Source organism: Mirounga angustirostris, unplaced genomic scaffold, assembly GCF_029215605.1.
Source record: "Mirounga angustirostris isolate CCGP_5_RB_7025 unplaced genomic scaffold, mMirAng1.0.hap1 SCAF_10, whole genome shotgun sequence".
NCBI lineage: Eukaryota > Metazoa > Chordata > Mammalia > Carnivora > Phocidae > Mirounga > Mirounga angustirostris.
The window spans coordinates 3,879,187-4,004,258 of NW_026991718.1; the positions used below are offsets into that span (position 1 = coordinate 3,879,187).

Genomic DNA, 125,072 nt, shown 5'->3' on the forward strand with positions numbered 1-125,072 from the left:
CCTGTTACAGACCTTGTGCCTGGTCTCGAGCCAGGGTGGCCTGGCGGCAGTGGGACCCAGTTGGAGAGATGGGCCTCCGCGTCCTCACACCCAGCTCAGTCTGACCTCCGGCAACTTTCTTTGTCTCTAAAAATTTATTTTCTCACCTATGAACAATACTTATTTGCAAGAGTTTTAGGAAAATAAAGTAATGTATAAAAGGTGCCAGACATCTAATAGATGTAAATATAATAGTGTTGTTAGTACTATTTTTTTTTTAAGATTTTATTTATTTATTCATGAGAGACCGAGAGAGAGAGAGAGGCAGAGGAAGAAGCAGGCTCCCAAGGAGCAGGGAGCCCGATGTGGGACTCGATCCCAGGACCCTGGGATCATGACCTGAGCCGAAGGCAGACGCTTAACCATCTGAGCCACCCAGGCGCCCCAGTACTATTTTTATTACAGGATTTTTTTTTTTTTTTAAGGCCTGTCGTGCCAGCTGGACTGTGAGCCCCTTTTGGGGGGGCAGCGGGTGGCCTTCCTCTCCAAGCCCCAGCCCCGCTCCCCCACCCAGTGATCTCTGAAGCCAGCATTTGCACAGGCAATCAGGAGCGACCCCCTAGGGCACAGCAGGCTGCAGGGGGTGCCGTCAGCTCTTCTTCCCGGTCTCCCACCTTCCCCCAGGACTCGGGTGCACCTGCCGCATTAGGGCCCTGACCTCCGGCTCTGCCCCTTCCCCGCCCCCACAAGCAAGCCTGAAGCCAAGGAGCACGGGTGATTGTGAGCAGGCCTGCGGCTCCCCTGGGACTCCCCTGACCATCCGTGCCCACCTGGGCACCCCTTTCAGAGCAGGCAGCTTTTCCCACCTCCGAAAGTCCTTGTCATTTCCAGAAGCAAGCTGAAGCGACTGCAGCAGAGCTCACCCGAAGGAAGTGCCTGGGGAGCAAGTGGGCCGAGAAAGCGCACTAAGCAGCTCCAAGGTGTCTGGTCCCGGGGTGGCAGGGAGGGGTTCCTCCTCTTGTGGGCATGTTGCGACCCTTTCCATGTTCTGGGTTTACTCATACTGGATGTCCTGATAAACTGATAAAAGCCATATGCAAAAACATGTACTCACCAAACAAATATCAAGCACCTTCTATTTACCAAGTTCTGTGGAAAGAATGGGGACAAACTAAAAATTAAAACTTCCTACACTTAAGAAATATATTAGTTAAGGGGCACCTGGGTGGTTCAGTCGGTTAAGCATCAGCCTCTTGATCTCAGCTCAGGTCCTGATCTCAGGGTGGTGAATTCGAGCCCCACGTTGGGCTCTACCCTGGCCATGGAGCCCACTTTAAAAAAAAGAAATATTACTTAAGGTACACGCTAAATGTCTAGAACAAAAATTCCCCAAATACAATGGCCCAAACCATAAAGGAGTTTATTTTTCCCTTTTGCAACAGCCCAGAGGAAAATTCTACTCCACAAGGTCATTCAGGGAACCAGGTTCTTTTTCTTTTTTTTCTTCCTGTGGCATAACTTGTATATAACACATTTCAGAAATATTCAGAGTAGCTCAGTTACTTTTTATATATGTACACATCTGTGAAACTACCACCCAGATCAAAGTACAGAACATTCCTAGCACTCAAGGCCCTCCTGTCTTATTGCTTTGTCCTACCCTAAGGTGTTATCTTTGTGCCATAGTCTAAATTCACTCATATTGTCACCTTCACATTCCAGTCCACAGGAAAAGGGGATGGGGTGGGGGAGGGGAGCAGGCACACGATTTCCTAATTTAAAAAAATGTGATCTGGAAATGCACACATCACTTCTGTCCACACTCCACTGGCTAACTCTTAGTCATATGGTCATAGAGGCTGCAAGAGTAGCTGGGGAAAATTCTTTCCCAGGCAGCCACATCTGCCAAAACACTGATGCAGTTCTATTACTAAGAGGAAGAAGGGGAGCATGGATCCCAGGGTGTCACACAGGCAGGACGAATAGCCAGACAGCCCTGGCCCGCTGGAGCCTGTTTACTGAGGGGACTCATGGAGTGGCAGCAGGGGACATCAGAATCTGAGAGAGGGACTGATTCTGTGCGGCTTTTTAGTTGCATGATTAGTGGTGTACAGGCTTCTCCCCTAAGCTGATCAAAGGCTAGGATCCAACATCTGTATGGCATGGTGGGATTCTGGCTCCAACTGAGCCCTACCATCTCAGCATCCATGGCTTGGAGAGCACCTCCTATGTACGGCGTTATCAAAGGCTGGAGTTGAAGTCCTCTCATTACCACTTCAGGCCACCTCAGGAATCTTCTAGAACTGATTGCTTCAAGCTCTTGGGTTTACCTTGTCTCCATGGAGACAAGCGACAAGAGACCAATTATAGGGAACTGGTCTTGGACAAATTCACCCTTACTTGTAAAGGGCACAATCAGAAGTGAGGGTCACAATAGGCTCACACTCCAGCAGTGACATCCAAGTGCAAAGCAAATTCGGTGCTCTCCAAGCTCTAATCGAAGTCCAGGAGGAGTGCTCTATGTGGAAGGCTATGGGTATGCAGAGAAAACACTTTCACTGAGTCATCAGGAAAGAAGGAGCTCTTTGGTGCACAGGGGAAAGGACACGGATGGCAGAGGAATAGATGGGCAAACACCAAGGGGTGTGACAGTAGGTGCAGTGAATCTCTTCCTAAACAAACAAATGTGACATATACATAGGGAAAGAAACAATTTAAAAAAAAAAAGCCTACGGTATATATAAGTTTATGAGAATAAGCATTAAGTTTACCTGACTCTAACTTTCCTGGAAGTCAAAGCATAAAGGAAACCCACCAGATTATATAACTTCCACTGCCTGACATAAATAAGTACTCAGGCTTGTCAAGAGTGATATCTTCCATAAATGCTGTGTCCCGTATACTTGGTTTTAAAATTAAAAGGAATTCAAAATTATAAGCAAAATGGGTAGCCTATGTCTGCTATAAAATCTTGAAAAGCCTTAGCAATCTACATTAGATTGGGGGTAGCAATAAATAACATAAATCTACACAGAATCCAGTGTAGAACCGGATGACAGATAATTAGCTACCTAACCACACCCTCTGTGAGCTCACGTATATATTCCTTAGGGTTTAGGTTAATCTGCTATGTCAGAGGCCCCCAAACACAGGGACTTAAAATAGAAATGTGTTTGTCTTTCACATAACAGTCTGACTGTGGGCAGTGGGCCAAGGCCGACAGGCGTCTCTGCTCGGTGAGGTCATCTAGGGATCCAAGTTTCTTCCGTCCTTGCTTTGCCAATCCTATGCTGTCACCACTGTCCACATGGTAGACACTGGCTCAGGAGCCACTTCCACATCCCCGCTCCAGGAAAGATAGAGAGTCAGCGAGACGCAATTGATGTATTTTGACAAATAATTTGGAAATGGTGTATACCACTTCCTCCGACCCTCTTGGCCAAACTTGATCATACCGGCACAGTTAGCTGGAAGGGAGACGATGAAATGTGGTCTGTGGTGGCTGATTATGTGCTTGGCTAATATTCGGAGGCCCCTGTTGCCAAAAGGAAGAAGGGCAGTTAGCAACCTTGCCCTAAACATCTAAACACAGGTCTTCGCAGAGATAAACCAACTGAATGTCAAAAATAAATAAATAAAAATAAAGAGCTCACTAGTTCCAAGGCTTTATATTTCTTTTTTTTTTTTTAAGATTTTATTTATTTATTTGACAGAGAGAGAGCATAAGCAGTGGTGAGCAGCAGAGGGAGAGGGAGAAGCAGACTCCCGGCTGAGCCAGGAGGCAGACGTGGGACTCGATCCCAGCACCCTGGGATCATGAGCTGAGCCGAAGACAGATGCTTAACCGACTGAGCCACCCAGGCGCCCCATTTATATTTATTTTAAAGAAAAAATCTGGGGTGCCTGGGTGGCTCAGCCGGTTAAGCGTCTGCCTTCGGCTCAGGTCATGATCCCAGGGTCCTGGGATTGAGCCCCGCATCGGGCTCCCTGCTCCGCAGGAAGCCTGCTTCTCCCTCTCCCACTCCCCCTGCTCGTGTTCCCTCTCTCACTGTGTCTCTCTCTCTCAAATAAATAAATAAAATCTTTAAAAAGAAAAAATCTATTTGTTGCTGACTGTCAATTATTGGTAAAAAGAGTCATAAAACAATTCGGGAAGGCCATCGATAAATTCTCCAGGCGACAGGTTATCAGATGTCTACTCCCACGAAACCCCCCACCAAGATAAAGATCTACTAAAGCAGGTAGTCAAGATGACAAACCTCTGCCCCCCGTTCTAACTGCTGCCAAATCTGGGTGAGCTCTAAACCCAATCGGGCTGCCTCGCGCCACCTAACCCGCCCCACAAGTTTTGCAGACTACGCAGCCCTGCACACCTGACCCTGCACACGGGCAGCAGTCTGCCCGTGTCCCCCGCAAGTCCCCGGCACAGCTCGGACCGCAAGAGCCCCAGCCCTTGGCCCCAGCAATCATTTCACAGTCACACTGTCAACAGCCCTGGCACCTCCATTCCCCGGAATCTGTTTGTTATAAATGGAATTCTCTTCTCCACTCTAGGCAGGACCAGGAGTTTAAGGAGCGGCTCTGTGACTCATGGACACTCGGAGGGGCTGCCCAGAGGACACCAAAACAGGAGATGACCGAGAGGAGTGCATAGCTGCAGGCTGAGCTGGCATTTGATGAGGTGCCAGGGACTTAGGGCAGGGATTCCGGTGCTCTCCCACCCAGAGCACCTCTCCGGGAGCGGATGAGCCGTGGGGCCCGAGGGCGGCCCCTCCCGAGGACGTCTGCTGGGCAGTAGCAGGATGCCAGAGGCCCTGTCAGGTGGGCATGGACCCAAGACCGCAGACGGGAGCCTTTGTAATCTGGTTCGTGTTGGCCTCCTCCCCAGAGACTCCAAGTTCCGTAAGAGCAGGGACCGTACCCGTCTTTCCCAGGGCTGTATCCCTAGTGCCTGGCACATAGTAAGTGCTCAGTGAATCTTCGTTGACTGGTATCCTCCCAACTCAGGCCTCACCTGGAGCCACAGTGCAAGAGGGCTTATTATCTGCCACCTGCCAAGAACCAAATTAGGTCTTTCCCCATATGGGATCCTGGTTCATTTGAAGAACCTTGAGGGTTAGGTATTATCATCCTCACTGGAGCAAACAGAGCCCCTCCTTGTCCCTCTGCTCTAGTCCCAAGATGACACACTTCCAAAATGGAGGAGCAGAAGCAGACCCTAAAGAGAGCTCAAACTCTTCCTCATTTAAAGCGCGAGACCCCGAGGGCCAGCATCTCGTGACAGGCAGAAAAGGAAGGCCCTGATCGTCCCAGCTGGGGTTCCCGGTGCTTCCTTACACAGAACCTGGGAGCTGTGACCCCCTTGTCCCACCTTACGGAAGCAGAAGTAGGCTGGGAGGGCTGAATACTCACCCAAGTCCCCCAGCTACGCGTGGCAGGGCAGGACTTGAACCCAGGTCAGCCTGACTGCTGCACCCCAGCAACTTCTGTCCACTCCACACTTGAGCTTTGCTGGGGACCCACCTGTGTCCCCCAAAGTTCACATGTCACAGCCCTCCCCGCACATGACGGTATTGGAATTAGGGCCTCCGAGGAGGTGATTAAGGTGAATGAGGTCCTGAGGGTGGCATCCTAACGTGATGGCACCGCCCCCCCATAGGAAGAGAGGGAGAGGCCAGGTCGGGTGAGAACACAGCAGGGAGGTGGCCGGCCATCCGCAGCCAGGCGCCCTCACCAAAACCCGGCCATGGTGGCCTCCTGAGCTCAGACTTCCATCTGGGAGAAAGTTCATCTTAGTTGCTCAGGCCACTCTGTCTATGTCTATGGTATTTTGTTACGGCCACCTGAGCAGACTAAAATAAGATTTTTCAGACGCCAAATAGTTCTTAAGGACCTCTTTCCCCCATTGTTCCGTATTTTAGGGGGAAAATTGGTTTCATTTCACCCTGGGGCCATCAGAGAGTTTATAGAGGAACTGAGAATTGCCTGAGGGCAGGGCCTGCTGGCTTCATTTCCTCATAAAGAAGTTTTGGTCAACAAAGACTCCCCCAGGAGCTTCCAGAATCCCCTAAAGCAATTCTTCCCAGTTGGAAGATCCCATCTTATAAATGCCTGGCTCTCCTCACCCGTCCGGAGGGGGCAACTGCCTGTTCTCCCTAGAGGGTATCTGTTCTGCTAGGAATCCCTCATATCCACATCCACACCATAGGAGCTGAGCCAGAACACTGAGGAAGGAGTGGCCACCGCCCCAATTTCCTGCAGAGGAAACTGGGGTTCAGGGGGGTCCCTGACTTGCTGATGACAGCGGTCCTTGAACTCCAACCCCGGTCTTCCAACACGAAACCCACGGTCCCCACATCAATGCCACAGCCACCCTTTGCTAAATGTTCTCATTTGAGTACAATGCAAAGAAGTACATTTGAATACATTTTGTTAAGTGAATCAATTTATGGGCAAACAATTAAATGGAAGCTGACAACTAAATAATTAGAGCTCTTTGAATACCTTGCCAGCCAGAGAGAAATAACACAAAACTAAGGAGGAGGGAGGGGGAGGGGTGGAAGAGGAGGGAAAGGGAGGAGAAGTGCATTTTCCCTCTCTCTTGTTGACCTAGGCTCCTACAGACCACCACCCAAGTCCATGGGTCTAGCTGTCACTGATGGAGGCCATGGGCCAGGCACAGGTAGGGGCTGAGTCTCAGGGACGGCTCGTGCAAGCCCCCTGGAGGGCACCCGCACTTTGTCACATCTCCACTAAGTTGTGCCCAGCAAAGCAGCCCCTGGGAGTGGAAGGCATGGTATGTCAGGCTCTGTCACCCTAAACATGGGACATGACTTCCGGGTCCTGCAATGCTCTGATCACACCCTTCTTGGGACATGCCAGGTTTGCTGGTAAACAAGTTCGAGCGTTTTCAGGATGCTTCATCACTTACAAAGTGCTTCCCTGATGCTCATCTCATTTATGCCTTACAATACCCTTGAGAGGTAGGTATTCTAACCAGCTCCATTTTACAGAAGAGGAAAATAAGCTTCGGAGAGGTTAATTAACTTGCCCAAGGTCAAGTAACCAGTAACAGACCAAGCCATGCTTTGAACTCAGATCTTCCTGGATCCATATCCAGTGCTCTTTCCACCTTTCAAACTGCCTCCCCATGCCACAGCCGACACCCCATTTATACACACATATGTCTGACTTGGCAGAGTCCATACAAATTTGAAGCTGGGTACAAATTTGCCCGCATTCTGAGAGTGTGAGCTAAGTGTGCCCTTTGAAGGAAACTATTTGCACCTGTTTCTGAGAGGGATCTGAAACCAGGGAAGTGATGTCTGGGAATGAGCCCTGTCAATCACTGAGCTCCACAAACATGGGTCGACGCTAAGGTCAAGGTCGCTTGCTGTGTCCCCAGCAGGAAATAGGACAGGGAGCCCAAGTTCACACTGCACGAGTTCCTCGGGCTCTATCTGGACTGTGTGGCTGAGACTCCAACATCCAGGCCCTGCCACATCCTCACCATATCCGAAAGCCTCCACCTCTCCATCAACAAAAACATAACTTAAAATATGTCTGATGATTCACAGCAAAGAAGAATGGTGTCCCAGCATCTTAGCAGGTATGGGTTCTGCCAGGGCAAATCCCGATGGCTTTCAACAGCATCACACACTTCTTCAAAAGTGAAAAGTGATTCCAGCCTTCTCAATAGATGTTAAACCAGAAAGGGAGTTTCAGATCTACGTTTTGAAGTGCTTCATAAAGCATTTCACTGGAAATAGAAATGCTTTTGCTTTTTACCAAAACTCACGAAATAGCTTGTTTCTGAGCTCTCTGAGTGATCCTCTTTTTTTCATGGATGTGGTACAAAGGGGGTAATACGTGAGATTTATATGTAATTCTCTTACAAATGTTTTCCCCCCGATATCTAATTATTCCATTCCAATCCAAGTACATTGTCTTCTAAATATCTATGTGGTTTAATAATAGAATTGCTTCATTAACTCTGATACATGCTTGGGAATCAAGCAAAAAAAATTAAAGGAGAGCTAGAAAAACAAGCAACTACAGACATGTGCATTCCTGAGTTCTAAACACTCGGGCCGGCTAATGCCCGCTCCTCCCAAGCCACCCACCCCCCCTTCCTTACAGAGATGCGGCCGTCCTGTCACCCTTATCTCCTGCTTTCTTCCTACCGTGAAGGAAAGGGCCACCACCCTCCTGAATAATGAAGGACCGGAGCCAGGAGACCTTCCTCCTCCTGCCCCACATCCGGTTTGCAACCATGACCTGCTCAGATTCCTGCACAGGTGCATCACGCATAGAGTACCCAAGAACTGCAGAGACCCAAGGGTGGTGGGTCCCCCTCTGTTTGCATTGAGAAAACAGGAACCCAAAGAGGAGGCATGACTTAACCAAGGTGACATCAACCAAGAGGCCAAACCAGGTCTAGGATCCATGTTTTCTAGCTCGGTGCCCACACCCCTTCCTCCCCCGGGCCACGGATGGGTCCTCCCTTCCCTCCAGGTGGCACCTGCTTGACTCCCCGGGAGCTGTCCCAGGGATGACCGCTGCCTCCTGCCTGCCTCCCTCAACCCCCACCCCCCCCATCCTACCACAGTCTCCACAGTAACATCTCTCTTCCAACTCCACCCCTCAGTGTCTTCCAAACAAGGTCCGGAAGCTTCCGCCTGGCATTGGAGGACATACTCACTCTACCCTTCCCACTACTTCCGACAAAAACCCCGCCAGCCCATCTGCTCTCTACCTCTGCCAGTCTCATTCCCTTCCAACTCAAACCGCCCACCAGCATCTCCCCACCCTCCACGCGCTGCGGAAGCACAGTGCCAGGGCCCCTCTCTCAGCACCCATGGCCTTGAGCTACCTGGCAGAGCTCCGTGGGATGTACTCCCTCTGTGGGCCTGGGCACTCTGGGGATGGGGGGCGGGGGGTGGGGAACCACATTTTAACTATTTTGGTGTAACTTTCCTTTTGGCCCCAATGCTTAGCACACACCAGACATTGAACAATCAGGTACTCCATAAAGGTAGAATGGGTGAATGAAGTGACAGTCCTTTTTAAGGATGATCATTCTCTGCATATTAACTAAACTTCCTCCCAATTGTCACGGTGATCATTGTCTAGACTGTGAAGGATTTTCAATGGAAAGAGTTTCCAAAATAAACCTACCTTCTAAAATGTTGAGTAAGGACAATACTTGTACATTAACTGTAAGTAGGACCCAAGCCAAGGACCTTCTGCAGAGTCACCAAGGAGTCCCCAACAGACGGAGGTATGGATACCTCCCTACCAGGGATCACTGAGTCAAGAGAACCAGCCCAACTCTCAGTGACATCCCCCCCCGCCCCATAGCTTCTACCAGGTAAAGACTGGACTGGGGTGGGGGGCGGTTATGGGACAAATGTCCAGCACCGGGGAGCTCACAGCCCACTACAACTGAGAGCTGCCTCAGGGCAGAAAGCCACACGTGCAGTCCAAGGGGAGCCAGCAAGACGTGACAAGATGGAGGGAGCCTGGCTTTGAGGAAGAAGTGGCCTCTCTGAGGTGGCCCCCGAGGGCTTTCTAGCCTCCCACTTGGCCATCATCAGCAATGTCCTCCCTAGCTGCCACAAATAGGCTCTTTCACATGCAAAGGGCCTCCAGTCCTAGAGGAGGGGCACTTCCTCCTGGGAATTTCTTTTCTTTGAGAGAAATACCTTTCCCAGAATTACTTCCCAGGCTAGACGCACCCCACCTCCATTGGCCAAGACGGGGCCACATGTCACACTTAAACAATCACAGCGAGGGGAATAGAATTATCATCACAATGAATCAGCCTTCACTCCCTACAGCAAGAGAGCCCAGGACATAGAGCCCCTCACATGGGAACAAAATTGGGGTTTTGTTGACAAGGAAGAAAACGGGGCACAGTGGCGGTATCGATCCTAAGGCAGAACCCCAGGCTGGCGTACTCAACCTTCCGAGTGGACTGTTGGTCCAACACATCCTCTCCTGCGGCTGATAACCAAATATCAGCCATGAGAGGCAGTGTCAATGGCCTCAGAAAATCTGGATTTTCCATTCAGTTCTGATACTTGTGAGTCATCTGAGCCTGTTTTCTCATCTAAAAACTGGGGATTATAATCCTCCACTCAGCTACGGTAAAGATCAGATCAGGAACAGCTGTGTGCGCTCCATGTAACCTTATCCATATAACCTCACTCCGTGCAAAGGGGCTTCCTTGTCGTCTCCTCAGAACCGTGCAAAACACGACTGGGATACAGGATACAGTTCGCTGGCTGGCACCAATGGAGGCTATTTTGGGAGGAGTGGTTACTAAGAAACACGAGGCTCTGGTAACCTTGACAACCATAGGTAAGACAGAACGATGGTGCATCGACTTTCTGTACTCCATTCCTATCTCCTCCACACAAAGCTTGTATCTAGTGATTTATTTGTCAGAAGAGCGTCCTCCCAGGGCTGGGCAGAACCTGGTGCTGGTCTGCCTAAACTACTCCTAGACAAAATGGTCCAGACAGGCTCTTGAAGGACACAGATGACTCCCTCCTTCTGAGGTCACCATGGAAGGAGCAGGGTTCCCTCCTGGGAGCCCACTTTCTGCCTCCGTCTTTCTCGTGGTCCTTAGCACCATCCCATCCTCACTCCAGCTGGCCAGAGTCCACGAGACACTGTGTGCGGGAGTCAGGGTTGTATATGGTACACCTGGTTAGCGATCACAAGCACGCAGAGCAGGTCTCAGGTGCAGGCAAGGCTCCCAAGGAGGAGCAATAATCATGCTCCCTGTAAACCCAAAGGGTTTGAACCAGGGTTTCTATTGGGTAGATGTAGAAGCTATTGGTAGATATAAATAGGTATAGAAGGATCTTTATAACCAATACATAGGGTGCAAAGACCACCACTACTGCAGGTGCCCATATACCCACAACCCAGGTGAAGACCAGAGCATGGCGGCATCTTCATAGCCCAGTGCACCCTTCCCCACCCTCTCCCCACCACATCCCGGTACCGCTATCATAAATTGTGTGTCTACGTTTCCTTGCCGTGCTTCATAGTCTTACAGTGTTTGCATCCCTGAAAAGGTATTTAGTTTTGCATATTTTTGAACTTCACATAAATGAAATGATACAGACTCATTCTTCTACGCCTTTTCTTTTTCCTTTTTGCTCCACCATATATATATATTCCTGATGCTCTTCCTTCTCAGTGAACATGTTGTTGCATTTGTTTGCATTGCTGTATAGCATTCCATTGTGTCAACACACCAAAACCTTATTCATCCCTTCTCCTGCCAATGAACACTTCGGTGGTTTCTAGTTTGATGCCAGCAGGAACAGCGCAGCTCTGAGCATCCTTGGTAAGATTTTCACTAGAATAGACTCCTAGGAGTGCAGTGCTGCCGGGTCCCCGGGCGCAGGTGCCCTCAGCTTTGCCAGGTAATGCCAAATATTTTTTCGAGTACTCATGCCTATTTACATACCCACCAGCAGTGAGCAGATTCATGGATTCTCTTCATATCTCATTAATGAACAAGAATTTTTAATTTTAATACTATCAAATTTCTCCATCTTTACCTTTATGACCTATAGTCCTTCATAGCTTGTCCAAGAACTTCTTCCTTAACTTCAGGTCCTAAAGATAAATACAATATTATCTTCTTAAAGTTTTTTAACTTTGACTTTTATAACCAGGGCTTTAATCTGCCTGGGATTGATCTTTGTAAATGGCATGAGGAAGGATCCTATTTAGTTTTTTTTTTCTATGTGGTTATTTTTATCTCAGCAATATTAATGATAAGTACGTTTCCCCCACTAGCCTACACTGCTTTATTTTGTCACAAATCAAGTTTCTATATATGCCTGCTCTATTTCTGTCATTTTATTCCATTGGTCTATTTTTACGTCCCTGCCCCAGTGCCACAAAAGCACTGTAACTTTTCACTAAGTACCATTATCTTTCAGGGCTCGTCCCCACCTTGTTCTTCTGGAGTATTTTAATTATACTTGGAAAATTGCTCTTCTCTCTACATTTTTGGGATCAATTTGTCAAATTCCACATACAAAAACGTTAGTGCTTAGAGTCACATAGAATTGAACGTCTGTGTTGGTTTAGAAAGAATTAACACCTATATGATTTTGGAAATTTTGGATCCATGAACCTGACATATTTTGCCATTTATTTTTTAATGCTAAATGCTAAAAACTATATCATTTTCTCAAACTTGGTATTACATACTTTTAAATTTATTTCTATGCATTTAATTTTATTTATGATATTATAAGTGTTGTTTATATTATTATTTTTAATCGGCTGTCTGAATATTAAAGTGCATTTGACTTTGTCCAGGCTTTTCTCTACCGACTACATTTCTGGATAATCCATGAGTTGATAAGGACATGATTATTTTTGCATCAACAGTCTAGCTTAAATGAAGGAATTGTAGAATTAGACTCACCATTGCTCAATGCCTGATGGATTGTGGTTATCGTCAATGATCGTTAATACTTGCTGACATTCCCAAGAGATAAAGAACCAATTATTTCATTGCTCTTGATTAAGGAGCACACAGAATACCCTATGAAGCAGCCTCACCTAAAAAAACTCAATCTAAAACTGATCAAGTTTTTAGATTGAATTAATAATTTACAAGAAGAACAGGGAATAGAAGGACATGTTAAATGACACCATGGACACGCAATGGACAAAATCCACAACAAACAACCCAATTTCTTCAACAAATAAACTGCAAGGGAAAATAAACATTTAAAAAGCATGGAGATGAATCTATAGATTACAAGAGATAAAGAGGCACGCCAACGAACCAGTGTATGATTCAAACAAACTGTATATATGAGAATTGGAGAAATTTGAAGTCTGACTGCATATTAAGGATTCATAATATCTGTTTTTAGGTGTGAGAGTGGTATTATGATTCTGTTTTTAGAATGTCTATCTTTTTTTCTTTATTTGACAGAGAGAGAGAGTAAAAGCAGAGGGGAGTGGGAGAGGGAGAGGCAGGAATGTATCTTTTAAAGATACATACTGAAATACTTACAGGTAAAATTGTGTAATGTCTGGAATTTGCTTAAAAAATAATCCAGGATAGAGGAGTGGGTGGGAGTGGATGAAACAGGAGTGCCCATGAGCTGATAAATCATTTAAGCTGCTGATATGCACCTGGGGCTTTATTAGGCTATATCTCCATATCCATACATCTTAGAAATTTCCCACAGTATAAAGCCTTTTTTTTTTTTAAAAGACTAAAAGGAAAGGATGTCATTCATTCATTAGATGTGATGTTCTATATATTGATATATATACTATCAAGGCTTAAAATTTTTCAAATTTTCTTTATCCAAACTGAATTTTTTTATCTGTTTTCCCTATCAATTAGTGAGAAAAGTATATTTAAATCTCCCAATTTGATGGGATTTGTCAATTTCCTCTTATAGTTCTTTTCTTAAGCCAACTTTTACTTTATGTATTTCAAGGCTGTATTACTAGGTAAATGCAAGTTTAGAATTATATCTTTCTGATGAATTGAGTCTTTTTATTATTAAGCAGACCTACTTTTTTTTTTTTTTTTTTTTGAGAGGGAGAGAGAGCATGAGCAGAGGCAGGGAGGTGGGTGAGCAGAGGGAGAGGGAGAGGCCAGACTCCCCACTCAGCAGGGAGCCCCACAAAGGGCTCCATCCCAGAACCCTGAGATCATGACCTGAGCCAAAGTCAGAGGCTTAACTGACCGAGCTACCCAGGTGCCGCATGTTTATAGCTATACCTACTTTTGATTGGTATTTGCCTCACACTTTTTCTACACTTCTACTTCTAACAATTCTGTATGCTTATGGTTTGTATGTTTTGTTTGATATTTGTGTTTACTTTTTATTACAGAATCCACACATGCACAAGTGTAGATGGAATAGTATAATACATCTCATATACTCATTATCCAGTCCCAGCAATGATCAATGTCCAAACTTGGGCTGCCCACACTGCCATCCATTTATCTACCCCTAAACAATCATCTACCTATTTTGAAGCAAATGCCACCCTTATGTTTTAGATGTATCTTATAAATAGCAGAAAGCTATCTTTGTTTTTCTATCCAGTCTAAATTTTATCTTTTAAATGGAATGTTAATCTATTTACATGTATTGTGATCACTGATATATTTGGATTTCTTTCTTTACCATATTTTGTCATACCATACCTTTAGCATATTTGCTTTTTTATGCATCTTTTATTTTCCTTCTTCCTTGCTTTTATATGGATTAGTTAAGGTGGTGTTTTATCCTTATCCTACTTGTTCCCTTTACCAGTTTGGAAATATACAGTTTCTCTTCTTTCAGTAGGTAACCTAAAGCTTTTAACATGCATACTTAATAAAACCTAAATGATTTTATCTTCCTTCCAAACAAAGAAGAACTTTACAATTTATATGCTAAAATTTATGGTATATTCATCCTATCTCATTTGTTTAATCTCACAAATTAGCAATTGTTATTATTCTTGTTGATGTTTCAGCATAATCGAAGGTTGTTAGATTTATCCGTATGTTCACCAGCTTCTTTACCCTTCCATTAGCTTGGTCCTTCTGTCTTTAGAGCTTCCTTCGGTGAGGTTGTATTTGGGATAAACTCTGTTGTTTGTCTTGACATATCTTTATGTTACCCTTATTCTTGTAAAACAATTTTTTCTGCCTGTAAAACTCTAGACTGTCAGTTATATTTTCCAGTACACTGAATGCACACTACCTTCTGCCTTCCATTGTTGTTATTAAGAAGTTTGCTATATTGCCTTTTTACAAATAATGCTGAAAGCAAATCATGAAACCCCCTACACCTCCCAAAATTGAGGCCAAAGCAAAGGCTCTGGAGGTCAAAGAGGCAGTACAGAAAAGGTGTCCGCAGCCACAAAGATGAATAAAGAGGCAGAGAACTTGTCTCATGTCACCCACGTTCCACATTCCTGCAGCCCAAGACACTGCAACTCTGAAAGCAACCCAAGTATCCTTAGAGGAATGCACCCAAGTAATCAACTTGACCCCTATGGGACCATCACATTTCCCCTGAGCACATTGTCAGCCATGAAGAGGAAGAACAGCAGTGCACTGACGTTCAGGACGGATGTCAAGGCCAACAAACAGCAGATCAAATTAGCTATGAAGAAGCTCTTCAATACTGCTGTGGCCAAGACCATACCCTCAAGTGGCCCACTGGAGAGAAGAGGGTACTGGAATTGTTCCCAGGGCTGTAGCTCTGGGTGTGACCAACAAGATTGGGGGATCATCTTAACAGAGCACAGCTGGTGAATTCTAAATAAACCATCTATAAAAGGAAGGAGGAGAAGAAGAAAGAAAAGGAGAAGAAATCTCTTGGTATAAATTGTCATTCCTTTGACAGTAATCTGACTCCTCTCCTACTTCGTTGAATGTTCCCTGCTTTGGTGTTCTGCAGATTCAAGATGATGTGATACGACCTGTCTTTACAACACCCCATGAGGCAGACGAGACAGCTACTGTTCTGCCACTTGACCAATTTGAAAGCTAAGGCTCAGAGAGGCCAAGGATTACAAGGGAGAGAAGACTAGTTCTCAGCTGCATAGACTAAGAAGTTCTAACTTCCTGATCACCCAGCAGCTGACACCCAAGCTCTTGAGAGGCTGATTGGGAGTATGAGAAAGGATTTCAGAGCATGAATTTGCAACTCAAAATAGAATGACCACAGGGATCAGGCAGTCAAGAGCAGTGATCACCCCATTTTTTCTAATGGGCTGCCCATCAATAAATATGCATTCTTAGTAAATTTTTCTTTTATAAATTTTTTTCTTTTATAAATTTTATAAGTGGTGAATATGATTAAACTACCATATTATGTGCACTATAACAAGTAAACCAAAAATAGCATGTTAGAACAAGATGAAAAATAAATATAAATGGAAGTTCTAATATTTGTCCCCACTCCTCAGTGAATCATCTTGTGCACACCCACTTTGGAGGCTGTGAATTTGGCCCCCTGCAAACCCGTGTTACACTACAGGATGGCACTACACAAAAAGCCTAAGGATAAGGGGGTTGGATGGTGTGGGCAAACCCAGAGCTGAGGAAGGAGATGCAGCAGTGCTAGGGAGGTGGCAGCTTGGCCCACCATCTCTTCCACAGGACAGGACTGTGGGGAGGAACCCCTAGACCAGAGCTCCCTTCCTCAGGCCAGTCCTGCCCCCTGACCCCCGCCACCTGCAGTTCTAGGCTTTTCTGCCAAGCTTCTCCTTTGGCTAGATACACATGGATCTTCCCCACATTAACACCCAGCCTGCAGTCAGGCTGTGCCCTTCCTTCTGGGCTGAGGACACGTTCTCTCTTCTTAGGGACGTCGGCAGAAGCTGAGCTTATCCATACTCAGGTTCCACCATTTTTCATGAACAAATGCCCCTCCTTCTGTTTTGAAGGATCTGTTCAGCCATTCACATTATGAGACAAACTCCATTAGGGAAGACATCCCAGCCCTCGGTGGTATGGAGCTCGGTATAGTATCCTTGACAATTTCAAAGGACATCCATTTCAATCAAGCAAACAGTAATAGCAAGCATCCTCCTGACAATCTTATGAGATACAAATATTTTCATTTATGTCTGAGGAAATCAGGAACCAGGAAGGTCACGGCCTTGATCAACATCATACCTAGTAAGTGACACAGCTGGGACTTGAATTTGGGTCTGTGTGGCTTCAGATCCTGAGTGTCATCTTTTTACCTGGTTGTCTTTTCCCTAGTGCCAGGGGCAACCAAGTGAAGACGGGAGCTTTAGCAGGGGTGGAGTTGCCAATGCTACCGTAGTCAATGATTATAAGCTGAAACAGCCCTGACTTCAATACCATATTTAATTTTTGTAAACATTTAACTTTTTTATTGTATATGAATAAAAATGCCCATTACACTAACCAGATACCTAGCATTAGAAAATAAGGCATTTTTAAAACACTGAAACATCTATGGGTATATAATTATTCTCTGCCTACAGACTTTGTATTTTTAAAATAGTCACAAAAAGCAGGACTAATTAAGCTTGCATTATTATTCCATTATTAGATCACCATTGTGTTTTAATCACACGATTAACAAATTTCCCTCCTGACTGAAGCTGAAATGCCAATCAAGATTGGTTGGATTTCGGGCTCCTGAGTGGCTCAGTTGGTTAAGCGACTGCCTTCGGCTCAGGTCATGATCCTGGAGTCCCAGGATCGAGTCCCGCATCGGGCTCCCTGCTCAGCAGGGAGTCTGCTTCTCCCTCTGACCCTCCCCCCTCTCATGTGCTCTCTCTCTCTCATTCTCTCTCTCTCAAATAAATAAATAAAATCTTAAAAAAAAAAAAAGATTGGTTGGATTTCAGGGTCAATCGTGGGAAAATATAAAATGTAACTGGGAGTTTGGGTTAAACAAACCTAGATCCTGGCAGCAGACAGAAGCTGAAATTGGCCTGCTGTCCTGGATAGTCAAAAGGTAACAATGTGAGTTCCCTTCGACGCAATTGGAAGGAAAGTCATGTTGAGTGGCAAATTGTCATTGCCTGATGCTTCCTCCCCTAAAATCAACCTGGAGAAATTACAGAACAAGAGAAACACAGATCAGATGAATGAACAAGTACAATGAGATGAAAAAGATCTGGAAAAACCAAAGACTGGCTTAAGCGGTGCCCAGTGTCAGAAGCTGGCTCCCAAACATGATTCACACAACCTGCGGAGAAAACTAAGCAGAGTTTATTGCTTCCCACAGTAAAGGGGAACATCACCTCCCAGATGTTTGGCAGTGTCTCAGAGAGGAGACGCCACTGTCAACATTTACTGAGAATTGGAAGTTTGATTTAAGGCAGTCTTTCTCCCCCACACCCCCGAAGTGGGGGAAGAAGCTTCATCAGGATTGGGTGGGGCCATGACTGGGCAGTCGGGGTTGGTGGAAACAGAAAGTAAGGATTCTGAACAATGAACTCAAATGGTCTCTTGATGCTTTCCATTGAAAAGCTGATGAGTCTTTATGGAAATTTCTGTAACAATAATCAGGCTGCGCTGGAGACTCCTGGAAAAATGAAGTCATGTTAATGAAAAGAGAATTGCACAGTCATGTTAATGTAGATGGTAGGTGCAGTCCAGGCCCGAGTGGGAGTAGACTTCAGCTCTAATGGGTCAGAGTGAGACTGGCCTTGGGTGGTGGAAGACAACAATCAGAGGGTGGGTAGGGCACTTGGAGTTCTGCTCTGGCCGCCATCTTGAGCCTTAGAACAGTCACTGTTGGAGCATCAGTCCAGACCACTGCTCCTGGTGTCTGTGGAACAGTCAGGGCACTGGGCACTGCATGATCCCTGCTGTGGGGAGGGTTTGAGAAGAACCAGTGAGGGCAGACCACCCAACCTTCCTCATTGCCCCCAACAACTCACAGCATGGGGACCTAGCAAGTCTGGCTTTTCCCAAGATGCTGAGAGCCAGAGAAACAGCCCTGACCAGAGTAGTTTCAGGGAGGGAGACCACAAACAGGAGGGATTCTCTGGGATCCAGGGCTCAAACACCCTGGGTTCTGTAAAGAAAGGAGTCTTCTTTTGCTTCTCCCCTCTCGGGTTCCCTGACTGGGCCTGTATGTCAGACCGACAAAAGGCAGACTAACAAGAAGAAAAGCAACAGAAGTTTATAAACTTGTGCATCACACGTACCCAGAGATGAGTAACTCAAAGCAGGGATTAGAACTTGGGGTCTGTATACCTAACTTAGGGGGGAAGGGACAGGGAGAAAGAAATTTCCTTTTTAGGGGAAGCACATGACTTTGGGGAAAGATAAATGCGCTCTTGGGAAAATAGATGGAAACACGACAGTTTGTGACAATGTCTATCTGAGCGTGGTCTCAACTCTGAGAGTTGATTGGAGTTGCTCCCAGAAGGGGATTTATGACAGCTGAGTTCTTTGAGGGGACTGCTTTTAGGCAGATCAGGGTTTTCAGGAACCCATATGCCTTCAGCTCAAAATAATTTTTATGTCAAAGTGGCAAATTTGCGGTGGCATATCCTGATCCCTTATGTTCCATTCCCCTCCGCCCCATTAGACTCTGGGATTGATTCCAGCCTGACCTTTGTTTGACATCTTTGTGGGATCCTGAACTCACAGGACAGAGTGACCAGATTCCCAAGGAAGACACCTGTTCCAAAATAAAGACAGCCAAATATTATCCACTGCCTAAAGCAGAATTATTTGGAAGGACTAAAATTGTAAAAGAGCATAATAATCAATAAACTTAAGATAAAAAAAGAATTGGCCAAAATTATTTGCAAAAATAAGAAAACATGTTTTTAAAAAGAAGAGGAAGGGCAAAGGATTTGTATAGACAGCTCTCTGAAGAGGGTGTACAAATGACCAACAGGCCCATGAAGAGATGCTCAGCATCGTTAGTCATCAGAGAAATGCAGATCAAAGCCAGAATGAGGTACCGCTTCACACTCATCAGGATGGCTATCGGAGGTGTGGGGGCCCAGAAAAGAGCAAGTATGGAAAAGGATATGGAGAAATTGGAACTTGTGTGCCTTGCTGATGCAAATATGAAATGGTATAGCTGCTCAGCACAAGAGTATGGCGGTTCCTCAAAAAACTAATCGTAGGATTACCATTTTAATCCAGCAAGTCCACTTTTGAGTACACACCCAGAAGAATGGAAAGCCAGGACCCAAACAGATACTGGGAAACTCATGTTCATAGCAGCATTATTCATAATACCAAAAGGTGGAAGCAACCCAAGTGTCTATTGACAAATGACTAGATAAGAAAAATATGGACTATTACCAGACTTAAAAAGGAAGGAAAATCTGGCACATGCTACAACATGGTGGCCAGAATGGGAGGGGAGATGGGGAGTTATCGTTCCAGTTTGGGATGATGAAACCATTCTAGGGATGGATGGTGGTCATGATTGCACAATAATGTCAGTGTCCTTAAAGCCACTGAACTGTACACTTAAAAATGGTTATAACAGGGGCGCCTAGGTGGCTCAGTCGGTTAAGTGTCCAACTCTTGATTTCAGCTCAGGTCATGATCTCAGGGTCGTGAGGTCGAGCCCCACATCGAGCTCCACGTTGGGTTCTATGCTCAGTGCAGAATCCACTTGTCTGCTTGTCCTTTCCCTCTGCTCCTCCCCCCGACTTGCTCTCTCTCTCAAATAAATAAATAAAATCTTTTAAAAAATGGTTGTAACAGCAAATTTTATTATGTATATTTATATGTATGCTATGTATATGTATAAAAATTCCTCCATCCTGGGGCACCTGGGTGGCTCAGTTGGTTAAGCAACTGCCTTCAGCTCAGGTCACGATCCCAGAGTCCCAGAATCGAGTCTCGCATCGGGCTCCCTGCTTGGTGGGGAATCTGCTTCTCCCTCTGTCCCTCCCCCTCTCATGCTCTCTCTCTCATTCTCTCTCTCTCAAATAAATAAATAAAAATCTTTAAAAAAAAAATTCCTCCATCCTTCTATCCCCATTGAGAACAAGACCTTACTCTGCCTGTAGCCCCAGCCTCCCTAGGAAGATGCATGTGTCCCATGGAAGGTCTGCTCCAGGCCCTGGAACCATGGGGGAAGGGGCGGTTGGCTTGGAAGGGGCACAAGAGAACTCTGGAAAGCAATGAAATGTTAAATATCTGATTGTGGTGATGGTTACAGGAGTGTCTAAATTCCTGGAAAGGTACATTTTGGTACATTATTTGTATATAAATTATATCTCCATAAAGATATATTTTTTACAGGAAATGGATGAAACAAACTGGCCCAGTGCTGTTAATAGTTGACATTGGTAATGAATACATGGAAATTTATTATTCTATTCCATTTACTTTCATTTGTATTTGAAAATTACCATAACAAAAACTTTTAGAAAAATCAAAATATGCGTCATCCAACTTCCCTGACTCTACCACCCCAAAGACACGCCTCCATGGGACTAAAAAGTAAAGGCAGTAATTGCTGACTTCGGCACTTCATTTACAAAATATGATTCATAAGCTTTAACTCGTATTATTCTCCTCAGAATCAGGGGCAGCCATAAATTATCATCTCCCTCTCACGTGGGGACCCTAAGGAGCCCATGGGAAGTGACTTGCCCCAGATCACACAGGTGGGGCAGCAAGGCTGGAGTCTGAGCTCGAGGTTCCTGACGGCATGCAGGTGTTTCTGCCAAAGCACCCGTGAGGTCCCAGGGCCACAGCCCCCCCCCAACCCCATGGGACTTGTGCCTCTCACAGCTCCTTTCCAGGCTCTCCTGAGGATGTTCAAGGAGCTTCCGGCAGGGCAATTCTAACCCAGATTAGCAACTAGAGTTGGAGGTGATTGCCTGTGAGTTACCATGGTTATGTCCTACTCAGCTCCCCGTGAGCCCCAAAGAAGAAGCTAATACAGTGGTAGGAAGACATCTCAGGCAGGGTCAGAAACGCTCCCTGGCTCTTTGCAGAATATGTCCATTTTCTCCAGTTTCTGAGAACGACTTTATGTAAAAATGGTTGCAAATGTGCAAAAGGAACACCGTTTCCTGACTTCCTAAACCACCAGCCACGTATGGGGAGGTGTCGCTGTTTAAGGAAGAAAACCACCAGCATGCCGGCCCTCTCTGGCCCCCACCTCATACAGTAGCTGTGAGGACTGAATGAGCCAAGTCTTGTAATGTGCTTAAAACCATAGCTGGCTCCCGGTGAACCTCCAGTATTTTAATTAATATTACTATTTCAAATATCTTCACAGAACCTATTAAAAGTGTTTAAATTTCTTGTTTAAAATAGAACTTGCTTGCAGCTCTCTTATCTTGGTTCCAGAACTTACTCATCCAGAATACAGATGAGAACAATGCTAAGCAAAAGGTTGCAGGGCATCGCGGAGAGCTATCAGGAAGTTGCCGTTAAATTTTGGTCTCTACCTTTCCCTGGGAATGAGATCTATTGCTGTCGGCTGCATGACATGTGGGGTAAGTTAGTGCGCCCCTTGAAGCCTCAGCTGGTGCACATGAAGGGGTGAGTTGCACCCCAGCAACACAACATTGTGTGTGATACGCAGTGTGTCGTGGGGGACAGAGATGGTTGGCCCAGATCAAGGGACTGGCGCTTGCTCAGTTTGGCACAGATGTGCACACGCTCACAAACACAGCAGCGTCTTGGGCATCAGGAGGTACCAGCCTAAGAACCAGACAGAGCCAGCCTGGTCCCCCATCCAGAGAGTGGCTCCTGGGGGCACTCCACGCCAGGGCGCCAAGACCTTCCAGCACCAACAGGAGGCGCGCTGGCTGGGCCCAGGTTGGGCCAAGGAAGGCTGTCTCATCGCTGGAGGCCCCTGGCAGGCTCTCATGCACTAGGAATGCAACAAGACCCCTCGCCGTGGGGCTTCCCTGGGCCCACTCACCATCTCTCCATTCTTAGGTGACTGCCTGGGACCAGCATCCAGGCTCCATCTCAGAGGGTCCATGTCAGAGCGTTCTGGCTACCTCCCCTAACCACCAGACCTCTCAACCTTCCATATTCCTTGACGCCAGCCTGCACCTCCTCCCCACAAAGAAATCTTGCTCTTTCACAGTAGCGCTTAGTGGCCCATAAAGCCCAGAGCAATGGAAGTATTGGCTCCTCTTTCCTCCAGGACAGAGAGAGCTTAATCCCCTGCCTATGTTATAAAGCAGGGGATAATTACATCCCATCCTTCTAGCGCCGCAAAGAAAAGATTTTTTTTAAGTTGCATGTATATTCTGCCATTATTTCAATTCATCACCTTATTTCCGAGTGCCTACCACAGGTCTGCTCCAGGCCCTCAGGCTGTAATAAGTGAGCTGTGTCTCCACCCTTTGGGTTCTGGTCAACGGGCCAGGTGCCAAGGAGTGTGCCCTCTGGTGAGGGAACGAGGGAGCAGTGAGGGTGGCAGCAAGCTGTGCGATAAGGTGTCCCAAGCAGCAGCTGGGGGTCAGGACGCTACCATGACCTTGGGCCCTCATCTGAGTGTAGGCTTCAGGTTGGGCAGAGAGGAGACTGGAGAAAGACCAAGGTATTCTACCAGCAAGATGGCAGAAGAGAGGATGTCGGCGTGGTGTGGAACTAGCTTCAGGACCACTTCTGGGGAGCCCTGTTGGTGGCCTGGAAAGAGGCAGGATGCAAGGACTGTGGCCGTCCCAGGGAACAGGCTTCCCAACAACTGAGGGGTCAGCCGGTGCTCTGTCGCAGCTTTGAGTTCCACCGCTGGTGCCTGAGGGTTAGGGTGGCCTAACCAGGAGCGGGAGAAGGCAAGGCGCCCTCCCAGGCAGCAGCCCCACTGACCGTGGAAGTGGGGTCTGTGATTCGGGGCACAGCACGGCTGACAGAGGACTCGTTGAACCCTCCCGTCTGCGGAGGGCAGCCCAGGGGACACTCCAGGAGTCTGCAGCCTGGACCCAGTTTCTGGCAGTCTGGGTTTGATGCGCACCCACCTCAAAACCGGCCTTCTCTTTCAGTCCCCCTCTCAGAGGTCCGGCCTGAGTCCCCGGCCTGCCAAGCCTGGATAGAAATAAGATGTTCATGTGCTTGCTTGCTCGCATCTCTCCCCTGCCTCACTCCAAAAAGGATCTGAGATGACGTTCCAGCATCCAAAAAAAGTGAAGAGTGGATAGATGTAAAAATCAGGGCATTGGAAGACAGTTTGGCAGTTTCTTACAAACTAGACACATTACTACTGTTATTTAATTTTAAGTAGGCTCCACGCTCAATGTGAGGCTTGAACTCATGACCCTGAGATTAAGAGTCGCACGGCCCGTCATTGGAGCCAGCCCGGAGTCCCCAGACATAGTCTCACCATGGGACCCAATTGTGTTCTTTGGTATTTACCCAAATGAGTTGAAAACATGTCCACACAAAACCTGGCACACAGATATTTATTCCTAATAGCCAAGGGCTGGAGGCAACCAAAATGTCCTCTGCCGGTAAATGAATGAACTGTGGTACATTCAGACAATGGAATATTATTCAGCACAAAAAGCAAATAAGCTATCAAACCATTAACAGCCATGTTGGAAATTTAAATGCATATTACGAAAAGAAGCCAGTCTGAACAGGCAGCATATTACATGATTCCCACTATGTGACATTCTGGAAAAGGCAAAACAATGGAGACAGTATAAGGATCAGCGATTGCCAGGGGTTGGTGGGGGGAGGGAGGGATGAAGAGGCAGAGCACAGAGGATTTTTAGGGTAGTAAAAATTATTCTGTAGGATGCTATAATATCAGAGACACGCTATTATACATTTGTTAAGACCCCGTAGGATGTACACCACCAAGAGCTAACTGTAAACTGTGGAGGTTGGATGATGATGATGATGTGTCAATACAGGTTCCTCAATTTTATCAGATGTCCCCTCTGGTGAGGGATGTTGATAATGGGGGAGGGTGTGCATGTGTGGGTGCAGGGGGTGTATGAAAATCTCTGTATCATTCCCTCAACTTTGCTGTAAGCTTAAAACTGTTGTAAAAATGAAAATCTATTTTTCTTTGAGATCAGGGCAAAGAAAAATACAGCTAAAGTAGAAAGGTAATGCCTGAGGGAAAGCTAATGTGTGCATACTCAGTTATAAAATCAGGGCAGAGATCCCTAGGAGCAAAAAATAGAGAAACCTGATCAGCTAACATGTTGACGACACCAGGTAAAATGAACCAAGTGCTCCTATATGCATCCGCACCCATAGATCTCAAGAATATGGAAGGTTGAGCAGAAAAGCAAGTTCCAAACATTGTCAACAAATTACACGTAAAATTTCTAAACACACCCCATGATACTGCATATTGCTTATGGAAGCAGCCAATATAAATTAGGAAATCATGGCATGGACACATCCCAAACTTGTGACAGTGGTTTCCTCCAAGGACAGATGAAGCAGAAAGGACTTCAATTTTATCTGCCTTGTTTTATTACGTACAGCAAGCAAACAGAAAGGTCTGAAGTAAACATGAAAACTTGTTAATATCTGTTCATTTGGGGTGTCAGGAACATGAGAGTTATATTATCCTTTGTACCTGTCCTGTTAAGTGTGCAAAATAACAATTTCTAACTTCACAAATTACCACAATAAAAAAACCTACTGTGTCCCAAACTGGAAAATCAAGCCAGCTGACTCAGATGGCTCTTCCTGCGCCAAATGTCCCCCTGGGGCACTCAGAAACAGGGACCTCCATGACCAACACGCTTCACAATCTCAACAGCAAGTTCTGTTTCTTAGGGCGCCCCTCCAGACAAACCAAAGGCATAACCATAAAAACGAAGGGACGAGTGAGAAAGACCTGAGGCTTGACCCCCACCCAAGACCATTTCATATTATTTTATGTAACACTCAAGAGAGCCAGAGGGGCAGCTGTCATCCCTCTCCCGTCTCACAGGTGGGACAGGCTCTGCAAGAACAGGGTCTACACCACCATAGAGCCCGCCAGCCTGCAGGGCTGAGTGGACTCCATCCCCTTGGTGCTCACTCCACACCCAGGCTCAGAGGCTACACTCTATGATTACAAGGGAAGAGAGGACTGAGGGTGACACTGCATTTCACCCTGCTTTGCCTGAAGGAAGACCTTGTCCCCTTCAAGTCGTTCTTGATTCCACAGCATCGCTAGGGCTGCCCTGGGCCGGGCGCAATGCCAGGGAACTACCTGTCTCGCTTCAGGGCCCCAGCAGCATATAATGTGCCAGGCTAGCCCACGCCTGCATGTTTCATAGAGGCTGCTTCGAAGGTCAGAAACATCCTTCCACACCTTCTACTAGGCTGACTCTTTCTCACATTGACAAAACACAACTCAGGCGTCACCTCCTCCAAGAAGTCTCTGCTGATTGCCCCGTGCTGGGTTAGGTGCCCTTCCCCCTGGTTTCTTCTCTTTGGTTTGTTGCATTTCCTCCAAGGAACCTGTGTACTAAGTTATGTCCTGCACCCAACCACGGGACCTCAGAGGAAGAGACCAGATCTTACTCATCTCCTGAGCCTAGCCCACAGCAGCCCCTGGGTCCTTACCCACGGTAGGGAATTGCACAAAGACACACCTGAGACCAGCCTCTGCCTCCCAGCCCAGCTCCGCATCCATCTGTGGGGAGACAGGCGTGAATAGAACAGATAGCATACATCAGGTAAGTGAAGTGCTCTCCCTGAGACATGCCACGTGCTGGGAGGCAGCACTTGGAGCCTTGGAGGTCACATGCCCACCCACATTTTCCGTGCATCACTCAAGGCTGCTGGAAGTGAGCTATGGGTCAAATCAGCCGCCCCCATGGGGGAGGATCCATAGGGGGAGGTAAAGAAGGCACTGCCAGTCTTGTCCTGGGAGAGCAGACGATCCCACAGCAAATGCTGAAGTGACGTTTGATCTTAAAGATGGCAAAGTACAACTCACAGCTCATTTCCCCGGCTGGGACCCCACTCTTCCGTTCCCCCTCAGGTTAACTGAATTCCGGGAGGTGACCCAGGCAAAGCACCTATCTATTAGTGGACTAAATGCCTGTCATGGACTACCTGGAAATTCAGAGGAAAAGACGGTAGTTTTTACCAATCTCCTGAGTATCTCTGAGGAGGAAATTGGCTGACAAACCCATGCAGACATTCTAGAACGCTGTGTTCCTGTATAATTTGGTCTTGCTTTCTAGAACACTTAGCCCTGTTGAGAACACGCTGTTGCTAGGATACGACCAATGAGTACACACGCTGACTTTCTATTATCAGTTCAAAGAATCCCAGCCTCTGTTTGAAACGGGCTCTGCTAAGGGCACTCGTGATCTCCTAATTGCTCTGTCTAATGGACACTTTCGAGTCCCTGCCTCCCCAGACCTGTTGCCTCCAGATTCGGGAGCTGATCACTTGGGCCTCCAGAACACTCCTTGTGCCCCATCCCTCCATCCATGTGCCTCTCCCCGCAGGCTGCCCCTTACATACGGCCGAGCCCCTGGCTCCCCCACCAGGGCCTGCTTAAGGTGAGGCAGGGAGGGACCCAGGCAGCAACAGTCAGGGAGGACTTACCTCTCAAGACCTACAAGCGCAGAGCCGGTGCCCAGAGGGAGGCCCTCCTGCAGTGCTGCATCCGGGCCCCTGGCTTGCTCTTCCTTCTGAGGCCCTCGGGCTGCCCCTCCCACCCTACCGGGGCTTCACCTAGAACTTCTCCCTGGCCTCGGGCCCATGCATCCAACTTCTGGACGTTTCCACCTGGACACCCTCAGCTCCTCCGAAGCGACCTCCCTCCCCTGCATCCCCCAGTTACACAAGGTAGAGAAGCAGTCATCCCCGCACACATCTCTGTCACCTGGTTAAGAGGACTTTGCCTCTTCATGTGTTTCTCCAAATCGCCAGCCCATGACTGCCTAATATGAGACCCTCATGTCTCTCTCCTGCGGTTGCAATATTCACCTGTTCACCCTCCCTGCCTCCCATCGGACCACGCACCTCGGCCAGTCACCGGGGACTCAACGCTTTCTCCCTGCAGTTCTATCCTCGGGCATAGGAATGTGTGCCTAGAATGAACGAACTCTCCTCCTGTGAGGGACAATTTGGCAATGTCTATTAAAATTATAAATGTACATATGCCCTCGGACTCAGTAGTTCCATTGCGGGCAATTCGTTCTCCGCACACATTCCTCTGTAGGAGGATATTAATCGCAGCACGTTTATAACAGCTCAAAATCGGAAACAGCCTCTGTGTCCATCCATAGGCAAAGGTTGAACATAAAATGTTGAATCCATGGAACACTTTAAAGCCAACAAAAGATGAAAACAGCTCTGTTTGTACTAAGACAGAATGACTTCCGTGGCTTATCGATAAAAAGCCAAGGGTAGAACAGGATCATGTGCGACCACTGTGCTAAAGGGGAGATACGTACACATCTGCTCTTATAGTCACACTCCCTCTGGAACAAAGCACGCCGAGGCCAGGGATTGCTTTTGACAAGGGGACTCAGGGACAAGGGTGAGGGAGAGACTTACTTGCCACAGTGTTCTTTCGTTACCGCCTGAGTTCTTTATGTTGTGCACGTTTTACCTTTGCAAATAAAACATGCCCCAGCCGTCTTGTGCTTCACAGCCAGCGACCTTCCCAAAGTGCAGATTGATGGCGTCACACCCTGCTTCAAACCCTTCAAGGGCTCTCCATGACAGGGTGTCTGGAACAACCGTGGTTCACACTTGTTATAGAGCAATTAACGCCTGTTCATTATTTTTAAGCACCTTTTCACTCTCAAACATGTCCTGAGGTGAACGATAAATTATATCCTCACTCCATCAGTGACCCCAAAGATATGGTCCACCCTCCCTAACATGGCTCGTGAGCCCCCCTCATCCAGCCCGTCTTCCTAGCCCCACCCTACCTGGCCCCTCTTTAAACTGCCCAGCTCATTAAACTCCAGAAACACTGAATTACTTACAGCTCCCCTGCACACGAACTATCGGTAGCCCCCCGGCCTTTGCTCCTGCTGTACCCTCTGCTGGGAATGCCCAGCATTACCCACCCAGCCCCAGGCAGGGACAGTCTCATCCATCCTTCAAGACTCAGCCATGGCTGCCCCCACCACCACCCCGCCCCATCGCCTGGCTGCTCTGAGATGGATCCTGCACAGAGCCCAGGGTCTCAAGCGCACAATAAACCTTTTCTGTACAGTGGTCTATTCTTGAGGTCCAGAACCCACCCTGTTTGAAAAAGAAGACAAAAGTAATGCACTAAATTCGAACCCAGCTCCAGGGTCAGGAGCACCTGGCGTAACCTTGGGAGAAGGGGTGTGCATCCAGGGCTCCCCTGAGCACCCTTTTCCTGTAAGGTAAGGGATTTGGGCCTTGAAGTTTCCTTTTGTAGTGAAAACAAAAAAACAAAAAAACAAAAATGATGATTGCTCCACCGCCAAATATAGAAATGTCTGGGTTCGAGAATCTGAGGACTCCCTCTTTGTCTAGGCTAGCTTCTCATCTAGGCATGTCATTGCTAGATGGAAAGTTCTTTAAAGTGGCAGGTGTTTCTCTTCTATCCCTGAGCCCTGAGGGCAAGGTTAGGCCAATAGCGATAAGAGGTGCAGACTCACCCCAGAGGGCTGCCGGTGCCTTGGCTCCTTCTGAGGGTCCCTTTTCCCAAGGACACCAGTCATATTGGATTAGGGGACCACCTCCTCCAGTAGGACCTCATCTTCACTAATTACATCTGCAGTGAATGACCCTATTTCCAGATAAGGTCATATTCACAGACACCTGGGGGGTAGGACTTCAGCATGTGAATCTGAGGGGAAGGCAATTCAACCCGTAACACCCTGCTTGTGAATTTCTATTCTCAACCCCAAAATGTGCAGGCCCAACCTCCCGAGGCCCCCTCTGCTATCAATGACGGGTACCTGAAGTCAGCCTCGCCTCCCTAGGGAAGACAGGGCCAAAGAGGGACACCCTGCTCCCCTCATGAGGAAAAGTCTCCGGATTACTTATAAGACGGGGAGCTCCTGAGTCGCCTGGTACAGTCAGTGGAGTGTGTGACTCTTGATCCCAGCGTCCAGAGTTCAAGCCCCCTGCTGGGTATAGAGATTACTTAAATAAATAAACTTTAAAAAAATAAGGAGCTCCCTCTCCAAACGCCAGATTTGTGGATGCTGTTTCTTCGATTCGGGGTAAACATTAGACAAGGTAAGGTGGGAAGCCAGATTTGGTTGTTGCTGTCCCCACAGACGGCCAAACGCCCGTTGTCATTTAATGCAGAACTCTAAGAAGTTCCCTAAAATGGGAGGAGTCAGGCCCCGGGCTCAAGTGACCCATCTCCCTCACCTGGCACTTGGGTGAATGGGATCATCTCAGGCAGGAGCAGTCTTGACGGTTTCCACGCCCCCTGCAAACATTGTTCCATGGCCCCATTTGACAGCCGAGCGAAGGTGAACCTCTGAGGGGGAGCCCGGCCAGTTCTCTGCACCAGTTTCCTCCTGGGCCCAAGAGGTCGGCTTTTCATTGACGAAAACATTTTCTTGATTGCGCAGAGATGACTTTCAATGCGTTTAGGAGCCCTGTTTCCTGTGCCCCCCTCTTTCCCAGCCTCCAAGGCCGCCAGTTCCACCTCCCGCGCTCCCTGCAGCGACACCTGGAGGACATTTCGGGCATTGCTGGTAGCTTCCAGCAGCCGGAAGATGCAAGGGGCTTCTAGAAGAAGGGTGCTGAGAAAGTGTGCTGTAAGAAATACGCCCAAGAATGAGGCCAGACGGTGATATGTCAGAAAAAAAAACCCAAAAAACAAAACAAAAAAAACGGAGTCCCACCCATTCGCCGTGGGTCAGTGTGGTCAGCAACACGCGCCTTGGAGTCCGATGGCTCTGGTAGGGCATCGGCTTCACTCCCCTGCCAGCCCTGTGCCCCTGGGGGTTCCTGAACATCTCGGTCAGCTCCTGTCTACAATAAAAATAACGCTGCTCGGGTCACAGACTGCAGATGAGGCTTACATGAGCTAATTCAGCACGGAAGTATTGGTAATTTCTTGTTGCCCCACGCCCCACCCTCCCGGACACTCACAAACATGCGCTATCAAATTAGTTCATTCAACAAACAAGTGCTGAATGTCCACTGTGTGCCAGACACAAATGTCCAAAGAGAAGGGAAGAGGCACACACATCTAGAAGGTTCCAGAATGTTCCCTTTCCACTGAGAGTCTGTTTCTCTCCAAAACACACTGCTGTGGGCAGCAGCCGTGGCCCACATAGAAATAGAGCTTCCCTTTGATCCAGCTCAAGATCTCCACCTCTTTAATCTCTGCCCAGATGTAAAACCTGAATGGAGACCGAGTTGCCGCCTCCCTTTGAAATCAATGCAGCTGCCGGCACAGTAAAGATAAAAATTCATGGGGGAATTTTCTTCAGATCTGCACTTTGCTCACCGTATAAGCTGTTGGGATTTTGCAACAGTATTTAGAAAATTTGTAATGCCAGGCTTACATCTTCTTCAGAAGTTTGGGGGTTGGGGAAGGGAGAGGAATTTATTTTAGAATTCCATTTCCTTATGACATCAACAAATGATAAGGGAAATATAGAGAAGCAGCGGCGAGGACCAGGAAAAGGAGAGATTCTCTATAATGAGAGCCCGCAGCCTCTAATAACATACTCTGGCTGCCGCCCTGGGACCCCGGGTCCCCTCAAGTTGTGCCTCAAGACACTTCGTAGCTTCTAGGCCTGGGGACCTGCTCTTAACCGCCCAGCCTCGACTCCTGTATCCACTCATTTCATAAATATCATTGGCGAGGCTGGTGTGTGCCCGGTGCTTTGCCCGGGGAATACACGTGGGCCTGAGCCCCCAGCCCTGGGGAGTCCAATCTGTCATCAGTGTGAGAACAATGTGTCCCAATTCAAGGGGCTTAAAAGGTCTGTACCAAGTATACTGGCATTTGGGAAACTTCTGGGAAGGGGCTCAGAAATGTTCTGAGCAGGCTGTTGGCCTTGTTTACCCAGCCGAAGTCAAAAGGAATGAGTCCTCGGAGGACCACTCCCCTCATCTGTGCAGTTTCTTGCTCACCTGTAGGACTGACAGAAAACCCCAGCGGAGGAGGGGGGGCAGTGCTTGCAAGCTCAGAAAAATAGCAGGGAAGGAGCCCGAGAACCTGCCTCCAGGCCATCCTGGTCTCAGGAATTCCAGAATGGGAGAAGGTGGTGGCAGCTGAGGCCAGCTGTGGCCAGCTGTAGACCCGAAGGAGGAGAGAGTAGGAGGCGGTGGGGAGGAGACCCTGAATCTCGGGGCCTGCCCTCGGGCAGGAGTTAGTCTGGGCCAGATTGGGTCCGGAGGCCTCTTCTTCAGTGGCCTGACCACGGGGACGGGACTGGGTGGGCTGTGGCCTCAGGTGTGATCAGAAGGCCATTTATCATACCTGAATCAGCACCTGGTGATGCATCCCACCCAGGCCATGGACAGGCCTGACGAGGATCTATCCCTGCCTCGCGTATATGCTGTCAGATAAAAACACAGAATCTACAGCTGGAAGTCGAGACGCTATGCCAAAAGAGGCTTTCCATCGAGAAGGAGCTGGGTACCCTCTCTGTGGGCAGCATGACCATGCAGCGTATTCTTAGCGAGCGGAGTAGCTCTGCAGAGGTGGGAAAGCCCAGTCCAGGGGCCCCCACAAGCCAAGGGGGTGCCATTTACATGGACTACAAGATAAGCCGGGCCCCTGGGGGCGGGCAAGGCTGTGGGCCTGGCCAGGGGAAGGGGGTGGGGGCAGGTTAAGTGGGCAGGGGCTGAGTGGCCACAGAGCCAATCAACAGGAAGGCTGTCTGTCCTGCTGCAAGTCTAATTCTCATCATTGTCATTCTGTCACAGTGAGTTCATCTATGGCTGCAAATATCAAGCATGAAACTAAACCAAGCTGACTGTAAATACAAGGAATTTCAGAAAGAAAGACATTGGTGTGAGGGATGGTTTCCACAAGGATGTGAAGCATGGTGGCGTTCCCTTCGCGTCCAGGAGGATCCCTGAGTTAAGGAGGGAAGGAGCACCCCACAGCTCAAGGACAGCGAGAGGCTAGTGCCTGCGGAGGAAGGAGTCGCTACTGACTAGAAGAAATGGGGCCAAGAGCTCAGGTCCGGGAGCAACAAGATATTCTCCTGAAGAGCTGCTTCGAGTGGTTCATGCACCCCGAGAAGACTACGCCAGCATACCTGTTTGCCTCTTGAACAACCAGCCAACGAAGGTAACGCTGGGTGGTGGACCTAGGTTCTAGTCTGTTCTGTGAAGGCAGACTTCCTGTGTGTCCAGGGGCACAGCCACACCCTCTCTGGGGCCTCATGGCTGCAAGCAGGGGTGACCGGCCGGAGGACCCGAAAGAGCAGGGCAGCTGGAAGGTAGCCTCTGAGTTGAGGTTATATTCTGCATATTTGGACTAATCTTGGACCAATTTCTCCCTTTAGCTGAATTTAGATATCTTTTACAGAATTCCTTTTCCTCCATGGGCTAGATTTGGGATTTTAGAGTGAGCTCACGGATACTCCGAGAAAACAATCTAGAATAATCTTCAGTCTCTTGGAACGGGCTCTCTGGGCATCTTCGCAGGAAGATGCGGATTACAACAGCATGGGGACTTAGCGCCACCTCGTGGTCCTTCTGATTACACTCTGCAGCCGTAACCACAAGCAGGCAGGAAAGAGTAAGAGGACTTTGGCCCATTACAGACCAATATCCCTGATGAACATGGATGCAAAAATTCTCACCAAAATACTAGCCAATAGGATCCAACAGTACATTAAAAGGATTATTCACCACGACCAAGTGGGATTTATCCCTGGGCTGCAAGGTTGGTTCAACATCCACAAATCAATCAACATACAATACATTAACAAAAGAAAACAAGAATCATAGGATCCTCTCAATAGATGCAGAAAAAGCTTTTGACAAAGTACAGCATCCTTTCTTGATCAAAACTCTTCAGAGTATAGGCATAGAGGGTACATACCTCAATATCATAAAAGCCATCTATGAAAAACCTACAGCGAATATCCTTCTCAATGGGGAAAAACTGAGAGCTTTCCCCCTAAGGTCAGGAATGCGGCAGGGATGTCCAATATCACCACTGCTATTCAACACAGTATTGGAAGTCCTAGCCACAGCAATCAGACAACAAAAAGAAATAAAAGGCATCCAAATCGGCAAAGAAGAAGTCAAACTCTCACTCTTTGCAGATGATATGATACTTTATGTGGAAAACCCCAAAGACTCCTCCCCAAAACTGCTAGAACTCATACAGGAATTCAGTAAAGTGGCAGGATATAAAATCAATGCACAGAAATCAGTGGCATTCCTATACACCAACAACAAGACAGAAGAAAGAGAAATTAAGGAGTCGATCCCATTTACAATTGCACCCAAAACCATAAGATACCTAGGAATAAATCTAACCAAAGAGACAAAGGATCTGTACTCAGAAAACTATAAAATACTCATGAAAGAAATTGAGGAAGACACAAAGAAATGGAAAAACGTTCCATGCTCATGGATTGGAAGAACAAATATTGTGAAGATGTCAATGCTACCTAGAGCAATCTACACATTCAATGCAATCCCCATCAAAATACCATCCACTTTTTTCAAAGAAATGGAACAAATAATCCTAAAATTTGTATGGAACCAGAAAAGATCCCGCATAGCCAGAGGAATGTTGAAAAAGAAAAGCAAAGCTGGCGGCATCACAATTCCAGACTTCAAGCTCTATTACAAAGCCGTCATCATCAAGACAGTATGGTACTGGCACAAAAACAGACACATAGATCAATGGAACAGAATAGAGAGCCCAGAAATGGACCCTCAACTCTATGGTCAACTCATCTTTGACAAAGCAGGAAAGAATGTCCAATGGAAAAAAGACAGTCTCTTCAACAAATGGTGTTGGGAAAATTGGATAGCCACATGCAGAAGAATGAAACTGGACCATTTCCTTACACCACACACAAAAATAGACTCCAAATGGTTGAAAGACCTCAATGTGAGACAGGAGTCCATCAAAATCCTAAAGGAGAACACAGGCAGCAACCTCTTTGACCTCAGCCGAAGCAACTTCTTCCTAGAAACATCGCCAAAGGCAAGGGAAGCAAGGGCAAAAATGAACTATTGGGACTTCATCAAGATAAAAAGCTTTTGCAAAGCAAAGGAAACAGTCAACAAAACCAAAAGACAACTGACACAATGGGAGAAGATATTTGCAAATGACATATCAGATAAAGAGCTAGTTCCAAAATCTATAAAGAACTTATCAAACTCAACACCCAAAGAACAAATGATCCAATCAAGAAATGGGCAGAAGACATGAACAGACATTTTCCAAAGAAGACATCCAAATGGCCAACAGACACATGAAAAAGTTCTCAACATCGCTCGGCATCAGGGAAATCCAAATCAAAACCTCAATGAGATACCACCTCACACCAGTCAGAACGGCTAAAATTAACAAGTCAGGAAATGACAGATGTTGGCGGGGATGTGGAGAAAGGGGAACCCTCCTACACTGTTGGTGGGAATGCAAGCTGGTGCAGCCACTCTGGAAAACAGTATGGAGGTTCCTCAAAAAGTTGAAAATAGAGCTACCATATGATCCAGCAACTGCACTACTGGGTATTTACCCCAAAGATACAAAAGTAGGGATCCGAAAGGGTACGTGCACCCCGATGTTTATAGCAGCAATGTCCACAATAGCCAAACTGTGGAAAGAGCCAAGATGTCCATCGACAGATGAATGGATAAAGAAGATGTGGTATATATATATATATATATATATATATATATATATATATATACACACAATGGAATATTATGCAGCCATCAAAAGGAATGAGATCTTGCCATTTGCAATGACGTGGATGGAACTGGAGGGTATTATGCTGAGTGAAATAAGTCAATCAGAGAAAGACATGTATCATATGATCTCACTGATATGAGGAATTCTTAATCTCAGGAAACAAACTGAGGGTTGCTGGAGTGGGGGGTGGGGTGGGAGGGATGGGGTGACTGGGTGATAGACACTGGGGAGGGTATGTGCTCTGGTAAGTGCTGTGAATTGTGCAAGACTGTTGAATCTCAGATCTGTACCTCTGAAATAAATAATGCAATATATGTTAAGGAAAAAAAAAAAAAAAGAAGAAGGTAGCGGGAGGGGAAGAATGAAGGGGGGAAATCGGAAGGGTAGACGAACCATGAGAGACGATGGACTCTGAAAAACAAACTGAGGGTTCTAGAGGGGAGGGGGGTGGGAGGATGGGTTAGCCTGGTGGTGGGTATTGAGGAGGGCGCGTTCTGCATGGAGCACTGGGTGTTATGCACAAACAATGAATCATGGAACACTACATCTAAAACTAATGATGTAATGTAGGAGATTAACATATGAATTAAAAAATAAATAAATAAATAAAAAGAGGACTTTGGCCTTGGGCCGGAACTGTGTGGCAGTCTCGCAAGTTCAACAAGTTCCACCGGCTCAAACAAAATTATCTAGGCCAAAACAAACGGAGAACTGATATACATAGAGCCCTGTGGCATTTCATTCACTTTTTACATGTCTTCACTGGAACGTTTCTTTCATTCATCCCTTTCCCTGGGTCCCTGCTAGAAGCTGGAGATGCAGCTGTGACCAAGTCAGGGCCCTTGTCTTCGAGTTGCTCATGGAGCACTGGCGGGGACAGGCACAGATGAACCATGCTGCACATCGTGGTAAGAAGTCAGCGGCACAGGATGCCCGCGGTCTGGAGGAGGTGGAGTGGTCCCTCAGCCTCCCTAGGGGCACACGTGGGGACACTCTTAGAAGGGACAACACACGGTCTTAGACGTTAGAGGGTGAATGGGACCCAGTCAAGGGCAGGATGGCGGTCGGGCATTCTAGGCAAAGACAGCCAGAGAGCAAAGTCTTCCTGCAAGACCTGAGGCAGCCCAGGGGGGATGGCACGTGCAGGGTGGGGCAGGTGGCTGGGGGAAGGCATTTGGACCTCACGGTGCAGCCACCTCAGCCACTTGATTTGTGCCATGGTGGGTGGCCAGAAGGCCCAGCGTCTAATTCTCAAAGGAATCCACAGTCGGACCTTCAAGGTTATCTTCAAATAAGAGTCAACATTCAAAGGACATACTGGCAGGGTAAAAAAAAGGGGGGGGAGGGGGATATTCATGAAACTACTTTGGATCTATGTCCTATCACCAGGTGACACCATTTGGAATACACTATATTAATATTTTTTTATTCTACAATTATCTTGGAACTAGCACAACTGGATAGCATTACATTTTTTACATTTAAAGCGTTAATACTGGGTGCCTGGGTGGCTCAGTCAAACATCTGCCTTCAGCTTAGGTCATGATTCCAGGGTCCGGCGATCAAGTTCCACATTGGGCTCCCTGCTCAGCGGGGAGTCTGCTTCTCCTTCTCCCTCTGCTCCTCCCCCTGCTTGTGTGCTCTCTCTCTCAAATAAATAAATAAAATCTTTTTAAAAATAAAGCATTAATACTATGAAAAGCAAACACATACAATGCATCATAACCTTGACATGTCGTTGGCTTTTAGTATGTCAAAAAATAAACTAAGGAAGAGGCCAGGCCTCTCTCAACCTCCAGAAAGCTCTAGAAAGTTCTGGGGATAGAAGGAATGGAAGAGAACCAAAAGAAGGTGAAGCTGGAGGCTGTTGTGATAGTTGAGGCCTGAGCTGCTGAAACCTGGCTCGGTCAGGATCCATGTGGAAAGAGAAGAGGAATATTACTGACTCTTCGAATTTGGCAGGATTTGCTGAAAATTTTGCTAATAACCCCTCATGCCTGCTAATGAGGGCAGATCCTGGTAACTACAGGATCTTCTGTTTGGAGAGCAGAAAGTCAACATCCTTGGTCTGCTGGTATTTGGCCAAATCACAGGCAGTATCAGGCATGGGAGGCCGGGCACTGAGAGCTTGCAGAAGTACGACGGGCCCAAACTGTTCAACCAGGAAGGGACAAGGGCTGTGGAACGTTCCTGAGGCTGCAGGAGCCAGTGGTCCTGGGGGCCGCCAGGGAAGGGTCTCCATCAGATAGGGCTCTGGGTACTTGGTGGGCTTCCAAGGGACCTGGGAGATGTTTGGTTCGGTCAGCCAAGAAGCCCCTTCACTTTTTTTAGCATCAAACCTTTAACCTCTGAAACTCGAGAAAAATTAGCAAGGTGACTCGTTCAGACCATCTCTGTTCTGGAGAAGTGCATCACAGCATGCTATCCGTCATAGTCTAGCCCCAGACCGGATGAGCAGAAGCCATGCCAAGACCAGGCCAAGCCATGCCAAGTATTGTAAGATGAGCCACGGACAAGTCATGGGAGGCAGGGCATAAAAACTGCCCATAGCCTATAGTGAAGCTCCAGCTAGAGACCAGCCACCAGGGCAGATTGGGAAAGGGGAGCCCTCATCTGTGCTCAGGAAGCTCTGCTCGCCGCCAGTCTCCTGAGACCTGCTACAAGAGTAACGTCTAGGGCGCCTGGGTGACTCAGTCAGTTAAGCGTCTGCCTTCAGCTCAGGTCGTGATCTCAGAGTCCTGGGATCGAGCCCCGAGTTGGGCTCCCTGCTCAGCGGGGAGTCTGCTTCTCCCTCTGCCCCTCCCCCCTGCTCGTGCTCTATCTCGACATCTCTCGCGTGAGCGCAAAAGTAAATAAATAAAACCTTAAAAAAGAGGGAGAGAAGGGTCTAACAATGAAGACTCACGCCACATCTCATTTGAACAGTGGCCGTGAGGCCCTACAGCTCAAGGGCCCTGGCCTTGGAAAGCAGCTCTTTCTTTGGTGTTCGCTTTGCCTAGAAGCCTCGCAAATTGTTTAGCTGGGTAAAGCCAAGCCAGAACATATAACCAAAGGCCACAGGGTCAGCAGCTGAGCTGCCTGTTTGACTTGTTAGGTGGCATAGAGGGTGGAGATAACACTGGCCTATGAAATGCCTCTTTGGGAAGGCTTCCCCGAGAAGGAACACACACCCGGTTATCTGTGTTTGCTGAACGACACTAAAAAATCCTTTATTATTGCCCTCAGCTCGGGTTTTTAAACTACAGAAATACTTATGACCCTGCAGAGGGAAATCGCTCGCATTTTCTGGATGTTGGTTGAACATCGATTCAGATATTGCTGAGTAAGGGGTGACACCCAATTGTACAACCAGAGCGCCCCCCCCCCGCCTCCCCGTTGGGGACCTGGCCTTCCCTGAGCCCTCTTCCTCTTCTCTCTACCCCTTCAACCTCTCAATTACATTCACTTGTCCAGCTCTAGTTTATTGGGGTACTTCCCTTGTAAGGGGCATTCTGTCTGGCCACAGGGGCAGTGACTATGGATTGACTAAACCTTGCCCTCTGCTTGCTTGCAGGGCAGTGGTAGAGACAGAGGAAGCAAGAGAATTTCAACTGAGAGGGAACAGGTGGGGGTGGGGCGTAAGGCAGATTTCTGCCAGGATGAAAAGGATGAGCAGTTCTTCAACAGCACCAAAGTGAGAAAAGAACATTCCAATCTGTGAATCAACTTCCAACTCCTTAATAAAATAAATCCGTGAAGGCGCTTTTAACACATGGCCATAAAATTCTTTGATACTCTTCTCACCGAGAGGTGGGTCTGTGTCCCCTCCCCTTGAGTCTGGTTTCTATCACTGCTCAGCTAATGACAGTTTCAGTCTCTTCCTGAATCTTAGAGTGCTCACTCTTGAACCCAGCTTCCAGAGCAGAAAGGAACCACCCCTCTCCCGCCACAAGCCCATGTAAAGAGCCCATGGGGCAAAGTAGGTGTTTTAACCAACAACTCCAGCTGAGGTCCAGCCAAGAGCCAGCGTCAACTTCTGGCCATGAGTGAGCGAGCTTGCGGATGCTACCAGGACTCTGGCCAGTGTCAGAAAGCCCCACGCTTGGAAATATATTCCTTTAAGCACTTTCAAAGGCTGCTGATAAAACTGTAAATTGACTGAGGATATCTAGGAGATAACCGGGAAATAGAAATCAAGATCCCTAAAATGATCATGGGCAGGTGAATAGTTGTAATATACAGCAGATCAGTAAAACGTGATTGTAGAACTTGGGGGGTGGGTTTGTAAATGTTTACTGAAAAATTCTTTCGATATTTCTACATGTTTGACATTCTTAATAATAATACACGGGGAGGTAGAAGAGCTCGTGAGTCACTAAGAGTGAAGCCTGAGGAAATAGTCAAGAGATGCGATTTTTAAAAATTGATATTCCCATGCACTGTTGGTGGGAATGCAAAGTGGTGCAGCCGCTGTTTAAAAGAGTATGGAGGTTCCTCAAAAAGTTAAAAATAGAACTACCCTATGATCCAGTAATTGCACTATGAGGTTTTTACCCAAAAAATACAAAAAAGCACTAATTCAAAGGATACATGCACCCCAATGTTGACAGCAACATTATCTACAATAACCAAATTATGGACACAACCCAAGTGTCCATGGACAGATGAATGGATAAAGAAGGTGATATATATATATATATCTCACACCTTCTTTATCCTTTGTAATGTAAAGATATGTAAAGATACATATCTTTATATGTATATATACATATATATACACACACACATATATATACACACACACACACACAATGGAATATTACTCAGCCATAAAAAAAGAATTAAATCTTAACATTTGCAACAACATGGACAGAGCTGGAGAGTATTAAGCTATGCAAAATAAGTCAATCGGAGAAAGACAAATACAGTATGATTACACTCATATGTGGAACTGAAGAAACAAAACAAACAAGCAAAGGGAAAAAAGAAAAGAGACAAGCCAAGAAACAGACTCCTAACTGCGGAGAACAAAGAGTTGCTTCCCAAAGGGGGAGGTGGGGGAGGATGGGGGAAAGAGGTGATGGGGATGAAGGAGCGCACTTGTCCTGATGAGCACTGGGGGATGTATGGAAGTGTTGAATCACTATATTGTACTCCTGAAACTAATACAACACTGTATGCTAACTATATCAGAATAAAAATTAAAAATAACTAAATTTTTTAATAAAATAAAATAAATTGATATTCTAGGATGTCTGCAGTGGACACCAATGGCCTCTCCTCTTTGTCTGGATGCTGCCCTTCTCTCCATCCCAGGGCGGGGTAGGGGGGGAGCGGCGCTGGTCTCTTTAGTCACACTTCTGCAATGCAGCTCCATCCCAAAGACATCGGGGATGGGACTGGGCACATAAACTATACCTATCAGGATTCTGTCCCCAGGAAGTTGGGATTTGACTTACAAATCTGAGTTTATTCTCAGCTGGCCCCTTAAACGGAAAAATGTCAAAACTGAAGAGCTAGGCTGTGGCTGTTGTAGATGGAATCGTGTCCCCCAGAAAGATACGTTGAAGTCCTAACCCCCAACTACCTCAGAACATGAACTTATTTGGGAATAGGGTCTTTGCAGGTGTAATTAGCTAAGATGAGACCAAACTGGAGTACGGTCAGCCCTTCATCCAACACAGCTGGAGTCCTTTGAAGAAAAGGAGATGCACAGACGGGGAGAAGACCGTGTGCGTACGGAGGCAGAGATGGGAGTGATGCACCTACAATGCAGGAGCGCCAGAAAACCACCAGAAGCTGGAAGAGGCAAGGGACGATTCCCCTGCGGGTCTCAGAGGGAGCACCATCCTCCAGGTCCTTGATTTCAGACCTCTGGCCCCCAGGACTGTGGGATAATGTGTCTCTGCGGTCTTGTGTGATAGCTCCAGCAACTACGCAGTGGCCATCTTCCACCAGGAGAACTGAGCAGAAGGAAGAACAAGGCAGATGCACCAAGGGATCAAGGGTGAGCCATGGCTCCCTGCCTCCAGGCTGTCCCTGAAGGTAGGCACATCCCCGCCCTCCGGCCACTGGGGCAACTCCTGCCCTCACCCTACAGTGCCCTACTCCTTTTAAGTCAGGTAGTGATACCGAGCACTGTGGTCAGTGCAGCCCCACCTGTAGCAGCGAAAGTAAAAGGGAAGCCAACCAAATGGCCCGCCAAGAGGACCAGGTAAATAAGTGGCGGTGCATGCATAAGAGGAGTTAGTAAGCAGTCCATCAAAATCACGGCATTGAAGCTTACCAACTCCTGTTATTTTCTACACGTTTCGCCTTGAATAGACGGCCATTGCAGATTTGACCCCTGTCACCTGCAGGGGCCGCCCTCATCTCCCTGCCCTCCAGGTCCTGGGGCACTGCACCTCTGGCCGTCACAGCCACCTGGTTGCAAGGATGATGGAGTTGGGGTTTTCCTGCTGGAACACGGGACCCCAGCCTCTCCAGGCCCTGTGTCAGGACAGCAGTCCTGCCAGACGGCTCTTCTAAGAAAGGTGGCCTTCCGTGACCCGTGTGCTCTCTGTCCCAATCTGCCTGATGCTCTCGGGGAAACAGAGATGAGATTGGTACTCCCTGCTAAATACACGCGAGCACCGGCTGTTCTCCCGGGCTGCCCCATGCTCAGAGGGGCTCGCCCACGTAGAACACGCTGTGCCTGTGGAAGCTCCCAGAAACACGCCAGGATGAAGGTCACTCTCTTCTTTTTGCACTAAAATAAAACACATAGTAGCAGCCTAATTATGTCAGGTACCCGCGGGCACCATCACTGACCTCGCAGGGCATTCAGCCAGCAGACAAGCAGAGAACAAAATAGTACATTATACTGATCCAGAGAACCCCCCACACACCCCGGAGAGCCGGAAAGAACCTCTTCTTCCTGTCTGTGATTATGCTGGTAACATTCACATGAAATAACATTTACAACTTTAACTATTTTTACATATACAATTCAGTGGCATTAAGTTCATTCACACTGTTGTGCAACCATAACCACCAGCCATGCCCAGAACGTTTTCATCTTTCCAAAGAAAAAGTCTGTCCCTGTTAAACAATTCCCCATCACTCCCTCCCCCAGCCTCCGGAAAGTTCTATTCTACTTTTTGTCTTTATGGATTGTCTACCTGGACAGAGATGGACGGTCTACCTCGATTGACTAATCTAGGTATTTCATAGAAGTGGAAACATATAATATTTGTTCTTTTGTGTCTGGTGTATTTAATACCCACAACATACCATATATATGTTAGCATATATGCTTCCAAGAGTCATCCACATTACAGCAAGTGTCAGGAATTAATTCCTTTGTAAGGCTGAATAATATTCCAATGCATGGATATACCACATTTTGTTTATGCTGCGAGGAACACTGATGTATCTGTGTAAGTCCCAGCTTCCAACTTTTTTTTTTTTTTTTTTTTTTGAGAGAGAGAGTGAGTGCAGGAGAGGGGCAGAGGGAGAGGGAGAGAGAGAATCTCAAGCAGGCTCCATGCCCAGCACGGACCCTGACGCGGGGCTCGATCTCATGACCCTGAGATCATGACCTGAGCCCCAATCAAGAGTCAGACACTTCGCTGACTGAGCCACCCTGGCACCCCCAGCTTTCAGTTCTTTAGGGGATATCTACTTAGGAATAGAATTGCCGGGTCGTATGGTAACTCTGTTGAACAGTCTTTGGAACTGCCTCATGTTTCCACCAACACTGCACAAGGGTTCCAGTTTCTCCCCATCCTTGCCAACTCTGGTAATTTTCCGTTTTTTAAAATCGTAGCCATCCTAATGGGTGTGCAGTGAAGAATAATTTCTGAGCTGAGTTCCTTTGGAGGAAAACGTAGAATAGTCAAGCAACAATGCGGGGGGAAGGACGCCCCCAGCAGAGCCAGCGGTACCTACAATGTCAGGAAGGTGTGAGAGTTCTGGGATGCCAAGGACAGTGGAGGAGTGGGGAAGCCAAGGATGAGGCCAGGGAACCACAGAGAACCAGATGGGGCGGGCCATGGAGGCGGTGCCCAGGCGACCAGACTCTCCTAGAGCAGGGGGTGCCGCAGGGGAGAGGCAGGGTAGCATGGCCTGGAGGCAGACAGGCCTGGGAGGGGCATCTCTACTCCTCTTCTCGCCTGTGTGTCCTCAGGCAAGTCACTCAACCTTCCTGATTCAGTCCCACGACTGAGAACTGGGACCCGGCTGTTCATCACAGGTTTGCTACCGGCTGCACTGAAACAGTCCATGTGAACTCTCCACATGGCATCTGACCCAGGGCGGGTGTTCCCTGGTGGTGGCCATTATTGTCAAGGGGAGCTAATGACCATCCTAATAAAATAATAACGTACACACATCTGTGGAAGACGCCAAGCATGACAAGGTGTCAGCCACCAACCGGGCCACGTGGAGGGTACAAAGAGGAAGGAGCCTAGCCTCTCTCCTCAGTGAGCGCATGATCCGCCGCAGGAGAGCCTGAGGAAGGGCTCCTTGTTGGACTTCGGCATTGGAGAGACTGGGTTAGAATTGGTGGTGGATTGGATATATTTTCTGCCAAATGTTCCACTCCTCACCCCCATGATGTTCTTTCACAAGAGGAAGCAACACATCGCTCTTCACAACTAGTGTCCCCTCAAAAGTCACATGGCGAAGCCCTGACCTCCAGTGTGACTGAATTTGGATATAGGGCCTTGTTGGAGATAATTAAGGTTAAACAAGATAGGTGGGGCCCTAATCCAAGACAACTGGCGTCCTCACAGGAGAGGGAAAGACATCAGTGATGCTCACAAAGACAAAAGCCCACGTGAGGACACACGAGAAGGTGGCCATCTACAAGTCAAAGAGAGGCCTCAGGAGAAAGCAACCCTGGGGCCCCGTGATCGTGGACTTCCAGCCTCCAGAACTGGGGGGCAATAAGTTTCTGTGGTTTAAGTAGCCCAGTCTCCGGGATTTTGTTATGACAGCCCGAGCAGGCTAAGCCGGTCCCCACTAGTGGAACTCATGTGTTCTGGTTGGTTCAATACGTGTGAGGGGAGGGGAGGGTGCCACCTCCAAGCAGAAGACTCAAGAGCCTGTGTGTGGTTGTGCCAGGGGCTCTCTTCCCCTCTGCCACGAAAACAGCAATGTTCCCACGGAGGCTGTCCCATTGCTTGGGTCTCTGAGCGAGGCGGGTGCGGGGCAGAGCAGCAGCCAGCCCATGAGACGGGAGGATGAACCCCCGTATTGTGTGAGCCACTGAGGTGAGGCGTTGTGTGTTACTGCGGGATAACCTCGCCCATCCTGACTATCACAGATTCTAAGAGCCAAGGCTCTGTGAGCTTGGGTGAGTTTGTTCACCTCTCTGAGCCGTGTCTTACGTATAGAAGAGTCATGGTAATACCTGTCTCGTAAGGTCCTTCATTCCCTCACTCACTCATTCACTGGGTGCCTTGGGGGTGTCACCACTGGATAATGGGCCCCGGAAATTGTTTATGTCCCAACCCCTGGCACTGGGGAATATGCTACATTACATATCCAAGGGGAATCCGGTTTGCAGATGGAAGGAAGGGTCGCTGATCAAGTGACCTTAAAAGAGGGAGATTATCCTGAATTATTTGGATGGGCCCTTGTAATCACAAGCGTCCTTAAAAGTGGAGGAGGGAAGCAGGAGAGAGAAAATAGAGAGATGGGACACAAAAAGGACTCAGCCAGACATAATCTGTGGCTTTGTAGATGGAGGAGAGGCCATGAGGCAAGGAATGCAGGCAGCTCTAGGAGCCGGAAAGCCAAGGAAACAGATGCTCTTGGAGAGCCTCCAGGAAGGAGCCCAGCCCCTACAAACCCCTGACCGCAGCCCAGTGAGACCTGGGATGCGCTTCTAACCTACAGAACCATGAGATAATAAATTTGCATCACTGAAGCCACTAAGTTAGTGGTAACTTGTTATAAGGCCATGAGAAACTAACACAATTGCTGAGAAGGGGAAAAGCAAAGGGGCTGCAATAGAAATTCCTGGGGGCCAGGGGTGCAGTACTGACTTCTCCCTCCCTGACTGGTAAAATCCTCTGCTGGTGTTAGGGGAGGCAGGGTCAGGTGATAATCTAGTTCCTTCCTCAGGGCTTTCATTTCATTCACTTCTGAGCAAATATAATGACCATGACAATATCCCCCCAACATACTCATTCTAACTCAGCCCCATCTGCCTTTGTCTCTTCTCCTTTCTGGGTGGAAGTCAAGGTAAGGGACAAGGGGAGACAAGCAGCAACCACAGTAACCCAGACGGGGGAGGGCGGAAATGATAGGGAAATAGAAGAAAAAGAAATTTCCAGTTTATTCATCAACATCTCCACTCCCCACCCTGCTTTAAAAAATCTGGGGAAGGACATGCAAAGTTATCATATGTTATTTATTATTATTATTATTAATTATATGAAATGTGGTGGAAATCTGAGTTACTAATTCTGTTCATTGCCCTAGGGGAAAAAAAGTCAAGGTCCTGGGACTGTCCTTTCCGCCTCCTTAAATCCTCTGGTTTATTCTTTTCTGGTTGGTGATCAAGACATTGAGGAGGAGCCTGCTGTACTTCAGAAAATATTATTGTTGCCCCTTCAGTCTTTTCCGGGAACCACAGCCCGGTGCTGGCTCAGCTTCCGGCCAAGGCCAATGGAACTTTCTGGAATTGTCTCAAATCTTGGTCACCCAACTCTGGAACACTCCATTCTTATTTACCGAGCACCTAAAGAGCAATACCGAATATGCACCCAAAGTTCTAGAATTCAAGGAATCTAGTCATGTAAAATGTTTTGATTTTTTGTTCTTAAAACCCAATATTGCTAAAAGAAAAGTGACCTTCTGTGTTCACTATCTCTGTGGCTTAGTGTAGCTTTTGAGACTGGTCTCAACGGCTCTGCTACTGACGATTGCCTGAGATTCACTGCACACCGCGTGCTTTTCTACTTCTGTGCCTTTGTTCACAAGCCCGCCCTTGCCCGGAATACCCCCTCTAGCCTCCCTGCCACCCCAGGAAGCCTCTTCAACATCAGATTCCCTCAAGCAGAGCAAACTGCTTGCTTTCTATGTGATCCCATGGAACTTTCTGTATATTCCTTCAGTGTAGCTTTTTACTGACCTGCCTCCTCCCTTGGACTGTGAGCATCTACAAGCCAGAAACATCTATTAATCATCATAGTAACCCCCGGAACCTAGCACCATGCCTGAAATAAATGGGCATTCAGTAAATACCCATCAAGCGAAAGAGTGAAGGACAGGATGAGTGAATGAGTGAACAGTGAACACATCTAAGCCTCTAAGAAGAGACAGAATATTCTAAATTATAGCAAAACATACTGATAAACCCATCTTCTGATGGCTGAATCTGTGTTCTCTATATTCTTCTGTTCTCCCCACAGCCTCCAGGACACACGAGGCCTTCAGTGCATAGCTAGCTTGTTCTCACTTTGCTCTTCAGTCACTCAAATGCAGAAGAACTAACCAAGCACTCGAAGGAGGTTCTAGAACTGTGCTGTCCAATAGAGTAGCCACTAGCCAGATGTAGTTACTGGCCACTTGAAATGTGGCCAGTCTACGTGCTGTAAGTATAAAATGTACTCTGAGTTTCAAAGACTTGGCATGAAAAAAAAAGGAAAATAGCTCATTAATCATTTTTATATGATTATATGTTGAAATGGTAACATTGGGATATTTGGGGTTAAACTCTATTATTAAATTTAATCTCTTTTTTTTTTAATTTTTCATTTTAATTCCAGTATGGTTAACATACAGTGTTATATTAGCTTCAGATGTTCTTTTTATTTTTTTCATGTGGCTACTAGAAATTTTTTTTCAAAGGTTTTATGAATTCGTCAGAGAGAGAGAGCACAAGCATGGGGAGCAGGCAGGCAGAGGGAGAAGCAGGTTCTCCGCTGAGTAGGGAGCCCAACTCGGGACTTGATCCCAGGACCCTGGGATCATGACCTGCGCTGAAGGCAGACGCCTAACCAACTGAGCCACCCAGGCGTCCTGGCTACTAGAAATTTTTTTTAGTTTTATATGTGGTCGTGGCTGACATATTTTCATTGGGCGGTCCTGTTCTAGAACAGTGTATCTCGGTCTTTTTTTTTTTTTTCATTATCATCCCCCTAAGGAGACTTTTTAGACTTTTTTTTTTTTTCCTAAATCCCTCTCTCCCATGAAATTTGAAAAACACAGATAGACCATATATCTGTTTAGGTATTGTAGCCCTTGTAATATCTAAGATTTTTTTCACCAGCCTCTCCCAAGAACCAATTTTGCCCCCTTAGGGGTAATATCTCCCATGCTGAGAGCGCATGTTGTAGAAGATCATGGCATGGTAAGATGGGAGAAGCCAGAATCCCTGAGTCACCACATGGTAAGCTGCTTTCCAGTGAGATCAAGAAACAGAGCATTATGGTGTAGGCCACCCAGATTTTAGGGCCGTTTGAGAGGCCACCACTGATTACCTTGATACACCAAATCTTTGATTTTACAATGTTATCAGTAAACCCAGAGAGATCTTGGAGAATCAAAAATCAGGGATCCACAGGGTCCAGGTGCACGAAGGATCTGGATATCTCAAGATGCCACACAACCTCACCTCACCCTCCCACCCTCCCCTGCACCAGCCCCATTATCTGGCGTTTGCTGCCAGCTTCCTCTGCTTGGTGTCAGTTCACCCCGCTGGGCCTTCTTCACTCCCTTAGCTTCCTGTGCCTGGATGACTTTCCCTGTTCCCCTAGCAAATCTTTCAGACTCAGCTCTAGTGCCACTTCCTCCAGGAAGCGCTACAGGCCCTCACCACTCCTGGACTCCACTAAATGCCAAATGTTTGGCCAGAATCCGAGCTGTCTTATGCATTAAGCTCTACAGAGAAATAAACCAATGCTAATACAAAACCAAAACGCTCAAGTTCACTCCAAACACAGGACGAGAAATCAGAGTGGAAAGATGCCGTATCTTAGCCTGCTACGCTTAAAATATTTTACTTTTGCAAATTTCGCAAAACACATGACCTCTGATCGCATTGCTAAGGCCCCTCGCGGGGCAAGAAAGGAAAGCCTGTACTGAGGAGCTCTGAAGCTGAAGCCCAGCGGGCTTCCACAAAGAACCTGATCTATCAGTGAAAAGGTTTTGTAGTCAGGTGCTCTGACTTGGAAAGTTTTAAAGTAATTCAACAAAATAAATCACGTGTTCAATTATGGTACATACAGTACGTGCTTAGCAAGCGTTTGACTGAATACTCGTCCGGTAGACGAGAAAGATTAGAAAATAAAAATTAATATGGCATTTAATAAGGCCCTAGATGTACTGAGGACCTAAAAAAAAGTTATCCTCCCTGGAGACAAAGAGGATAAGGGTGGGGAGCGGAGGGGGCAAGGGATGAGTGAGGGCTGGAAAGGGGCTCGTTAGAGGCCAGGGAGGGAAAGAGAGAATAAAGACCCTTAAAATAAGAAGAACCAAACACTGGACTCTACCGGAGGGAGAAGGGCTGAACGCCAAGTTCGGGGAGGGGGTATCTGAGCGCCACGGGGAAAGGAGAGGTTGGTCCGCCCCGCCCCCAGCAAGTCCCTCCTTCCGCCGCTCGCTCCGCCCCCAATAAAAAAAATCAAACCGGGAACCTCTACCCGGCCGCTTCCCATTGGCTATGCGAATGAGCGAAGCCCTCCAGGACCAATGAGCCGCGGCCACGGCTTAGCGAGCGCCTTCCGGCCCGTCCCCGCCGCGCCGCCCGGCGCCTGCCTCACCGGCCGAGGGCGGGACGTGGGGCGGCGGGGGCGCGGCGCGCGCAGCTCAGGCGACGGCGGGACTACACGGTGGCCCGGGCGCTCGGCATGGCTCGCCTGGTGCTGGGTAGGCGCCGGCCTCCTCGTCTCGGGGCGGCCGTCCGGGAGCTCCCGGCGGGGCGGGCGTGCGGCCTTGGCCGGAGCTGGGGTGGGGGATGGCGGGCCCGGCCGGCGCGGGGGTGCGGGGCCCTGCCGGATTCGGGGCGCGTGCGGAGGGGAGGCACGTCGGCGGGGCCCCCGCAGCCCACCCGGGGGAGCGTGGCGCGGCGGGGACGGGGAGCCCCGAGGCTGGGCGCGAACCCAGGGCGGAGGGGCGACGGCCGCGGGCCGGGCGGGCGCCGAGGCCGGGAGCTGCGTGGGGGCCGCGCGGAGTGCCTTGATTCCTGGCGGAGGCTGGGGCCGCGGGCGACTGAGAGGGTCAGGGTCAGGGTCAGGGTCAGGGTCAGTGCTCCCTTGTTCTGGGCCCGCTGTCCTCACGCCGGCGTGCGTGCGGCGCAGCCACGGGCTCGTCACCTGTTCTGTGGAATTCCCACTAATGAGAAGAACTGAAATATCAAAAACCCAGCCCTGGGATTAGACTGAGGAGTTGCCTGAGGTAGGGAACGGTGCCTTCCAGAAGCACTTTAAGTGTGGTTGAACTTTGGGAAACTAAGTGGAACGCAGACTGCCATGAATTATGTAAATGTCTGTTTTAGAAACTAGAGTGAGTGAGGGTGAGGAGGATCCCGTCTCTCTTCTGGCTCCCCTCGGCCCCACCCAGCCCGGGCGCTCTTACCGACTGGGTCCAGACCAGAGCCCCAGCCCGCCCCCGCGCTTACTAGCTGCGTGACCGGGAGCCAGTTACTTAACCACTCTGGGCTAGTACTCCCACTCTGGGTGGTTGTCAGGATGAGTGAGTTCATACAGGTCTCAAGAGGGTAGGCGAGATACAAATATTTGCTGTACGGCTGCGGAGAGGACACAGAGGAGGGGAAAAGATTGCAGCGTCTGTTTAGTTTCCTTCGGGTGAGTTCAGACTCGGCTCTGAAAGTCTGTGATTCTGTCAATCAACTCAGTATTTGAATACATGTCGTCAACCGTTTTTGGGAGCCCTCTTGGTTTCTAGATGACTGCTTTGGGATCATGTACTCTTGCTAGCAGGTGTGGGACAGAGATGTTGCTGATGCGGATTTGTACCATCCTTAACTACTCTGGACGAATAATGGGGAGCCACAGATGGCAAAACCATCTGCTCACATGGATTCTAGACACTCGGATGTTCCATTTTCCCATTGGTGCTCATTATCAGTGAGTGGAACTGCGATGTGAATTTCAGAAACAGGACATTATTAATGGAGATTGACCTACTTTATCATCTTAAGTGGCCCGGGGTTTTTTGTTTGTTTTCTTGAGGGTTTTCATAGGGGGTAGTTACTGGCTCCTTTCGTTTATACATCTTTTAATCTGTTTTCTGAGTATTCAGTTTCTCTCTAGCCCTACTAGGTCATACTGCCTTTTAAGGAATTTAGGTCTCAAATCTTTATTACCAAGATATGTCCACTGGAGAGCCATTTATAAGAAAGGGGAGGCTCTTGTGAGAATTAGGCAAAATTTACAGACAAATAAGAACTCCAGCAACATTCTAGAAAAAAAATGAAAAAAACCCAAGTCCATGTTATACTGATGTCATGACCATCTTTGTATGGAAAGGAAGCACATTCCTGAGGTAAAAATCATGCTCCATCCCTTGGGTGACTCCAGCCTGCTTGTAACAGCCTGCTATCCCTGATTGACAGGAGAAGGGAAGAAAACCAATTCTGCCACAATCTACCTAATGACCCTCCTTGGGATTATACCTAATGCAGTCTCCAGGCCTTTGGTTAAAAATTTGCATTGCATAACCATGTTCTATCTCTTTATAATGATGTGGCCTTAGGCAAGTTACCCTTTCTGTGGCTCCGTTTCCTGGTCTAAAAATGGGCATGATGATACACACCACATACAGTTCTTAAAATGAGTTAATATATCTTAGTTGTTTAGACAGTACCTGGTATGTAGTGTCATTTAAGCATTATTCATAGTTAACACGTCAGTTTCTGGAGAGTAGTTGGACAGATACATATATCAAAATATTAGCTATTCCCGCATCCTCCCTGTAAGATCATCTCTTAAGGAAATATTTATATTTATTTGAGGGGGAAGGAAAGTATAAGAATTTTCAGCATTAGTCTGTTAATAGTGACAGATTGGAAATAAATTCTGTTTGGGGTGGATTGGCAACGTGATAGAGCCATTAAGAATGGCTATATAGGGGTGAGGGTGATAAGGAATCCATAATTATATAGAAAATGTCTGTAACTCATTCTGAGTGAAAAAAGGTTACAGAAAAGAATGTATAGTAAGATCACATGCATATAAATATAAAGTTTTAGACCTCTGAATTGCATAGAGATGTCAGTAAGAATATTCACCAAAATATTGCCCATTCTAGTGGAACTGTTGATGGGTTTTCTTTTGCATTTTCAAAAATTCCACAGTGAGCTCAATGTATTGAACAAGTATCAATTAATGTTGATTTTATAAAAAATGATAAACTTTAGAAAGTAGAACTCCATGGAGGATTTTCCAGGACCAGTCTTAAGTTCTAAATGTGTTCCGAATTAGGACTCTGTCTTCTTGGATTCTTAATTTACTTGCTTTATTAAATGTCAAACTCCACTTAACCTTCCCGGCAGCAACAAAAAGATTATTGAGCAGCACAATCCAGTAGAGATAAGAATGCAAACTTTATATCTAATTTTAAATATTCTAGTAGCCTCGTTTAAAAAGGTAAAAAGAAATAGGCGAAATTAATTTTAATATCTGTTTCCCCAGTGTATATAAAATATCATTGTAGCATGTAATCAATATCAGAAATATTAACAAGATACTTTTCCCCCTACCAAGTCCTCGAACCTTAGTGCGCTTTTTATACCGTCAGTGCATGGTGGGGCAGCCGCATGTGATGAGGTCATCCTGTCCCCGGCTACCCCTATCACTGACCCTGGTTCCCTCCCTTCCTAATTCCAGGTGTTTTGTTTCATTATTCCTCCACTTTATCTTTAGCCTCTCCTGCTCCCCATATTTTTTTCCCTCATGCTCAGATCACTCTCGTCTTTAAAAAGAAACCTTCTACCCCACATTTGCTTGCCCTCTTGTGCTCTTTATAATAAGACTTGTTTTAAAGAGTTACCCGTTGTTTTCATCAACTTGTTTCCTCCTACTCTCTCCAGTCTTTTGCAGGTTGGCTGCTGCTTATTTTCACTACTCCACCACAACCGTCCTGGGCCCCAGGGATCGCTCATTAAATACAGCAGTTAGTTTTCGGTCTCCTATTTGATCTCCCAGTAGCGTGTCTTACTGTTGCCCTTTCCATCTTTCCCTGGGTTTGGGTGACACCGCTCTCCCACATTGCAGCCAGAAAACTCTCTAGAAAGCAAATCTGGTCATTCCCCTGCATGATAACCTTTTATGTCACCCTTAGTAAGGTCCACAGTTCTATTTTCATAAGTTCCTACAATATTAGCCGTATCTATAATTCAGATGCAGTGGTTTGGTTTTGTTTTGTTTGTTAAAGTAGTCTCCATGCCCAGTGTGGGGCTTGAACTCACGTCCCTGAGGTTGAAAGTTGCATGCTTTGCTCTGCTGACTGAGCCAGCCAGGCAGCCTTCAGATGCAGTATTCTTGAACAATATAATTACATTGTTTGTTCATGCCCATGACTTACTGAACCATTTTATCCTGAGCACTAAAAAGACAACAGTGGTTTAACGGGAAGAACTTGGAAATAGAAGTCAGAGACCACAGATGGGTCACTGGATGTACTTTTGTTTCCTTATTTGCAAAAGAGGGATTATTCCTGCTCTCTAGTTAGTAATGCTGTGAAAAACCAAGTGGTCTAATGTATTTGAGAGTGATCTGAAAATTGAAAGTGCTATGTAAGTAGAAGGTGGAAGATTTAGCAGCAGAACAGTTAACATTGGTGTATATGCCTTCCAGAAGAAATTTACCAACGGGTTATTCAAAAAGCTCCATTTGAAATCTTCCAAATTCTGTCTACAAGGCATATGAAAATACGACTAAGATGGCATGTGCACACACGCCTTAGAGGACGGGTCAGTTTCACAGTTTGTTACATTAGTAGATGAAAAGAAAGAAAGTATATGATCATCTTCATAGATGCTAAAAAGAAAGTAACAGGAATTTCTCTAATACCGTAAAGTTTATGTTGCAACCCAAAAGCCAGCAAATGAGAAAATGTTAAAGTCAAGAACAGTCCATTATTAAGTATTGTTCTGGAGGTATTAGATGCAATGTAACTGGAAAACAAAGAAGTCCTATATTATATATTTAAAAGGAGGAGGTGGAATTTTGATAGTACTACCAATTCAGAAAACAAAAATATTCATAGATCAGTTCAGAACTTGTTTTCCTATATAATTGTTAAAAATTACATTTCAGTTCGTAGAGTTGCCAAGAAAAATGCACTTGGTCTACAGTGTGGCTAAACTGTGCTATTAATAATACGACAAGAGGGGCACCTGGGTGGCTCGTCATTAAGACTTTGGCTCAGGTCATGATCCCAGGGTCCTGGGATCGAGCCCCTCATCGGGCTCCCTGCTCGGCAGGAAGCCTGCTTCTCCCTCTCCCTCTCCCACTCTCCCTGCTTGTGTTCCCTCTCTTGCTGTGTCTCTCTCTGTCAAATAAATAAATAAAATCTTAAAAAAAAAAATAATTCGACAAGACTCCATCCTCGCTTTATAATATTTACATGACAATTCTTTGTAAGCTCATCCAACAGCATTGTAAATGCCTACTGATTGCCGTGAATAGTGTTAGCAGAAATCAAAGTATTTATAAAAGCAATTATTGCCCTTGATAGAGTCCCAGTTTAGTGGAGGAAACAACTGATTTTTTCCTTCAGAAGAAAGTAATAAAGGTAGTGTTCTAATATTGCAACTGCATAACACAAGAAATAAATGCTGTGTAGATTGCCCAGGGTCACAGGGTAGTCTGCCAGCTTCTCAGTGTCCTCACCCATAAAATGGCCATGGTAGTATTACCTCACAAGGTGACTGTAAAGAATGAAGGTGCTCATGCATAAGCACGAAGCAAGAAATCTTTTCCCAGTTGCAGCTCAAGAGGCCAGAGTGTGGCCTCTGTGTCCTTGCTGTGCCCTGCACCAGGGGGAGTGAGATTCCAGGGGCTACGAGAGCAGCAAGAGGTCGAGAGCAGCAAGAGGTCGGGGATTCAAAGGGCCCTGACCCGGGAGGACATTGGGCAGTTGAAGAAGACTCCCGTTGCCCAGTTTGCTGCCAGGGCATGAACCCTTTCGCTCATGCTGTGCTTTGTGTCATTACTGCAGGTCTGATGAGCTGCACCTTCTTCCTGGCAGCGAATGGTCTCTATTCTTCCAGCGATGATGTGATTGAACTAACTCCATCAAATTTCAACCGAGAAGTTATTCAAAGTGCTAGCTTGTGGCTTGTAGAATTCTATGCTCCATGGTAAGCATAAAGCCATGTTGTGGGTTATTTATGGTACTTCATAAAATTAGGGAAAATACTATATGAAAGTATGATTTTATTTAGTCATCTAGTTTATCTAGTTTACTGCTTATTTAAAAGAAGTAGAGAGGGAAGTGGGAGACTCCCCAAAGTGGTGTGAGTTAAAGGCCATGGAGATTGAGTCCACTGAAAAAGAATGGTTGGAGTAGCTGATTGCTGCAAAAAAGAAGAAAGAAAATCTTTCTTATAATTTTAAGAAGGTATATCTCAATGATGAGGTAGGTAGGAGCTTGATGGAAGGGAAACTCATTTATGCTGAAAGAATATTGGGCACAGGAAAGGGAAGAACTAGTGATTGATTCCATTGTGTCTTGGAGAGAGTTGCTTCCAGAAATATGTCATTAAAAACTGGTTTAATTTTAAAATTCTTCTCTTGCCTTACATGCATTGCTGGAAAAAAAACAAAAATAAAACAAAAACCCTTGTGGGGTAAAGATGCAATTTTCGTTGAAATTAATGGTGCACAAATAGAATCAAAATACAGTATTGCACTAATTGTTGATGTAGTTAAGCATATAACACAAACAAAACAAAAACCCAACAAATAGAGAAGTGTAGAGACAGATGAATGGAAACTGCAAAATGTGCACAAGGCTGTTATTTCTGTAATCTAGCAGGCCAGGCCGAGGGTACCCTGAGGAGGCCTGAGCCCCAGCCAGCTGTGTCCTGCAAATGACCTCAGGAAGTACTTTTTTTTTTTTTTTTAAAGATTTTATTTATTTATTTGACAGAGACACAGCGAAAGAGGGAAACAAGCAGAGGGAGTGGGAGAGGGAGAAACAGGCTTCCCACAGAGCAGGGAGCCCGATGCAGGGCTCGATCCCAGGACCCTGGGATCATGACCTGAGCCGAAGGCAGACGCTTAACCGACTGAGCCACCCAGGCGCCCCCCTCCGGAAGTACTTTTAGGTGTGAGCTGCACCCCCTACACTCACGTAGGTGTAGTAAATGAAATTCTTACAGATTCTTTTACCTGAGGGGGTGCATTGTAGGATATGCTTGATGAAAGGTTTTCCTGTATTGCTTTAATTTTTTCCTTTGCAAGACCGTGAAACTGAGTTTTGGAAACTTATTACCAGCCCTCATGGACTATGTCACTTAACGTTCAATGTAGCAAATTAAGGTAAAACCCTCTACTTGTATGTTGCCACATTGTGAATACTATTCATCTGAGTGCCTTTATTATTTTTTTTAAAGCTTCTCTTTTTGTTAAATCCAAGCAAGCATTCTATATGGATTAGTTCATTCGTATTAGTAAATGTACAAATAGTAATTATACAAATTGTTCTATTGTTGAATGCCTTTGTATGCAATTTTTACAAGTTAGATTTTTTTTTTATCATTTATGGTAATTGACATTGTTTTGGGGAGCTACGATATAAAGAGAATATACCTCATTCCAAAACGAAACCAAAGAGCATCATTGAGAAGGCCGGATCTGGACCCTGTAGTTAACGGTTACTGTTACATGGCAGTTTTGCTTCGTAATGTTCTGGGGAACAGGCAGTCTCATTAGAGCAGGTGTTTTTCTCCTCTTCTTGTGTTTGGACTTGGCAGCTTGGTGAAGGCTTTGAATTCTTTCCAGAATAAAGATTTTCCTTTTCTGTGTGTAAAATAGAGCATATAGGGTTGCAGAGGAAACCTAAAATATCAAAATAACATTATCAAAATATTAAAATAAATCTTGATGTGGTTATCTAGTACTTGTTCACTGGGACAGTAAATAGCAAGATCTAGCAGCAGCCCTAACACCTAGACACCATGATCGTGAAGTAGTGATGAGCATAAACGAGGTTGGAAGAGAAGTGTGGGAGCTGTGGTAGTGATCGAAGAGTAGCTGTGAGTTTTTGTTTGTGACAGTTGGTGTGTTGTGAATGTTCATCATTGAAGGAAAGCCTTCATTTCCATTGCAAGTTAGCAAAATAGAGGTGTTCCTCTCCCCCCCATCAAAAGTTCCTGGAGCCCCTGGATTTTTATCCACCCACACCTTCGGGGTCTGTGGACCGCAGGTGAGGAACCCTTGGGTTAGAGGTGTGCTATATTTAGATTTACGTGGCATTTTGATCTGTCTTTACTGTGCTTCATATCGAAATTGAAGGGAATATACACTCTGACAATTTCTGATTTGAGTCCTTTCATAGTATAAACCCAAATTAAAGAGGCACAAAGTCCTATAAAATTTTGACTCCTGGACTTCTAAGTAGGAGCACGTGGACAGCAAAAGATACTAGATAGAAGTATGTAGAAGCAGCATTCCAGGACATTTCTCAGAAGATCCTAACTTAAAATATTGGATTAAGCTTAGGCCCCTGTGGGCCTAAGTGATTAAAAACGTGGGACCTGGAGTCACAGACCTATCCAGCAGCTCTGTCACGGACGACTGTGTGATAGTGGACAGGTTTCTTAACTTCTCCACCTCTGTCCCCTCATCTGTAAGATGAAGATAACAAGGCCTGTCTTCAGTGTTGTGCCGATGAAATGAAATCCTGTATGAAGGGCCCCTCATGGTCCTGGCACATGGCATTTGCTCATTAGGTCCTTAGAAGCCTAGTTAGGAGACTTTACTTTGTTTTTGTTTTTGTTTTTAAAAAAAAACACAACTAATCACCTATGGGTAAACTGGTTATGGTATCTTCATACAATGGATGTTATTCAGCCATGAAAATGAAGAGTATAACATCTGCAACCTTGATAAATGGCATAAACGTAACAGGTTTGTGTATATATAACTTTTTGTTTTTTTAAGGATTTTATTTATATGACAGACAACCAGAGAGAGAACACAAGTAGGGGGAGTGGGAGAGGGAGAAGGAAGCTTCCCGCAGAGCAGGGAGCCCGATGTGGGGCTCGATCCCAGGACCCTGGGACCATGACCTGAGCCGAAGGCAGACGCCTAGCGAACTGAGCCACCCAGGTGCCCCATATGTAACTTTTTAAAAGCACCCATCTGTATATATTATGTTTCACAATAATTTATTTCAAATACTGTTTACTAAAAGATTATTAAAGTTGTTTTTCCTTGTGTTCTCGTCTCCGTCTCTCTCTTGCTCACTCTTGCTCTTTTATCACCACCTTGTGGTATCGAGAACTTTTCAGCTTGCTAGGCTAACAAATTTGGGATTACATGAACATTTTTAGCCCCACATGCTGCTGTGGGAGCCAAGGAGCATTGCGATTTAGGCCCTAATACTGATGGCCTAATCTGTAAAACGAAGAGGTTGGATAGATCAGGGAATATCAAATCTTAATGGGCTTAAGGATCACTAGTTGATCTTACTAAAATGTGGGTTCCTGAACCCCTTCTCTAGGCGTTCTGAGTTCATGGGGCCCAGGAATCTGCATTTTGCCTAGCCTTATAGAACTCAGACCACACATTGAGGTACACTTGACCAAATAAATGGTAAAGTTCCCACCCAGGGATAGAGTTACAGATGACAGTTTAAACTCTTTAAATATAATTTAATTAAACAGTAATTTGGAAACTTTAAGTTAGCATATGAAAAAGGATTATAGTAAAGCCCCTTAAAATGGCAAGTTCCTTCTTGTCACCGATCAGGTTTCATTAGCACACGTACTCCCTGCAAGCACCCACCCCTGTGCAAGTCACTCAGTAGACTATTGGTGGAATTTTTTTTTTTTTTTTTTAAAGATTTTATTTATTTGACAGAGCAAGCACAAGCAGGGGGAGCGGCAGGCAGAGGGGGAGAGAGGAGCAGACTTCCCCTGAGAAGGGAGCCCAATGCGGGACTCGATCCCAAGACCGAGATCATGACTGAGCTGAAGGCAAACGCTAAACCGACTGAGCCACCCAGGCTCCCTGGGGGAGTATTTTTGAATTGGGGATCAAAGACATTAATTGTTGCCTTGTGTTTTCATCTCCTAAAAGGTGTGGCCACTGCCAGAGGTTGACACCAGAATGGAAGAAAGTAGCAACTGCATTAAAAGTAAGTTTCTAAGATGTCCACATTCACCTGTGAATGTATAAATAAGTATGCAACTGGGCTTAATGTAGGATAGGAAGTTAATTTGCATATTAAGCTCAGAACCCTTCTTCTGGCGCCAGAATCATGTAGGGAGCAAAGGGATAATATACATTTAATTTTTACGTTGTCTGTTTTTGTTAACTCAGCTTTCCAGATTAGTGACATAATTACTCTTCGTCATGGTAATTCTGGGAACTGCAGAGTTCCCTCTAGGGCTGACTTACAGTTCACCCATCATTCAATCATATAGGAATGATTTTCCAGGCTAGAGCCTTCATTAATTCTGTTTATCAACCTAACCCTGCCCTTTATTATCTTGTCCCTGAGTCTACAAGAATCAAATGGTGGGTTTTTGTGGAATCTGCTCCAGTTGAAAGAAAAATAGATGATACTTTTATGTTTTCACAGGATGTTGTAAAAGTTGGTGCAGTTGATGCAGATAAACATCAGTCTCTAGGAGGTCAGTACGGCGTTCAGGGATTTCCTACCATTAAGATTTTTGGCTCCAACAAAAACAGACCAGAAGATTATCAGGGTAAGAACTTCTCCTAACTACTCCATTCCCCTGGTTGGAATTTTAATTTGAGCAGGTAGGTAAAAATTAGGAGGAAGGGCCCATTTGTTTTTGTAAATAAAGTTTTTTGGAACGCAGTCACAGCTGTTTACATATTGTCTGCAGTGGCTTTCACACTAAAATGGCAGCATCGAGTAGCTGCAACTGATAGGAAGGCCTGCCCAGCTGAAAATAATTGCTGTTTGGCGCTTCACAAAGAGTTCGCCAACTTTTGGTCTAGAGTGAGAAAACCCTCTCTTTCTTGCTAGTACATTTCTTAATCTGGTATATTTCCAGATAGATTGGAGGAAGGGCGCTGGTTCAGAGGATGAAGGCATCTAGAGTTAGAGAAGGAACAGAAGGCTTTTGTTATGTGCAGGGCTTGCCCTTCTGTGTTAGAAAGTGTCGGCCAAGGCCGCAGAGCGACACGATTCAAATATATTCTGAGTGTTGCTGTACTGTATTTTCTTTCTAATACCAGGTCTGAAAGGGTTCTCAGACGTTTTTCTCTCTTCCTTGGCAGTTTGATAAACTATTTTTTTAAAAAAATACGAATTTTTCCAGAGATTTTATTAGAGTTTTGCCTTTCAACTCTGAAGATAGCCTCATGGCCTATATTATCCACACACTTCCGAATCAGTTAATAGCCCCCTGACTTTTTCTTGAGTATATAGTTTTTGGTTAAATTTCCAAAGGCTGTTGTCATTATTGAGTTTCAGTTACAGGGTTTATTACTTCTTAGATTAGGATTAAATTCAGTTAGAGAACCTAAAAAAGCCCAAGATAACTGTGTTGTAAGCAAGGTAGAAAAAAAGAGGCCTGGATTGCTTTCCAGTTACTTGGCTTCAGGCATTTCATATCCTACTTTGTCCACATTTTTTTTTCTCTCCGTTATCGTAAAAATAGTTTCTTCTGTTTTTCTCAATTGGTAATTTGTATTTAGAAATGTTCTCTGCTTTCTTAACTAGATAAGTTTCTTATTTGTGTACATGTTGCATGTTCGGTAAACGTTTGTGAGTTACTCTCATTTGTAGATGGTATTAATAGGTGAGCAGGAGGATATTCTTGTTCACGCTAATAAACTAAAACTCAAGAAGGGGATTTGGTCTTCCCAGTGAAAAGTCTAATGCAAAATGCATTGTAGGGAGAACTTGGCCCTGTGTTAAATACACGTGTGTACTGTTGGGTGTGTTCAAACATCCGATAAAGCTGACAGATTTAGGTAGTGTCCTTCAGGCACACAGCTCACCCGCCATCTGTCCATCCGATTGTCCTTTGTCTTCCTCTAGGTGGCAGAACTGGTGAAGCCATCGTAGATGCTGCCCTCAGTGCCCTGCGCCAGCTCGTCAAGGACCGCCTTGGGGGAAGGGGTGGCGGATATAGTTCTGGAAAGCAGGTAAGGCTGTATAAAGTTCATTTTTAATGTGTGTGATGGTTCTGATGCCAGAATATGGACTCCTTGTAGAGGATAGTTTGTTTTTTAAGTCATTACTACTATTGTAGATAGTGAACTTTCAGTTAAAAAAATAATACGAGGTTAGATCAGCTGATGCCAGAGGGAGTCAGCCACCCATCCTGTTCATTTGGCCTCCTCAGAAGTCACTAGTCCCAGGGCAACTTGGCACAACTGTAGGCCAAGATCCAGGCCACAAATGGGCTTCCTCGACCCACTGCTAAAATGGAAGAGTTTGAGCTGTAAACAGAGAAAGAGCTCCAGGCCAGGGGAGCCGGGCTCTGGGATCCTCTGGCCCTGGTAGTTCTAAAGTGGAGAGAGAAAGAGACCAGATGGGCTTTGGGCAAAGAGGGATGAAATTTGAATGATCTCTTGGCCTATATCTGGCAATCAGCCTGAAATCCTGGAAAATTCTATATAAATAGACAGGGAAGAAGAGAAAGAAGTTCTTGTTCCGTGGATTGGTATTTTTAGATGCTCATGTATGAGATGTGATGTTTAACCATGATGTACTTAACATTCTTGTGAAGAGGCATTAAATTCTTACAGATGGAGATAAAATGGCCCTTGACTCTTAAAGAGACCAGTAAAACTAGCTTCCTTACACAGACTGAGAACTTACCCAGAGATTCCACGCTCTTGCCTTTTATTTCAAACTCCGACATTTAATGGGCACAGTTGCCTCCCCTGTCTCCATGGCTTTTGGCCCAGGCACCAGAAAGCAGTAAACAGAACTGACTGCCTCTGAGCTTTGGTACTCAAGAAAATTCATTGGGGGGCACCTGGCTGGCCCAGTCGGAGGAGCGTGCGACTCTTGATCTTGGGGTTGTGAGTTTGAGCCCCGTGTTGGGTATAGAGAGGACTTAAATAAAACTTAAAAAAAAAAAAATTCTTTGGAAAAAAAAGGATTAAATGTTCTATTTAGCTCTCTTGACTGGTAGGGATCTTATCTATGGAAAGGTAGCAAGTGTGGTACGTTTAACATCCTGGGATGAATGAGCAGCTGTGCCCAGTCTGAATTAGAGTAGTGTTACTAGGTGGTTCTGTGAGCCATGTGGGGTTTCTCTTAACAAAATAGCAGATGATATTATATTGTAGGGATTGGTAAATGATAGTAAACACTGCTTATCATGCAAAAGTACTATTAAGGAATGTCCCCAATCTGAGTAAAATAGTTTTTACTTGAAAGAAAAGCTCCAAACTTTGTTAAGATGTGGGTGAGATTGTTAAATCTATTTAGAACAGGAATAGTGTGCTTTCTGGCCATGGGTAGTTTAATATTTAATGTCACCCGTGACAGGGTAGGAGTGAGAGTTCAAGCAAGAAGGATGTCATTGAGCTGACGGACGACAGCTTTGATAAGAATGTCCTTGACAGTGACGATGTTTGGATGGTTGAATTCTATGCTCCTTGGTGTGGACACTGCAAAAAGTAAGTGCTCTCTACCATGTTCTTCGAGTCACAGTGCTTTCAGTATAGTCACCTCGCTTGTTTTGAAGAAGCTGCCCCAGACCCAGGTAATCACTGAGATCTCCAGAAAAACTCTGGACTCTACATGATTATTACACGTTGGCATGAGAGCCAGGAGTATCTTCTGTCGTCGTGTTTTCAGAGATGCGCAGGGAGCCAGCATCCCGATCTGGGGAGGGCAGTCACAAAGGCCCAGGAAGGGCAAGTGGAAGGGTGCATCACTTGTGCGCCCCCCCCCACCACCACACACGCAAAACGTGTGTCCAGATCTCACTGGACTGGGCAGAAATACACACATCAGCTTAAGTATTTATGCCAAGAGTTAAAATATACTTTTAAAGTGCAAATATTTTTCTATAGCCTCGAGCCAGAATGGGCTGCTGCAGCTACAGAGGTGAAAGAGCAAACGAAGGGAAAAGTGAAGCTCGCAGCTGTGGATGCCACAGGTAACCAGCTTCTAGCCAGCCGATATGAGGTGAGTGTGTCTGTAGGGCTCATTTCTTTGAGAAATACACCGTATTTTCAACTATTACTTCATCCAGTATTCTAAGCCTCCCTGTGTGGTAGGAGGGGAGATGTTTGGCCATTTGTCATGAAACTAAATTACTTGATTGTTAAAACTATTAAGTCTTCGGGCGCCTGGGTGGCTCAGTCGGTTGAGCGACTGCCTTCGGCTCAGGTCAGATCCCGTAGTCCTGGGATCGAGTCCCGCATCGGGCTCCCTGCTCGGCGGGGAGTCTGCTTCTCCCTCTGACCCTCCCGCCTCTCATGTGCTCTCTCTCTCTCATTATCTCTGTCAGGTAATGGGTAAAATCTTAAAAAAAAAAAAAAAATTATTAAGTCTTCAACCCAAGACTTTTTTTTTTTAATCCAATTTTTGCTGTGTGCTTAATGCGAATCCTCAGCTTGCCCAGGCTTTTACAAGTCGCTCATTGCTTTTGAAGTTGGTCCATTTGTTCTAGAGCAGATATGTTGTATTAAGTATAAATGCAAGGTTTGAATAAGACTTGGCTGTGCCTGGTAGGCAGACTGTTAAAACCGCCTGATTAACAGACCTTTGTGTCTCATCCCTGATCACTGATGCAGGCCGGGGATATTATGTTAAATTACCTATAAGGTAGTTTTAGAATGCATAAAGGTTATTTTATTTCTTATTAAATGTTAATTTGATTTTGTCTTGCCTTTTCTTTTTAATAGATTAGGGGATTTCCTACAATCAAGATATTTCAGAAGGGAGAGTCTCCTGTGGATTATGATGGGGGGCGGACACGATCTGACATCGTCTCCCGGGCCCTGGATTTGTTTTCTGAGAATGCCCCCCCTCCTGAGCTGCTGGAGGTAAACCGCTTCCATCGCTCGAGATAAGAAGCACTTACCCAGTCTGATGGCAGGGGCACTAACGCAGCAGTGACACTCGTTTTGTCCTTTCAGATGAGCTCTTTCCCTTTTAAGGCGCTCTCTTTAAAGTGTTACTGTACTTTGAGGTGGGGAAAACCTGTCTGATAAATTGCTGCTTTTCATAACTTTTAGTACTAAAATAATTACACTCTGAGGACAGGTGTACCAGGCTGCTTAAAAACAGAATGCATCCAGTCACGCCGTCCTCGGTCTCCAAGTCATAGCTGTTATTTGCGGAGAAGCACGTGACAGGCATTGTGCTGGTGCTTTTCCGTCTGTTTCTCTCAGTTCTCACATGAATGCATAGAGGGAAATACTGCTTTCATCTCCATTTTACATGAGGAAACGGAGGCCCAGAGAGCCTCAAGCGCTCATAGATGTATAATATGCGTATATCTGTCTAGCTAAACAAGTCCGTGTCGGAGCCAGGCCGCACCCACACCCTTTGTGGTTTGAGAGAGAGAGAGAGAGAGAGAGAGAGTGTGTGTGTGGTGTGCTTGCCGGTTCCTCGCTGGCCCCCCAGGGGAGGGCTTTGGGACCAGTCGCAGAAGTCGCACACAGAGCAGAGCTGTCACTGGTGCCGAATCGCGTATAAGGCCGTCGTATTCCGGAGGAGTCGCTCGGTCTGCTCTGCTCTTGAGTGAATGTGACGACGCCAGTGTTGGTTGTCAGGCTGACCTTTGGGTTCTGTGTCAGTGGCCTTCCACCCACCCGTTGTCTTCTGGGCCCGCAGATCATCAGTGAGGACATCGCCAAGAAGACGTGTGAGGAGCACCAGCTCTGTGTCGTGGCCGTGCTGCCCCACATTCTGGATACCGGTACGCCGAGCAGAGGCCCCCTTGCCCTTCCGTGCGCTGCTCTCCCTGCTCTGCGGGTCTTTTCTCGCCGAGGAGTGTGGCGGACGCCTTTATCTTTACCTTGAAAACACTCTGTTTAAATTAGGAGCTGCTGGCAGAAATTCTTACTTAGACGTTCTTCTGAAGTTGGCGGACAAATACAAAAAGAAAATGTGGGGGTAAGTTACAATCTCAGTATGACTTGGCTGGGAGAGCGTCGTGCTCCTCAAGTTTCTGCTTCCCACTCTGTTCTCTGTAGGATGTGTCCCTGTTTCTCTTTGGCATTTTTTTAAGTTTAGGAGATGAATAATTACCATCTAGAAGGAAAGGAGTGCAGGTCTCTTATTTCTAAGACACTCATCTGTGCCACGGAGTACATTTTTCTCATAGCAGTCATTTTAAGTGGTGGTTGGGGTCCCAGCTAGCAAGCAAAACCTGAGTCGCCTCACTGGACTCTGGCACAGCTTTGGAGGCCAAAGAAAGAGAAGGAGAGGGGTGTTTTCTTACCCTTTTCCAAGTGAGGGCTGATACAGGCAGATTTTTAAGACAAAGTATGTCTGCCTCCTGTTGAACCTTTTGCTTCTCCTCCTCTGTATCTCTCACTGTCCCGCCTCCCTCCTGCCCTTTTCAGGACAGGTGACCCTGCGCTGCCTGGCTGAGTTCAGCGCAGAGTTGTGTGCCTACAGAACAGCGCCTTTTGGCACCCGTTATTCCTCACCGTTGTAGTAGTTGAGTAAGGAAATGCAGCTGAGCATGTTCATAGGTATTGAATAATGACATACCAGTAAGTTTTGCAAAGAAGTTATGATGCTTCTAGAGAGCGTGCCTAATCCCCCAAATGATATTAGTAGGATTTCAGGTAATAAAGACAGAAGATTTACCAGGTTTAGTGGACAATACTTCAGGGGCTGGGAGGAAAATTTTGTAGATCGGGGGTACTTCTGGAGGTACAGTTTAGGGAATATAAGAGGAACTGTAGTTAAGAGCACATCTAGAATACATTATTTTTGTAAACTTCCTTTTTATTTCTATATCCATTTCATTCCATAAAATATTTGGAGTGTAATCTTTTAATACCTGCTAATTAGATTTCAACTAATTTGAAAGGGATCCTTACCCTAAAAACCAGCCTGTTTTTCTAGGTGGCTGTGGACCGAGGCTGGAGCCCAGTCGGAACTTGAAAACGCGTTGGGGATTGGAGGATTTGGATACCCTGCCATGGCAGCCATTAATGCACGCAAGATGAAATTTGCTCTTCTAAAAGGTTCTTTTAGCGAGCAAGGCATTAATGAGTTTCTCAGGTAATTTCTTGCTTTCTTGAGTTGTTTCTATTTTGTGGCTTAGTTCTGTGATGCTGTGGGTTCAAAACTAGGTTTACATAGACCAGGCAGTAGATGGAATTACTTTGCATTTGGCATTCTGGAGAATTAGATGTTTGAGTTCTAAATCATCTTCCTGTAAGAGCCATGTTCTCTTTCCTGTGGAAGGATTCTATAGAGTGATGGCCACCTTGCCATCTTGTGCCATTGGCATTGAGCTCTTCCTGGTTCTCATAAAAGTCTCACATGGGCTAGAAGGAGCCCTTTCTCACCCATTCCCACCCTAGCACGCTTGGTGCCCCTGACCTCACGTAGTACCCCGTCCATTTCTGGCCGTTAGCTCTAGAAGGTTGTTATGTGAAAACGAGCATACTTCTGAAGTGACTGCAGCGACGTGCAAACAACACTAAGGGTTCCTAAACCCAATGTACGGAGCTCTCTGTCTGTCCTGCTCTCCAGCTCATCCTAAAATTGACTTAATCACCTTCCGGCCACATGCAAGGCATTGACGCTGCACTGTTTTGGTTAATGCCTCTTCCTCAAAACTATGACTTTCACAAAGGTGAACCTCTTCGACCCAGACCTTGTCTCTCTTCACTACTGTAGAGCTGATAAGAAGCTCCTGGTAGTTGATTAACACATATTTTGTAGGTTTTATGTATCATATACTGTATTCCTACAATGAAGTAAGCCCCAAAAAAGAAAATGTAATTAAGAAAATCAGAGAAAATACATTTACATTACTGTAGTGTAAAAAAATCTGTGTAAATGGACTCGTGCAGTTCAGCCCGTGTCTTTCCGGGGTCAGCTCTACTTAGAAGTATGTCATCCTTTTTCAACAGCTGATTCCAGTGTCAAAAACCATAGGAAATGTATGAGGGTAATAATTACGTAACAAGACTGAGCCTTTGGACTCACTCACTGGAAACGACAGGTTCTAACCCCAGCTTTGAGTTTGTTCACGTTTCTTTTCAGCTAGTTTTCCTTTTCTGGTTTATTGTTTGTTGAGCACAGAGGAGGTAAATAGTTCATGGAACTGTCAGGGTTGCACCTGTGTTCTACATCAAATTTGATAATTATTGTGTACTTAATTTGTATTTTAGCAAAGTAAGTTTTTCTTAATTATTGGTGATAACTGGTTTTATCTGATGCCAAGACCTGAGTAATTCCACGCCTGGTTGCATTGTTGTCCTCGCTTGAAAAGATAATATTTACTGTTCAGGAGCAAGAAGTGAGAAATGCCTCTGCAGGAACCTAGTAGGCAAGTCGTCATTTTAAAACTTGGTTTCTTCATCCGGCTGTGCTTGCTTTGGTCATTTCTGCCACAGGGAGCTCTCGTTCGGGCGGGGCTCTACAGCACCTGTAGGAGGTGGGGCCTTCCCTGCCATCAGCGCCAGAGAGCCCTGGGACGGCAAGGATGGCGAGGTGAGTCCCCGGGGCGGGGGGCCGTGTGCCTGCGGGACTTGTCATTGGGGTGCTTGTCCAGCCTCTTCTTACTCTCCCTGTCCCTGGGCGTCTTTGCTGTTTGTAAGCCCAGTCCTTTCCACCAGACGTAAGCCTTAGCATGCTGTCAGAAACGGGCCCTGGGTATTCTTGACAGAGACGACGAGATAAATTTCAGTAATGACGTTTCTTTCCTGATTATCACCCCGAAACTGAACATTTAACCTGGAATTCACTTACTGTGTGTCTGAGAAACACAAAATTATAGCTTTGAAATGAGCGTTTATTCTAGTACACTTCTGCCCCTTTTTCCTCAGGACAAGCTAAATGGCTGTTGGTGTTAAAGGGGTGGTAATTTGTTGAATTCATACTTCACCCAAGTTCTCAGCTTTTCCAGCTATGAAATAATAGGCAGTGTTAAAAGCAGGAGGTGGGTTAGGGAGGAACGAGCTCTGTAATCTGGGGCATCTCTAGAAATGACTGCTCCGTGGTGAGCCCGTGTGCTCTGAGCCCCTCACCCTGCCTCCCCCCAGCCCCTGAGGGACCTCACTTTGGCTTTGTTTTCCAGCTTCCCGTGGAAGACGACATTGACCTCAGTGACGTGGAGCTGGAGGATTTGGAACGAGATGAGCTGTGAGAGGCTTGGCACAGACTTCAGTTTTCTTTTCTTGGGAGCAAATTTCCCCAGCAGTGAAGGAACATTCTTCACAATCAGATGAGTCTACCGGTGGCCTTTTTAACGAAGAAGTAGCACTTGATTGGTCATGTGAAAACACTGCAACAGTGAACTTTGCATCTCAAGAAAACAATGAAAAATTCTATGAATTGTTGTAGCCAGTGAAATTGGGTTGTATTCTATCAGGTAATATTTTGAGGAAAACTGATGGGCTGTTGATGTATTTTTCCCTCCCTCTGACTGCTGCTTGAATGTTCTTGGAGGCTGTTTCTTACATATTAAGTTTTTTAATGTGATTCTTTCATTTGAATATTAATGGCTTTTTTCCATTAAAAAAATAAAATATTTTGGACAATGCCAATAAATGTATGAAATTAGTGTCCCCATCATAAAATCAGAATCCAGTGTTTAGCCAGTAAGTTAATATAATGAAGGGATGACCCTGATGTCTTCCCTCCCTATAAACCTGTGACCCAGAGGGCACCATCGGGAGGCTTGCCACAACACAGATTTCACCTGCGTCCTGCAAGGCCAAGTTCCAGCTGCGAGATGTGACCCGTACAGGGAGTTTAGAGAAAGGGCGAAAGCAATGGGCGGTCAGTTGAGAACTGCCTTTCGTGCCCCCGCCCCGGATTTTGTCTTTCGGCCATCCCCAGTGACCGTTAGGAAATACGGCTGATTATGCTGTTAGCTCAGGATTTAACGTGCTTCCCCCGCCCTCACGAGATGGCCGTTAAGACCCGAATTAAGGCACCCAGGTTACTGACTCCCAGGTGGGCCCTGTTTATGTTAAGTGCAGTTCGCATTATGTTCTAAGAGACAATTCAAAGGACTGAGCGTTTCTTTATTGTAACTTAAAAAAAATAAATACAACTGTAACGAACTTTGGTGAGCAATTTCTCTAAAAATCTGAATTCGGTAGGGTTCTCTGGCTAAGGGAAAGAGGCGTCTGCAGGCGTCTGCAGGCGTCTGCGTGACCAGGAGCGCGCCGTGGTGCCAGTTCATCTCTCTAGTCGAGAAGACTGAGGTCGATGTGGAAGTAGACGTAAGGAAAATAGTCTTGGTTGTTGAGCTGCAGGCCAGGGATCTCCACAGATGCCTGCAAAAAGAAGACGTCGTGTTGGCGCTCTAACTGCAGAACCCAGTTTGCTGTCGTCTTTATAATTTTCCAGGAGGCTCTCTGACCACATTTTCTGCCCCGCACAGTGCAGCCCCGCCGCGCACACAGCCTCTTCCCTGTTACGCTTGCACATTTGTGAAACGTAGATCTTCTTAACAATCTGGCAATTTCCATTTTCGGAAAGTGCCTCCCACGTGGAGAGGCTGACGGCCATGCAGAAACCCAGCTATTTCTGTCGGATTCTCTACCTACATCCAGTATACTTGCAGCTGCTACTTGATCCAGGTGTCTGAAGACGGAGTTCAGAACCTCCCTTAAACGTTTGGTGGATGACTTCTTATGAGGCTGGAGGAGAACCGCCTGGAAGTTCACCGGTAGTCCGTACCTTCCCAGACAGACAAAACGTGCGAATGAGTTACTTCAGATGCAAATGTGGGTAAAATAACCCTGACGAGAAACAGAGGAAGTTCTAGTAAGAAAAAGGCCTTGGTGAGCATAGCTTAAGAAAATGAAACTCAGTTGAACGGAATGTCTAGGGTCAGAGGTTAGACTAATTGGATTTTTCTGGATAGGAACAGCTCTAGTAGAACATGCTAACCAGCCATTTCTGGCCGTTAATGGCGCGGTGTCTGCTCAAAATACCAAGGTCTGTTGGATCTGCAGGAAGGACGACCTGTGAAGGAGGCTGCTTGTCACCACGTGCGTACTGCTTTCACTATAAATCAAGCCTACGACCTGCTTAGTCCTGTGCCTTTGGAGGGCTCTGGGCGAGCAGAACCCCGATTTCAGAGCCCCGCCAAAATAGTCTTCCCAAGAGGCAAGTGCCAGAGAAGCTGGCCGGTGCTGATGGGGATGGCAGCACGTGGGCTAGCTCACGGGGGACGGGGATGGCCCAGCCCGTGGCCTCATCTCTCCTTTGCTCCCCTTACCATCAAAGCTCTGGTATTCCCTGGGGAAGATGGGCAGAGGGGCTGTCGCCATCTTTCCCTGAATGAGCAGCTTCCCTCCGGACTCCCTACCCCAACTCCCAGTGCTTTCCACATCCTCGACTTCGCCCAGACCATTCCCTCCACCTATGGGCCACAGCCCGGGCGACCTGGACGCTAAGGGCGGGCATTCCAGCTCCCGGGCCATCACTGCCATCCCTGCTTTGTCCTCCGACCCGGTCATTCCACCACAGTCACTGCCCAGCTGCTCTGGAAGACGGTTTATCCTCCCTCACGAGGATCCCCGTGTTGAGAGCTCTCCTGCCTTTCCAGGCCTGGGAGCTGCTTCAGGGCAGAGGCGCGGGGCCGTTCTGCCCCTGGTCCTGGAGAGCAAGCGGCCCTCCTTCAATGCTTCGTACATGCTGGCTCAATGCCCCTGGCCCCCTCATCAAGCCTCCAGGCCCTTGGCCCCTTAGCCCACTCTGGAATTGAGGGCTTTTCACGTTCTTCCTCTGCAGACCCTTCCAGTCCTTACCCTGCGAACCCCTCCTCTGGATCAATTTAAAGGAACGCCTTCTGTTGTGCTCAGAACATGCCTTCCAGGAACAGCTGAGTCTGTTCTGCTCGTTCTCAAGGCTGCCCCCCCATGGTGCTCCCTCTTGGATCGCTCAGTAGAGGACCCTCCTCCTCCCTGATTGCTGAGGTCACCTGGTGGGGAGCCCTCACCTGCAGCCCCCACACCGGGACCACTGTAGCCACCCCAGCCCCACCCCCCGGGGCTGCAAGGTCCCTCAGGTTTCTCAACTACTGCCCCCTTCCCTTTAACATATCACCATCTTGCCCTGCCTAAAATGAACTTCCTCGGCTCCTCCCTAAGGCTCTCATTCCAAACCTGAGAGTATCCAGTGTCCTGTGTCACCCAGTCATCCTTCAGCCATCACACTGGGGCTTGTCCCACCAATGACCTCACGGCCCATTTGCAGGGACACATAAATCCTTAGGCTTCCACTCCCTTTGACTCGTCAGCCACTCCGTCCTCCTGCCTCGATCTCCTCATGGGCTTTTCTGCCTCCACCCCTTGTATGTTGGAGGTCCCCCAAGGCGCCCCTTCAGTACGTTCCCTCTATACGACTCTCTCTAAATGAATGCACCCGCAGAGCCACCATTAGGGTTCCCTAACGTCTGTTCCCCACTAACACCTCTCCCAGGAGCCCGACTAACCAGCTAGCTACCTGGCCGGCTCGCTCTCATCCCAGATGACTGAAGCCCCTGGTTCCCTTCACCCTGAAGGCCAACTAGCACTTCCTCAGCTGAGGGCGGGGTCCACTTCACTTTGGTTTTATTGAGTCCACGAACAGTTAGCATCCACTCTGTCCAACTCTGGGCTGAGTGACCGAGGTAGCGAGCAAGTCGGCCCCAGCCCCCACACAGGCGGGAAGAACAAACCAGCCTGGCGAGGAGGAGGACAGCACCAAGTGCCAACTGGGGGTCAAAGGAACAGGCAAGCAAATGAACTTCACCGTCTGTCTGCGCTAACAAACTTGCTGGTTCATCTGTTTTCTTGGACTATGATCTCTCCATACAATAGAATATGGAAAAGCCATTAAAAAGGATCAGGTAGGGGCAACTGGGTGGCTCAGTCGTTAAGTGACTGCCTTCAGCTCAGGTCATGATCCCGGGGTCCTGGGATCGAGCCCCGCATCGGGCTCCCTGCTTAGTGGGGAGCCTGCTTCTCCCTCTCCCACTCCCCCTGCTTGTGTTCCCTCTCTCGCTGTGTCTCTCTCTGTCAAATAAATAAAATCTTTAAAAAAAAGGATCAGGTAGCTCCATACACACTGGTAAGAACTGAAAGCAGATGAAAAAAGCACGCCGCAGAACGTTAAGGATAAATGGGCTAAGAAGAGCCTTGAAACCATTAACTGTGATTATCTGTGGGCAGGGGGACTGTGAGGAACTTCCTCCACAGTATATATTTCTGAACTTCAGTTTGTTTTTAACAGTGTTCATATATTACAACTGTATTCAGGAAAAATACAGACACAGTAAGAAAAAGTCCTACACTGATAGTCTGGTAAAGAATTATTTCTACAGGGGCGCCTGGGTGGCTCAGTCGGTTAGGTGTCTGCCTTTGATTCAGGTCATGATCCTCGGACGCTGGGCTTGAGCCCCGTGTCAGGCTCCCTGCTCTCTCTCCCTCTGACTGCCACTCCCCCCTGCTTGTGCTGTCCGTCAAATAAATAAAACCTTTTTTTAAAAAAAAAGAATTATTTCTATATGACTTTTAGGGGAAATAGTTTTATCCAGCTTAAGATATTAAGGATATCTATCTATACCTCTCTTGAGCAAATGGGAAGCCACACTATTGGGCCCGAGAACCACTGAATTTTGAGGCAAGCAGGTCAGTCTGGGGCCCGTCGACACTACGGACGTCTGGAACACTCCAGGGTAGCGTGAGTACACCCTGCAACACCGGGCCACAATCCATGCCATTCCAGGCCTCTGAGACGGGCGGGGAGGATGAGGAGCCACGGTGAGATCTGATCCGTGTCTGGACAAAACCACACCTGGCAGCCACCATATTGTTTGGACAAAACCGTGCCTGGCAGCCACCAGTTTAAACAAAACCACACTGGCAGCCATGTGGAGGACGAGAGCCTGTGGCAACAGCTGGGCCAGTGAGGCGGGAGACGGAGGTGAGAGAGAAAGCGGAGGCAGGATGGATGGCGCGTCCAGGGCGCTGTGGGGCGCAGGGAGTGGGGGAGGTAAGCGGGGATGAGGGAGCAGAGCGTCCGAGCCCCGAGGTTTGGGGCCTGGGGACAGGAAGGACATGAGGCCACTGGCATTAAGAGGGCAGCCAGAGGAAGAGGTTGGGAGGGAAGAGGAGCCGGATGTGTCCAGCGAGCGGCAGGACCGGGAGATGCAGGAAGCACAGGCAGAGAAAGGAAAGCAGGAACGGGCCTCCAGGTGGGGGGCCGCCGTGCAGGCAGGGGAAGGGGCTGGGGAGAGCGCTCCAGAGGCTCGGAGGGCCAGGGAAGCACCGGAGCCTGCGGGCCAGAGCGGGCCAAGAAGCAGGGGCGGAAGCTTCTGGAAAAAGTGTGTCCAGCCAGCCGTGTGCGGTGCTACCAAGATCCACCCCCAGAGCTCATGACACGGGGCATCTTCAAAACCCAGGAGAAAAGCAGGCTTCAAAAAGTATTTCCTGTATAATTCCATTTTCATAAAAATTTAGTAAAAAATAGGCGTAGCTGTAAACTAGAAAAAAAAGCAAAACACAAAGGAACAAAAACTCCCGAAGGGGTTCACGCCCGCGTGTAAGCCAGCCGCGCTCTCTCTCGCTGTTCAAAGTACAGGTGATTTTTACTCACTGTTGGTGCTTATTTATAGTTTCCTAATTCTCCACAGCGAACCCATTTCACTTTTGTTAAAAACAAGGCATAATTTTTGTCGTCGTTAGTTCGCGCTCTGGTTTAGGTTTTAGTGTTTGTGTTGCCTTGGGCCTCCGAGGTCAAGGACAGTGCCGGTATTTCTTCCAGGAGTCGCACAGAACCTGCTGGAGAGGGCAGGCCCCCCGCCCCAGGCCCGGCAGGGGACGGAGGCAGCGCACAGGACCGCAGGCCGCCGCGCGCAGCGAGGGCTTGGGCGACTCCGAAGTCCCAAGCATGTCGCCCAGAGCCAGGAGCAGCGCGGGGACAGGGCAGGAGGGCCCGGCCCAGAGGAAGGGGGCTGGACGGGGCAGGCGGCGGTCCCGGGGGGGCCCCCCCCAGCTGGCCGCTCCCCCCGCCCCCCCAGCAGGACAGCCCGGGCTGGGCCCGGCCGCCACGCACCTGAGCACGGACTCCACAAACACCCTGAGCGCCTTGATGTGGATCCAGGCAATGAAGGCTTCGCTGAAGTTCACCTTGAGCCAGCGCAGCAGCGGGCCCTGCGGAGACAGGAGAGCGGGTGATGCCTGCTGGCAGCCCCGCCGGACGCCAGGCAAGGACGACACGGCTTTTGACAGAGCAAGCCTTGCGCGGGGACACGGCCGGCGGCCAGCGGAAGCAGCGAGTCGGTTGGCCCACGTCCTCCAGGGCGCCCGGGGCCCGGCAAGCTCAGCGGGCCAGCCACCCGGCACATGCGCGGGGCCACCAGAGCCCGGGCGGCGGGGGGCGGGGGGCGGCTGGGCAGCCCCTGACCCCCGGGCCGCGGGCGGACAGCGGACAGCGGACAGGCTTCCCTCCGACGCCAGCTCCGAGGAACGCGTCGCACACACCCCCCCCCGTTCTAGCATCATCCCCCAGCTGCCGCTTCCGGGGGGCTCCGCCGAGCCCACCTCACAAGGCCGCAGCCCCTCGGGGCCGCGGCAGCTGTCACGAATGCTGGTGTGGCCGGTCCTCGGGGGGCGGGGGGGCCGGAGTCCTGCAGCGAGGGCTCTGAGCCCCCACCGACACGTCCGCCTGCCCGCAGAGGTCAGGGGTGGGTCCAGCCAGGGCAGCCCGGGGGCTGGGGAGAGCCGAGCTGCCCGACCGCCGCCACCCAGCAGGGCCTGCCCCCGTCACCAGCTGCAGCCACCTCCAGGCAGGGCAGAGGCACCCTGGCCAACAAGCACCGTCCACTGCCGGGCGCGGGGAGCAGCTCCAAAGACGCCCTGCGGGTGAGGAGGGAGGCCGGATCCTGGGCTCCTTGATTTAAGCCCTCCAAAGCCACACTGCGTACGGAAAAGGCAAGGCGCCGTTTTCTCGGGGATGCCCGCGCCGGCGAGGACATGCGAGCGGGGCCCCGGGGCTGCGGGGTGCTCTTACCTCTCCCTCGCCCTCACTCTCTCTCTCTCTGTCCGTCTGCCCCGCAGCGGGCCTAGCGGGGTTACCTAGCGGGGTTACCTTAACCTTGCGGTCCGGGAAGGTGGATGATCCCTTTTTAAGAGCAACACAGGAAGTTTGCTAAAGGCACAGAAATGATTTATTAATCTCTCAGCAAACAGGCATCACAACGAACAGAAGTAACTCGCGTCGCCGGAAAAGCGCGTGAAGGCGAGCTGGGAATGCCGGCCCGCCCTCGGGACTCGCGTGCGGCCTGCACTGGAGGTGGATGGGGGGCGCTCAGGTGTCCGGGCCCCCTCCTGCAGCGACAGAGCCGGCCGCTGACGGCGGGGTCAGCTCCCGCTTCCGTCCCCCTGCCTGGCCTCGGTCCGCACCTCCCCTCCACGGGCGGACAGGACAGGGACCGTCCCCGGGAGGCAGCTGTTAGCGGAAACGGCTGTGCCCGCGGGGCGCGTCTCCACCCCGTCCGGCCACGGGGGGCCCCGCGGCACCCATGGAAGCTCCGTACAGAGAATGAGCCAGGCACGCCGGTAGGACCTACCATCCTTTATCCGCCGCCTCTGCAGACGGGGAGAAAGCACAGGAAAATCCCACCCTGTGCTGTCCAAGGGAGCCGAGCCCCCAGGACCTAGCCTGTCCCCTCGGGGTGACGAGGACCAAAGACGGCGCGGGATGCTGGCCACGCCCACTGCCCCACAAGCTAAAGGGGAAAGAGGTGTCTCGGAAGCCAGGGTATGGCTGCCCCCGGCTGACCCCCGCTCGGTGGCTGACCCCGCCCAGCGGCACACAGCCCGAGCCTCGCAAGGAGCTAAATGGTTCCGAGTTCGTGCGTCTCCTCTGGAGCTCCACTTGCCCTCCACAGAGACCCTGGAAGGGCTCCCGGGGCAGCGTGGGGGTGCAGAAGCCTACACCTTGTAAGGAAGTGGCAACCTGAGCCCCAGGCGGCAGGTGTCGAGCTCTTGTGTGTCACCTGGATCCTCAGGGGGTCTGTACCAGCGCCGAGGCCAGTGCCAAAGGCACGACCTGACCACCCGTCCTGCGGGCAGGGCCTCCCGCCCGGACATTTGTCAAAGCTGCCACTGTCTAGCCCCCCACCCAGAGACACTGGGTAGGGGGCCCGGGGCCAGGACCGAAGCCAGCAGGGACGAGGCTAGAGAGACCACTGAGCGCTCCTGGGTGATGAGGGTTTGGGGCGAGCTAAGGCCAAGGAGAAAAACCCTTGGGTTTTGCGGCTCTTGTTGGTGAACCCCTTCCCTGCCTGGGTGTGCGGGGCCTGAGGCCTCGGGGCCCAGCGCCGCCTCAGCTCTTTGTCTCAGGAAGAGCCCTCAACCCAAAGCCCGGCAGACTGAGGATCAGAAACGGGTGTGTTCACTTGGCATGCACACACTCACGTCCACACACACACACATGCTTGGGGGCGGGGCTAACCCCCCCACAGGCACTATTACATGATGAGCTCCTGTCTCGTCCTCAGAGGGGACGGGCCCGTCCAGTGGGGCTTTGGGAACCCCGTTTTGCGGAACCCCATACTGCTGCTCACTTCTGAGGGGGCGAGGCTTGCCTGGAGTCCCTGTGGAAAGGCCACTGACCAGAGAGGTCGAGCCGGACGTGCCCATTCCGCCAGCCCGGCGTCAGAGAAGACCCGGGGCCAACACTCGGCCACACGGGAGGTACTTCTTGCTCTTCACCTAAGCACAGACTTACAGCTTTATGTTCACACACCGGCTTTCCTCCAAAAGGCCTGAAGTACACTCTACTCATTCTTCCCTTCCTCTCTACACTAGAGGCCGAACTGGAAGTTTCTGAGAACCCTCCCCAGTGGGGGTGGGGGGCAGAGGGGCCCTGAAGACGTTCCACCAGGGGGGCCCCTGGAGCCACCCGGCTTAGGCTTCTCCGTAGCAGGAAGGGGCCCATCCCGCGGAGCAGAGTGGCTCTCCCCAGGCTACCCCGTTCACATGCCCAGACTCAAAGCCTGGCTTGCTCCCTCGTGAGCTCAGCTGCCCGTGCACGCGGAAGGTTTCCGAGTGGTTGTTGCCAGAAACCTCAAGGATAAGCCCCCACTCTTTGCTAAAAGCGTAGGGGGAATAAATACAGGTGCTGACGACAGAAGCCATCCCATCGCGCCTGGGGAACCACACTGCTGAGGCCAGCAAGGTGACTGAGGGGACAGGGCTGCCCACGCTCGGCACAGGGACCCCCGCCTGGATCCCTACCTGCCCTGCCCCAGTCTCCTCGTCCTGGGGGAAATGCTCCCTGACCTCCCAGAGCCTCAGTTTCTCAGCTGCACAGTGGGGCTTGGAGTCCCCTCCTGGAGGGGCGCTGCCAGGACTCGGGAGCTCTCCTAGGGAAGGCGCCCCTGGGTGCCCCTCTCCCTTCCCCAGCCCCGCTCTGGCAGCTCCAGGGGAACACAGGTTCCCGGGCCACATGGCCCCCAAGGGAGGGGGGTGCTCTTGCATGAAGCCCGCCCGCCTGTGCAGTTTACTCACATACTGTTGCTTCTTATCAGACAGCAACCTGCTCATCTCTTCCCTTTCCCTTTTAATTTCTTTCTCATCATAGTAAAATTCACGGACAGTGAACCTTAAAACAAGCAAATGAGAGGCTTTCACCAGGAAGCTTCCAGACGGAGCAGAGACCCCTCCAGCTGAGACAGCCCAAACCCGGAGGAGTCTACCACGGCCAGCCCTTACTTGTTCTCTCTGGCTTTGGTTTTGAAATCCTCGATCACTTTTCGAAACAGGGTCACCGTGAAGAGGCCGCCCTCGTTGTCCTCGGCAATCAGTCTGGTGGAGAGAAGCATCTGTTCACCGGGAGCCTCCGCACACCCGAGGTCAGAGCTGGGCCGGAGAGGCCTGTTCCGTCTCCCTGGGGAGGTGGGTCCCCGCACAGGGGCAGCTCCGTCCCCATCAGCCCAGTGGCCCCACCAGCACCCGAGGGCAGGGAACCGGACACCCCTTATGACTTCCTGACTCCGGGCCGGGTGGTCTCTACCACCTGCTATTGCTCCTTCCATTTCCCCTCCAGGCTGAGGCCTCGGGGGCCTCTGGGTGATCTACACGCAGGCCCTCAAGGTGCAGAGACCCCCAGTTTGGCTCCAGTTTGAGAGATGCCTGAGCGATCGAGCTACTCCCGAAGGCGCACAGGGCCTCAGGGGGCGCTGTCCCAAGACAGGGCCCACCGGAGCCAGTGGTCAGCGTCTTTGAGTCAGCCCTTTTGGCCAGAAGACCTAAGGGAAGCCCTTCGCCAAGCCCGGGCAGGTCTCATGGGCATGCTGGCCAGGTCCCCTTTCCTGTCACTCAGAGCCCCCCCTGCCCCGCCGCAATCAACACTGAGGTGGCCTCTGTGGAGGGGTCCCCCAGCACGTGGCCACAGAAAGCCAGTGTGGCAGAGCGTTGGTGGCCTCTGCCAGGCTGTCGGGTTTGGAGGACCTGCCCATCTGCCCATCTGCCCATCTGTCTGCCTTCCTCCTCTCCCTGCAGACGCCCCTGGCTTCTTCCTCTGGCCTCCCCTCATGACCCCAGGCTCTGGCTCTCCAGTTCCCTGCACCCCTCAGTGTAGCTCCTGATTGCCATCTCCTGTGAGCTGTGACCCTGGAAGAGCCTCCCCGGCAGGAGGTGGGCCTCGGAGCCGAGAGGGGCGTGGGCAGGCCCGCCCTCACCCTACGCCCTGTGTGCTGGGAAGCAGACGACTGGCGAAGCTGGCCCAGTCTCATCGCCCAATCTTTTTAAATTACAAACTATTCCAGACATACGAGAAGGTATAGGGTATAACGAATACTATGCATTGGCCGCCCCACTTAAGACCTAAAGCCATTTGCACACCATAGAAGCCCCGTGCTCGTCCCTGGCTGCGTGTCGCTCCCTGGCCTGATCCCCCAAACAGCCCCTCGACTCTCCTGTGCGCCTGCACGTGCCCAGATCACGTGGGGTTTAGTTCGGTCCGTTTCTCGACCTCAGATAAATGGCTTCACGCCGGGTGTACTTCTCAGCCACTGGCTTTTCCTGCTCCGCACCAAACCGTGAGACCCACCCCTGCCGCGGCGTGCAGCCCCGACGTGCTGGTGTCCCCATGTGCTGGTGGGCCCACGTGCATGGTCTTCACGGTTTGACTGTATTCCTGTATCCCTTCTCCTGCCACTTTCCCAGCCCTCCCCGGCCACTCCTGCTCTGACCCCAGTAGGCCAGCCGCTGAGATGGACTCCGCTCCCCCCCTGCCCCCCAGCTGCCCCCCAGCTGCTCATGCTCTGTGGCCATCAGAGATCAGAGTCAGGCCCCTGCTTGACCCTCAGATGGGAAAGCATCGACCTGAGCTGAGAAAGCAGAGCAGAGCGTGGTGAGGGGGATCCCTGCAGGCATGCAGCCAGAGGGGGCTTCCTGGAAGAGGGGGAAGCGAAGCGGCGTTCGAAAAGATAGAGGGAGTCTAGCACGTGGCTGGGGGTGTGACTATAAAGGAACTCCAGGCTGAGGGACTCTGGTGAGCGCCAAGTGGGCAGGGCTGAGGGTCCCTGCGTTCCCAGAGCATGTTTGGTGCCTGGGTGCCAAGCTGGGGTCTTACTTAGTCGACCGAGGGACCACCATGTCCGAGAGGGATTCGTAGGTTTTTTGCCATTTTGTGTAGCTTGGTCTGCAAGAATACAGAATCATTCAGTGATTTCTGAAGAATGGCTGGGGGTGTTCCGAGTGTTTAGGACGCTGTACACCCCTTTTCCCAAGGGACTGAGATGAGCAGGACTGGGCCAGAGAGCCCCAAACACCCCAAGGCCCTGCCATGGGCACTGGGCACCGCCTCCCCAGCCCAGTCCTGGACCCAGTCTCCCCACAAGGGCCCCGGACGCCACAGCGGGCCCATGTGAAGGGTTCAGCCAGAGATGTGTGTTGGAGCTTTCTAGTCCTGACCCTGTGTGGCCTTGGAGAAGCCAACTGACTTCTCTGGCCTCTGGACAAGGGATTAACAGCCACCCCCGGTTTGCTGTGAGTGAAATGAGCTCCTAAGGCTGGTGGCACCCAGCAGCTGCTCAAGAAATGGCAGCTTCTGTCACTGCTTTACCCCACAGACACTGTCACCCTGCTCCTGTTCCTGCCCCCGGGGTCCAGGCCATGGAGGGCCCCCTTTCTCTCTGCTGGGCCGGGCCACTTTCCTTCCATGATCACCAACACAGGCTGAGGCCCCCCGCCACCCCCTTTCCTGGGCCACTTACTTGGGGACGATGACCAGAAGTGTGATTAGATACTCGGAACCCAACACGAAGTCTTCTTTGCTCACGATATTGCTCAATGTCCGAGTGAAGAGGTTTCCCCTGAATCCATGTGGGACAAAGGGGGTGGGATCAGCAGAAAGGCAGAGGGAGGCCTCGTGGGCCTGGGCATTTGGGACACACGGACCCCCGCACAAACACAACACACAGGCCCTGGGTCAGGAGGACAGGCAGGAAACACGAAGGCTCGTATGTCCCCCCAGAGTGGCAGATCCCTGGGCTGAGTGTGCCCCCGACCCCCTAGTTCTGGGTGGCTGGAGCTGCTGCGGCTAGCAGGGCCGGAGGCCCCCTCACCAGTCCCCCGAGGGGCGCCGGAATCCAACACCGCCATCACCTGCGCTGCCCCTGGGACTGCTGGGAGGGGACTGTGGGTGGCAGGCAGCTTGAGTTACTCAAGTGTCAACACTCGGGCTGTCCTGGGGCGGAGACGGGCCCAGAAAGAGCTCCGTTTCACTTTTCACACCTCCCAGGTCCAGCCGCCAGGGGACATTCACCTGCAATCGCTTGCTTCATGCCCAGTGGAACTCGGGCTCCAGACAGGTCATGGTATTTTTAGCACATGGTTCAAGGCTATTGCAGCAGCAGATGGGCCAAGGGACAGCTCGGAGACCATCTGTAGCCTGGGCGCCCTGGCCACGGTTATCAGCTGATGTATTAGCTCTGGCGAACGGCTCTCAAGCACTCGGCCAAGGCCAAGGCCTCAGGTAACACGCCACCTCCAGCCTCACCTCTCCCACCTGTGCCTTCACTGCTAAGGCCCTTAGGACCCTTTCCAAAGGCACAAGGCCTGTGCCCCCTACCTCGTTACCGTTCCGCCGTCGGGTCTGCTCTGTCTGGTTTATGCCTGCACTCCTAGCACAAAGCAGATTCTCCGTAGATATTTGTTGAGTGAGTCACTGTGAGCTCCCCGAGTGCAGAAATTACACTGTCCTCTGCTTTGTTACCTTTAGGGCCTGGCATAAAGCCTGAGAGTGTAGTAGGTGCTTAATACACGTTTATCGGAAGAAGAATAACGAACAAAGGAGGCAGGAACAGCTTCCCCCCATCCCCCTTCACTCAGGGGAGTGATCAATAGATCAGCACTGCGGTCAATCAGCCGCTGAGCTTCTTCATCAGCTGACCGACGAGGCCGGACCAGATGTCTGCTCAAGCCCCAAACGATTCTCAAGGAGTCCACAAGTCGGTGATGCGACAAGTAGATGGCCCAGCAGGTAAATGGTCAATGCCACCACGGATCTAAGCCAAGGTCACCGTTTAGGGCACTCTCTTCCACCGGCACCCCGCCCTTCGCCCATCTCCTTCCTTCGTAGGGCCAAGGATGAGGCGAAACTCAGGTGATGCCCATTTAGTTCTGATGCCAAGTCACGCCACCAATAATGACTATTTCTAGTTGAAGTGCATCTTTCCCTTTTTGGTTTTAAAGTCTACGTACTATAAGCTTCTTTCGCAAGAAGCCAGCTGGCCCAGGGACCATCCCAAGGGAGAGGCGGAAAAGGGGAGGGAAGGTGAGCTACTCAGAGGGACAGCTGATTCTGAAGTCCCCTGGGCACTGCCCTTCTTTGGAGGATCTTCAGACAACTGCCAACAGAATCAGAGCCAGAACCTGGGGAGACTGGGAGGATCCTCCATGCCAACTCAGTCCTACTCAGGAGCACCTTCCAGACTCCCTGGCGGGAGCTCAACTGGCCTTTCCTGACATGCCTCCCACAACGAGGCACTCACTACCTCACAAGAGAGCTGCTGCCATCATGACACTAGGTTTCTGCTTTCCTCCAGACACCTCCCACCATCTTGGTGACTGGTGGCTGGTGGGCCATGCGGTCTGCTCCGTCTCTCACGTGGAGGTCCTTTAGTTGAATGAAGAAGGCACCAGAGTCCCTGTGGTTGCTCTGCTCTGGGCTGCGGCACCCACTGCCCCTGGGGGGCCCTCACAAAGGGCCAGGCTCTACCAGTCAGGCCCCCTCTGCCTATGCGAGAGGGTCCTCTGTAAAGCTCCCCGGGGGAAAGGTCTTGGGACCCACCCCAGCTGTTCTCAGTAACCTGGGGCGGTTGGGAGAGGGAGGGAAGGGGGCGAGGGGCAGCATGGTATTCCTCTCTGGGTCCAGGCAGGGAGGTGCCATCACCCCTGCTTGGGCCTTGCCACCCGGTCATAGGCACCAAGGCCTCCCCGCCCAGCACGCAGCTCCCAAGAGGCAGGAGTGCCTCGGCATCTGCCTGGTTGGCTGGCTGGCTCTCTGGCTCTCTCTCAACCCAGGCACAGACCGGGTTCCCCCAGTGATGTGAAAGGCACACTCCGGCCCCCGCCCGGCCCCGGCAGTGCAGAAACTCGGATACTCACATGGATTTCTTCTCCAGGTTCTCCAGGTTCGTCTTCAGAGTGTTGTAGGTGGCTGTTCGGGATTTCAGGTCAGTCTCGATCTGTGCCAGTTGCTATTTGGAAAAGCAAAAGAGGTGGCCGAACTCTTCAAAATGGCCCTAAACTGTTGACAGCATACTTCGGAATAAGGAATCATCAGGGCTGCCCACCGGTCAGGAATGCTCCGTTTTCTTCCCACGGCTCTCGCACACGCCAGTGGGTGGCCCTACAGTAGCCTGCAGGGAGCAGGGGAGAGCTTCACAGCCCCACTTTGCAGATACCGCAGCCCGAGACAGGCATGGCTGTTCTAGGATCACTCAGTGAGGTGCATCTTCTGATCGCGAGCCCTTCTCGCACTGCCAGGCCAGCCCAGCTGACCCCATCCTGGCTTGAGGGGGGACCACTGTGGCACGACCCTGCCAATGCCCGGTCCCAGGCTCAGCTGGGCCCCACAGCCCCTTCCCACAGGAAGGGGTAGGTAGGTAGGAAGGTTCCTTTCGGCTTGGACGCAGGTCATGGGCCTGGCACGAAGGAGATCCCCTGTTCTCGAGTTTCAGGGAGGGCGTCCCAGAGCCCCACCTGCAGCGGGCCCAGGCGGACATGTCGTGGAAAGAGGGGAAACAGGACAAGCCCGGGCCCACGGCCTAGCTCTCTGGCTGCCTGGCCTCAGTGGCCCCATCTGCGTGGCCAGGGGGGTAATTAATGTCCTCCCCAAGGGCTCGAAACAGAGAAAGGCAAATGCCCACCACGGCCTACCTCGCCGGAAGCCCTCAAAACACAGCCCCTGCCCCCCAGGGCTCACACTTGGGCAGTGGAGCCCATCAGTCCAGAACTGGTTCAACAAAGGGGGGCACCCCACAGTACGGGACTCGGCGCGGCCTTCCAGATGATCGCGGGAGACTCCCGCACGCAGTGGGGCACAGGGCCGACCCCCGCAGCTCCTGAGGGGCCGCACCCCTCCTCCCAACCCAGAGCCCCACGTCCTGGGCCAGCTCCCTGGTGGCGTGCAGTCGCCCCCGTGGGACCCCCGCTCCACGCCAACAAACACTGCCGACGCGGATATCCCAGCATCAGCACGCGACAACAAGGAGGCGGCCTGAGGGACCGGACGATCCTGACCTGAAATACACAGATTTCGTTCCTACAGAGACGGGAGGATCCACTTTCAACGGTTAACACATCGGTCACCTTTAGTGGGGGAGGAAAGGGAGGGGTCTTGTCATGGGAAGCCTTTCACGTTTTTATCCTCCTATCTTGGATATGTCTGATTTTTAAAATAAGATATATATATATTTTTTTTTACAATTTTTTAAAATCTTGTCCTTTGAAACAGTGACAGATTTCATGGGAAATTACAGAAAGAGGACACAGGGGGACACCCCACTGGCTCGGTCGGTGGGGCATGCGGCTCTTGATCTTGGGGTCGTGGGTTCAAGCCCCACGTTTGGTGTAGAGATTACTTAAGAAAATGAAAAAATAAAATATTTTTAAAAATAGGACACAGAGACCCCATGTACCCATCTTACATAACAACAGTACGTGATCTTAACCAAGAAACCGACTCAGGTACAATCCACTGTCTTGATTTTTAAAATTAGTATTATACACACACACATACACACACAATTATTTTTTAAAGGAAAAAAATCAAACAAAAAAATCCTACATCTTCCTTCCTTTTCTGGTTTCACCACAAGCCAATGAAAACCTGCGGAGGGGTGTTTGGAAACCAGTGGATGGCGAGAGGAACCAGGGCTCTGGAACCAGTTCGCACTCAGCCTGCCTGTGAGCTGGCGTCAGGTCTGGCCCTCTCTGAGCTCAAGCCCACGGAATTACGGAGAGCTCCCAGAATCTGCAGAGCAGGCTGTTCAGCAAGGCGAGGCCCACCTGCCCCAGCCGGAGCTCCTCCAGGGGGCCGGGTCCCCCCCACCCGCCCCTGTGTCGTGACCCCGGGAGGGTGGCCGGCGCAGGCAGTGCTGAGGACGTGCGTTCAGCCGGGCTCCGAGGTGGGGGGCTGGCTGGCAGAAGCCCCGAGAGCCTCCCAGACCCACCTGCAGAACCCAGAGATGTTTCCAGTGGTGGAGACACCAGCCGCCAGCGCCCCGAGGGGGCCGGCATGGAACCCCCACCCTCGGCTGCACGTGTGCGTGCTGAAGAATAAACCCTGCGCTGTGTCACACCCATGAGGTCTGGGGGCTTTTTCGAACCTGCAGCATGACCAGGCCTGTGGAGACTGACACCGCGGTGGGCTGGGTCCCTGACCCGGTGACAGGTCATGCTGCCACAATGAGGGTTGGGAGGGGGCGAAGCCCTCCCCACCCTTGAGCCTCTTCTTTAAGGGCCGGGGGTGGGCTCAGTTCCCAGCGGTCGGGAGGGTCTGGGGGGCCGGGGCCTGGCCCTGACCACGTCAGCACAAGGCTCCTCCCAGGCTGGGAGACCTGCTTGGACATCCAGCAAGTGCTACTCGATGCCCAGCAACACAGCGACTTTTGTGTCCCCAAGGCTCGCCCCGTGAAGGACCTCCCATTGGAGGAACAGACCTGAACCACGGCTGTGGGCATCACACACGGGGTCCTGGTGCAGGACAACCTCCGGGGGCCAATACTCAGAGCCTCAAAGAGCTGGTTCCCTGCAGTGGAGCTGGCCCCGGGCTTCCTTGGGAAGCCTTGTCTCTCTCTCTCTCTCTCTCTCTCTCTCTCTCTTTCTCAAACACACACACACACACACACACACAGCCCAACCAAGACCTGCATTCCCATCCCAGGTCCCGAAGCAAGCCACTTAACCTCTCAGCCAGCTTCCTCATCTGAGGTCAGAGGAAGGGGGTCCTCCCTCACAGGGGTGACGTGGAAGGAGAGCCCTGCGTGGTTCTGGGCACACGGGGAGCGCTATCAACACCAGTGCCCTCCTCCCCCTCCCTGCTTTCCTTTCCTCTGGGTGCCTGGACTAGAGAGAAGCCAAGTGCTGTCCTCTCCAACTGCTCTGCTCCCCTCTCGGTTGACCCCCCGACGTGTCCCAGGGTCCTCATCGCTAGCCGGCATCCCTGGGACAGCCCCGCCAGTGAGCACAGTCCCGAGTGGACTCAGAGCATGGCCTGAGCGCCTGCCTGGCTCAGCCTGGCCTCAGCAACGCAGGGTGCACCTCTAGGTTGGTGGTAGAGGCCCACAGAACCTCCCGGAAGCCACGTCTGGCACAGGAGCGCCGGGCAGCCCCTCCTCAGAGGGCTTTCCAGAATCACTGCCCGATTGTCCCAGGAGAGGCTAGGACCTCTGTGGCGTAAGCAGTGCCCGAGAAGCCGCACCCAGATTCCAGAGCCTTCTGGCCCCACCCGAGTTCCCAGAGAAACGGGCCAGGCACCAGCCTGCTGTGGGGAGCGCACAGGGCTGCACTCGGATGGGTCCCAGTGGCCCATCTCCTGCACCTGACCCGCCCAGACACACCTGGGTGGCTCTGTGGTCTGAGGAGACAACAGGAAGGCTTTGTTCCTGGCCTGGCTGAGACTCTCTCTCCCAGCCACCCGGGCCAGGAGGAGACATGGCCCATGAGGGGCTCAGTGTATGGCAGAGGGAGGGGGACAGGCAGTCACCAACCATCAGAGCTCACCCTCAGTGAGACACACAGGAGTCAACAAGGCCACGAGACCCCCACAACGTCCCCAGAGACTTGAGCCACAGTGCTTTTATTTACGAAGTGAAAGCTGGAGGCCATCGCTTACCAAGATGGTAGAATTGTGGGGTGCAGTGCTTACTGGCCTGGTTTTTTTTTTTAATTTATTCATTTATTTTTAGAGGGGGATGCGGAGAGAAAGAGAGTCCCAAGCAGACTCCCCACTGAGCGCAGAGCCTGATGTGGGGCTCAATCCCACAACCCGAGATCATGACCTGAGCCAAAACCAAGAGTCGGAGGCTCAACCGACCATGCCACAAGGTGCCCCTTACCGGCCTCACTATTGTCACAGGCTCCTCAAAGCAGGGGCAGGACCCCTGGTGATGCCTTCCAGAAACGTTAGGGCTCCGAAGCTAGACTCTCCACAGAAGCAGATAGTTCTTGTCAAGTAGACAATCACTCTGGGATGTGGTTGGGGGGTATGAGGCTCTTGTTAGTAGGTCAGGATGGGGCTGAGCTGCTCCCTCAGCACCTTTCAAAAAGTAGCGAGCTGGAGGGAACCCACGGAAGGGGCACCAGGGTCTGGGCCAGGCGTGTCAGGGGAGTGTCTGTGGATGCCGCCGCCGGGCAGGCAACAGGGCCAGAAGGGGTATGGAGGGGAGCAGGTGCCCGCCTTGAAACCCCAAAGTCTCGGCCTTGCCCAGGGCATGGAAGGCCACACCTCAAAAAAGCACCGGGCCTGGTCAGGGCTGGCAGGAAGCAGATGGGAGGGGGACTCCACCCAGGGTCACCCGGCAGAGCTAGGGCCCCACCTAGCCCCGACTGTGGCCTCCCAGAAGGTCCCTCTTGGCAGCACCGCCGGGGCCCCAAGGCCATGTAGATCTCCCTCAGGTGGTCGGATCGCCCTGGTCACCGAAGTTTATCTGTCCCCCGAGAGAAGGCCCTCCTCACCTTCGCTAGCGTGTCCACCACGCTCACCAGCGGCTGCTTCGCGGGGTATTTCGCCATGTCCCATTCAAAGTGGGTCACAAAGGATGGTAAGTCAACTGGAAGAAACATTTCAACAAATGAGTGGGACTCTCCCCATCTCGTGAGACCAAGGCTGCCAAACCCTGAGCCAAGCATCCCCACGGAAACCAAGGAAGCAATCAGAGAAAAGGAAGGAGAGAGTCAGGGCCCTGGGAGAGCACACACGCCCCCCGGGAGTGGGGTACTGAGCCAGCTGGCTGGCCTTCGGTCAGGACCGTCAGCAGCACCCCTCCGAAAAACCCACCACCAGCCACAGGGCCAAGGTGACCAGAACACACCTGTGCCCCAAATGCTCTCAGACGGCTGCCCCCCGAGATCTGCCTTTGGGAGATCCTACTTTCCCACGAGGTAGAAGCAAAATCGGGAAATAGTCTGAGGGCCAGGTTAATACCTCCCTTTTCTGGTTGTGTTGGCCACACTCCGCTGTTGGGCTATTTTTCTGTTTTGAGGTACCTCAAAAGACACGCCAGAGCGCCTCAGGCCAACCCCCAAAGACCACGGGATGGTATGGTACCACCTGCTCACAAGAAGAGCTGTTTTTCCACCTTCCTCACCCAAGCACTGGATAGAGGCCATTACAACGGAGATGGTTTGTTTTCCTTATCTTTTTTTTTTAAAGATTTTATTTATTTATTTGACAGAGAGAGAGAGACAGCGAGAGAGGGAACACAAGCAGGGGGAGTGGGAGAGGGAGAAGCAAGCTTCCTGCCAAGCAGGGAGCCCGATGCGGGGCTCGATCCCAGGACCCTGAGATCATGACCTGAGCTGAAGGCAGTCGCTTAACCAACTGAGCCACCCAGGCACCCCGCAGATGGTTTGTTTTAAAGAAGCATTTTAGGGGCGCCTGTGTGGCTCAGCTGGCTGAGCATCCTCCCGATTTCTGTGTGGGTCATGATCTTGGGGTCCCGGGAATGGGTCCCCGTCGGGCTCTGTGCTCAGAGGGGAGTCTGCTTGAGATTATCCCTCTGCCCCTCCCCCATTGTGCTCTCTCTCTCTCAAATAAATACATCTTTTAAGGAGGAGGGGAAGGAGGAGGAGGAGAACCAGAAGGCGGCGGTGACAAACCTTGGCAAAATACTAGAGTCTATGACTGTGGTTTTTACTGCCTGGTGAGGAGGTGCATTTTTCAGTGTCTGTCCTTTATATAAGAGTCTATAGTGAGTAGACCAAATCAGGGTTTTCTCAAAAATTTCCCTTTCCCCCTTACTTTCTCCAAAAGCAAACCTAAACCCAGTGCCTTTGGGGCATTTCTGGTTCCCTAATCAGCCACGGGCAGAGGATGGAGCTCTGGAGTTGAGGTCCGACAAGCCACACAAGGGAACCTGGGCCAAGCCAGGACCAGGATAACTCAGCCCAAGTGCGCACCCTTCAGATCAGCTCTGTGCACATTTAGAGAGTGCCCCCTGGAGCCAACTGCTGCTTACACCTGCCCCTCACTCCCTGTACTGAGTTGGGTCAGTGTATGCGATGCTGGGGTGGCCCCCAGAAACCCTTGAACCCGAGCAAGACCAGCCTGCCCCCACTGGCTTCTCACACCACATGTGCACGCCTGCCCTGCCCAGCACGTCCTTGTGCAGATAAAGGGCACTGGGGGGGTTGCTCACTCAACGGTCAGGAACCTCCAATGAGCACCAGGTTGCTACCGGGGGGGGGGGGGGGGGGAGACCACACCCACTGAGCACCAGCTTGCTACCGTTGGTGGGGGGAGAGACCACACCGCCTGGACTTCATAGCGCTCAGTCTCCTAGGGAGACAACCAGGCAAACCTCACACCACGGAGAATGGCAACAGGAGCGTAAGAGGGTGTGAAGGGTGGGAGAGCCGGCGCCTGACTCCCAGGGAGGGCAAGGAGGGCTTCATGCAGGGGCTGGAGGTGACAGGAGTTTGCCACATGGCCGGAGGGGGAGGGTGCTGGGTGCGAGCTGCCTGGAGGACATCCTGCCTGGGGGCCCAGGAATCTCTGGGACAACCCAATGGAACAGGAGGGCCGGGGCAGGGTCACGGAGGGCTGTGTCCGCACTTTCTCCTGGGGTAAGGACATTGGAGACACCTATTCCTCCCCCCCCCATTATCTGCCAGTAATTGGCCACACATCGCTCCAAGTCCAATAGCAGGGCCGGAGAGGTCACCAAGCAGGTTAGGACACCAAGCCTCCGGGGGCCATGTAGCCAGCCAAGGACGTTCACGCACTGAGACTTCCCTGGGGCCAGTGGGGGCTTTGCTGGGGAGAAGCCGGCAGGGGGGCTGTGTGAGAACAGGAGCAGCTCAGAGGGGCCTAAGCTCTGGAAGCAGAAGAGGGAGGGCAGGCTCAAGAGGACAACTGCCCACGAAGGAGGCCCAGGGCACACCTGGATTTCCAGGTCAGGTGAGAGGGTAGAGGGAGGGGACACTCACTGAGTTGGGCAGCCGCCAAGGGCGCAGCAGGACGGGACAGGGCAGAGGGGAGAGGAGATGAGCTCAGCTCCAGGGAAGCTGGGGCCCGACACGAGGGTGGATGAGTCCCCAGGACACAGACGGAAGTGAAATGGGGCTCTGTGGAGATAAGCGGCCTGCTAGCAGAGGGGTGTGCACGGAAGTGGGAAGGCCTTACAACCATTCGGGTAGGTGACACTCATTGTTCACCTTGGCCAGGACCTGAGAATTAGTGCATTTAACTTACCTTTCAACCCTATTAAGGACTATCATCATCTCCACTTTAGAGATGGGACCAGCATGCGCCAGTCACCTTGCTAACGTCCACTGGAGGAGTTGACGGTGACCGTGGAGCAACGGAGCACCACGCTTCTTCCCTGCCCCCCCACGGCTGGTCACGGCTACCCTGCGGCGTGCACGGTGGTCCATCTCCGCACAAGAACCACGTGCTGATACGTCTGGCTCACTCGCACTTAGAAGGTGTCCCTCAGGCTCCAATGGGGCTGGAACTGACAAGAGGCGCCAAGAGGGAGCTGATCCTCTAGGATGAGCGCCCTTATTAAGGAAAGACGCCAGGAAGCTCGCTCGCTCGTTCTCCCCCTCCCCATGTGCTCCTCCAAGGCCAGGCCCTTGTGAGGACATAGTGAAGGAACCAGCCTGCGGGCACCTTGATCTTGGACTTCCAGCCTGCAGAACTGTGGGAGATCAATGTCTGTTGTGACAGCCCCCTAGGCTGGTGTTTTGTTATGGCACCTTGAGCTAATACAGATTTGGGTATAAATTGGGTATTAATATGGAGTTTTGTATTGCCACCCCCTGCAGGGGAAGACTTTGTACAAAAATGTACAGACCAGGGAGGAGCAGAACGAATGTCTGGATAATGGGGGGTGGGGGTACAGCCCGAGGCAGAACCGGAAGGTGGAGGACTCCTCCCGTGGCAACTGATCCCACTCAGGGAGCACCCCCACCCAGTGGGCCAGGCTGGAGCCATCGCCAGCCCCCCAGCTGGCCCCAGGCAGGAGATGCTGGGTGGGAGACGCTCTGGGATCTGTGCCCCGTCTCCTCCCTGCTCTGCCACTTCCAGCACCCTGTGGGCACACCACCCCCAAGCCAAGCCGCCTCCCACCCCCACTCTCTCTCTCTCTCTGCTGCTTTTGTCCTTCAGCATCAGGACAAGGGCCACCTCCCGAACGCCTGCCGACTGTCCATCCCACTGCTGCCTTGGACGCTCGCCTGTTCCCGGACTCTCCTGACCCTGCCTGATCCTCCCAATTCTCTCTGCGCTCCCAGGCTCCCCGAGGGCAGATGGCTATTTCTGTGTCCCCAGAGCTGTCAGTGCCCAGCACAGAGCAAGCGTCCCATGTAAGAATCTCCCTCATGACTCCGGTGACGTACTAACTTGCACAACATGGGTGGCTTAGAAGGGACACACTGCACAATGACTCGTCCCCATGCATTGTCACAGACGCTAAGGTCCTTGTGGCATTCAGAGCAGAGAAGATGAGTTGGCCCTTTCCTCTAGAGGGGCTCCTGTGATTCCTGCCAGACTCTGCCCATCTCCTCGGGGGGGCCCCCCAGGCCCCTCTCACATCACAGCACGTGCGGGACCGTGGGGCTGTCCCCCTGGCCAGGAGCTCTTGGACAGCAAGCACCTCTGCGTGCCTGGCACCCAGCACAGAAGCCCCTTGAGATCTCTGGTGTGCAACTATGACCCCCTCCTCCCATGCCTCCCCTGGCACGTCAGGAGCACCAGCTCCAGACCCTGACTGTCCGCCCTGTCGGCGCCCATCACCTTCGGTGACAACATGGTCTGAGGACGGTCCTCCATCTTAGAAAGCAGCAAGCCGTCCCCTTGGGCCTTGCTGTCCTTCCAGCCCTGCAGCCTTCTCTCTGCCTACCCGGGAAAGAACAGGCCTCCCCTCCCCGCCCCCGGCTGAAGTCGGAGAAGCCTGGCCTCCAAGGGAGCAATCCAGGGCTTGGACAGATGGCCCGTGAGGTCAGACCACGACCCAGGCAGGCTCACTCAGAATCAAAACATGCAATCAACAGGCAGCGGCTCTTGAGTAACAGTGACCTCATCTGAGAACCACAGCAAGGCCTTCCTGGCAGGGAGCAGGATGAGGGACCCGTGACCATCTCCTGGTCAGCCAGACGACTCTCCAGGTGCTTAGAACTTCGGTGACCGTTCTAGGGCCTGCTCCAGACAGTGGTGTGTTTGCCCAGCACCAAAGCATCTACAGCCTTCCTTCTAGACTCAAAACTCAGTTGGGGGCAAAGAACAAGCCAAAACAAAAGGTGCCTAAGAAAGGCGAAGAGCCTGTAAAGGATGAAGTCCACTGACGGGGGAGAAAACCAGGACCCAGAGAGGTGACCGGCCAAGGTCCAGGACCGGGTCTGGCTACTCCAAGGCGGTTGCGGCTGCGGCTGGCTTGTCCCCGTGGCATTGCCCTGGGGGAGATGGATTAAACCCCGCCTAGTGGGGGCAGCCCTGAGCCCTCCAGTTAATTCTGTCAATCGCTAGTTCACTAGTTCCGTGGGTGCTCTGCAGAAGAATAAGAAAAAGATTTCCCAAAGGAAATCATATCAGGAAAGCCTGAGCCAAAGTCAGTCTGACCAGGTCTCAGGACTGCAGTACTTCTCAGAGCCTTTATTATGCTAACACACACTGTGAATGTCAAGAGTTATGGGCCACAAGCCCTTGACCTCTGTTTGCACAGGGCTGGTTACAGAACAAGGCTTGGAAGCTCTCGTCTTGTCTAGGAAGTCATGGGGACCCACCCGATTCTCAAGGGGCCTGGAGATAATGAAGCGTATTACATAAACAAATAAAGCTGACTTTCCTCCTCCCTGAGATGAGAGGCAGCGGGCTAATAATGCACTGCGGATGGAGACGATGAGTGGTAACATCTAGTTTTAAGTAACGTGAATTTTGAGTAGAAGCAAGCATCTTGATCGCTATTTTACTGTGAGCTCAAATCCTTGTGCCTTAAAGACCAGGTTTTTATGTAGAAAAGAAGCTCTCTACCTTAAGTCAGCTCCTCAGTCTAGGACCCTACAAGTTACCTGCTGGGAAGTACGATCAGCTGATCAACAAAAATAATTTTTTATTAGCATCAGCAAGAGACTTCAGTGTCACCGACAGATTGCATTTGGAAAAGTATTTTTGCTAAGTTCCAATCTGTAAAGATCTGTGTTCCTCCTGAAAGGATTTGCTGGCCTTAATTGTTTGTCCTAAAAGGATTTGCTGCTTTGAGCAGGTTGGAGCAGGTTGGAGCAAACCCCAAGCAAATGGCTCCTTTTAGCCAGGAATGGCCTATTGAGGTATAGGGACGCTCCCCGCCCCCCCCCCCCCCCCTGCAAGGCTCATGAGAGAAGAGCCCTTGTGTTGAGTGGACCCCAGCAGGGCCACACAAAGCTAAGCCTGACATATAAGCTGCCAGGGTCCACAAAACAGCCAGACTCAGGAGAGTGGGCACTGAGGACAGACAGCAAAGCCAAGGAGCAGACCACAAGCCAAAAGATACAGAAAGTCCACCTTGAACTCCAGAGCCAGAGGATCACCCCATTCCTGGAAGCATGCAGGGCTGGGGGGTGGGGGCGAAGCAGGGCAGACATGAGAAAGAGGGAAAAGGAATAAAGGTGATGATAGGTCATATGGCTATCGTGACCCAGGTGCCAGGTTGTTACTCGAGAAATCCACCATGACCCGATTACCACCACACCCCAAGGACCAGACTGAGAGTCCACCTTCCCAGGGACATGCAGGCGTCACACCAAGCACACTCACGGCAAACGTTATGACCTACTCTTTAAATATTTCATTTTTTCCTTCAAACCTGCAATGTAATAAGGGGAAGTTATTATATTGCATGAACACACGAAGCCAAGTTCAGATGTGGGAGCAGGAGCATTTCCATTCGTCAATTTAAACAAGCAAATAAAAAAGCCTTTTATGGTTCCCAAGAGGGAAAAACTATGAATCGATATGTAACAAATGAGCCATGTTAGATACAGAATTTACACTCCCATTTTCAGTGTTCGTACATAGAGTCACACGTTCCGTTGACTTCTGCGGAGTTCAAACGCCTAATTCTAAAGTCTCCGAAGTCACCAAGCTTGTGTCTTGCACATTTTCAGCGCGCTCAGATTGTACGTACACAATTAATGGGCCCGAATGTCTCTGGACTCTGGGGTCTCTCCTACAGCACAGGAGAGACAGAAATTCCAAATGCGAACACATGACCCAGAGCATGTTCAGTCTTAACTGTGTATTTACTGGGCACAACTTAAAGACAAGTTTTGAGGCTTTTCCCGGCCCCTGAAGGCATTTTCCAGCCTCATCTGGGGAGAGGGAGAAATGGGTTGGGCTGGGTGGGGGTGGGGACGGGGGTGGGGGACGGGTGGAATTTTCCATGCAGGATAGAACACAAGCTGATAGAGAAGGCGGGCAGATCAAACAACCCCGAGACCCTACTGACCCCATTCTCCCTGCAGGTTTCTACGGGGTAAAAAATGCCAGATGTTCTCGAAATGCCACAGCCAGGACCATCCACAGGCCAAGGGGCAAGTCTTCAAGCCAGCAGTCCTGCTGAGCTCAAAACGGGGGGTACAGCTCTGCCCAACGTGTCCATCTAGATGCTCCATGGGGCTGGGTCCCTGCACCCTCGACAGGGCGCGCAATGTGCTAGAACCGGCTGAGAGAGGCCTGGGTAAGAACACGCCAGTGACCTACCTCCGTTGGCCAGGAGGTTCTCCGGAACCTTCCCCTTGGCGTCTTCCATGACTTCTACCACGCTCTGGGCCATCTTCTTTATGAGGCTTTGGGGAAAGAACACAAGGCAGTTGGACTGGGAACGTGCCCTCCGAATCCTTTTGACACTTTCCCCCCCCGGGGGTGGGGGGGATGGGGGAAGGAATGGGCGCCACCCTCTGGGGACTCTTTGGCAATATGTAGGCAGAGACTTCCTATGTGCAGAGCCCTTGAACCAGTATTTCCACTTCTGAGAAACTATCTTAAGGAAATAGGGTGAAGAAAAACCTTCTGAATAAGATGTTCTTCACAGCACTTGCTGACAGAAACACACAGGAAGCCACGGGAAGGTTCAACAATAGGGGATTGTTGGAAGCAAATGGAGGTCTGACTGAGGGACTGTTGCTCACGCACTGGAAAGGTCTACAAAGAATTCCTAATACCGTGGAATAAGGCGCATATTATGTTACGTGGAAAAGAACCAAGATACAGATTTATACGGACAGCACGGCTGGACCTACGTGGAAATGTTCTTCCCACCTTATGTATTTTCAATGATAATCCATAATGATAATTCAGTACTGACTTAATGAGGAATGTAATTCAGTATGCTTTTATCGTTAGAAAATCAGAACCTGTAAGTCTCCACTGAGGGCTTCAGAAAGTACGAGGAAGGATGGTGAGCCGGCAGAATATACCGAGCTGTCAAATCACTGTGTCGTATACCTGAAACTAATGTGACATGTGAAGATCCGAAAAAGAATAAAACAAAAGCGTCCCCCCCTCCCAAAAAACCCAAAAACAAAAGTCTGAGAAAAGAAAGGGAAGGGCAGGATTCCAAGGCAGAAGGACTCGAATTCACATGGCTCTACCAATTACCAAATGTATCATTTTTTGTTTATTTTGTTTTCAAATTTTAACTGGGCTCCACACCCAAGCTGGGACTTGAACTCACCACCCTAAGATCAAGAGTGGCATGTTCTACCACCAGAGACAAAGAGGCGCCCCCTGCAGTTTTTTTTCCTTTTTTTCTTTTCTTTTTTTAAGATTTTATTTATTGGGCGCCTGGGTGGCTCAGTTGGTTAAGCGACTGCCTTCGGCTCAGGTCATGATCCCAGAGTCCTGGGATCGAGCCCCGCATCGGACTCCCTGCTCTGCGTGGAGCCTGCTTCTCCCTCTCCCACTCCCCCTGCTTGTGTTCCCTCTCTCGCTGTGTCTCTTTCTGTCAAATAAATAAATAAAATCTTTAAAAAAAAAAAAAGATTTTATTTATTTATTTGTCAGAGAGAGAGAGCATAAGCAGAGGGAGCGGCAGGCAGAGGGAGAAGCAGGCTCCCCACTGAGCAGGGAGCCCGATGCGGGACTCGATCCCAAGACCCTGGGATCATGACCTGAGCCGAAGGCAGTCGCTTAACCAACTGAGCCACCCAGGTGTCCCACCTTTTTTCTTTTTTAAAAAAATAATCTCTACACCCAAGGTGGGGCTCACACTGACAACCCCAAGATCAAGAGTCACACGCTTTTCCCACTGAGCCAGCCAGGGGCCCCCAAATGTATGATTTTGGTCAAATCTGTTTAACCTCTCTGTGCCTTAGTTCTCTGTAAGATGCAGATTATACCCATTTTGCAGGATTATTATAAATATTAATATAACTAATCAGACTCCAAGGGTCTAGCAGCAGAGTGTCTGCTCCTGGAAGCTGAGCACTGAGAAGTCCTCTGGAAAACATGCCGAACTAGGACCAAAGTCAGAAAGCTCTCAAGATCCAAATCCTTGCCTTAGGCCACCTCTCCACCTGCCCCCACCCCCAGGAGGGAGGCAGCTTTGCAGGGAGCCTGGATCAGGTCACTGAGTTCCAGATGGGGAACCTGGCCTTCTGCTGTTGCAGGGACTAGCCATGCTGGCTACTCAGAGCATGAGGCCAGGGGGCTGGGGACCAACACAGGAAACTGAGGCAGAAAGGCACTGAAAGGTCCCAGATTCAAGGAAGCGAGGGAGGGAGAGAGAGAGGAAGAGAGGGAGGGAGGGAGGGAAAGAGGGAGGGGGAGGGAGGGCTGGAAGGGAGAGAATGATGAGAGGAGGAAGTGAAGAGAGGGAGGAGGGAGGGAGGAAGCGGAGAGAGGGAGGGGGGAGGGACAGAGGGAGGGAGAGAGGAAGGAACTTGTTTTCCCATCAGAGTAGTATGTATTCATGGTTAAAATCTGAAAAATACCCAAAAAATGAAAACCATACTCCTCTGCCCAAGAGAAAACACACACTTTGCATTCTGGACTATTTCCAAAGCCTTAACATGTCCATAGCTTATGTGAGCTGAGATTTTCTTTTGATTAACACCTACCACTTTAGTGGAGTCTACCAGGTACCAAATCTCTGTAATCATTACCTCATTTAACCCTCACAAACATTCTTGAAGGCGAGTATTATCCCATTTGACAGATGAGGCCCAGAGAAGTAAGTTGACCCTGTTCACCCACCCGGTCCATCTGAGGACTCCGAGGCTCTCAGCCACTCGGCCGCGCTGCTGTCTGCAGTCACTGAGACCCATCCTGGACTTAAATCTCTACAAATGTGTTGGCATTTCCTAGAACACTAGCTTTGTACCGCACTAATTATAACAAATTATATTTACCCTACTCATTAGCTACCCAACTAATCTCATTCTGTTTCCTCAGCTGTCAAATGGGGATGGTCCTGCTCTTCTCACGGGTTATCTGTGGAGTTCGATGTAAGCCTGCGCTGTTCCAGGAGCCCGGAGTTCGTGGCAACATCAGATGTGCCCTAGGCAGCCTGGTGGGCCGCATGCGGGTCTTGCCTCTGGCTCATGGAGAGATTCGGCAGGAGACCGGGGAGGGTGGGAACCATGAGTCTGGTTCCCTCTCAGTTCCCAGAACCTCTCTCCGCTCTTCTCCTCCAGCCTGGGGGTGTGACAATGCCTCTCCATCCGCCTGGGTTTGTACACCATCCCTTGGGGGTCACCTACAGCCCACACGCGACTGCTCGTCCCTTTATAAACAGACTCTCCTCAAATTCTGTGCGTCTTCTGTTAGCTGTTAAGACCCTGACTCGCTCAGTTCATTTATTCATGTGTTCGCTCATTCATTCAGCAAATTCCGTATGTTAAGCAACTGGGTACCCAGCACTGTTCATTGTGCTGTGAACTGAACAAAATCCCTGCTCTCAGGAAGCTTCTATTCTAATGCTGTCAACAGTTCCTCTTTATCACTGCTCTGGTGGTGCATCAGGTCGCCACCTCCAAATCCTGTGGCACTTTGAGTAACTGTTTACCTAAAGGTAGTAGTAACTCTCACCCCTTCCCCAATGCCCGATGCACAGCTCAAGAAATGTTTGTTGAGCGAATAAATGAATTCTGGCACTCCCCGGCACCCAAATGCCACACATGCTTGCTTCCTCAGTCAACCGCAAAACAGAACTCACTCATCATTTTGTTAACGACTTCTTGCTGCTCCCGATTCTAGGCCGGACGGAGCTTTTAACCGTAACAAGATGGCCACACGCGTGCCCTCAGGCGTGTTCACCACCGCGGAACATCTCAGAATAACATGGTCTGATGAAGTTTAACTACTGGGAGGCTCCCTTACTGCACAGAACAAAAGGGGCCCGGACGTAGCTGTGATGACTAACAACAGTCCTCAGCCAACTGTGATCTTACTGAATCAGAATGTTTTTCTCATCAGAAGGAACCTAAGAGACTACGTGACGTTTTACTTTTCTGACTCCACGGTTCACTGTGAACACATTTCTGTGAACACAGCTCCCCGGTTCCTGGGATCTATCGCATGGTATTTTGCTGAGTGGCTGTATCGTAAGTATTTCCCTACTCGTGGACACGTGGGTTGCTTCCCCCGTGATAGGATGTTGCAACGATACCCGTATTTTGCCCACTTGTGTAGGCAGAATGAGCTGTTAAAGAATAACTAGTGGAATACAAGGTATAAACATTGGTAATTTTAACAAACAGGCCAAGCAACTCTCCAAATACGCAGAGCCGGCACACACCCCCACCAACATTGGGCAAGAGTGCCTGCTTCCCTAAACCGTCGCCAACATCAGGTGTCATGAATGTTTCATCTCTGCTGATCTGATAGCTGAAAAATTATATTGCATTGTTGCTCTGATTTGCATCTCTTTGATCATCACGGAAGCCAGACATCATTTCCATAGGTTCGCTGACGCTATAAATGGTCTGTTTTCTTCTTCTGTGAACAGCATGTTCGTGCCCTCCTTTGCTGGTTCTTCTGTTGGTTTTGTTCCTTTCTTAAAAAAAAATACTGGGGCGCCTGGGTGGCTCAGTTGGTTAAGCGACTGCCTTCGGCTCAGGTCATAATCCTGGAGTCCCGGGATCAAGTCCTGCATCGGGCTCCCTGCTCCGCGGGGAGTCTGCTTCTTCTCCCTCTGACCCTCCCCCCTCTCATGTGCTCTCTCTCTCTCTCTCTCATTCTCTCTGTCTCAAATAAATAAATAAAATCTTTAAAAATAAATAAATAAAAATACTGACTTGTAAGGGCTCTTAAGTATCTCAGGAACTCAACTCTTGAGGAAGTTCTTTGAACTGGGTAACATCCCCACTTGAAAGGTGAAAACATGAAGACTTACATTGCTGAAAGTCACCCTGTACAGGGTGACACATGTCAAAGCAGAAACAGATCCCAAATCTACCCGACTCCAAAGTCCCTGCTCTTCAACGCTAGTTTAAATTACACTCGGCACTTTCCTCTAAAGCACTTGATGAAGATGTATACTAATCCGTAAGGGAGGATGTGCAAATCGTATCTTTAATTAAAAAAGCAATGTGAACACTGTGTAATCTTTTTTTTTTTTTAAGATTTTATTTATTTGACAGAGAGAGAGACAGTGAGAGAGGGAACACAAGCAGGGGGAGTGGGAGAGGGAGAAGCAGGCCCCCTGCTGAGCAGGGAGCCTGATGTGGGGCTCGATCCCAGGACCCTGGGACCATGACCCCAGCCGAAGGCAGACGCCCAATGGCTGAGCCAATCTTGACTGGGGTCTTGGGTACATCACTGTCTGTCTCGCTGATGTAACTAGAGGAATTCTGGAGTTACCTTCAGAAGGCTTGCAAATTTCCAGGGGGGAGGCTTGAACCATAAATTGTGGTTAATTTGGGCCAATTTCAGCTCTTAGCACAGTAGCAGCAACCCCTTCCCAACCCTCAGCCACATGGGAGGCCGCTGTCTGTTCCTGGAGCAACTTGCACACAATCTGTAGGAGCCAGGGTGGGCGTAAAAGACCCTGTTCTCGAGATACTGGGGATCTGTGTTCTGATTACTGCTTCTGATCACAGAGGTACAAAGACGGGGGTGGTCAGTGTAGTTACCCACCCCCCAAAGCCACAAACTCCTCCCCCTTCAGCTACACAGACTTCCAAGGGACTTAAAGAGCCTGTGTCTTTCCTTGCCCTTCATTTTTCTTTTTCCCATTTTGGGAGCCAGACATGAAGATTAACATTCAAAAACAACTGTGCATATGGGGAACATCAGAAAGTGAGTGTTCAAATCCAGGGAAGGGCTCAGAAAAGACCTGAGGACATAAGTTTATACCTCAGGCTGATCCTTGGCACGGAGAGAGCCTACAACAATTTAAAGTAGTAATAATAAGCAAAACTAATACCAAAAAAACCCCCAGCAAACCCAGTGAAGGAGGAGGATATGATTTCCAGAATTACCACATTAGTAGATTCAAATGTCCAGTGTTCAATAAAAAATCATAAGGCAAAGAAACAGGAGAGTATGGCCTATTCAGAGGAAAGAAATAAATGAATATGAGCTGTCTCTGAAAAAGAAATGATGGCAGATCTACCACAGACTTAAAAAATGACTGTTTTAAAGATGCTCAAAGAACTAGAGAAAACGAGGAGAAAGTTAAGAAAATAAACTATGAACAAAATGGAAATATCTATAAAGAGATAATACCCCCCCCAAAAAAATTCTGGGGCTGAAAAGTATAACTGAAATGAAAATTTCACTAGAGGGATTCCAAGGCAGATTTGAGCAGAAAGACTCAGCAAACTTGAAGACCGGACTTGAAATTGTCAAGAAAGAGAAAAGATTGAAGAAAAGTGAATAGAGCCTAAGGGACCTGCGGAACACAGCCAATGCACCAATATGTGCATTGTGGGAGTCCCAAAAGAAGGAGAGAGAGAAAGGGGCAGGAGAATATTTGAAAAAATAAGAACAAAGCCGAAGGACTCACACTTCCTGATTTCAAAGCTTACTATAAATCTACAGTAATGAAAATAGTGTGGTACTGGCATAAAGACAGACATAATAGACCAATGGAACAGAATAGAGATCCCAGAAATAAACCCTCATATATATCAAGTGATTTTTGACAAAGATGCCAACACCGTTCAATAGGGAAAGAACAGCTGTTTCAACATATGGTGCTGGAAAAGCTGGATATCCACACATAAAAGAATGAAGCTGGACCCCCACCTCACACCATATATAAAAATTAACTCAAAATAGATCAAAGACCTAAACGAAAGACCTAAAACTATAAAACTAAAACTACAGAATAAAACATAGGGTCAAAGCTTCGTGACACTGGATTGGGCAACGATTTCTTGGTAATGACACCAAACGCGCCGGCAAGGAAAAAAAGAAACTGGACCTGATGAAAATTTAAAACTTTGTGCATCAAAAATATCAGCAGAACACAAAGGCATCGCACAGAATGGGAGCAAATGTTTGTTTGTCATATATCTGATAAGGGAGTAATATCCAGCATATAGAGAGAATTCCTAAAACTCAATCACATAAAAACAAACAACTCCACTCAAAAATGGGCATAGGACTTAAACAGGTATTTGTCCAAAGAAAATAAAAGGCCAACAAGCACCTGACAAAATGCTCAAAATCGCTAATCAGCATTAATGGCGGGGAGATCGGTAAAAATGGGGAGCAACAAACGGCTCATAAACATTTAGGATAAAAGCTCAAACTCACTCGCTGTGAGTTATTTTTCACTTATCAGATTGGCATATTACAAAGCTTTATGATTTCAGCCCTGGCAAGTACCCTGGAAAACTGGCACACCAATGCCCTGTTGATACGAGGGATCTACTGATACAGCCTACTCACCAGAGTATTTTCAGAGCAACTATCAGAAGTTTTTAACACATAAGATATTTCTGCCCAGGAATTTCACCTCTAGGAAATCTTTCTAGCAAATAGCAAAAAATCTAGCAAAAATTCTAGCAAATAATCTTTGCTCCTGTGCACAAAACCATCTACGCAAAGATGTGTGCTACGGCCTGGTCTGTGTCTGCAAAGACAGGAAGCCATCTCTGTGGTACCAACAAGGGACCCAGGTGATGACAATGGAGCACCAAGAAGTCTCCAAAGAAGAACGAGGAAGGTCTCTTACGGATGGCCACGAAAGGCTGTACCTCTTGGAGTAAAGGGGGGAAAGAAAATCATAAGTAGTATCTGTGGTTATGGTCACCTTTTTGTAAAAACAAAATGAAAAGACATAAAAAAAACCCACTTATATTATGCATGGAAAAATCTAGAAAGACTGGCACTATATTGTTGAAATGGCTTTCTTTGGGGAATAGACTTGCAGAGGGGGGGATGTGGATTTTAAAATTATCAGCATGTATTAATAATAAAAAAAGAAGAATGGCACTGCAAATAAAACAGAGCGATAAAGTATATAAAGTACTAAGTCAAGAGCATGCCTGCTCAGCTGGTTAAGATTTCTTTCAAATTATCTTGCCAGTCAAATGGGGAGCCAAGGGGAGAAAGTGAAGAAGATGGAGGCACCATCCAGGTGTGAGGCAGGGCAGGTAGGGTTCTGATAGGGGGGCAGGCCTCCAGGAGCTGGGCAGGCTGAATCCAGATGCTAGGAACCTGGGGGGTGAGGGGCCAGGGGAGGGGGGCTGCCTGCGGCCAGGTGGGCAATGAAAATGCTCTGTTCTTTCCTTCTGAGACCACCACGGGGCACCGCTCAGTGCTGCTGACTTTCGGGCCCTGGGCTCCAAGGGGGCCATTCCCCGGGGCCCTTGGGACACAGGATGGCTCAAGAGCTGAGAGCCCAGTGGGACAGGGACCCGAGAGATCTCTGTCTACCTCCTGTCCTCCTGCAATCCCACGCTCATCTGACCATCTGTCGTGCAGGGGCCCAGGCCCACCCCAGATGGATGATGGGTACACAGTAGAGGGCTGATCTTCACTCACGGGAGTGCCCCTGTCCCAGGGCCCCAAGCACAGAGGACATTCTTCCTGAAGGGTGGCCCCACTGCAACCATGCACAGCGAAGCTTCGTGTGTTTCCTCCCTCCAGAGCACCCCTGTGGACCCAGCACCCCACCTCGGCGGGAGGACCGCCCCCCACCTGCCCCACGCCCTTGCCTTGTGGGAAGAAGGGCTGAGTCTCACACCCAGTTCTCCATGAAGGGAGCATGGCTGTCAGTTTCCCAGGCCCTGAGTGCATCCACGGGAAGGGAAACAGGGCTCCCCCCCTTTCCCTGGGTTTTTTGGATAATTCAGGCCAAAGCAGACTGATGTTGGTCTGGTTTTCAGAAATGACTCCATGCTGGGGAGGAGAGGGCCCACAGGCTGCTGGGAGGGGCACAGGAAGTTTCCATAGGGTTTGGAAGCAAGAGTAACAATAGCTTTTACCTAGTGAGCTGACCTCGGGCCCGGGCACTTTGTGTACATATATACATACATATCTATAAACCAACGACAAACGAGGCAAGGCCACAGTGAGCTCAGGAAGCTGAGGTTCAGAGAGACCAAGACCCTTGCCCGAGATCCCTCTGCTGGTGACCCTGACATTAACTAGTACTGTCCCCATGCCCCGCCCCTGGCACAAGCCTCTGCCCACCACACCAACCACTCTCAGCACTCCAGCGGCCAATGTGTCCCTCTCTGGATAACCAAAACCCCAAGCACACCCCACAGATGGAGGGGCTCTGACCGGCCCAGCCTTCCTCTGTGGCCACACAGGAACCCAGAGAAGTGAGGCCCAGAAGCTTCCACACCGTGGTGACTCACTGAGCCCCTGGGCACCTCACCCTGCTCCTTTGTCTCCGCTTCCTCCTCGGCCAAACAACAAAGAAATCAACATGCCTTGCAGCAATCATCAGGAACATGTGACTGGACTGTGATTCTGTGACTTTGTTTTAATAAAAATAAAGGTCCAGTGAGGCCTCTGAGACGGTTCCCCTCTCTGGACGGCTTTGGGGGGCTCTGGCCACAGAGATACCGTGCTTTGAATTCTGGCCTTGCTTTTTAGAAGCTGGAAGTCGCAATAATGGACTGGTATTTCCATCTTTAGAGGGATCCCCTCCATACACTGTGTGTAAAGCCATTTAGCAAAATCGCCCGTCACTCAGAACAGAATTTGCTTTGGCCAAGTTGGCATTATGTAGCTTGATTCACCCACACCTCGGCTGGTAATCCCTGGTCCTCTTCAAAAGCCCATCTATCCTCAGAGAAAATTTACCCCCTAAACGGCTAGGGACAAGGAAGGCGCCTGGTTCTTGAGTGTTACTGACATGCTCTGGGGTCCTGCAGGCTTTTAGGGGTCATGGGGCAGTCCTCTGAGCATCTGGATTAGAAGGGCGACTGGAATTTGAGTTCTGAAGCATTTTCTAGAAAAGTCAATGCACCAAGCAGCCTGGGCACCAAGCATGCCCAAATGCAGGGGCCCCATTCACACCGAGCTGGGCCCAGGGCACACAATGTAAAGAGCGCCCCCAGAGTTGTGCGACCTGCAGCCCATGCCGGAGGATGAATGGACAGAGGCCAGAGCAGGCAAATCACAAAAACAGAACAAAAAATGGCCGGTGAGCCCCTGAAAATATGCTTCCTCTTGCTGGTTAGCCAGGAAATACCCATTAAAACCACCACCCATAATTTGCATTTAGCCAGGTAAACCAGCGCAAGATTTAAAGGCGCTACATGGACAAGGGGATGGCAAAACAGAACTGCTGTCCCAGCTCACTGGGAAGCAACCTAGCAGTGTATACAAACGGCTTGAAGAACGCACGCCTATATCCTTCGAACCAGTCATTCCACTTTCAGAAGTTCCACTGTAGGACACAGCCAAAAATGAAGCTAAAGCTTTACATGAAGGTAGTAATCAGGGTCTTCCTATATAAGAGAATGAAGTATTTTATGACCGCGAGAAATAAAAAGAAAGAAGCCCTCTGCCACTAGAAGTCCTTGACATGAGGGGCGCCTGGGTGGCTCAGCCATTGTCCGCCTTCGGCTCAGATCATGATCCCTGGTCCTGGGATCGAGCCCCACATCGGGCTCCCTGCAGGGGGACCTGCTTCTCCCACCCCCACTGCTTGTGTTCCCTTTCTCACTGTGTCTCTGTCAAATAAATAAGTAAAATCTTTTCAAAACAAACAAACAAACAAACAAGTCCTTGACATGAGAGTCCTGCCTGGGAAGGGTGACTAGAATATAAGCCACTTACCCAGAATCGTCTCGTGGGGCATGGAGGAAGAGCCTTTAGAGACCCAGGAGAGGTGGGGACCTACTCGAGGTCACACAGCCCTTAGGTAGCAGACTGGGGCAAAAACAAGACCTCAGTTTTAGAGTAATTAATTGAATTTAATAACTTTTTTTTTTTAAACCTCTCATTTAAATCTGTTGTCTGTTTGCACCAAGAGAATCTTTTTTTTTTTTTAAGTAAGAAGACAGCTGGGGCACCTGAGTGGCTCAGTGGGTTAAGCATCTGCCTTCGGCTCAGGTCTCCTGGGTTCGAGCCCCCCATCAGGCTCCCCGCAGAATGGGGAGTCTGTTTCTCCCTCTGCCTCAGCCTCTCCCCCTGGCTTGTGCTCTCTCTCTCGATCACTCCCTTTCTCAAATTACAAAAAAAAAAGGAAGAAGAAAGCAACAGACCGCTGAGGCGAGCATTTCCCCAATGTTGCAGAGGTGCTGGGGCTTCTGCAGAGCCTTGCCAGCCAACCCTACAGGACTTGTCCCATAGTCGATCACCTTCTAGGGCCTCGTCAACACATATTTCAGGGCCAATCTGCAGGGAAGGTGTTTCCTCTCTTGGTTTCCCTGAAAATATCCAGGCTTTCTATTTGCCTGAAATGCCCCCAACAGGCAAATCCATAGAGTGAGTGGCCAATGACCAGGGGTTGGGGGAGTGGAGGGGTAGGGGTGGGGGTGGTAGTGGAGGAGGGAGTGGGTGGTGACTGACAGGCATGGGGGTTCCTTCTGAGATATGACCACGTTCTGGAATCAGATGGTGGTGATGGTTACTTTGTAAATATAATGGAGACCAATGAATAGTACACATCAAAGAGGTAACTATTACAGTGTGTGAGTTATATCTTAATTTTTAAAAACAAGCCCCCACCTTTCTCTTGGCTTTGAAGGTGAAGACCCAGCCTGGAGGAGAATGTCAAGGACGGACTTGGCCCTTTACACTGGATGTCATCACCTTCTCCACAGTTCCTTGGCTCTGCACCCTTCTTTTCCATCACCGGTGGATTTTATAGTTACTACAATCTGTCCGAGCCCTGCCCTGGGTCACTGTCCTAGGCAGGCCACACCATCTTTCTCCATGTTTCCTTCAAAAGCCTCCTCTCTGCTTGTCTTGCCTCTCCTAATCTGGCCCCCTCCTGTCCATCCCGCCCACGGCAACCCGACAAATCTCTAAAACTACACAGCTTAGCATGCCATTGTGTTTAAACTATGTCAGCGGTCTCCCGAGAAGTTCAAATATTGACACTCAAGCTCCTTGGCAGAGTTTCCAAGGAGCACATCTACCTGTCCAGCCTCCTCCTTCTCTACCCAGCCAACCCTGCCCTTCCCGCACCAGCCTTCTGGAGGCACCTGGGATATCCTGAGCCACCTGGATGCTACTCACCGTTTGTAACAGCCCAAGCGCCCCTCCTTGTGGCAAGTCACCCCTAACAAATACAACACAGTGTCGGGTAACACCCCCGCCCAATACATGTTGCTTCTTGCACTCAATAAAAAACATACTGCGTCCATTACGTCCCAGGCGGTGTTACAGTGAACAAACCGACCACAGCAGCTGCCCTTGTGGGGCTTACTAGAAACTTCCCCCCAGCACGTCACTTATGATGCTATCCAAAGGGTTGGTTTCCTTATCTGGGTACTCCATCAAAACAAACAGGTCTCTGAGAAATTATTAATTGTACCACCACTAGCTCCAGCAAAAATACAGTGATTCTTGGAAAATACACAGATGCCCAGCAAATGCTGCCTGGATGGACGAGCGCCTAGGACGGGAAGCAGGTGTTAGATCGGCACTCCTCAGAGCCAACACGGTCCGAGGCCATCTTTGTTTTGTTCATGCATCACACAGGATTAAAATGATCTCTTCACCCATCTACCCCATCTCCCAGAATGTGAACTTTCCAAAGACTGGCCATTTCCTTAACAACACCACCTCGGCATTCCCTATGCCTACAAAATACTAAGTACTCAGTGCAATTGAAATAGCAAGTTTAGCCCATGATAAGGGGGCCAGGACCTGGGACCACATGGGACCCCATGCTTTAGAAGGTCCCAATGTGGCCTTCCTCCAAGCCAAGTCCATCCCATGGGGTCAGGAAGGAATCCAAAGATTTGAGGGTCAAAAGGGATGTGTGTACCCACACTTTGTGTGTCCAGGACCCTAGCTGCCTCAATGGGTAGGTATTTACCTAAGAGAAATTAAAACATATGTCAATACAAAGATTGTACACATGAATGTTCCTAACACCTTTCTTTTTAATAGTCCAAAACTGGGGTGCCTGGCTGGCACAGTTGGTTGAGTATCCAGCTCTTGATTTTGGCTCAGGTGATGCTCTCAGGCTTGTGAGATGGAGCCCCGCAACAGGTTCCATGCTCAGCAGGGAGTCTGCTTGAGATTCTCTCTCCCCCTCTCCCCCTGCCCCTCCCCCATCAAACACTGGTGCGCGCGCGCGCTCTCTCTCTCTCTCTCAAACAAACAAACAAACAAATATCCCAAACTGGAAGGCATCTAAATGACCCCCAACAGGTGAATGGATAAATAAATTGGGGCTCATCCCTGAAACAGAATACTACTCAGCAGTAAATAATGACTGTTAATAGACATACAACATGGGTAAACCTCAAATGATGATGTGGAATGGAAAACTCAGACCAAAAAAGGGGTATATACTGCATCATTCTCTTTGTATCAATGTTCTAAAAGATGCAAGTAGTCTTATAGTGACAGAAAGCCTATCGATGTTGAAGGAGCTGTGAGAAAGAAATTGATTAGAAAGGGGCACAAAGAACCTCTTGGCAGGGAAGGGATATGTTCATTATCTTGACTGCGGTGATGCTTTCACTGATGTGTCTATTTCAAAACTCATCAAATTGGACACCTTGAAAACTCGCTATCTATTGCTTGTCATTTATGTCTAAATAGAGCCATTGACGAAAAAAAAAAAAAAGCTACTATACCCAGGTAGCACTTCTGAGCTGTCAAGTTCATAAAAACCCAACATTTGACAAACACATTTTAAGAGAAAGGTTTAGGGAGGGCGCCTGGGTGGCTCAGTTGGTTAAGCGACTGCCTTCGGCTCAGGTCATGATCCTGGAGTCCCGGGATCGAGTCCCGCATCGGGCTCCCTGCTTGGCAGGGAGTCTGCTTCTCCCTCTGACCCTCCCCCCTCTCATGTGCTCTCTGTCTCTCTCATTCTCTCTCTCTCAAATAAATAAATAAAATCTTTAAAAATAAATAAATAAAAAGAGAGAAAGGTTTAGGGAAATGCAGACTCTTCTTCATTGCGGGTGGAAATGCAAAATGGTCAATGCAGAGAAATCTGGAAACATCCATCAAAATTACAAAAGCATATGAGCCTCGGACTCAGCAGTTTGCTCCTGAGAATTCACCATGCAGATACACCTGCACACCCTTCCATGCAAAGTAATAGCAGAGGGGCCAAGATTATATACTGCAGTATGTTGGTTAGTAACCGCTCCCTTCCCCATAAGCATAAATAAGCCAGCGTCCATCTCTGGGGCTGCTTAATACTAAACTATGATGCCTCTCGCATGTGGAATGCTAGGTAGCTCAGAAGAGAGACAGCTCCTTATGAACCAACCCAAGAAATCCCCCAGGATATACTGCTAAGTGAGAAATAAGCAAGATACATAACAGCATGTGTGGATTACTATTTTGTGTTTAAAAAGGGGGAAGATAAAAATATATACTGAAATTTTCTTGTGTTTGCATTAGGAAGCACCGAAAATGTATCCAAGCAATTCGTAACACTGGTTTTAAGCAGGGGCCAGGGAAGGGGTCAGATGGGGGGCAGGGGAGGAGCGGAGGGGAGACAGTGTTAAGGGGGATTTCTCATTGTTTTTTATCTTGGATACATGTGAATGTACTACCTGTTTGGGAAAAAAAAAAATTTTTTTATTATAAACTTTTTAATATACATTTAGAGTCCCTGGCCTGGAGATCGACTTCCTTAAAGCACGTTGAGATTAAATGGGGTCATGGCTCGTAAAGAGCTCACTGAACAGTAGCAGCATTCCTCACCATCTCCAGCCTGCCTGCCTCCGAATCACCCTGAGCCTCCAAAACTCCAGATTCCGAGGGCGCCTGGGTGGCTCAGTTGGTTAAGCGTCCGACTCTTGATTTCAGCTCAAGGTCGTCCTCAGGGTCTTGAGATGGAGCCCTGCGTCGGGCTCCATGCTCAGCAGAGTCTGCTTAAGTTTCTCTCTCCCTCTGCCCCTCACCTCTGTGCTCGCTCTCGAATAAATAAATAAAATCTTTAGAAAATTAAAATAAAATAAAATAAATAAAATGCAGGTTCCGGGACCCCGCCCCGGATGCACCCAATCAGAATCCCTGGGGGGTGGTGCCCAAGGACCTGTATTTTTTTTTTTTTTAAGTTCCCAGGGGATCATATGGGCTGAAAGAGGAGGTCCATGACCTCCTGATGGGGCAGATGAGGGACATGTATTCAGTCCATATTTACTCAGCTCCCACTATGAGTCAGGCGCTGTTCCAGAACCTGCTTTCTTGGGGCTTATATTCTACAGGAAACACACAAAGACCAACAAGAAAAGTATTAAATAGTAGCATATGGAATGCAAGTATCAAAACAGGTTGACCTGGCAGGACTAGGCAGACAGCTAGGCTGGAGAAGGGCTCTCTGAAGGAGGTGACATTTCACCTGAGATGGGGATGACAAGAAGGAACCCGCCCTGCAAGGGTGGGGGGCCTTCCGGGTCAAGGGAAGCTTAAGCGTGACCCAGAGCAGGATGGAGCCAGGGGGGTGGCGGGGTGGGGGGTGCATGAAGGAGGATCTGAGGGCCCGACTCGTTAGGGCTCTGGAAGCCAGGGTCCAGAGCATGGATTCTATATGGAAGGCACTGGAAAAGCCACAGAAAGGTTTCAAGCACCAAAGTCATGTGATGGGGTGTTTTGAAAAAAGACGACTCCGGCTGCCATGGGGAGAGTGGCTCAGTGGGAAGCAGGGCTGGGGGCGGGGGGGGTGGGGGAGTTTGTTGCAGGAATCCGGGGACAGGGGGAAGATGGCTTGTGTGAAGGTGCGGCTCTGGACATGCCGAGACGTGGATGGCTACAGGCCAAGTTTGGAAGGTGGTGCCCAGGGGGCTCCATCCTTACTGGAGTCCCAAGTGGACTATGGGCCTGGAAGGAACACCAGATGCCTGAGCAGCAGGTGCGTGGGCCCATGAGCCTTCGACTGAGGTGGGAAGGGCCCCAGAGAGGAGACCCTATATACGTACGCTGTCTGCTGAGAATGATATTCACGAGGACATGAAGCCAATTCCAAAAAAGGACCATTTAAAGCTGCCCCTTAAGCTCTTGAGAACAAGAAAAGGCTAAGTGGCTTCCATCTGGTTGAGGTGTGAAGAGCCAACAGAGGGCCGAGCGAACCAACGTGGTTGGGCTGAGGTCTGGACGAGGGTGGAGCCATGGGTCCCAGGAGTTGGTCAAGATCTAAGATGGAAGTAAGTGCCTTATACTAAATTTAGCCTCTAGAGGATTATTTTGTGGATTTCACAAAGGAGCCTCCGGCTGCCCCTGACCCCAGGCCTGCTGCATATAAAGCAGCCGACCCACATTCCTTCCCTGCTGGCCCGACTTCTGGTTCAGTGAGAGCTGCTGGGAGACTGGGTGGTGGAGGGAGGGGGACTGTCAGGGCCTGAGTCACCTCAGGCAAAGCAGAGTGTCACAGCAGGGCCTGAAGGAAGGGATGCAGGCAGGCAGGCAGGGGGGAAGCGACCTGCCCTGGCTCAGGCCTGGGACAGAAGCAGGTAGACCAGGTTAAGGCCGGACCCGCTGATTGGCTACATGACTTTGCACAAGGAGCTTTGCTCGGGGAACATCAATATTCTCATTTATAACGGGTGGATAGTCACCCGGTTCACAGGACGGTGGCAAAGATTTCGTGAGGAAATGAAAGAAATGAGAAGCGCCTAATACAGCGCCTGGCCCACAACAAGGGCTCGGTGAAAGGCAGTCGCCAGAACAGGGTGGAGGGCAACTCCAGACAGAAAACAGGACTGAGGCACACACACCACCAAGTGACAAGCCCCAATGGAGTGACAACTGTCATGGCCTTCGTGCCTCCAGCACGAGCGGAAAACTGCAACACGTATGAAAGCGTGGACAGAGTAGATATGAAAATCCTTGCAACTGTTGTTCCTATAAACACGTATCAGCTCTAGACAATGAGAACGAGAGAATGCACCATCCTAGGCACCCAGGGACACTCAGGAAAAGCAGCAATAGAGGAGGTCCCAAGGAATGCAGGTGTTCAAGCGCCACCTCAGACCTACTGAATCAGAAATTCTGGACGTGGAGTCCTGTAATCTAAATGTTGTATGGGGCAGGGAGGCACAGAGAGAATCCTAAGCAGGCTCCATGCCCAGCGAGGAGCCCAATGGGGGGCTCGATCCCACGACCCTGAGATTATGACCCCAGCTGAAATCAGGAGTCGGACACTTGACTGAGCCACCCAGGTGCCCCTCCAGTAATCTATTTCTTAACAAATCTTCCAGATGATTCTGAGGCACACTGCAGTTTAAGAGCCACTGATTTAAGTGGCCTGGCAGTGGCATGCCAGGTGTTAACTGTGGAGCTTGTAAGAAATGCAGAGTTCCGGGGCGCCTGGGTGGCTCAGCCGTTAAGCATCTGCCTTCGGCTCAGGTCATGATCCCGGGGTCCTGGGATCGAGCCCCGCATCGGGCTCCCTGCTCTGCTGGAAGCCTGCTTCTCCCTCTCCCACTCCCCCTGCTTGTGTTCCGTCTCTCGCTGTGTCTCTCTCTGTCAAATAAATAAATAAAATCTTTAAAAAAAAAAAAAAAAAAGAAAGAAATGCAGAGTCCCAGGCTCAGCCCAGACCCACTGAGTCAGGATTTCCATTTTATCAAGATCCCCAGGGCGTTCATCTGTGTGTGTGTGAGCAGCTCTGTCTAGAGCTCTAGCCCAACGCTGTCTAACAGAAATGTAATTGAGCCACACGTCATTTAAAAATTTCTAGTAGGGGCGCCTGGGTGGCTCAGTCGTTAAGCGTCTGCCTTCGGCTCCGGTCATGATCCCGGCGTCCTGGGATCAAGCCCCCAAGCCCCCCATCGGGCTCCCTGCTCCACGGGAAGCCTGCTTCTCCCTCTCCCACTCACCTGCTTATGTTCCCTCTCTCGCTGTGTCTCTGTCAAATAAATAAATAAAATCTTTATAAATAAATAAAAATTTCTAGTAGCCACATTAAAAAAAATTAACAGTGAAATTAATTTTAATAATATATTTTATGTAACCCAATATCCAAATATTATTGTTTCAACAGGTATTAGGAATTTTTTTGAGGGGGGTACTAAGTCTTTCAAATGTGATGCTTCATACTTTACACATCTCATTTAATTAGCCGCCTCTCAAGTGCTCAAAGGTCCCCCGTGGCTAGCGGATGCCTTGTGAACAATATGGAGAACAGAGTAAAATTTCCAAATTCTTTTTACGAAGCCATCATCATTTTTACACTGATATTTCTTTCTAATTTTGTGCTGTCATACGACAGACCCATTTAATATTGTGGTTAAAATGAGGACTCTAGAGCCAGACTCTCTCTAACCCTAACCCTAACCCCTAACCCTAACCCTAACCCTTAACCCCTAACCCTAACTCTAACCCTAACTCTGGACTCTGGGGTCAGACTCTCTGGCCTCTCACCTTAGCTTCAATAAGGAAATTCAGTTAAGTTTGTGGGTCATGAAATTAAGACATGAAAATCCCTATTTATAAACAGTAAATATTTCAAGAAAAGATCTCATTTCTAATAGCAACTACATAAAAAATAAAATTCGGGGGAGAAGAGTCAATGAGATACTGTACAGGACCTTTGCTGAATGAAACATGAAAGCTCTCTTCCAGAGGAACAAGAAAAAGAAGTCAACTGAAAGATGCACTGTGCTCATGGAAATACTCAAAATGGTAAGGATGTTAATCCCCCCTAATTTCAGTATAATCTCAAATGAATTATCAGTAGGATCTTTGCACCAACCATGTGAAAGGTTCTGTCCTAAATGCTTGGGATATATCTAAATTAAAAAAAAAAAAAAATCTGTGCTTAGTAGATAACCTCCCAGTAAGGTCTTTCAAGGTTTGTAAATATTAGGGCTGGAGCGTGAATGTATGTGTATTTTTTGTTTTGTTTTACCAAGGAAGAATTACACAAAACCCTCATAAGGACTGCCTATGGGGAGAACACCTGGGGTAAACTGCAACTTTCTTTTTTTACCTTTGTATACCATTTAAATTTTTAAGTGTTTACAAATACTTTATAAAATGCCAATGTTTATCTGAGCAATGAGTAAGACATGAGTAAGACATTTTAAAATGTGTGTATTTAAAAAAATCGTAACGAAGATGATTGGTGAATCTGGATCAAGGCTCTATCCTTCCTCTGCTGCCCTGAGACATTCCAGCTCTTTCTAGGCGCATCTCTCTGGGCACGTTTGGTTCCTCATATGGAACACCAAGGCATTAGATTCGCTCTCTAAGGGTCTGTGCAGTTCCAATATTTCTCGATTCTTTCTTCCATTCATGCATTCAGCTGCTTTTGGAGGGCCTACAATGTTACAGGGGCAAAGGATCTAAGTGTGCCAATGACTAGCCTCAGGGACCTTAGAGTCTAGCTGGAAGGCTGATATTTAAGCAAATGATCCCATAAGAAAATGCACAAGTGCATTGCAGTAAGCGCTATGGAGGAGGAGCGTACCAGGACAGGGGAGATGAGCAGGTCTGAAGGCAGGAGGTGGGGCGGGTGCGGGGGAGGGAGGAGAGTCTGGGTGAGCTGAGCAGCATGAGCAGGTGTTAATGGGGGTTTACAGGGCGGGGGAGGATGGAAACAGTCATTAAGAGGAGGAGAACAGCGAACACCTACAGTAGGACTGCCAAGCAGCTTTGAGAAAGGCACACAGCATTAAGGGGCATTCAACTGATTATTTGCCTAATGAATTGAAGAAACGTCATACAGCCAGGGTAATTTTTTAAATTATATTTTGCTTCTCTTTGGAATGCCCTTAGAAGAACCCACTCCCTAAGATCTGCGTCATTAAGCAGACATCGGCACTTCAGATATATAATCTGTGATCCACATCTCTGAGCTAACCCTCAGCCAACTTTGTGGAACCCCAGGGGTAAAGAAAAGCCGCCAACTATTCCACAAGCCAGGTACAGTACTCAGGGGCAAGCGACAGTCACCAGTGTGCCCCAGGAACCATGGGGTGTATCTGAGTGCCGAAGCACCTGTGAAATGTAATATTTCAACCCGCATCGCAAAAGAAGCGAAGAACCTGGGAAGAACTCAAAACAGTAATAATAGTGGGGGGGCAACAAAATCATTTGGTTTCTCAAATGTTCACGAATTACAGTGTAAATACCGAGTAAACTAACAAAGGCAGCATGGGGGAATAAAGAAAAAAAAAAGGCAGTAAGCAAAACCTGCCTTCCAGTTATATGGAAAAACACTCTAGTGCCCCAAGTAAATAAATAATAAAAGGATATGGAAACAATACACCTTGAAAACTCTCGCCCCGCCTCTGTTCTCCTGGCCAGAAGCAGTGCTGACAGGTTTGCGCTGCTTGGGCTACATAGCCCGCTAGCATTTATTTATCTAACACCACCCGAGTCCCCTTTAACGAAATCAGGTAGGGCATTTCAACGACCTGAAGCCCGTGGGTTAGTGTATCCCATTATTTTACTCCAACCTCCAGCATGAGCTCCTAAGACAAAGTACCCTGGCCCCTGGACTAGATAAATGCTAGAAATAAGGGGTGCTCAGATCACACCATTTTCCTCCCTCCCACCCCCCCACCGTAGGAAGGCTCTTGAGACTATATGCCCACAAGGAAAAATAAAACAATGCATAGCCATTCTCACCACGCCTAGCCCTGGTTTTTGAAAACACCTCAATTCCTACCCGTTTCACAATGATATAGCCTTAACTTGGCCTGCTCACACATTTTCATGTTATTTCTTAAACACATGCTATGCTATCAGCGCAAGCAAACTGTGCAACCACTAGGGACGGAACAGAACATGAATAAAAACAAGGCGAAAAGAAACAAAAAGGAAAAAGGAAGGTGGAAATAATAATCCAGGATCACAGAATTTTAGAGCTAGAGGCGGCTTTGGGGAATAAAAACCAGGCTCCAGGACTTGCACCAGGGCAGACAACTGGTAGCAAAGAAGGATCTAGAAGGGTCTAGAAAAGTCTAGGAAGGTAAAACGCTGACTAGCTGTCATTTCTGCAGTAGGTCTGGAAGCACTTCTTAAGGCAATATTGCGCTCCTCACTGCACGGCCTCATGCCGGAGTGTGTCAGGACTGCTGAGAAAATCGAGAGCCATCTCCGGCCTAGGGCAGTGGGCTGGCCTCCATAGCAGCTGTCAGACCCAGCTCCCCGTGGAGCAGAACCGTCAAAGAAAGGATATTTAGGGATCAAGCCGCTTTTGCTCGGAGGTTCATTTTTCATAGAACGTGTCCTAGGATTTGGTAATACTTGATGTAACACGACTTTACTCCCCTTCATTCTTCTGTGAAAGCACAGAGAGGTTCACTATTATCCCATTTTACAGATAAGAAAGCCGAAGGTTAGTTTTGTTTTTCACAGACGGTGCGCTGCCAACGACTTGGCGACCACGACTGCCTTTCTGTGGTCAGAGCAACATCCCACGGGTAGCAAGTTATCACTAACAAAGCAGCAACAGAACCCAGAAAACCCTAATTTCTAGCTCATGGCACCAATCTGCAGATGAAGAATCGTCAAAGTGCGATCACGAGGACGCCTATAAAAATGCTTAAAAAAGGCAGTGACACATCATATCACCGTAGCACTGAAAAGAAAAAACAGCAACATCCACAAACCCTGAGAATCTGAAACCCTCTATGGAGGCGGCAAGATCAAGCAGTCGGCCCTGGGTCTGTGTCCTGGTCATGACCTGGCCTGTCTGGACTGTTTTCCTCACCTACCCCCTCCGCATTCTGTTTCAATCAAATGAGAACATTGGTGAAACAACACATTTTCAGTTGCACCAAAACTAGGGGTTATTATTTTAAAACACCCAAATAAATTATGGCAAATCCCTGTGGTATAACATTATAGTAGAACAATCAACGGTGAGATCCAAAGTATAAAATATGAAGAGAGGGGCGCCTGGGTGGCTCAGTCAATCAAGAGCGTCTGACTCTTGATTTCAGCTCAGGTCATGATCTCAGGGTCATGAGATCGAGCCCCGAGTTGGGCTCCGCGCTGGGCATGGAGCTAGCTTCAGATTCTCTCTCTGCCTCTCTCCCCCATAAAAAAAAAATACGTTACGGGACTCCACCTCCACCTCCAGAATTTCTGATTTGGTCTGAGGTGGGGTCTGAACATTTGCATTTTCATGTGTGAAGTGAGTGCTGTTTCTATCTTTGGGTATTTGCAGATTTCTTGGGACATCCTCTATTGCTGCTTTTCCTGAGTGCTGGGCATGGAGGCTGCTTGGGATTCTCTCTTCCCCTCTCCCTCTGCTCCTACTCCGCTCATGCTCTTGCTCTCTCTCAAATAAATAAATAATCTTTAAAAAAAGATATGAAGAGGGGCGCCTGGGTGGCTCAGTTGGTTAAGCGACTGCCTTCGGCTCAGGTCATGATCCTGGAGTCCCGGGATCGAGTCCCGCATCGGGCTCCCTGCTCAGCGGGGAGTCTGCTTCTCCCTATGACCCTCCTCCCTCTCATGCTCTCTGTCTCTCATTCTCTCTCAAATAGATAAATAAACTCTTAAAAAATAAATAAATAAATAAAATAAAATAAATAAATAAAGATATGAAGAGAAAAGCAAGTTATAAAATATGTATAACATGATGTCACCACTATCCATATATGCATGCATAAATATGTGTAAAAAAAACTGGATGTATCTACTGCAAATACAACATAACATCCCAGCGGCATTCTCTGAGTGGTGTAATTACTGGTGATTTGTATTTCCTTTTTCATGCTTTTCTAAGATCCATCTGTATTTTCCAGTGATTATGTACCAGATTTGTAACGATTAAAAAAATAAATGACTTTAAGACTGTAAACTATCCTCATACACACACTTTTGGTGGGAATGGGAATGGGAATAATTCCTTGGAGAGGTGATGTGGGCATATCTGTACAAGTTTACACTGAATACTCTTTGACCCAGCATTTCAACGTGTAATTATCCCACTCTCACAAGTGCACAAAGAAGTAGAAAAAAGGACCATCACTGCAGCTTGTTTGTAATAGCAAAAGACTAGAAAACTTAAATGTCCATCAATAGGGAAATACTAGTAAATCAGGGCACCTCTATTCAAGCAAATACAGCCCAGTAGAGAAACTCAGTTATGGACTGACACCAAACTATCTCTAAGATACATGAGTAGGCGAGAAAAGCAAGGTGCAGGATATCTGCTATCATTTGTGTAAACCTGCTTTTCAAAATAAATTCATATTCGGTGGTACATGTACAGGATGTCTCCAGAAGGTGCCCCCAAAATGATAATAATGTTGCCACAAGAGAGGGAAAGTGAGGGAACAGGAAAGAGGAAACCAGACGAGAGGGAAACTTCTTGTCATTGGATAGCCTTCTGTCTGTACTTCGAATCTTTTACAAACACAAAACCAAACAAAGAACCTTAAAATGTAAAAGCCTGGGGGGAAACGGCATCAATTATTTTTCTAAAAGTTTTAGTACCTTATGCCAGAGTCCTCTTCATTTTGAATGCAGCCCCCTAAAAAACACTGCCTCCAGTGGAAAAAAATACTACTTGAGGGACCCCACGTGCTGCTGCCGACCCGGTGCCCTCATGTGACTTCTAGGACCAGGTTTGAACACGTACGGGTTCAGCCAAAGCAAGAGCACTGTGTCCTCTGACAACAATTCCAATTCTCACTTGTATGCAGTAAATAAGAAATAGTTTACCTTTCAGCAAAGGTATCGAGTTTCCCCAGCTCATCGGAGAGGCCAACAAGGGAATCCAAGGTCCCCACCTAGAAAGATCGTGAAGAAGTTAGAGGCTCACACTTTATGGCAGAGAAGTGTAGGTCACTTTCAACAACAGTGCAGGGAGTTCTCTAACCTCCATCTCTCCTTGGTTATTCTTGTCAATAGCCAAACTGGAAAATGGAAAGAGCTGTTGAGAGAGTGGATTGGGGATATTTTCTAATTTTTTATTATTATTATTATCATCATCATCATCATCATCATTTTTCCCAACAGGATAAACTGTCCTACTTCTGCCATAGGAAGAAGTGACCACTGTGTCATTTTGAGACCCCAGCTCATTTTCTTCTTAGAATGGTAGTCTGCCAGGCATGTGAGTAATCCCCATAGCTGAGGAGACGTACCAGAAAGCAAGTTAAAGAAGCTGCCATTTCTGGGGCACCTGGGTGGCTCAGTCAGTTAAACATCTGCTTTTGGCTCAGGTCATGATTCTAGGGTCCCGGGATGAGCCCCACACCGGGCTCCCTGCTCAGCAAGGAGCCAAGGAGCCTGCTTCTCCCTCTCCTTCTGTCCCTCCCTCCCCCTCTACTCCATCCCCTCCTCTCCCCGCTCCCCAAATAAAATCATAAAAAAAAAAAAAAAGAAATTGCTGTTTCTAAAGCCTTTCTCCCCCAAGATGTCCAACAATCCCTGTCTCTGTTCTCCTTTGCTATTACTACCAATGATCTTGCAGGTGCAGAGGGTCAGCTCTCCCTCCCACCTCATCATTCATGCAAGTCTTTTTCTTTGCAGATTACTTGTACCGATCCACTTCTTAATGTGACAAGTATGAGAGTCCAAAACTGTATTTAAAGAGCCAGTCTACAGAATCAGAAGGAAAGGCTTTGTTTTCATGTCACCAACCACCAATCAGACATTCAAAAGTAATCAGGATTAACAGTGTGTGTCAACTATACTCTCACAAAAGAATACTTTTAAAAAAAAATACTTTAAGAAAGTAATTAGGCGGGGGGCACCTGGGTGGCTCAGTCGTTAAGCGTCTGCCTTCGGCTCAGGTCATGATCCCAGGGTCCTGGGATCGAGTCCCACATCGGGCTCCCTGCTCAGCGGGAAGCCTGCTTCTCCCTCTCCCGCTCCCCCTGCTTGTGTTCCTGCTCTTGCTATCTCTCTCTGTGTCAAATAAATAAATAAAAATCTTTAAAAAAAAAGAAAGTAATTAGGGGGGGCGCCTGGGTGGGTCAGTCATTAAGCATCTGCCTTCAGCTCAGGTCATGATCCCAGGGTCCTGGGATCGAGTCACACATGGGGCTCCCTGCTCAGCGGGAAGCCTGCTTCTCCCTCTCCCACTCCTCCTGCTTGTGTTCCCTCTCTTGCTGTGTCTCTGTCAAATAAGTAAGTAAAACCTTAAAAAAAAAAAAAAAAGGTAATTAGGAAATGATGAGGCCCAGTTATCTCTAATACGTTGCTTCTTTTCAAGTAACTTGATGTTAAGCATCTTCTGGCGAGGGTCCTGTCTCTTCTTCCCATCTAACAAGCTGCCTTGCACAGAGTGGTGAGTGCACACTGATTCCCTAACCCTCATGGCGGGGGTCACCAGACAAACAGGGGCAGGTCTGAAACAAGCAGCAACATATGGGTTCAGAAACTTACCAGATCTGCAGCCCTGGTCTCCTTTCTCCGCCCTTCCTGATCTATCACATGGGACTGGTAAGTATTCCAGATGATGCGTTTGAAGGGCCTGGCCCCCAAAGTACTGCTCAATGAACACTAGCAAATACAGTAGCATCACTAAGAAGATTATATGGCAGTTTGCTACGAGAGGGGCCTCTGGGCGGTTGGGTGGGGCCATCCCTTCAGCACCCACAATGCATCTGCACAGGTGTCATCGAAAAATGCCTCAAGCGTCTTCCTTTGGGGAACTTGCAATCTTAGGAAGCACCGCAAAAATTCCAGTCTTCTGAAGCGAAAAGACTTGCACACCTTGCTCCTCTTTCACATTTGTTTCATTTTAACTTTGTTCTCCCCTGCAAGAGCCCTTAGACTCCTATCTCTTTCCTGTCATATCTCTTTCTGCCATCCGCCCACTTATCCTTAAATTCCCCTCCTGCCTCCCCACCAGTACCAGAGGGATCCGGAATTTCCCACCCTGTGCCAGGTCACGAGTTCGACCAACGCTGAAGGTCTCCAAACCTGCACATTTAAACTGTATTGTTCGTCTTCTTAGATGTCAAAGAGAAAACACGAAGAATTCTACAACAACTCACAAGGGCGCAGGTATGTAAAATGCTCTTCCCACTTTTTGAAGACACTGCACCCACCACACCCATCTCTCCCTGCCCTCTGTCTGTAAGTCCATAGGAACCACAACTAACTTTGGGCTACGGTGTCAAGTCCCATCCAGACCGCTGACTTGCCCTGGGCATCCTCACCCCCAGGCTGATCCTCAGCATTGCTGTCTTGGCCCTGTTATTTTCTCCTTGGCTTCCCAGAACACACCCACCCACCCCAACCCATCACCTCCTTCATCCTCTCCAGGATTTTACCTTGAAGTCAGGAATCGAGAATTTGGTGTTGTAAGACAGGTTGGACTTGGAGGTTACGGTGTTCATCCTCTCCAGAGCTTGTAAATTCTCCTGATCACCAGGGGCAGAAATTAACCAAAACTCGGACATGCTTCCCACCTTCTTTTATCCAGTTACTGACCAGAACCACAGCAACATACACAAACAGAAACAGGAGACAAGTGTCAAATCTCTACTCCTTCACCACTCCCTCCCCTCAGAATTAATCCTCTCCAGGATGTGTTGCTTTTCCCATTCTTTGCCCCTTTGACCTTCCAATTCAGATTCTCTAGTTCCAAGGACACCATATGCACAAAGCAACGTGCTGTTTCTTATCTCAACTGTGAAAGCCCTCAGGGCTCCACAAAGACTCCCAAGCCATCCATAGGGTGGTTCTGACCGGTTTTAAGGGTTGGGGGAGGCGGTTGGGGAGAACCAGATTGCTGTCCCTTTAACTTCCCCCTCTCTTGACACCATAATGCAAATGGGGGAGGGGGGCGCAGCAAGTCCCGCATGGGGCCCTCTGAAATAGTTTCTTCGTTTCCATGTTGTACTTCCCGGGATGCAGGATGGGGTGAAGGCAGGAATGAGACAAGGAGGCAATTTCACAACAGGGGCTCGGACAAACCCCAGATCTTAACTGACCAACCTTGAGAATGGTGCTAGCCTTAAAAACAGACTTCAGAAGAACTTTATTTTTCCCAAATAGAAAGAAAAAAAGGTGGTGGGATGACTACTAAAGTCCTTTTTCCGTAGGACCAGGTGTCCACTCTGCAGAGGTGGGTAACGTGCTGGGCCTGGCAGTGTCTGTCCAGCGTCTGCAGCTTCCAAAGGCGATTAGTTCTGCTCATTCAAACGTGCACACACCCACACCTCTCTCCCCCTCCGCCCGTTCCTCCCTTCCCTGCGCCTCGCAAAGCGCCTCGGACGCCTAAGGGGGAAAACAGGGTGACAGCCAGAGACCCGTCCTGGAAGCTTTGCTTTTTGACTCGCTTAGTCCCTCCCAATCCCGCGCACTAATAACGCAGTTCCTCTCGGTCTCGACTGCTGATGGCCTGGAGACAAACTGGCCCCACGCGCAGAAGCTGGGGAGATGCCACCTGCCCGGCCCCGGGAGGGCGCCGCGGGGGCGCCGGGTCCCCGGCTCCCACGGAGAAAGCGCGGCCCGGGACGGCGTGCGTGGACCGAGGCGAAGCGCGGACCCGGGCGCCCCCGGCCCGCGCCTCTCCCGCCGCCGCCCCGCGTCCCCGACCCCGCGGTCCGTGCTTACCGGGAGCCGGCGGCCGCGAGGGCGGGCGGGCGGGCGGGCGGCGAGCGAGCGCAGAAGCAGAGCGCACGGCCGGCTCCCGGGAGGCGGCGGCTTCTGCGCCGCGCCCCGCCCCGGGCTTTTATCCCGAGCGGGGAGGCGGCCCTCGCCCGCCCCTCGGTCATTTGCATACCGGGCCTCCCGCCTCCCGCCTCCCGCCTCCCGCCGTGGCTGGCCCCGGGGTCCGTGTCCGGGCTGCGGCCGCCGCGCGTCCGGGTGCCGCGCGGGCACTGGGTCCACCCGCGGGGTGGGTGCCGGCGGGATTCTGGGGAGCATCGGGCGGGGGGCGGGCTGTCTCCAGCCCACAATGTAGCGGGGCACACCGGACGGGGACGACCGAGAGGAGCGGGCGAGGCGAAGTACCCCGCACGGGGCCGCCCGCCCCCCGCGGCCGCCGCCTCGCTCTCCACCCCCACCCTGCGGTGACCCGGCACGGGGGCTCGGGAATCATCGGGCGAGAGGACTGATCCGTGGGAAGAAGCGCAACAGGTCCACCTATGTTTGGGGCACTCACCTGGGCAGAGCACCAAGCCTTCCTGTCCTTGTGGGCGTGAGCTTGGCCGGGTTGCCGAGGAAACTCTCCAGGGTCCCACGCGCCCACCTCACCTTACCCCCCTTCGAAACTGCCCTGGCTATAGGAGGGATTTAAAATGTAGTGTCTCACTACCGCGATGTGGGTTCATGATCCCTGCTGCTTGGAAAAAAAAAAAAAAAGAGAGAGAGAGAGGGAAACCCCAGAAATTAACCTGGGAATGTTAAAACACAAAAACTCTGAGAATTCATTTTCTCTGGAGTAAGAGGAGGAAACGTGAGTGTATCCTTCCCTGTGGACAATGTTTTCAGTGGTTTCTGGGAAAGATAAAAATCTCAGAATTATCTTTGGTGGGGGGTATTGAAGAATTCCTTAAGAAATGAGCTCCCCCTTACTAGATAAAACTACTCAGACCATCAGCCTAATTGCTGGGAATGCTTTCGGAATTTGCAAAGAATGGTAAGGTGGAACAACAGATGCTGGGATGAGAAGGCTCAGATGCAGCACAGAATGGTGGCTTGTAAAGGTCACAACATGTCACACTGCAATCCTATTGTGGGTTCGGAATTAGCAGTTTGGAACTCCCAGCACCTGCATGGTGCATCATCATTATTGGGACACTCGTGGGCATTAGTCAGTCCTTGCAACATCTTCCTGAGGGAGGACACCTGAAACCAAGGGATAAGGAAACTCGGTGTGTACAGGGAGGTAAAAATGGTAATTCCAGCGAAGGAGTGGCCTGGTTGGACCTTGAATCCGGGGTCTTCAATCTTGTACCTGACCCAGTAATGTCATTTTTTTCCAGCTAGGCCAAACGGAATCATAGAGCTGGGCACAAACTCATTTACAAACAAGGGGAGGGATGTTCCAGAAGTTACATGAATTGCTGGGTGTCATGTCACTGGTTAATGGCAGAGCCATGAGGGGGGACTTAGGCCTGGGATCCAAGGGTCCTTTGCCCTGCTCCCAGCCAGCCCGTGGGAGAATGTGTGCTTTCTATTTCAGTCAATGTTTTTCTTCAATATTCCAAACCATCACCCTGGCTTCTCAGACGTTGGGCAACACATTTAGAAGTATTCCCGACTTTGCTGATGGCACCGTTCTTTCTATAAATATGGCTTCCTCTAATAAGCTCGTTTCATGAAATAAGAGTTGGACACAAAATAACATCTGGACATCCGATTAAAAAGTTATTGAGGACCTACCGTGTTCCTTGTCTTACTTAAAATCTTCCTACTCAAAATCTAAAATCTTTCTGATTATGGTACATCTTGGGCTTCTTGTTACACATTGGAATTTGTGATCGCTTGGCTTGTTTCAACTAACTTTTTTCTGCTTATAAAGGTAATTCTGTGCTGCTTATAGAAGATTTGGAAAACATAGAATAGTATAAAGAAGAAAGTCAAAAAATCACCTGTATTTCCAACAGTCTGAAATAACCATGTTAACATCTCTCTTTGTTACTTTTTAATGCGTATTCATATATACAGACTTAGACTTTGGGGCAGGATTGAGATTAGATACTATTCATAAGGTTTGGCATCCTTCTGTTGACTGTTCTTTAAAGATCAAAAAATTATCAAGCCTATTTTATCAGTGAAGGATAATTCAATGTCATCAGCAATTTACCCAGCTCGGAACTGGAGTCAGGTATATTTGATTTCAAAGTCAAATAAAGAAATCTTGTTGGACAACTTACATCTTAAATAAAAGGGGAAAAAAAAAAAAAAACAGAGAGAGGGAGGGAGAGAGATGAAAACAGCACTGTCTTGCCCCAAGGTTCTTTCGATTTGCAGTTTTCAAAGGCAACATCTGTACTCATCAGTTTTGAACGGACTTGTGTTATTCTGTCAAGTTTCCCTATAATCAATCACCTTTAACACAGAGAAATAAGGAGATATTCACCAAAAGTCATGGAGCCTCTTCCCTTGATATATCTGGAGAATACAGAACAGCATTCCCACTCTATAGGGAAAGCGGTTCCTTTTCATATATCAGCCTGAAGCAGCATTTAACAACCCGTGTTCAGTTCCTCCAACTGTCCCCACACTCCCAAAGTCTCTGAAATCTCCACCTAAGTGACTTCAAGTTTATGCGCCTTGACCACTACTTTGAAAATACCCGTAGGTTATGGAAAGTGCTTCATAGACACACCCTGAAAGAACCCAGGTTATAAAGAACACGATCTCTTCCTGGGAATAAAGGCAAGGGAGGAAAGGCTATCAGCTTGGAATCATCTCCAGGTTATTATGAATTTGGCTTTGGCTACCTAGTCCAGAAATGTTTCTGCAGTTGGCACTGGTTATGTATTGAGCCAGCTGAAGTCTATGCAAGACGGAACAGTCCCGTCAAGTTTGGGAACTAGAAGGACCAGGCTGGCCTACTTGGTCTGCTCTTCTCCAGCCTCTCCCAGATGATGCCCTTTGGATCTCTTTGTTACTTCGTGGAGAGAAGTAGGATACTTCAGAGGATACTCCTTACAATTAACGCAGACACATAAATCCGTCTGCAGGTGGCTCAGGTGGATTTTTCTAGGCTTTTCCAAGAAGAACCCAGGGAAGTTTCTCAATAAGGACAGCTCTCTGGTGGAGATAAATATAAGTGGAGTTATCAGCTGAGTCAGTAGGGTGTTGGAGAAACAGAGTAGCTTTGGTATCAGGCAATTGGATGAGCCACTTAGCCTTACTGAGCTGTGGGTTTCCCCTCTGAAAACAGGGGAGCAATTATGCACATCTTTCAGGCTTGTCCTGCAGGTGAGAGAGAATAGCATTGGAGGCACCAAAGACAGTGCTTGGAAGCTGTGGTGTGCTCGTAAATGTTCCCTTTACTTCCTGCTCCCTCTCTTTTCTGAGATGTTCTGTGGGGTTTCACACCTTAACCGTGGCCCTTATAATAATGCCTCAGTGACACCCAGCATCCTTCTCCATGGGCCCAGAGTATTTTGATCTGCGTCTTCCCATTCAGCCAATACCCTTGTGATTTAAGGACAGCCATCATGATGTCTTTCACTCTTTGGTTGGACAAACCAAAGGCCGTGAATTCTCATGATTTATTTGCTCAAGTGTACAGAGTTAAGGAGAATGCTCATTTAAGGGGTGATTGTTGTTTTTTTCAGTATCTGCAAGGCAGTGGGGGGGACGCAAAAATAAATCAATTTTCAATCTAGTGATAGAGAAAAGCAAGTGTGGTGAACAGAATTTTAAGAAGTC

General features: G+C 49.0%; 2 protein-coding genes and 1 long non-coding RNA gene across 11 annotated transcripts; 2 read left to right on the forward strand and 1 right to left on the reverse strand.

Moving 5' to 3' along the window:
- Positions 1 to 48,942: 48,942 nt before the first annotated feature.
- Positions 48,943 to 68,617, forward strand: PDIA6 (protein disulfide isomerase family A member 6). Of its 2 annotated transcripts, none has more exons than XM_045884089.3 (13): positions 48,943 to 49,085; positions 54,402 to 54,543; positions 58,490 to 58,547; positions 58,995 to 59,121; positions 60,429 to 60,535; positions 61,893 to 62,023; positions 62,423 to 62,537; positions 63,260 to 63,400; positions 64,194 to 64,278; positions 64,403 to 64,475; positions 65,439 to 65,597; positions 66,944 to 67,040; positions 67,627 to 68,617. In XM_045884089.3, the coding sequence occupies exons 1-13, from the start codon at positions 49,067 to 49,069 to the stop codon at positions 67,693 to 67,695; spliced, it is 1,323 nt and encodes a 440-aa protein (XP_045740045.1). In that variant the 5' UTR covers positions 48,943 to 49,066; the 3' UTR covers positions 67,696 to 68,617. The 2 variants fall into 2 exon arrangements, with proteins under 2 accessions (XP_045740045.1, XP_064427886.1); XM_064571816.1 differs by lacking the exon at positions 48,943 to 49,085 and adding an exon at positions 49,867 to 50,023.
- ATP6V1C2 (ATPase H+ transporting V1 subunit C2) lies at positions 68,558 to 121,421 on the reverse strand. 8 transcript variants are annotated; one of them, XR_010405390.1, is made up of 14 exons: positions 121,296 to 121,421; positions 120,008 to 120,162; positions 117,444 to 117,511; positions 93,969 to 94,054; positions 86,747 to 86,841; positions 82,172 to 82,263; positions 79,777 to 79,875; positions 79,134 to 79,202; positions 77,270 to 77,362; positions 77,066 to 77,159; positions 74,562 to 74,699; positions 73,605 to 73,702; positions 69,107 to 69,301; positions 68,558 to 68,833 (listed from the first exon to the last, which is right to left on the reverse strand). XR_010405390.1 is itself a non-coding variant. In XM_045884083.3 (14 exons), the coding sequence occupies exons 2-14, from the start codon at positions 120,134 to 120,136 to the stop codon at positions 68,744 to 68,746; spliced, it is 1,284 nt and encodes a 427-aa protein (XP_045740039.2). In that variant the 5' UTR covers positions 120,137 to 120,162; positions 121,296 to 121,421; the 3' UTR covers positions 68,558 to 68,743. The 8 variants fall into 8 exon arrangements, 6 of the variants coding, with proteins under 6 accessions (XP_045740039.2, XP_045740044.2, XP_045740037.2 ...); XM_045884083.3 differs by having other exon boundaries at positions 69,107 to 69,239; XM_045884088.3 differs by lacking the exon at positions 74,562 to 74,699 and having other exon boundaries at positions 69,107 to 69,239; positions 121,296 to 121,420.
- Positions 77,274 to 80,920, forward strand: LOC135361703 (uncharacterized). Its single transcript, XR_010405391.1, has 3 exons — positions 77,274 to 77,409; positions 80,304 to 80,537; positions 80,784 to 80,920. It is a non-coding gene; the product is annotated as an uncharacterized LOC135361703 (long non-coding RNA).
- Positions 121,422 to 125,072: the final 3,651 nt, after the last annotated feature.

What these genes read in the sequence shown, in the direction of transcription:
- PDIA6 (XM_045884089.3), top strand. An exon ending in TGGTGTGGACACTGCAAAAA is followed by an intron (nt 62,024 to 62,422) that starts GTAAGTGCTCTC and finishes ATTTTTCTATAG; the next exon opens with CCTCGAGCCAGAATGGGCTG. An exon ending in CCCCTCCTGAGCTGCTGGAG is followed by an intron (nt 63,401 to 64,193) that starts GTAAACCGCTTC and finishes CTGGGCCCGCAG; the next exon opens with ATCATCAGTGAGGACATCGC.
- ATP6V1C2 (XM_045884081.3), bottom strand. Translation starts at nt 120,136, where the DNA reads ATGTCCGAGTTTTGGTTAATTTCTGCCCCTGGTGATCAGGAGAATTTA. An exon ending in TGGTGGACACGCTAGCGAAG is followed by an intron (nt 82,264 to 86,746) that starts GTGAGGAGGGCC and finishes TTTTCCAAATAG; the next exon opens with CAACTGGCACAGATCGAGAC. An exon ending in ACCAAAGCCAGAGAGAACAA is followed by an intron (nt 77,160 to 77,269) that starts GTAAGGGCTGGC and finishes GCTTGTTTTAAG; the next exon opens with GTTCACTGTCCGTGAATTTT.